This window comes from Cygnus olor, chromosome 3 (genome assembly GCF_009769625.2).
Source record: "Cygnus olor isolate bCygOlo1 chromosome 3, bCygOlo1.pri.v2, whole genome shotgun sequence".
Classification (NCBI taxonomy): Eukaryota; Metazoa; Chordata; class Aves; order Anseriformes; family Anatidae; genus Cygnus; species Cygnus olor.
In genome coordinates this window covers 43691613-43834896 of record NC_049171.1, presented here as the reverse complement: position 1 = coordinate 43834896, position 143284 = coordinate 43691613, and the positions used below count along the sequence as shown (strand labels likewise).

Sequence of the window (143284 nt, the reverse complement as noted above, 5' to 3'; positions counted from 1 at the left end):
GGGTTATTTTTATGCATTGTGGTGCAGTTTGGCATTGTAGGTAGTAGGTGATGGTTCCACCTTTTCTCTGTTCATCTCTCTTCCATCTCTTGGTACATATGGAGAATTAGCTCCAGGAACTGTACAGTTGCAAAATGCATCAGTTCAGCTGGCTTATCTGGCTGAAGATACTGCTGATAAAAATGCATGAATAAATGAATATGTATATTCCTGAATCAACTCATACTATGGACACTCAATTGCTAGATTTGATTGAAACCAGGGAGAAAGGACTGTGCAGGAGTGAGAATGCTGCTTTCTGTGGCAGCTAGCCATTAGTCCGGATCAGTTATAATGTCAAATTGTGGTCTTAGAGTTTAAAATGGCAGGTCCTGACCCCAAGGGCTTGTGCAGGTTTCTGGCTTGTGAGTGAAGTAAAGGCTGATGCAGAAAAATTCAGTTTACAGGCAATGTCATGCTTAATTCTGCTAATAGTTGCCAGAAAAAAAGCATTTCACATTTTTTTCTTAGACTTTCTATAGGTCTTACTACAGTAAGGACAGATGCCAGCTTGTACCACGATTATCTAATCAGATTTAATTTTGCAAAGAAACATGCTATTAACAGGCTTCAGAAGATAGTTAAGTAGATTTGAGCAGAACTCAGATTATCTCTGAAAATTTGCAGTTAAGGACAGCTTTTAAAACAAGGTAAATACATGTGCTTTTTCATGTTTATGTGGTCAGTAGCCTCCAAAACTCATGCCTTATTCAGAAATCAGTCTTTACTTCTAAGTCCTGCTCTGTAGATACTTGAAAAACTGCAGATGCTTTCTCTTGAATTTGATGTACATAAATAGTGTATTTGGAGTATATTTTTAGTGAAAAAATTATTTATATGCCTTTTGCATTTGCTGTCTGGAATGCATGTAGCATTCTTGAGCAGTGAGGCTTACCTATGCTGTCCTGTCCTTGATATTCCATGTCCAAATAAGCTACATAGTCATTTCCTTCACTTTTTATTTTTAAAGAAAATTCTTATCTTTGTGAATGGCATAATTGGCTTTGTATTGACAATTCTTATTCAAAAGGTAGGAATTAGTTCTGTTAAATCCAAACAAGCTTAATAACAAGCTATACTTCTAACTGTTTTTCCCAAATAGAAGAGATTTTTTTTGTGTTGTAATGGGTTTTCCTTTATTAGAAAAAATAAAATGTACTTATTTTTGCAAAAAAGTCAATTCATATCTTTGTAATACTGAATTATAAAGAAAGTTTAACCTTCTCAGTCATTGCAAGTGAATATTTGGGCACTATAACTTTTAGTTTTAAGAAGTAAAGTTTTTGTAATTTATTTACTAATAATGTAGTCTTTTCCTACTTCATTTTTTTTTCCTTATTGTGTTAATATTTCCATTTTTAGGGATGTAGTAAGAACTCAGAAGGCCAGCATTCTCTTAAACACTTCCAAACAGTGCGTACAGAACCTCATTGCATTGTTATCAGTCTCAGCACGTGGATCATATGGTATGCAGGTGTTCATTTATGCTTATATGTAAGGATTTCTTGTACCTTAAAGCAATGTCTTCTAATTATAAAGAATCATTTTGACAAACGAATGCCTTATATAGATCTCTAAAGAGGAGAGAGGCAGGCTTTCTGGAGCAAAAATTAGTTTGTCCTTATGATTCTCAGAGAGGTTGCAAATCAAATAAAGTAAATAGTGGTTTTGGTATGCTCCCTTCCTGCCCACCCTGAGAGAGCTATTTTCTCTCTATATCTCCTCCATTGTCCAAACACAGGTTTCTTCCTGCTAAGCAACATTCAGTTACATCAGCCACATTTTTCTTTGATATCAGTTGTTTTTAAGTAGACAAAATGTCTTGAATTGCTACTGAACTATGGTTTTTACAGTGGCCATGACACTATTGCCATGGAAGGTTAAAGCATACCAAGATAACTGTTTGTGAGTCCATTGTTTACTATAGAGAGTTGGCTGGTTATAGGAGTTTGTCTTTCCTGCTTGTTTCTATATGGTTATTTTCAGGGCTACAAACTGATTTTAATTAACTCTGTTAATTTTGAAGTGCATTAGGGCTGATCATTAGGCGTTCATGCTCTTCATTAGGTATGAAGAGCACGTATGTGATGATGGGATTCATTTTTCATTCATCTTTTTAGTACTAAAAATTGAAACCTAGAGCTTAAGTAATTTGTGTAAGTTTTTTTTAAGAGGAGTCCGTTAAAATCGGGAGGTGAATCCGGATATCTTGATTTCCAGTTAATTTCCTCTTTTGTTTAGGTGTTATGAATGTGATGAAGAGCTGTCAACACATTGCAACAAAAAGGCTTTGGCTCAGATAGTTGACTTTCTTCAAAAACATGGTTCCAGGGCTGAACCAAGTAAGTTTACACGAATAATTTTATCTAGGACATCTGTAATGTACTATCTTTAAAAATGAGCATTTCAGATTTTAAGTCATATTAATCATATAATTGTAAAGTTATGTATGAGTGTGTTAGTGTAATACAGTTTGTAACTGCACAGTTACTTGGGCAAGTAGTGATTATCGTGGTGTTTTTTATAAATAATTTCAATTTTTTTATCCAGTATAATTAAGTTTTTAAAATACTTTGAGCACTGTAGGATGGTTTTCACAGGTTTTGTCTTTAATGAAGAGAAAGTTGTTTATTGTGGAGAAGATATAATAACTCAAATATAATGTGCTATAAATTAATGCACAGAAACATTACAGAAGAATTAATGAATTGAATTTTTCTAGTGTGGATGTGTCACGTCTTAAAATTTTCAATTTGGATTTGTTTTCCACAGTTAATTAAATTTGTGTAAGGGGATCTTCTAGTACTCTGGTGTTGGATTTACTGCTTTCTGTTCATTGATGTCATTGGGTTGTGATATAATGTTCATTTCTGTTAATAAAAAATTCTCTTAAATTATTTTCTTTTACTTCAGGAGCCTCCTATATCTTACCAGTATATGTGATAGTAGGTAGAACTTTGTATGTGTGGCCTTCAGCTGTCTACTGTTGATAATGCTGATGTTATTCATTCTTACCATAACACATACTGCAGCATTTCTGGCTTGTAATTTATGGAATACATCAGATTCCAGGTTTTCTTCACAAAGCAAAACCAAAAAGCAAGCAAACGAACAAAAGCATGTAACTGAAATTGTAAAACAATTGGTTGCAGATTTTAGCAGAGGTTGGTAGTCACCTGTTTTTAAGTAAGACTGGAAAAGAATGCCTTAGTGGATTGGACTATGTATTCCTTTAGCTGCATGTGCGCAAATCCTGCTAGTTCTAAGAGGTGATATGTATTTTTTGAGGGGAAAAAGATGTAAGGGTCACTCAGAAATTCATATTTTGGTCTAATCACAAGTTGTATGTTAAGTTATTTGTTTGTAATAAATTGATGAATTGCTACTTTTTGCATCTTCTTGCCTGGAACAATGAAAATGCAGTATGTGATTTCACTCATTCACAGTTTCAGTTTCAATTTACATGAGGTCATAAATGGGTGTTGTAGCTTGCAGATTAAAAAGCTGTAGTGTTTGCTTCAGTTAATTCCATTTTTGAACTTCTGGATAAGATTTTCAGAAGGTGTATGATTCGTTGTGCTTCATGCTTTGGATTCATACCGTGTGAAACTTGAAAACCTTTGAAGTTTTCTGGGTATGCTTAGAAGTTTTTTTTGTTTTTTGTGAAATGTCTTAAATTAAACAACTAAAATTCCAAACTAATTCAGAAAAAAGTAAGCTTATTTTTAAAATCAGGTGTTTATAGTAGAACAGGGCAGGATATATTTCTTCTATATATGTATTTGTGTTTCATTTTGATACTCTGGAAACACATATATTTCATTTAAATATCTGCCACTTATAACTGGAAACTCCTTTCTATAACTGGAAATTAGAATGTATTGGTTTTATTTAGGGAATAAACTTTTTTTTTTCCCAGTTGATTTAAACTGGTTTTCTCTCTAGTTTTTAAAATCAGGGTTTGAATTAAAGAGCTAGCTATCATCCAGTGTTAGTTTGTAGTTACGCAGCTTGTGACAGGAGCGTATGGGAGTTCACCCTGCTTGCTGCGGTGCCCTGAAAAGCGAGGTTCTGTGGCAGTGATCCACAGCGTAGCAGTAACTAAGTACACCCAGTGACCCAGAGCTTTTACTGTGAACACAAGGTGGTGAGTGATGCGATACAGTTGTACATCGGTGACAGACTAACAAGTCCACGTTCCCAGCACCTCACACTGTCTGTGAGGTTTCTGAAGCAGTGCTGCCTCAGAAGCAAAGGCCCTACAGCTTGCTCCTGCTCCTTTCCTGGTCGTTCTCCATGGAATTGCTTTGGGAACTGTGAAGGGCAGGACTTGTGCTGGCTCTTTTCTGGTCTGGATCAGCTCCCTGGCATGATCCACTGCTGGTGAGAGCAGCACTGTCGTGCACCAGCGCGGCCGAGTGGTCACCCCCTCGGCAAGATGGCTCTGAAAGGGCCTGCACCCTTCCAGGCGGGCCGCGGCCCACCTGCTGTCAGCCTGTGCGTGTCTGATCCGCGCTGTGAAGTCAGCGGCCCTCGGTCACCATCACCGCTGTTCTTGGGAGCTCTGGGATTAGCTGCCCAAAGATGTTTTGCTGGGCTTTCTTGAGTGGCAAGTGAAAGAGGAAAAAGTAGCTTGCCCGTCACAGTTGGTTGCTTCGGTCCCAGCTACCTACTGGAAGAGGCTGATAAACATCGATGTGTTGATAAATAAATAATAGGTGTGAGCAGAAATTTCCAAACAGTACTGAAGTTCTGTTATTTATTTATTTATTTATTAAGCTAGAATGCCTTTTAAATATTTTTTTAAAATAAGATCTGAAATCAAAGCATAATTTGTGCTGTTGTCCAGAAACAAAGGACACAAAGTATAACAGTGAATATTAACTCTACCATTGACAAATTATTTTTTATTTTCTTTTAAGCATAGCATTTCATTTCATGTTACCATGACATTTTCAGTATAATTATCATCCTTTAAATTCTTTGTTGGCCTAGATTTTTTAAAAAATATTTTGCATATAAGTCAATAATAAATGACTGATTTTAAACTGGGAAATATGAATTATTAGTTGTCAGTTTTATGCTGCTTGTTTCCCACAACTTACTTTCATTTCTTTAAAATTAATATAATGCTTTTATTCCATTGCATTTCTGCTTCTTCCTTCAATTAAAAAAAAAAAAGCAAACATATTTACTTTATTTTCATACCCAAATGTAGCACTGTAAAAAAGATTTATATCTGGGTTTCTTTCTAATCTAACAACTGATTGGCATGGTGCTTCATTACAATTCAAATACCATTATGTAGAAACTTCTGCAGAAATGCAGCATGAGCATGGATATAAGTAACGGATGAGAGCTGTTAGGATTTTTTTTTTTTTTTGATTCTTGAAAGTGTAGGAGTCATTTAAAGATAAAATAATCAGTTTAAACATGTAAGGGAGGGTTATATAGATTTCCTAATTAATGCATCTTAGAAAATAAACAAAAGCAAAATGCTTGTCATTTGGTACTAATGTGGTGGAATAGTGTGGCAGCAGGATCCCTGCTTTTCACTCAGTCTCTCATAAAGATTCAACTTCACTTCAGCTGTAAAAATGTGCAAATTACATTACTACTACATGACTGACTTTTGTAATTACATTAAGTGATTGAGATAAATCCCAGTGCTGGGTTCCCAAAAGAATGCTTGCAGCTGTGTGATTTTCGCATCTGATCCTATGGTTTGTTGTACCCAGCCATGCCTGCTATTTTTTTTCCTTTTTTTTTTCCCTCCCCCTTCTCTGTAGAGGAGTCTGTTTGGTTAAGAGGTCATGTTGGGCACAAGATGGAAGAATAAAGCAAGATTGCTTTCTAGGGTGTACCACCCAGAAATTTGTTTTGTGGAAAAGGTTAGCAGGCCATGATGATTTTCACAGAAAGGCAGGTGCAGTATTGTCAGTGTGGCACACTTGTGAGCTTCACATGGACATAATGCACATGTAGTACACAGGAACCATGCTGAGACATTGCTAGCTGGGTGTCTGCTCATTTGCTGGAGAAAATAAATTGTTTTGTGGTCTTAAAAATGCATATTTTCCTTTATAAAAGCCAAATTAGACATTGTTTGAAGACATAAGATTGCGTAGTGAATTTGTTTATAGAGCAGTTAATTTGTTTATGTGGCAATAGAATGAGAAGGGAGAATATCTGTTCTTAAATTCTGTAGTCAATTTTATTGTTGGGAAGTTCAAGCAGAGGAATGAGATTTTGATAGTAAGTTCAGCTGCCCAGCTTTTGCCAATAGGTGAAATTTAGAAACTTGATTTATGGTTTAATATAGCTAATATAAAGGAAAGATTAAAAATATATATGATTTTACAGTACAAGTAATGGGTGTTAACTTGTCTGGAAAAACAGTTTGGATAATTTAAACTTCAGCAAAATAACGCAGAATATGTTGACTATCCAAATCTGAGTAACACTTCAGCAAAAAGATATTTCTCTTTTCAGTCATAAATTTTCTTTCACATTTACTTATTGTTAAAAATAAAAAATAAAAAAAAATAGACATTCTGTTGTTTTTACCCGCGGGTTCTTCCCTTTACTGTCTGTGTACTTAACTTGTGAGGTATAGCACAAGTCATTTGAGCGTAGAGCGTCAACACCAAGGGTTGAATAGGTTGCTTTTTCACACTATGCAGATGTGGTTTTTAGTTTGTAACATTCTGACAGAATCATAGAAATAAAGTTGTAGTTTGTAATCTTTAATTTGGTAGGATTGTAGCACCATAAGATAAATCAATCCTTTAAAATGTAAAACTAGTGACCATTTAAGATGAGAACAGTGCTGTTTTTCTGAGGGTTAGCTAGTCATTCTTGTACAGTGTTGGAAAAAAATGAATTTTTTTAAATAAAAAAGGAGTGCCTGACAATTTAGTACCATTTTGTAATATAGCATGATGAGAACTTAGTAAAAGAAAAGAAATCTATTAACCTTGCTTTTGCTATGAAGACCTTCAGCTGAAGTACCTGAGCTCTATTCAATAGAAAATGCTTGACCTTGGAATAAAAGTGCATATTCCTGGAACCTCATTTTTAATTACAAAACAAACAAACAAAAAAAGCAGTCGCATTGAAAAGATGAGCAAAAATGCTTACTCCCCCAGCTGAAAGAAAAATTGGATGTCAGTTACATTTTTGCTTACATACCATCTGCACCCCCAGTCACATTTCAGTTTCAGCAAGGTAGGTATAGAAGACCAGGTACACTGCAAATGTTTGCAGTACTGGCAAAACAAATAGATAGAGAACCAGTAGTAGGTTTTTTGAACGTTTTTTGCAAGTGGGTGTGCCAACACTGTTTGCTTTTACACCTGGTCTGGTGACTTCTTGTGATTCACAAACTGAATCATTCTCTGTATAAAGGTAGGGCTGGGACATCTTAGTCACATACCTATACGGCTGGTGCTGTGCAACCATCATGAGCTGACCTCAGAGCCTACAAGGCTACAGCCAAGCAGGAGGAGGTAGAAAAGCTCAAGAAAACATTGATGCGATCTTGTTCTGCATCGCGAGCAGAGCTGTAGCAGAAGAGCAGCCTCTGACTGCTGTGGGTGTTGTGGACAGGGTGTTGCTAGCACTGGGTAGGAAAGGGCAGCGACGGGTGGCATGGCCGAGCACGAGGGCTGTGCTGAAGCACAAATGCAGTTGTCTGGGAGTGCAAGAAGTGAGCACTGAAGAGGGATGTTGTTGTGGGACCGGAGGCAGGTGCTGAAAGGTGGTCAGAGGGGCATCCTTACTCAACTCCCCTGTGGAGAACTGGGAAGATAGTCTTGGCAGGGAGCCCATGGAGCAAGATAGCCTTTGCAAGAGAAAAGGAGGCTGCAGTGATTGAGGCACAGCTTGGGTGAGGGTTTTTCCCACATGACTGGATGAGAAAGGACACCTTTACAGAAAAACTGCAGAAGGAACTTGCCAGAAAAGTGTACTCTGAATGTGAGACCCCCCCCCCCCAAATTGTCAAATACACTGTCCAAGTTATGGAGGGATGGGCCTGCATGGGGCTGATGCCCACCCTGTCTGAGAAAGGCAGAGAAGCCAAGGTGAACCATGTTAACTCTGGAAGATGTAATAGTGAGTTACAGACAGAAATTAAGCTATGAATTTAATCATTTCCTTGCTTTTCACCCACCTTGCTCCTGGGAACACTAACAAGAGTTAACTAACAATGTTCCTTTATAACACTTACTGCTACGTGTGGCCGGGTGGCTGGAAGTACTTTTCTCAAAATGCTGTTTGGCCAGGAGTTGTAGGCCCTCATGGATAGCAGTAGATTATAAACATTTTGATAGTCCTTTTGCTAAAATTCGTCTTGTATTTATACTGACTTAAAAGTCACTTTTCATATCCAAAAGCACTGCTGTGAAAATATTACAGAACTGCAGGATTGAGTTGGGAAGAGTCTGAAACAGTTCAGTGCAAATTCACTTTAAAAAATTACGTATTATTCTTTGACTAATAACAGGCTGGTAGCCTTGGGTTAATCTTGCAGAAGGACCCTTCAGCCCCAAGCTGTAAAGTATTAGCTATCGCAGTCATCACCAGCGTCTTCTATTAAGACTGACCAACTCTTCACATGTCAACTAAACATTCAGCTTTAGGCCTGTCTGTCATCTATCCCCAATCTGGGGATGCTGAGCAGAGTTAAATTAAACACTGCTCTCCTTCCTCTGGCTTTGTATTTGTCCTTAAAAGTGTTTGCATAGGGTAAGCTAGAGAGCTGATAGTGGTTGTAATGGCACTTCTGTCAGGATTTTTTCACAAATGCAAAAAAAAATAATAGGGAAATATCATTTGAAATGAGCTTGTAAAATCTCTTGAAAAATCAAGAGACAGTAATTAAAACCTTTGTAATGAAAGGAGGTTCCTAGACTTCTGTAACAACACACAGGCCTTTTCTTAATTTACTGCTACTTCTTCTTCCTGTGCTAATTACTAATTTGCGACAGTCGTATGTCTGGTTCTCATGCTCTGCGTTTTACAACTGCGTATTCACTCGGCTCTTATCACAAAACTGGATGCTTTTGCTTTGTTTTTCCTCCTTCAATAATTTATATGTAAGGCTCAGCAAATGGAGCCTTGCTACTTGTGTGAAGCTGCCATTTAACCATGAAGTGAAATGCTTTTATCGAGTTTGCCCTGCAGATACGGTCCGCTGTGGCAATGCTGTCCTTATTTGGTGGCTGTGCAAGGAGAGCCAGGTGGTGCTGCAAAGCGTAGCACAGTGAAGCGTGGACAGATCTAGGTTTGACATTTGTCATCCTGTACTGCTAAAGGGAAGAGAAAAATCTGCTTTTCCATATGCTTATGCTTTAATTTTTGCCTGCAGTTTTGTCCAGATGGCCTTGTGAACATTGTTTACTTTAAGATGCTGTCCCAGATGTTTTTGAATGCCGATGGATAAATGCAACAACTGTGGTATACTAATACACAAATTATTTACACAATTTTGGCTTCTTTTTTTTTTTAACTCTCTCTTCTCCCCAGCACTTCTCTGTATGGCACACTTTTATGATGGGAAGAAGTCTCCAATTATATTATTAAATTTCTGAGAGTGAGCAGTGCCTTCAAGTTGCAGATACTTGGACCTCTCTTTCTGCTGATAAGATTCTTTTGTAGTTCGTTGTGGATGGAAGTTTCAGATGCTGTAGTATATCCCTTGTAAGCATGTCGAGTAAAAAGTGTTAGTACACATAGCTTGTAAAGCAGTGATTGTTTTAGGGTGTGAGCAGCTCCCAAGCTATTTGTCGTTTATTGCATTGAAAAACTCTTTGCTTTTTCAAAGACAATTTATTCTTTCTTTGCCCTTGTACTGTCTTCATTCTCCACACTAGTGGAATGGAGAATATTTTAAAGCTGCGTAAGCAGTATTACCAAGAACATTTAAAAATATTTTTAAACAGCAAAGCACCTCTCACTGCATTTTGACAAACTCAGATGCAATTTGGAAAAATAATTATGCCTTGGTGGCACTATAGGGTGCAGACAAACTGCGTCAGAGGCTTGTTGCAGATAAAATAGATATTTTAATGACTTCTTTTTTATTTAATTATATTTTTTCATCTTCTAAGTAAGAAACTATGCAGGAATGTACATAAAAGAACCTTTTGGCATGAGCCTTTCATTAACGTAAATAGGCTGGTTAGTTATTTCTCAAGAACACTTTAATGAGACTTCAATGTGAAGCTCGTTAGAACAAATATTTGAATTCATATGTCAGGACATAGGTTGCAGCATCACAGTTCTTGGCATCTATTAAGTCCATAACTCGTTTACATTGACATGCATTGTTAATCAATATTTAAGACACTGCAGATGTCAGTAATGTTCATATTTAGTCCTGCAACCATGACAATATGAAAGTTGCTAGTAGAATTCTGGGCTAAATATTGTTATCTCAAGTCTTTTCATTACCTCTAGGCTACAAGTTAATGACTGTCTAACTTTGCTGCCCCCATCTATTTAAATAATAAGGGAAATGGGAAAACCCATGGATGTTATACTGGTAGCGTATTCCATTGCAGTTTTACCAAATTTTTGTGGTTTAAAATTAAAACAACATTGTTGTATGCATTTGGATTGTGTTAGCAACCCCTCAGGCTGTGACAAAGGGAGGTAGGTGGAGGAGTAAATGTAGCATTTGCGAAAACTTTTAACAACTCCAATTCAGTTACATTGAGCAAGCTGTACAAGACAGTTTAAACAAAGTACAATAATTTATAAAGACTTGCAGCATTCAGTTGGTAAATTCTGGTTACCTCTCCTTAAATGCACCAAGGAGCAGCCTTTGTGTGGTGTCTCTAGTGTGTGTAATGACACTATATATATAAAAAAACTTCCTATTGTTAATAAACTAACAGAATCTGTTTTACTTTATTTATTGCTTAGGTAATTGAAGAAGTTAAAGTCTTATGGGACAATCTAATTGTTGTGGGAGATATTTACTGGTTATGTGTAGCTGGGGGGGAGGATTTTTTCCAGGGATTTAACTGCTAATGTCTCTTGTTTTTTTAAAGACTATGCAGAGCAGCTTAGAGTACCACCAAAGTACCCTTAAGTACGTGTCAAAAATTATAAATGTAATCCATGGAAGGACTGAATTGGTTAAACTATACAATTATCTAGTAATGTTAATCTATAGTTTAATTACAGGTTCATCAAAAATCATACGGCTCCGTGAAGAAAACAGTGAAACAAGTGAAATACTGAAAGGCAAAAATTCTGGTAATGGTGCATCAGTTCCAGTTAAAGGAATAAATAATTTAGGAAATACATGCTTTTTTAATGCTGTCATGCAGGTAAGATGGAAAGCTCATACAGTTTTCACTCTATAAATTTCAGCAATACTTAATCTGTATAAACTGTGGCCTTCATAAAAGGTACTGAATGTTACCAGTTTTCATTCTGCTGTCTGGAGGTCCTTTTAAAATGCTTTTCACTTCTGGCTATCCAAGCACTATTTCCTTTTATAACAGAAAAGAGTTCCTGGATCAGTAGCATTTTTCAAAGTACTGAGACAAATGAAAATGTCAAGTATGTTACACACTGCATATGTGTGTGGGTTGTACTCTAGCATATGGTTTTATTTGTAGTTCAGCATTAGGCAGTCATGAGTAATGCATGGTATTTACCATACTGGTGGGTGTGAAAAGTGGTACTTTATGCATAATTTAAATTATCAAGCACCAATGTTGTCTGCACAGTGAGTTGTGATGATTTTGAGCCCCTACAGATGATGCAGCTATAAAAGTACTTTTATTATTTATTTTTTTTTCTGACCAGACTAAGAGAATGAATTATACCAGTGCACTTTTATTGATATGAGCCTATAAATAATCCAACATCCTAAAAATTGCAGCAGCCCTACTGGGTTTTATTGGAACATGCTAATGCCTGCTGGTTGAGCAGAGACACCTGTATATCTGCAGACAGGAGTGAGCAAATTAGACAAAACTGCTACAAAGGTGTTCTGAACTGTCAGGCTTTACTTAGCATTAATGGTGGTGATGACAAAACTTAGCCACCAAATAGTACGTTTGTAAGGAGTAGCATTACTACAGATTGTTCTCTATGCATACTTAGAGCATTGTAGAAACTGAAGCGATCTGCGGCAAAAGTAACTAAAAATAAAGGGAAAAAAAAAGCTGAGATGTGTTGAGTTGGTTTCTCTCTTAAATTCAGAGAGGCGATGCTTTAAAGTGTTACAGAGCCCCCATGCTTCCTGGAGGACTATGAGGGAGGCTGCAGAGTTCAGAAGAAACGAATGCTTTCTCATATTAGTGTCCTCACCATCCAAATTAAATAAATGAACTTTGTTATACAACAAAAATAGAAAAGTTATTACCAGGAAGCTATTTTGGAATTACAAAAGCAGAAGTACATACAATTTTCAAAACAGTCTAAGATTAGTGATAGCTTTTACAAGGATGATACCTGCGTTTTCTAGTGGTCTCATATTATTGAATATGTCTGTTTTCGTCTGTCCCTGAATTGAGAACTAAAGAAAACTGTATAGTTGAAAGATCAGAGTGAGTTTCTTTTTTTTTTCCTTTTTCTTTAAGAACTTGGCACAGACTCATATACTAAATGAACTGATGTATGAGATGAAGGAAAAAGGAACAAAGTTAAAAATCTGTCATACCTCAGACTCCCAATTGGTAAGTGTGCAGTGACAAATACAAATTTGGGCAAACGGGGGAAGAAACGAGACAACGGGAAATCACATCTCTGTTAAAAATACTCTTATTCTCTCATTTGTTTTTATCTCTTTATAGTTTAGCCAGTTTATGATATCCATGAACTCACTCTTATTACAAAGGTAATTATTCAGCCCTGAAGGGGGGGAAATAATCACTTCCTCTCACATTTTATAGCATTGAAGTAGCAAATAATACCTGACTTTAAGAAAGAGTGGCTTATTTTTGTTTCCCATTTCATTTCTTCAGTGTGCATACATAATACAGAGAATAGTATTTTTAGCTCTGTAAAGTGTTTATGAAATATTTTATTCCAGTCTGTTCCAGCTCTTCATTGATGAGGCTTGTAAAATTTAACTGCATGCTTCACAGCCAGAGGATTAAACTGAGAGAAACAAAATTCTATTGAAGACTAAATTTCTTGTCCTCAAGTTCATTTGAGGCATATGGGAAAGAAACTAGTTGTTATTATCAAAATAATATGCTGCTGTTCCCAGTCATTTCTAACAGCTTTGGGTTTTCACAATAAGTTGTTACCAAGTGGGGTAAAGATAATACCCTTTTCCCTCTGCTAGCTAATAAGGCAGTTTTCAAATGCTGTTTTTTTTGTTGGTTTGTTTGCTTTTTCTTCTTTTTCTGCTCGTTGCTGGGACCTTTCTGGTGATGGTAAGGATTGAGAGGTGGAAGTCTGTTCCAGATACCTCTGAAGTTATAAAGAATTCTGCATGTTGTTGGTAGTGATGTTGATAGCTTCTACAGGCAAGAACAGTGTGAAATTCACTGCACTGTTATCTGTATTACCTCTAATGGCAGTTCTGAACAGCAGCGTGTTTCACTAAGTTATTCCTGAGCCACAACTGAGGTCTGGAGCTTGTTTGTGCCTGGAGGCTTAGGAAGGCAGTGGTACGTTGGTTTATGCTCAATGTGAACCTTGCACAGCCGTAAGGTTGAAAGATTTATTTTCTATTTAATGACAATGCTTACGGTATAAGATCTTCGGAGTGAGGAATGCATTTTCTGGTCTCTGTATGCCAACAGAGGATTAGAGGACTACAGTAGCGTAACTGATAGTAATGGAGAAACTGCTAGCTTCATGCTTGGTAAAGGGTATTTTTCAAGTTTTGATAGTGTATGTAATGTGAATACTTTATATTTGTGTGTATCCACAGAGGTTACGTTTTGTTCAGTTCTGTTGTTTGGAAGAGGCAGTCTCTCTAGTTGTTTGTCTGGAAGCTGTAATCTGTTTTTGTGAGAATCAGATGAGCTAGGAAGTAAGCCCTGTGATGACATATGAACCTGGCTACGCTAAGGGAGAGCTGGTGATCTTGAAGCACAAATAGTACTGAAGCAGCTGAGGAGCATCTCCTGATCTAAGTCTGTGTCAGATGGCCGCTGGCCAGGTCCCTGCAGCCCTGGGGCCTGCTGGGTGGTATGAGCCGCAAACCAGGAGGGGCTGGGTGAGATTAGCACAGCTCCAGTTCCTCTTGCTCCCACCAAAAATGTCTGGCCTGTAGTGGTCTGCTGGCGGCCTCTGCTTGTGAACCACTGCCCGTGCCTTCCTGGCTCGTGGCTCCCGCAGGAGCAGTGGGTCCTCCTGTGGCTGTCGGATGTGTGAGGATTTCAGGATGCAGCTCTCAGCTCAAGGCACACAGGAGTAAGACAGATAATCCAAGAGGTGTATGATGCAAACTTCCACTTGGCATTTACATTCTGAAAAACAGAATAAGTAAGCTTTCATCACATGTGTTACTAATTGGTTTCAGAGAAGAAGCAGGAGAAGGTTCCCTTATGGCTAGCTTTGATGTCCCGTAGCCTGGCAAAATAAAAGAACTCCCTGTTTAAAAACTCATCCATATTTCTTACCTTAAGCGTTACTGTATTACACTTTGTTCTAGTATTCATTGACATGCCTGTTTCCAAAATTATTGGTTAACCACCCGTTTGTTCATTGAAAATTGCTAGGTATTGTGGCTATTACTGTTTAATTAATAAGCTTGCTCTTTCACCATTTCAATCATATAGGTGACACCAAGCTTTTTTTTTTTTAAATAAAACATTCTGAGACTAAAAGTCACGTTGTTCTTTTTCGTAAGTATGTTAACCTGAAACAAGACCTGTTTATCACTGATTTTGAAATCTGATGCACAATGTACCTTTGCTTTGAAGGATCCTTTGGTGGTAAACCTCTCCAGCCCTGGACCCTTGACTTCAGCGATGTTCTTGTTCCTTCACAGCATGAGGGAGGCTGGAAGAGGTCCTCTTTCTCCCAAAGTACTGTTCAGCCAGCTTTGTCAAAAGTATGTATTGTCAGCATCTTTTTTTTTTTTAGTGATACATTTCTAAATATGCCATGTCTGTTGTGCTTTCCAGTGTGCTGTTAGATTTTTACTGAGCAGCCCAGAAAATGTCTTTGTGTTGTAAAATTGCAGGGTTTCTTGTTGTACTCCAGGGTTGTACCTGTTTTTCATGAAATGTATGTCCTAGCCCAGAACTGCTATCATGCAGTGGGCTTTCACTTGGGTTTAAGTGGGCAGAAGATGACATAAAACCAAAAGAAAAAAATACCATAACCTTTCAGGTCTTGTTGGCAGCTGTATGTTAGCTTAAAGCTCTGCTAATACTGCAAGACGTGTGTCGATGTTTTGGGAAAAAAAAGTAAGCTTCTAAATGGGAAAGCTCTGCTACGATGTTTGTCCTTGGCGTCAATTCAGAGTAAAAAAGGGTATAACAAGTAAGGACTTATAGCAGTACTGAGAAGGCATATGGCTCCAGATTGCAAAGAGCTTACAAGCCCTAAAGAAGTCCGTTTCTTGGTGTGGAAAATGTTTACAGTGGTGCTTTGTAGGTGTCTTCAATGCAAATAATCTTGCTTTTTAAAACACCTGTGGAAGACCTATTTAAAAGTTGATACAAATATTTAAATATTGCCTTTACAAGTAAAAGAAGCTGTAGAAACGGAGTAAATGGAGGATGTTACAGCTGAGTCTAACATTTTAAAAAAATTGGAAGTTAATAATGCATGTTAATCTATTTGCTCCAGTATTATTAAAAGGAATTGTAAGTGTTTAGCAGCAAGAGAGTTAGGAAAGTTCCAACTTACTACTACAGAGTTCCAGGGTAAAAACCTTGCTGTGCAAGCATGCTATAAAGAAACAGAAACTTTTAGACTAAAGTGAAGACCATTTAATTCTGATACAGAAACCAGTTACTACTTTTTCTTCATCCTCAAAATTTAACTTTAGAAACGTAATATATATATATTTTTCTATTGTACTTGACTTCCTTTTGGCTCTTTTGAGCTGTAAAAGGAAATTTGTGTAAAAGGTCCTTAGAGTGGTTTTGAATCAGGTGATGCAACAATACTAAATCTCAGGTATCTGGTTTTTGTTGTTGTATCTTCATCTTTAAGATAGGCGTATACTTTAGCTACCTGCTAAAAGTTCAACGTTTTTTAAGTGGGCAGCAGACTTTTACTGTTTAGATACGTATCTGTCAGCTTCTACCATCTCTTACTTTCATCCATGCTTCTTACTTCTGTTAGCATTGCAGAACAGACGAAACTGCCACGGATATTTTTCTGGCTTGTCTTATGTATCAGTGATGAAATGTCAGCCACAACCTGTTAGCATGAAGTTAAGCAATCAGGGACAGTAAGTGGCTGCACAGTTATGACAGAAGGTTTTGGTCTTTTGAGTCTTCTGTTGATGATGACATGGGCAAGACAGAAGGAGAATTTCAGCAAATTCAGCAGTCTGCAGTGGTAGAAGTAGAAGGAGGATGTGGTAGATGTGATAGTTGAAAGACATGAGCTAGGCAGTAAATCCTGTAAGATATATTTACACATATTTTTGTTCTTTACTATGCTTACAGATCTACTGAAAATGTTAGTAAAATTAGGTTAAGAGGACAAAAAAAAATCATTCTGGGTCTTGAACATGCTGCTTGGTTCTAATGGCAAAACTTAAGTGGGGAGGTTAATTGTATTTCGAAACACTTTTAAGTCTATTGTGATTTAGCAAAGCCCATGACTGATCAGTTATTCCATGCAGGTTAACTTGCCTGCTGGGATTTATATTGGAGCAGAGATGCCTGTTTTTTATGTTTGGAGGTTTGCCGACATTATTTTGATGCTGTGGCTAACAGACACTGAAGTGCCTGTACAGAGTGCAAAAATACTTAAAGCTTTTATTGAAACTGCTGTACAAATGTGTACTAAATTACTGATTTCTAGGCAGTACTAGGTGAAATAATTTGAAGAGTACAGTAACAAAAGTGATGAGTATACCTTCTCTACCTGAGTATACCTTCTTTCTAAAAAATGCCACAATCTGTACATCTGCAGATCTAGACAAAAAGATCATGTGTCTCATTTCAACTGCTAATGAAGGATGTTCTGTTCCATTGAATTGACATGAGATCTTTATTTTGTCAGTTCTATTTCCAGCAACTTTCCATTTTCAGATAGAATGGGCTGGCTCTCTACACTCTCTACATACTTAAAACAGGAGGATGGGAGGGTATTGACTTTTGAATATTAGAAGTGTAAAAGCTTCCAGGGAGGTAAAAATTCAAACAATGTCTTTCCTGAAGAGATGAGAGGATGAAAGTGAAAAGGGAAGACAAGTCAGCTAACTCCAGGGGAAAAGGGCACAGGGAAAGACTTCTAACTCAATTGTTTTAGTTTTATGTATTGTACACAGAAGTTTGCTGAGTCCAGTTGCAGCTTGGTTTTTGTTTTTCAGTTTCTTCCCCATCACAGATCTCAAGATCTCACTGTCTGAGTCCCACTACACAGTATGTGACTGTACCTTTCTTCAATAAATAATTTATGAAGCAGATAAGATAGTACAGGATGTACTTGTCTGTGATACCAAGAGTCAGAGTCAATGACCCAGTCCTTCCAGCCCAGTATTTGCCTTTACCGTGACATTATTTTCAGTATTTGCTTGTAGAGCGCAAAACAGGGATGAACGCAGATTAGTCACAAGTATTTAGACTTTTTACTTAATGACTTAATGCTTGGTATCATTACTTTCAAATCCTATTGGGCATCTTACACACATGAATAATTGAAATGTTGAAGCTGTCAGCAAGTGGTATGCTGTATTTCTTTATATACTCACATCCGTCTATTGTTTTGTCTGTTACAGTATGCTTTCTAGTCAAAAAGTAACACAGTGATTTCTTAATAACGTTTTTCTTATTTATAGTAGGAGGCTGATCCTTTAAAAATGGTTTATTTTTCCTGATGACGTAACTGTGGTATTTATATATAAATTTAAACTTTATCTAGCTATCTAAATCCATCAGGGCAAGCGCTGCTGTGCCTGGAAGCTCGGAGAAGAAAATTGCATTTCAAGCTTTTTATATATCTGTATCTATATATCTCTATTAAATAAATTGGCGTGATGAGGTTTTATTTATTTACTTATTTATTAATCTGGTAGCTGAATGGTTACATATTTTCATAGTGGATCAGCTGACACAAAATATAGTAAAGGTAGCTGTATAATTTTAACACCTGACACTTGCCCTCATTTGCAATTCAATACTGGAATAACTTTTGAATGTGATGTCCGGAGTTGCTTTTTTTTTTTTTTCCCCTTGTAAATTCCAGACTTTACTTGCTTCAGATGTTCCGGTGTAAGTGTGAATACCAGTATTTGAACTGGACATCCTTACTGAAATTGTTTGAAAAGTGCTCAGTGAAAGAAAACCTAAGAAGGCAGGGAAGGAAGGAAAAGCAAGAAAGGAGCAGATGATGGCACTTAGGAATGTGGCTAGATGTGGACAGGGCGCTTGTAAAGAAAAGGAGCAGGTGCTTCCTTCTTCAGCTGACAGCAATGACAGAGTGGATTCCTACAACCTGTAAGTGAAAACACTCAGGAAGTGGATGCATACTTTCTGCTCAAAAGCAGTAAGAGAACTGGGGCACAGTCCTTTCAACGGCAAGCTGCATCTTTAAGAGTCTAGGGAGACCACCGAGTGAAGTTCATCATCCTGTGTGTGAAAGGGTATTTGTGGTGCATTTTTTATATAAAATAACAAAAGAGAAAAAATGATACTGAGTGTTAATTTTATCAAGTGGTGGGGTAGCCAGGTTGAAGAAGAGGAGAAGAAGAAAAGAAATGGATGAGTCTTTCTGTAGCAACTGTTTAGCGTCTGGTACTAATTCATCCACTGTTAATTTTGTTAGTGTTGCAGCTGTCAGATGTTTTGCTAGGACAGATTGTGAGCATAGCTACAGGGCCCTTCTGTTTGTTTTCCACTATTCTGAATATTAGGACTGCAGACTTCTGACTTATCAGGAGACTTAGTGACTAATGCAACATTTATGTATGAAGAGTACATAAATTTTCTTTCCCTTATTTGTTATGATTGAGTATTTTTATTGATGGATGAAAGCTTATATTTGTGTAGCAAGTAAGTCTTCCAAATATAAGTGATTAATCCAAAAAGTAGTTACAGAATGTTAGAAGAGTTGTTTAAAATCTCCACCAAATAATTATTTATAGTGGTACTATATAGCTGCGTTAGCAAGCAGGAAAAAATACTTCCTTAACAAAAGATTTTATTGATGGTCACAAAATACATACAGGTCTTTATTTATTTATTTATTTTTCCCAAGGGGTATTAATTGCTTCTTATGCAGAGAAAGTACAACTCAAGATGGAGGATTATGTGGGACTGACAAAATTGAGATTGTAGGTAGTTGGGACTATTGATTAGTTTTGGAGAGAAACCTGAAAAATGCTTGGAGCATTCCATAATCACTTCTGAGCAGAAATGCTCGGGGGAGACAGGCGATGTTGTACAAGATTTAAGAAGTGAAGGAAACAGGATTTTTCTTGTTAATTAGGAGCCTTTTGATACTTTTCTTTTAAAATAATACTGCTGTAGAGGAAAATCTCTTCTAAAAAAAAGGTTTTCAGCTTCCTTATTTTTCCAGTTTGACTTTTGCCATTTCAAGGTAATGGCAGCTGAACACCAGGTTGATGTTTTTTTGACCAGTTGCCAAGAATTACTTTGGTCCCCCTTCGTGCCTACATGCGTGGTGCTGACAGTGCTGCATTAGGTTCTGGTGCTCTCTGACAGAGGAGACTGAACCGTCTCTTGAGCAGAATTTGAGATATTGCATCCGTCTATTTCAGTTCAATTTGTCAGTTTCCACAATTTCCAAACAAGTCAACAAAAAACTGAATGGATGAGGTTTACGAATGCAGCATAGCTTAATTTCATAAACAAGTCTTGTGCATTGGCAGGAATCATCTACTCTTGTTCCTGAGCTTTGTGTTCACTTCTTCCAATCAAGAGGAAGAGCTGTACATCATTTGGACAGCAGAAGTATTTGCAATGTGTGGTGTTGGTGAAGTAGGTAAGCACTGTTTGTAGGTATAATAAAGTAGTAAAATAGTAATTTTGTTAGGTCCACCAGAGTTGTATCCACAGCTGGAATGTCCACAGTAACCAGAACAGAGCATTACAAGATAAGGCTCCTTCAGAGCTTGAAGGAGAGGTGACAAAGATAGAAACACTTCATGTGAAGAGGGACTTGAATATTAGCAGTTCAGACAGGAGAGGAAATGAAAAGGGAGACGTTACAGCAAGAGAACACAATAAATGATAGAAGATAAATTAGCTATGCTTATTTAACTGCCCTCATAAGAGTTCAAGGAGCTGTCTGTGAAACTGAAAGGCAACAGATGTAGAGTCAGGGGAAAAAATATATATTTATTTAACATTCTATATAATTAACCTGTGGAATTTGCTATCACAAAGCACTGTTGAACATACTATCAAGACTTAAGGGTAGAAGGAAGAATTAGATGTCCATATAAAGAGAAAACTTTAAAGGGATACTGGACCTCATGCAGAAAGACCTTTACTTAGCTACCAGCTGGTAGTCAGTAAGAAATACCCAAAGAAGAGGAAAAGATATTTCCATTACTCAGTAAAAAGAGCCATATTTTTCCTCTGAAGGCCAAGAGGGAAGTGGATCTGTTCTGGCATGTCACCTGTGACGTCCATTGAAAACTACTTCGAACCAGTGCTTTTTGCTCATGTATCAGAGTTCTGGTGCCTTGCAATAAAGTAATGGTGTCTCATTTCCTTTTGGGGAAGATGAGGCAGAAAAAGATGAAGGAAATCATCCAGCATATCAAAAGGAAAGCTAAATCCTGTCTGTTCATGCCATCAAGATGGGACAGGCATGCCTCTTGTTATTTATGAGAGCTGCATGTGGCAAGCCCGTGTTTATTCCTGCCCAGCACCTCACGGTAGCAGAATGTTTAAGTCTCTGTGTCAGGCCTGAGACAAAGATTAGAAAAAGTAAGCAAAACAACTTTTCAGTTAGCTGTTCTTTATTGGCAGTAAAGAGATACTGCACAGTGTCACTGAGAAAGGTAAGTCCTGTGAATTGCTGCAACTTTTATAAAATGACCCTTCACTTATTTATTGATAACTGATCAGTCTTGAGGAGAGATTAACATCATCTTCAGAGAGGCAAAATCTCTTCTCTCAGACTGACATTAAGTAAACATTTTACTTTGCTTCTCTGGAATTTACTGCAGTATTAAAGGGGTTCCTCTGCATTTTGCATTACTGGAAAAAAAATCCCATAGTATGTTCTGTTTTCTGTTTCCAAGCACTTACTGTTTATAGTTTTCCAAGGTATTAGGATATCTTCTGCTCAAAGATAGTAATTATCAGAAGGATGACATTCAAGAGGATTTTTATTAAAGACAGTCTAGTATGTTAGCTCTGTGCAAAATGATCGAATGAATGTGATTATATCCAAATTTTGCTCTTAGAGCATAACTTAATTTCCCTTAAATATAAGATAGGAATTAAAAGTTTTAATATTTAGAGGACTTTTTTTTTCCGTTAGCAATGTATGTTACTGTGTAGTGTTTATTATTAAAAGCATTATATGAGATAGATCATCATGAGAAATAGTTCTGTAACCGATAGTCAAGCAGTTGTAATTTGTCTCCAGATGAGTAGCGAGGAAATAGATAAGAGGCATGTATGTCGATGTCACAGTTGTCCTTCACCACTTATGGCCATTAGCGGGAGTTCAACCTGTTCTGTCATTATACTGCTGACACTGTACAACAGGTTGTATCGCGTTGGCACTGGCTTCCATATGTCAGCACATCTGTGAGCGGTCAACTCAACCAACCATCTTAAAGCCCCCCACTTTTGCCAAGGATCTTGCTTGAAGCATGTTTTCAAGGAGACAAGAGCGCACATCTTTTAGTTGTCAGATTTCTATGTATCAGCATGGATTAATTCTTCCTCCGCCCGCCAGTACTGGTTTATAAATGTAGGAATTCTCCACTAAATGCATAGCGTGATACGAAATTCCCTCCCTTACTCCTCTTGTTGTTGTTTTATTTTTCTTTTGTGTCTTTTCCCTGAAAATAAATTTACTAATCTGATTTTTTTTTCTACAGTACATCAGCTACTTAGAATTATGTAGCGTGCTACAGACATGAATGACCAATTAGCTCTATGTTAATGTGTTAGCAATGACATCATTTGTCAGTCAAAATAAATGACTCATACCTTTCATAGCATCTTTACAAGTCACTTTCCCTGCCATTTCAGTTTTAAAGTGGTAACTGTTACATTCCCATCATCCTGTACCCTTTAAAATCCAAGCATGCAGATTTATGTGAGGCTGGATGAGGATTTAGGACAAGCACAAAGAAGTGTAGATAATCTTGCCCTTGTAGATGGACTATGTGCTAGTAAAATGAAAGATTATGAGAAACCAGTGCTGCACCATTGAAAACTTCTATAGCTGGGTTCATTTTTTTCCCTTTCATTTAAGCTAATCAAATTGTGTGGAATATACAGATGAACTTTTTTCCCTTGAAATATCTTTCAGGAAAGTAATTGTCATCTAAAATGAGTATTGTATGGTGTTTATCTGTGGGAGGTTATACTGCAAACCGTGAACAGTAATAAAAGGTGCGTGGGGATTTTTTCTGATTTGCATGGAAAATCTCGCTCTGTGTGGTGTGCCTGCAGTGGGCAAAAAAAAAAAAAACAGCTCCTGTAACTGTGATGGAGTTCTTGACTGCTTGTCAAGTAAATATTAATTTTTCTTCCTTTTTACTACATAGTCTCTTGTAGTCCTGTGGCCCTGCTTTTGTGACAAAAATAAATAAATAAATAAATAAAAATCCTATTAGTACAAGGATCCAGTTTGGGTAAATGCAAGAATTTTGTTCTATCAGTATATACTGGAGCTATTAATACGCATATATTGGAGGAGGTATGCTGAATATGCCTGTGAACTCTCACTGTATTGGGAAAACAAGAGATTTCTCATAAATAAAATTAACGATTATACTGTGGATTAACTAGGTTTATTAGAATTTAACTGATCTCTGCATCTGGGTTAAATTTTTTTTTTTCTTTCACATTCCTGGCCATTTAATGAAAGAAATGATGAAAAAACTGTTGTAGCAAAATGAAAAATGAAAATGTGTGTGCACATTCCTTAAACATGGCCATGCAAATACGTATGTCATTTAATTTTTAAGTAAATTGAGTGTTGGATCCACTATAAAGGTTCAGTGCTTTTCAGGAATGATTTTGTTTTTCTAATCAAATTAATTGGAAATAAAACATTTGATTTTAATAGAAGCAAAGAACTGCATTTTAATAGTATTAAGCCAAAATTTTTCATTTCTTTGGAGGAGTATTTCAAGTTTGAATTTATTGATATTTTTGTAAAATTTGAAATTTTTTTTTTTTGGTTGACCTGCACATGCAAAAAAAATTTGGCTATAAAAATAATACTAGAAAAATATCACCCACTTCTCTGTTTCCAGTTTTTGTAGTAAACTTCATAATAAAGCAGTGCCATTAAGTCATTTTTAAGTATGGATACTGTTAAAAAGAAGATACAGTGTGCAAATGTGGAGTAACTGTGTTTGTAACTGGGAACATGTTGTTTTGCATGTGCAAGTGCAGATTTATTCCACTTAATTTTAGGCACTGACCTTAGATACCTGGCCACCTTCGCTCCTTCTCCAGTTACATCCCAAAGTGCTTCCACAGAGTGGTTCAAAACAGACCTCGTATCACCCACATACGTGGCACGTGGCCTGGGGCTGCTGTGCTTGACATCTTGCCCAGCTTTAAGATTCGCTGTTGTAGGCATGTTGCGTGTCTGGTGCCTTTTCTTATGGTAGCTTTTCATTTCTGCTATCCACGAGTGCCAATTTCGAAAGCAGACCTGGGTAGCTATAATGTCTGAGTAGGAAAGAAACCTCATCTGCAAGAATCCTACAACAGCTCAAGAGCACGGCCGGGCAAGAAGGATTATTGCGTGTTGAGAAAATACTGATACATATTTACAGCTCAGTGCACTGGTTAGTCAGAGCAGGCAATCTGTGGCTGAAAATGAAAACTGGCTCAAGATGCACTTAATAAAATTGAATAACCGAGCGAGTGGTTGGTTTTTCTGGCCTCTCTGCCAGTTTGATAAAATTCCCGTTTGAGTTCTGCGCAGCCAGTCGTCTCCTGTGCTAGATTTTGGAAGGTTTTTAGCACGTGGCTAAGCCTGCATGTTTGCTTCTTACTGTGCAGCGGGAGACACAGCTGCCATTTGGTGGCATTGCTGGAAATAAACAAAAAAGCCCTTTCGAATCCCATTTTAGACGAGTTGGTCCAAGATGTTAATTAACGGTCAAAAGAATAACTTGTCTGTAAACACACAGGCATAGTTTGGCTGGTAAGTTATAGTTAATGTAAGTAAGAGTATGTTAATAGTGAATATTTACACAGTCCTCATTTGGGGTTACAAGAAGCAAAAGATCCAAACTGCTGAGAGAAGCCTTCAGGCTGTTATCTTAGTAAGGATAACACCTTAAGTATCTGTCCACATACTCATAGGCATATTTTATAATTTTTATGTAATCCGTACCTGCAGAATATGATAGTTACAGGGTATTTAAAGCAGTACAAAAGGAATCAGCAGCTTTTGAGTAACAGTAACTACTGAACGCCTGTTTTACAAACAGATGCAACATCAACCCAGTGCAGTTGACTAAAACATCGCTGGTGTAAGTGGTAGAACAGTCTGAAACAGATGCTTTTCCTCTTTTGGCTTACGAGGGCCATGTGGATGCTGCTGGTGGTCTTTTTTACAGGAACTGCCTTTCCTGCGGAGTCTTCAGTTTCCATTTGTCCAGCATCGTGAAGTGTAACAGTAAATAACCAGCAAGCGCCAGTGTGCCTTCTGCATCCTTGGGCTGGCTTGCAAGCTGGCTGGCCTCTTTCAGTGCTGGTGCCAGGCACCATAAAGGAGGACAAGCTGCTCAAAGGATGATGGAGAGTGAGAGAACAAGGGCAACACCAGATGTGTGTTTTCTAGGGCATGTAGATCCTTTCCTTCAAGACTCCTAGGAGAGTGTGGAAGCATGCTGACTTTTTTTTTTTTTTTTTTTAAGAAGCTATTGCAGTCTTTGATTTCTATCTCTGTTTAACCTAACTAGTAAGTATATATTTTTCTAGAAGGTGGGCTTATTATCTTGGTGTTTCAGACAGTCATTCAGTATCACACATTCAAAAAGTGGTGGTGTTATTATTTATGCAAAAGCAGTTTCTTTTTCGGTTGCAACTCAAATGCTTTTCCAGCTTGTGGGCATCTCAAAAATAAAACCAAAAAATCCTCGCTTTGTTCAGCCTCACTGTAAAAAGAAGGGTGGTAGCACAGTTACACAAGAAGTGCTTGTCACTCACCCCACAAACAAAATCACAGGACAGCTGGAGAGTTGTAGCCTCGCAGCTTTCTCCTGCGGGCCCCTCCACATGCTCAGCCTGAGATGCTGCTCGCTGCCGTTTTGGGGATGGCCACAGGGAGATGCCCTGCAGGAACCCATCCTGGTGGGCTTGGGGCTGGCATATGTGCCATCCGTGCTTACAGGTCCAGCTTGGAAGTGAGGCTTTAAAGGATTTTACCAAGGGTTACGAAGTTCTGGTGGAATGGACCCCGTTATCCCACATTCTCTAAACTTGTCTAGCTTGAGGAAAAAGAGCTTTCTATCATGATGTTCTTTTTAATGATTGCTCTTCAGATTAATAAAGTAAATTACTGGTGATAAGGAAATATAGCAATATTAAATCACAGTAACAGTGTGGATTTTTTATGAACTTCAATGGTATATACAGATAACTTATTTGCTGCACTCAGGAATTGCAATAAAAAGCTAAAGTCTATGATGTTTTTTACTCAGTGTGCAGTGGGAGCAAAATACTTTATGCACTTGGTTGTTATGATGGATGGGTAAGGAGGGTTCCTTTGAATTAGTGTAGAAGACTTGTGAAATTTGAACCTGTCATCTCATTTTTTTTCTCGCTCTCAAAACCAGTTGGGTATAAGATTCCCTTAAGCAGCTTTTGGGGAAAAAAAATTAGATGTGTGAACTGATTTATGACCTGCTTTTGCAGACCTGATAGTGTTTGGAATCTGTATTCAAATTTATTGTGTCAGTCAAAACCTTAGAAGAGATTGTGCCATCGGTTTCAGGCTCTTTCTGTTCTAGGTATGAAGGAGTGTTTTGTTTCTCTTAGTAGTACTGTGTGGTTTAACATCAGTTTCAGACATGAAGTTCTGCAGTTTGTTAGACTACAGAACAGAAGTTTGAATGTGTGTGTGGTGTGATGTAGTGTGATATGTGGATATGATTATCGATGTTGAAAGGTCCTTCTAAAACTTCTGTGAAGTAAGGGCAAGCGTAACTCTTACCTGATGATATGAGCGACTAACTCTGCCTACCAAGAAAACCCACCCCAAACCCTGTCTTTTCTCATTAGAAATACTTGCAGAATGGAAGTCTATTCTTTATTTATCTCCAATATCTATAATATTAATTGAATAAATTTAGTATAAATAGAAGTCTAATAGAATACAATAGACATTTCAGATATCAGGATATCATAGTATTACAATTTTCTCCTAAGTATTCTTAGTACCATTTACAATTCGAATGTTCTGTAACGGTAGTTGTTTTAATGTTTACCATCCTAGTCATTAAATGTTCACTCACTACAGTAAGCTACAGATTAATAGAATAATGGACAATGGAGCTGTTCTGAAGAGATGGTCATATACGCTTTGTTTAAGAGGTTAAGACATTCTCATTTGGATTCTGACCTGCAGTTTTTGTTTGTATTGATGCACAGCCTTGTGACTTCCCTTCCATTTCACAATAATCTTTTTCCAATTCAGATTATTGTGCTGCTTCTGTTTTACAATATACAGACTGTTTCATATACATCTGAGATTTCGGTAGAGAGAAGGGTGGAATATCTGGAGAGCACTTTGAAAATCTTCTTTTCCTCTCCTCTGTGGGACTGTTTGGTGATATAGAAGTACTGATATTGTGTTAGCAAAGTGCCACTAGCATGGTTGAAACTGTGCTGGCAATGCTGTATTTTAGTGGAGCCATTACCAACAGGGTCAAAATGCTTTAACCCAGGTTAAAGTGCAGCCTTGGTGTAATTGCAACCACACCAGGAGTTTCCTAAAGCCTCAAAGGGATTGCACCTATTTGTACCCCGGCATGCAATAAGAGTCTATGTAGACATTATCTCCCAATGTAAATTTAAATTCCTTACTGCTTCTTCCACAGGGCTCCTCGATTTAAGGGTTTCCAGCAACAGGACAGCCAGGAGCTTCTACACTATTTGCTGGATGCAATGAGGATTGAAGAGACAAAGGTAACACCTGTGTGTGTGTGTTTAATTTAAAGAACTTGGCTGTACTGTAAACTAATAGCCATTGCTTCAGTATTCTTTGTGTTTCCAGAGTGTTAAAGATGTCCTTAATAGAGTAGGAGTGGCTATTTTGTTATCTTGACAAAAATAAAGACGTTTTAGAAAGATGATATAATAATGTTCATTTTGATGTCTTAAAACGGTTGACTGAAATAAAAGTTTCAGGGAGCAGTAGAAAAGAGTATGGTAAGTAGATCCTGATAACTTTAGGAGTCTGTATTGTTTACATTTATTTAAAAAAAAAAAAACAAAAAACAGCAGCAACAAAGGAACAAAAAAGCCCCTTCTGAGGATTCAGCAAGGTAGGAAGAGATCCTCTGATCTGGTTGACAAAATGCATTTTAGGATAACGTTTGGGGATAGAAATTATCAGCTCTTACCTGCCTGCCCACAATTTACATTGGAACCTATTTCAGTAAAAAAAAGCTGGACAAAAATAAAATCTGGCAAAGTTTCTTATATCTCTAGAACGTGTGAAGAACTATTTGTTTTATAAATAAGGTGCTGCATTATTTAAAATTATTATTTATAATTTGTAGCTAAGAATGCAAAGTGTATAACCAGTTATATAAAAAATGTTCCTGTGTTCTTTTTCATGTTTCTTTCCCTTTATTGTTTCTGCCTCCTGCATTGCTGAATACAAGAAAGTGGTTTTTTGCTTGCTTGAACTATTTTGACTATATCAGATTTCATCTGCCTGACTTAGTCTTGGAGCCTTCTTTTCAGATGATATTTTGATACATAGTCTTTTCTGAGTCTAGTCAAAAGGAGGCCCTTAAACATCGTACTGACCAGCGTTCTTCCTCTTCCGTCTCATTTAATAATACGGTGAATGTAATGATCCTAAACTGAACTCTTTTGGAAACAAGTTATAAACTGTATCAGAGCCCAGTTCGTGGCATCAGAGTAGCACTGACTGAATCCTCATCCTAGCAGAGTATTAATAGAGGTTGGTCTCATCAGCAGTATACTTAATCATAAACAAAGCTGAACTACAGAGAGAAACAGCGAAACCTTGGCATTGCCTTGCTTACAAGACTGCCTGTCAAACTGGGCACAGCACAGAAGCAGGTGACTGCTGCTGCTTTTTTTTTTTTCAGTAAAAGCAATTGTCATGTTTTTTTACAGGAGAGGGAAACTTTAATTTGTTGTTTGTTCATTTTCACGCAATAAAAGGTGGAAACTATATTTGCTTCACAACTGGGGATTCACCAAAATCAGAGCCATTACAACTAAGCTTCTCCAGTGACTGACTGCTCATTCCCCTCCAGTCAATCTCCTGTTTCATCAGTGAACGTGCCGTCATTATGATAACCTGCATTTTTATTTGTCTTTTGAATCATTTTATTAGAGAGCAGGACAGCTACCGAAGCTGCCATAAAAGAGTAATGGAACATGTTGAGAATTTAAATCGTATTTTAGGCAGCAGGCTATTCCTGCCACCCCCACCACTGGGCAAGTAAAGGTTGGTTCCACCCTTTGGTGCAATTTCACCCCTGTTTGCCCATAATGGTGCATTACCGCAAACACTGACTTCATCACCTCAGGCTGCTCAGCGAGGGTCACGACTAGTAAAAGCTCTGTCTTTTTTTTTTTTGTTTTTTTTCCTTTTAATTCCATTTTTCGGGTCTGTAGATGGTGTGACAACGGAGAGTGTCAGGCCCGTGGTCCATTCAGCGCTGCCAGCCGTGCCAGGCAGGAGCGGAGCAGGAGCGGAGCAGGAGCAGCTTTGTCTGCCCTGGGAACGCCGCAGCTGCGAGCCGCATGCCTGCTGCCCGGCCCCGCCGCCCTCCGGGCTGCCGCTGAGGAGAGCCCCCGGCAGGGTGTCTGCCACCAGAATCCTTTAGAAAGGATTACAGCCCCTAACATCTCTCCTTCGTGCCGCTTTGAAACTTGGCGCCCCGCAGCAGGCACGCGTAGGTGACAGCCGTGCTCAAAGTGCCCGCTTTGTCCTCCACCTGCCAGAGGTCTCCTGGCCAGCTCTACACCAGGCCAGTACCCCCGCTGCGTTCATCTCTCCAAACCACAAGTTGTGGTGAGAAATGCTTATAACATAAAGCCTGACAGGAGTTATAACAAGTTGCATAACTTGCACAAGTCGCGTTCCACATTTGCCCTCTATCCCTGTTTTAATGTCTTAGCAAACAGCTTTCCGAAAGTAGTGTTCAACTTTTTCCCGTCCCCATTAAAAGCGTTAGAAAGAGGGTATGTACACAAGTGGGTTTTTAAGATAAAAGGCTGTCGATACGACAATAAAACGGACAATACTGTCTGCTGGATCCAGCAATGTGGGCCGGAGATTGTTTCACACCAGGGCCCGACGTAGCTGAACCCTGCTGCTAATTGATTAATGTCTGCTGCCATTGTCGGCAGCACCCTGCCCATTCAAAGACTATGTCTTTCTTTGACCTAAATAAATGGTTCAACGCGCTAATCCCAACAAAAGGCTTGCTTATGGCCCTAAACCCATTTATGGTGTTCAACTTCATGAATTACCTATTGATTAGCCCTTTTAGTATATTGTTGGCTTAAGATGAACAAAGGCGAGCTCAGGGCAGTGGGAGTTAATTCACAAGCCAGGTCACATACTCATAAGGTAGGAGTGTGACTTAGCCTGATGAGTGCCTGAACTAGAAACCAAACCTCCGGAGCTGCCTGTCATCATCAACACTTCAGTAATCGATGGCTTGAAAGTGCACTTCGCTGTCTGCAAACAAAAGTTACCATTTTTTTCTACTGGTACCCAGGTTAAAGGTTACTTGCAGAATGTTTGGTATCACCCTTCATTCCTAGAAGGGTACCTTGCTCTAACTGTGACTTCAGTATCACATTTCGTTGTGTCATTTGCACACCATCGAGTTTCTGGACTAGAGAGCAGGTACATTTGCCAGGAGAAAGGAAAACCCAGGTCAGGCATCCTGCAGCGTTCTCTGGTGATGGGTCTCATACAATCCTCTGGTTCCCTCTCAAAGTCTATCACAGGATGGGCTGAGGTACATTTTGTACCAGCAGATGCAATTGTGTTACCAGCATACTCATCCAAATAATTTAATAAAATACCTCGTTATCCCAGTTGCAACTGAGCAACCCCCATTTTGAGGTGCAATTACAGCGCACGTGTATGAATTCATTCTTCTGATTCTTCTTTCAAAAATGCAACTGTTAGGATTTTAGGGGCAAATGCTGGTTAAGTTTATATGGATTCATGAAAAGTTTTGTATCTCTTCCAAGGTTTTCTAACATTTGAAATATACAATGCTAGAAAATAAGCAGAAGTAACAAAAACACTGGATTAATATAGCTATTGAAGTCTGGCTATTGAGAGATACTTAGCTGCCTTCAAGCATTTTGTATCCCAGTCAGTCACTAATAGACCGTTTTTCTGTTAGTATGTTGTTGTTCTTTTTCCTAACTGTGGAAGAAATGAAAAGCATTGTTGGCTGAAAATCTCATCATTTGTTGATAACCTCTACAACTCTACTGCTCTACAACTGCTCCCTCTTCATGGGGAGGAAATTTTGGGATGGTTACTTACTTAAGTTAATGTTGTGTAGCTTTGACAGTGTTAACAAATAACGACAGTAGATTTAAAATGTTAAAATTATGCTTCTTTTATGGAAATAAGAATGGAGAAAATCTAACTGTATATTAATAGTTTTTTAGAATGTTGCACTTAAAATACTTCCTAATAATTATTTTTTTAATTATTATAGCGTATACAAACTGGTATCTTAAAAGCATTTAATAATCCAACAACTAAGACAGCAGATGAAGAAACTAGAAGAAAAGTCAAAGGTATGCAACACGTTATTGAATCAGTTTTAAAAATGCACAAGTTTTTAATACCATTTTCTTCAAAATTGGCTATTGTTAAATAGCAATCCCAAAGTACTGTAGTGTTAAAATATTTTTATTATGTATTATTCTAGTGCCACCTAGTGCATATCTAAAGTATAGTTTATTATGTACTAACTTACATATTTATATCCAGAATAAAGGCTGTATTAATAATGCCTTTTGTAATGATACATAGAATTTAGTTTTGTTTTCTAAATAGTCTGCTGAATATTTGGGGTTTGTTACATAGCCACAATTATTGTAGCACTCACAGAGGCCACTTTCCATAAGCAAAAATTATTTCTATCAGCTGACTGATACTGTGAGAAGTCTAAATGTGATTACAAAGCCAAAATTGGAAGCTGTTCAAAAGAATGCTTGGGTTACTTTTTTTCCCAAAACAATAGGTTTAAAATTATTTTTTTCTTTTGTGCATATGCAAAAAGCTGGTTTGTTTTTTTCTTTAAGTCTAATGATTAACTTTCCTAAATCTGCAACAGTTAAGACATAGAACAGGTTTTTTGTCTTTTCTTTTTGTTTTCTGTTTATTTAGTTAGTTTTATATGTTTTTTATTATTTAGTTTTGAAGACTATATATTATGTATTAAAAAGAAAACATTTTATTTAAAGGCTTCTTGAGAGATACTGTATGATTATTTTGTTATTGTAGGTGGGGAAGGGAAGTATAAGGGGATTGTATAACTAAACTGAGATGTTTTAAAATGTTGGAATACAGTATATGATATATTAGTTACTATGTTGTGTTCAACAAGTTTTGAATAAGTATAAAAATTGCTTTCACAATAAATCTTAGAATTTGTTGTACTTATAGTGTGGCATGGATCTGTTATTTTTCACATTTAAAAAAGACAATGTTTTTTCAAGCATATGGAAGAGAGGGTGTGAAGATGAACTTCATAGATAGGATCTTTGTTGGTGAATTGACTAGCACTGTCATGTGTGAGGAATGTGAAAATGTAGGTATTTTGGAATTTGGTTTGATGTGGAATAGATCACATACTGGTTTGATTACATTGCCTTGAAAGTATAAAATTGTATTGTCAATTTTATACTTGTTTGTTTGTTCGTAAAAGCAAGACTATTGAAAGTTTCTCATTTAAATGACTTAACTTCTTCCTTTAAAGCATTATCCTCCATAAACCTAAGAAGAGGGGGCTCATTTGAATTCAAAACAGATTCAAAGACTGGGCTTCATTTTTCATCTGATTTAGGGCTGGAGGTTCCAAATTCTTTAATCATCTGGGTTACACTTCAATTTTATTTGGTATTTCTGAGACGCCTACCTATCTTAAAATATAAATCCTCCTGCCTACTCTTTTGGGATATACCTCAAAATTGGGAATTACTTACTTTGAATTAATATGGGTGGGGAAATGCTAAAATTATTTTTTTTCTTGAAGTATTTTTGAGAATTAACGTAATATCTCTAATGAAGAGCATATTCCTTTCATAATTAATATTACTGACATTTCATCATAAATGCTTTCCATGATCCTTATCATTTTCTTTAACTTTGGAAGAGAAAAATCTTATTTGCATGACTTTTTTAATTGAATGCTACATTTGTGTTTGGTTTAAAACATTATATTTCATTATTGTAGAGATTAAGTAAATCAATCAGTCTGAGTACTTAAGCACAGTTCTGCAGCGCCAGGTAAACTTTCCTGTGTGTGATGTGCAGATTACACTTCAATGTGCTACTAGTATCAATGAAGAACTTCAGCTGTATACAAAATAGACATAGTATGTATTTTGTGCGTATTATTTATTTTTGCTGGATTCTTATATTCTGCCTGCACAGGACTCGGGACTCGCTAGCTGTAGCTGTATGAGGACAAGTTTAGCAGTCACTTGCCTTTGTCTGCATTGGCAAGGATGTTTCTGACTAGTGCTTGTTCGTGCAAAGTCACTCTCTAGAGGAACCCCAATCTGAATATCGCTCATCGGTCAGCAAGCCAACGTAGTTAAAATAGTTTTAATCTAATTTATTGTTTTACTGGAACCTAAACCATGCTGAGTCCCTCACACAACAGGTAAACATAAGCTTTTTGCTAAGAGGACCCTACAGTCCATATCTAATGTTACAGGTGGAAGATAGGGTCATAAATACAAGAGAAGGGCAAGGGCAACAATGACAGTAATTGAGGGCATGACTGTGTTCAGTAATTTGCGTGCACATCTTGATGTTATTTTTAAAGGCTTTGTTTTTCACAGTCTTTCCAGAGGTAAGATAAGTCAGTTTTGGAAGGAGTTTGAGAACGGCAAGGGAGAGAGCTTAAGAAACAGGCTTGGACGGGACGTTGTAGCCATAAAGGCAGATGTGAAGTGCTGTGAGAGAATGTCTTTAGGTATGATTTACCAGATATTTCCAGTTTCAGCTTAGATTTTATATGGTTTATAGAAGGAAAATAAAACTGCAGAACAGACAATAAGTTATTTTGCTGAAAAAAAAGCCTCTTTTCCCCAGTAATTGGCTTTATTTTAACAATTACTAATGTATGTTATGTTATAAATATTTCTAGTAAAACTTTTAGCTGTAACCAATAAGCCTGATGTAATCTTTCTGGGAGCGTCAGGCTAGAACGTGTCATCTAACTGTCATTAACCAGTTCTTGCTGCTGAACAGTGTACAAGATCAAATTTCTGCACAGATATGTCCAGCATCAGGAAATGTTTAAAAGTTAGTTTTTCTATAAAATTCTACTGGATTTGCTGCTTCTGCTGTCCAAAAAGTGTGATCCATCTGGACGGCCCACGTGACTTGAAAATCTGTCTGTAGCTCACAGAAACTGAGCACCACAGTGCTTCTAGTTGTGCCTAGATGAATGACCTTGCCTTTATGTCTGGGTGCTGAAATTATTAGAAAGAAAACCAGAGCTAATTTAAAATGGAAAAAAAAAAAAAAAAAAAAGCTTGTGGGAAGTTCTTCATTGTAGTTTGATGCATCTTGAAACTAATTAGCATGTTGCATAGTTTCTGATAATAATTTGATTAAAAAAAAGGGGAGGTATGCGCTAAACCTATATATCATTCTCTGCATTTAATATGCTTTTTCTCTTTTTCTTCAAGATTTCAACAGTAAAAGAACCTTTCATTGATCTTTCACTTCCTATAATAGAGGAGAGGGTAAGATACAGAATGTACAATAGCTATTGTTTCCAGTGGATTGCTTTTACATACATTTATGAAGATGTTTCTGTATGTATATATACACAGTTTTGATTTCAAGCCTAAAAATGCACACTTGTGTATAAATACATGTACTCTCATACTGTCTGTTTGTTATATGGCTTTTTTATATGTATTTATACACATGTAGGCAGATAGAGATATATAATTCTATGATTCTAATGTAATATGTGCGTATATTTTTCAATTAGTCCAAACTTAGAACAAATGACTTAGACCTACATATGCTGTAAATAACTGAGATTGGTTTCATTTAACAGTGCTTTTAGCACATAGATTGTTTATAAAATTATTTTTAAAGGTCCAAAAGTTAGATTCTAGCCTATTGGTTTGCATCTAGGGAACTGAATTGTACCTAAGGGATAAGTCAGTGTGAAAATAGACTTTAAATTTATTTATTCTGGTGTTTTGGCATAAATAGTTTGCAGTATGTCTCCATTAGCTGCAGAGGAACTGCATTACTTTTAAGACATACGCTCTGTTTTTGTGGGACTTGAGGTTTTCATTTGGGAATAAGGGGATGGATTGGGAGTGGTTCTTCCCGTACCCTGCCTGTGTTCACATACATTAAGGGAGAGAATTTAGTGTAATTTTAATCCTGTATGAGACGTACTTGTCTTCAAATACCAGTTTTATTCATAATAATTTAGGTTACTATTTTCTAAAGACTATATTCATCTTTCCCATGTGTTGCAAGAGAATAAAAAATTGGCGTATATCCTTTCTTAATTTCCTGTCTAATTTCTTAGGTTGCAAAACCCGTGCCTTTGGGAAGAACAAGTAAAGGTAAAAGTGTACAAGAAGCAGATCTGGGTCAGTGTAACTGTTCTTCCATCAGTACACTGAATAATCAGCCTAAAGTTGTCAAGAAACATACTCTAACAAAAGATAAGGTAAGAACCTAAATACCCTCACTAGCCAGTCATCTCGAGTTTATTCTGAAGTTTCAAGGGTTACAGGGTGCGAATATTGACACCTATAAATGTTCTTTTTAAATATATATGTAGAACTAACACATTAGCTTTAAAATATTTAGATCGTTATTAGAAGCATGACAAATGATGGCCGTTGGGAACCACTCAGTTTTCAGTTATGGGGTTTCATTTGTAAGGAAAAAAAATACGCAAGTTAATTTCAATTCATGTTAGTTTAGGTTTTCTTTCTGGCTTTTCTTTTATTATACCATTAGTTTTTTTCTGGCTGCACTCACATGAATCATAATGCTGGCCAAGAGAGCAGGCAGGTCTACGTTAGAGCCATCGGAGGGATTAGCTGACAGTGGGCACAACAAAAATAGTATCGTCAGTAGAGACTCGTGGAGGCTGGGAGCGTGATTTCCATGAAGCACTTGGCCTTCAGTAACCCCAGGGTTGGGGAGGTCAGCCCAGCCAATCTCCAGTGCAGCCTCCTAACACAGTCCTTCCTGAGGGCAGCAAAATACGCCAGCCTAACGGAGTTTTCTGTATAGTTCACAGATTCAAAGAAATCTGTAACAAGTATTATGCACATATATTATTATTAATGAAAGTTAGAAAAGCTCTCAGTGATTATTAACGTTCTGTTTTTTTAATAAGCCTTATAATCCATGTAGGATTTTGTGGACAAATAGAATCTATCTTAGAAGAGACATGGGAAATCCCAAAATAGGGTGAATAATAGTATTAATACTGATGCCTACAAATGTGGTTACTGAATGGTTTTCAAAATTAAGAAAGAAAATGTGGTGTGGATTCAATAAACTAGTCTAGACAATAATATAAAGGAGGCAACAGCTTTGCTTTCAGTAAGAACAGGTAAAGTGATCTGTAAGGTAAGTCTGTCTAACTGGTGAGGCTTTGTGATTCTGTGCTCCTCCTCCATCTTTTTGGACTTTTTTTTTTTTTTTTAACTTTATTCTTCTTTTGAATTATTTTTAGTGTAAGATGTCTGTTGGTTCTGCAGTAGAACTTCAAATCCAAAACAAGCAGTTGTTGAATTCAGTTAGCACATGTTGGTATTCTGTGACTTCTGTTAATCAATTTATAAGTTTGCTACAGAAAGTGGGGTAGTCCAGTAAGTGGTTTTACAGGTAACAGAGTATCTGAACAGAGGTTGTTATGCTTTCCTCCTAAAATGGGGACCTTCACAATTTTAAGAATTCTTTGACTGCTGTTTGCGTAATACCCCCAAACAGTAGCAGTAACTTCACACGAGTTCCTCTCCCTCTTCTCCATCTATAAAGAAAGAAAACATAACTGAAACGAGAAATCGTCCTAGTTGATATGTGTTTGGGGTTTTTAATTATTTTTAATTGGATTTTATTCTTTTTTTGCTAAATTGTCCTCTTGCTTTTAGCTTGAGGACTTCAGTTATGAAGGAGAATGTTTATTGTAACTTTAAGCCCTGTTTAGGAAAACATTGAGGAATATTATTTGCCTTTTACATTGACTTCATTTGGACTTAAGTTCTTCCTTAAAGCTTAAAACTGAGTAAGAGCTGAAGTTTCTTCAAGAACTGAGCCTTGGTGTATATTTAAGGAATAGTCTGGACGAAGGTCTTACATGTCTGAAAGATAGGCACGTAACTGTAGTGCCGAATGTCTTGGTCCTTGTGACCTGGAGTGGGATCTGAAACTTCCAAGATTTACCTCTATGTGTAACAAAGACAGTCCAGAAGTCCTCTCTACTGAATGAGAGTCTACCTTGAAAAGGTTTTCAACTGAAAGCGGGTAGATAAAGACTAAGGAGGAAATTCTTCACTAAGAGGGTGGTGAGGCCCTGGCACAGGCTGCCCAGAGAAGCTGTGGATGCCCCATCCCTGGAGGTGTTCAAGGCCAGGCTGGATGGGGCTTTGGGCAACCTGGTCTGGTGGGAGGTGTCCCTGCCCATGGCAGGAGTTTGGAACTAGATGGTGTTTAAAGGTCTCTTCCAACCCATTCCATGATTCTAAAGATAGTAGGAAGTCCTAAACATAAAGTCATGTCTATAATTATACGCTTGCTGCTACTTAGGCACATGACCAAGTGTGCAGAAGGTATTTCTGTCCACTTAGTTTCTGTGTTATGGAAGTAACCCATGAAAGTTACTTTCTGTAGTTTGTTCTGTGTAGGCAATGATGTGTGTCAGTTGTGTTGTGTTTGTCTTTGTCTGCTCCCCACATTTTTTTTTCCTTTACAGGTATTTTCTTAGTGCCAGTAAGATTTAAATTCGTGTGCCTAGTATCAGAGTGAGTCCTACTTGAAGGGTGTGTGCTCTGTTGGGGACTGTAAACACTCTTCTGAATCAGGTCCTAACACAATAAATGTGAAGAAAAAATAACAATAAACATATGAGATGAGAGTGTGATAGAAAAAGAGAATGAGACAGAAGTATGTAAAATAAATGTTTTGGAAACAAATGAAAAGATGGAAAGAAGGAGGTGCAGAGATCAACTGTCATAGGAGAAAAGACATAAAACTTTAATTGTTGAGGTTAATGGAAACTCCCACTGGCATCATTGGAATTTTGATCAAACTCGGATTAAGGAAACAGCAATGAGGAAGGAAAACTGCTCATTTCTTTTGGAAAGAAGCCAAAGAAAGAAAAGAATCATGGATACTTGTAAATAATTCAAAGTTATGGCAGCTTTAAGTATTTTTTTTTTTTTTAATATATAGTAGTAGTTTTCTCTGGCAGCAACACTTTTTCTTCTTGCTATCTGTCATGATAAAAATAAACACTTCAGACACAGTAAAATATACAGATTAACAAACCATACTGCTAGGGATGGTTTATTTAGTTCTAAGATTAGTGCCTACAAAGGGAGAAGAAGGTGCTTGTCAGCTAAGGCCTCTCATGGAAGGTTAGCTTAAACTTGAGAACCTTTGAGACGCTTAAGTTAGATCAAATGATACCATTTCAAATGTGCCATCCACAGCTGTCACAAAGTGAATGCAATTAGTTGGAGGAAGTATTGATCCCACAGTAAGTATAATGCTCTTAGCTGACGGGTGTGTAGGTTTCCAATCCTGTATTAGTTAACCAGGCCTTAAGGAGATCAAGTAGCTTAAGCATGTGAAAGATGGAGAAGATAAAACATCAGGTTTAAATTGCTTTGAATTTGTTGTGTTTCAATTGTTATGTTAGATCACAGCTCTGTTTTCTGTTTCTCCCCTGTGTTACTAAAATAATAATGCCATCATTTACAGAATCAGTTGAACCAGGAGAGAAGGCTTGCCAGAAAAGCTTCCTCTAATGAAGAAGAAAGAAGTCCTATTATCATGGAGGAAAAAACCAAAACACGTGAGCTGGAAGGTAGCTCTGGCGTGCTATACCCCAAAGACCCAACTGCTGAATCTGCTGTGAACGGGAGTCAGACTGAGGGCAGTGAGAAGGAAGCCAGCCGCTCGGAAAGCAGCTTTGATGCAGACAGTGAAGCCTCTGAAAGTGAAAGTGCTTCTAAGCAATCGGCGTTTAGCTCATCCAGCAACATCTCTGCTTTGCATGTCAACCACATCAACGTTAAAATGCCGCACACCAAACCGAGTGACAGTAACGATGAGGTGATTTCCAGTGCCATATCCAAACTCAGCTTCTGTGATACTATAAATGAAGATGAAAAATCAAGCCGTGGTGATTCAGGTTTATTGAATAATCCCATGTTCTCTGTAGACAAGTCTTCACTATCCCAGAACCCTCAAAATGCTTTTCAGACGCTTTCCCAGACCTATATAACTAGCTCGAAGGAATGTTCTGTTCAGTCCTGCCTTTACCAATTTACCTCTGTAGAGCTGCTAATGGGGAACAACAAGCTTTTATGTGAGAGCTGTACAGAAAGGAAACAGAAGTATCAGAAGAAAACCAACTCCACAGGTAATTTGCTAGTATCCAAATACGGGTATGTACAAGATTTCCTCTCAAAACCTGTGCAACCACTGATGTTTCATTGCTCCAGCATGGGCTTCCCCCTTGTGGCTGAACAGAAAACGTCTCCCCAGGCAGAAATTGCTTGTAACAACTTAAAATTTCATCCTGCACATATTAAAACGTAATAGTAGATGTAATTTAGAATTTATTTTGCATCTTTTGTTTATTTCTATCCAAGATAAGTCATTTAAAGATTACCATAAACTGAATAGGCTCCTCATTTGATATTAATCTTTTCTGCTGTTTCTGTGTGCTTTACAATCCTGGAAGCTTTGAAATAAATGCCGTAATATTCAGCTCTAGCAATGTAAGTACTCAGGGAAGTCACGTAGTTAAGTAGGTGAGGGGCAAAAAAAAGACACTTCTAATGAAGAAGAAGGGATTATTATGCATGATTAAATTCAGAAAAAATCTAAATCAAAGAAAAAGTAATGATCATTTATCAGACATTGGACTAACAGGACTGTGTAATTAATATTTTGGTTCAATGGGCACAGTGAAAAAATTGAAATTAAATTCAGTTTATAATCATTAATTTTTTCCTCCTAAACAAAAGTCTTAAGAAGTCACCTACTTGTACCTGAAACACTACATTCTACCTCAATTGAAATAGTTTGCCTTGGGCATATGTAAAACAAGCCAATTAATTGTTGTTTTTAGGGGAAAAAATTATGCTGGTGACATGTTCTCTGTTTACTCTATGGCTAACCATGGAGCTACTTTTGGGAAGAGCCCCCCATTCAGTTCACCCTGCACCACAGGCAGGTTCCCTATCGTGCATGCTCAAGCAAGCAGGTTGTGGGATGTCCTGAAATGGATACCCTCCCTTCAGACTTTCTCAGAGATGAGCACAAAGCATGTGCTTGCCATGAAGAATGGAAGATTAATCTCTAGCTTAGTGGCTAGGACACTGGCTTAGTTGAAGAGACCTGTACTTAGCATTTCCTGTTCCAGTGATCATCTATCTGTTTATTTCAGGTGAAATGCTTTTACCAGGGAAGTTGGGCATTATGGTAGCAGACACTGTATCTCAGTGCGCACTCTGACCTAGCAGTTACTTCCAGCTTTTGGTCAGGTTTGCACTGAATGAGTTAAACTAATGGCCAGATTTGGTATGTGATGTTTCTTGAAAGCAAGAAGAATGAGAAAATATTTTTGGCTACTCCACAAAACTTTCTTTGGAAAATATATACATGTGCAAAGTCATTGCAACACAGATCTATTCAGTCAGAAATTTGAAAATATGTAAATTGTGTGCCTGCCCTCACTTTACAAATTATTGTTTTAATATTCATAAATACAGAAAGGAAAATGGAAGGTGTCTACACAAATGCTCGGAAACAGCTGCTGATTTCTTCAGTTCCTGCTATTCTTATTCTGCATCTGAAAAGATTCCACCAGGTAAAAGGCCCAAAACCTCTTGTATATTCCTCTGCCACAGTGGTGACTGAGCAACTATTTAAGTGTCATTGTGCATACTTAATATTCCCTTTTTATATGAAGGAGTGGTAGAACCACTGTTTATTTCTGTTGGGAAACTTGCTTGTGGTTTTTTGAATCTCTGATACCTTCAGAATGCATTTAGCCATTCAGATGTATCCAGAGAAGCCTCTTAGGTGTCTGCCATGCTTATGGTAGCATGCACTGTATTCAAAGCATAACAAAGAGTTTCAGTAAGTTACAATCTTATTCTTGGTTTTGGTTTATTTTAATAGTACAGTAATACACATCAGCTTTAAAAAGCTTCCTCATAAAAGTATTTATCTTACAGTCTTTCTTTTCTTTCTTATTTTTTAAGGCTGGTTTGAGTCTAAGGAAAGTGAATAGGCATGTAGATTTCCCGCTGATTTTGGATTTAGCACCGTTTTGTTCTGCTTCTTGTAAGGTACGCATTTCAAATCTGTATTTTTGTTGTACTTCCACAGTTATTGTCCTGAATGCAGGTTAAATTGGATTGATGATGATGATGATGATGATTCCTTCCTTTCCCAGAGAAATTTTAGACTGAATGCTTTTTAGTAGTGTGCTGAAATCAGGCTCTTAGCTGACTGAAATTCCATTCGTATCAATGAATAGCACTGATGTTACCTAGTAGTAGTTAAGCTATGCTGCCCTGATGGTTTTAGTGTACCTAACTGCATTAAGGACTGCTACCATGCTGCTTCCATGGTAACTGTATTCAATTAATAGACTCTTAAGTCTAAGATGTGTTTCACCACTGGAAATGCTGTAGATATCTCTCTGCTTCTTTCAAAGTAATACTCATACTGTTGAAAACTAATTAAGATATCTGTAAAATTCTTGGTGAAATAATTAATCTTTATTTTCTGTGTTTCTGGGAATACAGAACGTTACAGATGGTGCACGAGTGCTATATAGTCTTTATGGAATAGTGGAGCACAGTGGGTCAATGAGAGGTGGTCATTATGCTGCATATGTGAAAGTCAGGACACCCTCCAAGAAATTACTAGAGCATATTTCTACCACTAAGAATGTTCTAGGTACGTACAAGACAACGTCCACTGTGTGTGAGTAAAGCCTAAGCAACCACTGGCTACAGCTTCTTTTTGTTACAGGGATATAGAATTGTTATAGCTCAGAATATGATATTATTTTTAGGGCCCCTCATGTCAGTTCTTCTTTTTCAGTTACACACAGTGTATGACCTGCTTCTATATTAAAACCACACATGGCTGAGTAAACAATGGAATTTTAGTTCAGTTATTAAGCAGAGAATTGATGGAAAGTGCTCCTCATTTTCCTAGTCAAAATAATACGTTCAGATGAATGGCACTGCCCTCTAATATGTCATTATTTGCAGATTTGGTGTTTGAAAATGTTCTAGCACAAAAGCTGAATCCAGAACAATTTAAATTAGATTTTCTATATTTTTGATATCTTACCTATCTTATATTTGTTAGGATTTGATTTTTTTTAATGCTTAAAAATCTGGAATACACTGATTTAATGTGAACAGCAAGAAACCTTTCCATGGAGGATAGGCGTTTTTTTGTAGGGGTTCTCTTGGTATTTTGCATTACAGTTCTTTTTAATATGTTTTGGTCACGTAGAATGAAATAAGGTTCTAGAATAGAACCTGTTGATGAATGATTTGTTGGAGGCAATGTTGAGTTGTCAGAGCAAAGTAAATGTATTTGCTATTCGCCTTCCTGGAGGAGCAAGAGTCAAGCAGATACTTGTCTATCCTGTGATAGCATTTTGCATTTGAAGCTCATCTCCCAGAAGGACAAATATTTTATATTGTTTTCGAAACGAGTCTCCCTCAGTCCTAGGCTTCCCATGCAGTAATTACTAGAACTGATTAGATCCTTTCAGTGTTCGTAATGTCACACTGGCCAGCTTTCGAAATGTGATTTTTTTTCTGTCAGAACTGGTTGTGTGTCTTCCTGTTAGAATTCGGTAAGCTGTACTTCAGTGTCTTAGGCTTTGTGAATAAATATCAAAAAGGCGACGGCAGTGTACATTTATAAGCCCTGTCTTCCACCAATTTATCTTATGGTGTTCTTGGACTTGTACATTTCAAACTATAAATACTGGACTGCATCTAAGTCATGAGTTATTCTTGTAGGTTAGAAGTAATTTTTTTGTGTTTTGAATCGTCCTTTTATTTGTTCAATGATGATGTGAAAGACAAGAAACATGACTGCTTTTGCTGTTGCATTTCAGGTTTAAAAGAAGCTGTGGGCGCATCATCAGGACAGTGGGTGTATGTTAGTGATGCCCATGTTCAGATGGTTCCGGAATCAAGAGTATTAAATGCACAAGCATATCTGCTTTTCTATGAAAGATTGTTACTATAATTCTCAACAGTTTAAATTAGAAAAAAAAAAATGGTTGTGGTTATTTAGTTTATCTTATTTAAAGCTGCAGTGGTAAGAGTACCTGTAAATATTGTGCCTTTATCTTGCAGAGAATTTATCATATGTTGACTCTGAAGTTCAGTCAAGCTATTATAAATATCTGAATATCTGAATCCTTTGAAATATGCACTTTGCCATACATTTTAAATTCCTGGATTCATTAAAATACAGTACAGTTAGAATGTAAGATAATGTCCTGTCCTAGTGAGGTCAGTGGAAAGCTTGGTTTTTGATTTTAATGAAGATAAGCTTTCACTCGTAGTTCTAGAACAGGTGAGAATAAAAATGCTGATAGTATTAAGTGCCTGGATTTGCTGCTGTACAGTAACAATATAAAGTATTTCAACTTCTTTGTGATTTAGTCCAGATCCTTCCCATCGCTGGGTTGGATGTCTGCTGTTAGGCTTTCTGCAAACAAGTACATGTCAAAGCATGTAGCTCGCAGATGTAGTAATTGGAAAGCAGTGTTTCCAGAACAGAGTAACCACAAATGTCTTTGGGTAATGCTGCAGCACACTTTCCCAGTGTATTGTTGGGAACTGACTGGGAAAATGTGACAGAGAACCCTCAGATACTCAATACCCGTTCAGCTGTCTCCAACGGGCACTGGTATAGCCATGTGTTCCTGTTTTGATGTAAATATATACTGTGGTGTACATGTATATATCCTCAGAGATAAATACGTATATATATATATGCACACCATAAATCCATCAATATATACTGTCATTTTGCCTACTAGGATAGGAAAGAGAATTGCAAATACTTCTGTATTTAGTAAATTTTCAAATTCATAATTATGACACATGTACAGCATATAACAAGCTCGTGTATGAATATATATGGAATTTAAGTGTAACTGGGTAATTCTGTTACTTTTGGTTCCAAACATGAATTTATCTGTTCCTGAATACTTTTCTCACAGGAGTAATAAACTATAAATTATTTTTGCACTGTGTGTGTGAGTTGGACAGTAAATAATGACTTTTGCCTTCTGATGCGTGTCTGGACTTCCCTTTGCCCTCAGTGGAGGACAGCATGTCTGCTACTGGCAGAACGTGCTCCCATAGTCTGACTCCTGTTCACATTTTGACTGCCCCATTTGTAATGTTTACTTCTCTTGGTAATTGCCCATTTCCATCCCTGATAGTAATAGATACATTTTAAGGTCGAAATCTGATGATGATTTTGAAGCTATGTGATTATGTATTTATTCAATAGGCAGTTACTTAAATACAAACTGCTTCTGTAACAATTACATCTGGTCTAGCTTGCTCTGGTAGAGAAAAAAAACTGTGTTTATTTCTGCTTACTATTTTCATTTATAGAAAAGTTGCGTTGTGAAAAAGCTTGCTATTCTTTTTACCACCTCTACCATAGGTTATCATTTCTACTTGCACATATTCTCTATTCTCTAGTTCTATTTCAGAGCTACATCCCACCTGCGTTCACCTTTTCGCCCAAGAAAATAACAGAGCCTGCATTGTTGCCTTTGCTCAATCCAACTGCTGAGGTGTATTTGATAGTCACAGTACTTGCACATACTTGTGCAGGCACTAAGGGCTGTTCGGACATAGAACTGACTGTCAGAACAGGTAGAGTGAGCTTCTGGTCACACAGAATTTTATTTTTGAATGGAAAAACTCCTCTGGCTACGTCAAAAATAGGCTATATGTCTTGGCCAATGCAGTCAGTTTTTTCCTTTACTAATTGAAATTGTATCAGTTTACCCAAAAGTGGCAAAACTCAGAAAAACTAAGCAGACAGCTTTAGCTATCTGTATTGTAACTAAACACAACTAAACACATCCTAGTCTTGAGTCTACGCTAAAACAGAAAAAAAACCACCATGTTTAGACTGGAGTTAGTTAAAATGTTAATTCTTCTACCTCTGTGTCTTCTTGTACCCTTCCTCCATCCGCCTTCCCCCTCTTTGCATATAGTTGACCAAAACTCAAAAACAGTTCTGAGCAAGAATCACGGCAATTAGAGAGTAAATTTAATTTCTGTGACTCAGTCTTACTTAGAGACCACAGATGGAGTATATTTGACCCAGCTTAAGGCAGACAGATTGACTAGATGAGGCCCTGAAGTTCCTGGTTTTACTGACTTCTGAAAATGTATAACTACTGAACTTACATAAGTATCTATATTAATCTCTTACTTTTTAGCCTAGAAATAACTCCCTAGAGTGCAGAACTCAGAGAGAAGCAGAATAAGATTTTATTTCTGTATTTTGTTTTTTTAATGCAATTTTCAAGGAACTCTCTTTGAGGTGGTCTTCGCTTCCCTTTAACCAGGGTTCATGTGCTGTTTGGACTGCTGAAATTTTCCAAAGTGCGTATAGTGATTAGGATGTCATGAGAGATCCTGGCAGGATGATTTCCTCATTAACAACATGGAGGGGAAAAAGGCATGAAAAGAAACCAACACCTTTATCCAAGTTTATCATTCTTGCTCCTGGATGAGCCTTTCTCACTTGACATAAAAAGCAGTTTTGGCAGCAACTCCAGTTAGTTCAGGGTCAGGAACAGATACAAGAATATTATAGGAGAAAACATTCTGTAAAAATAAGTCATTTGGTTTTAGAATGAAGAGTTCAAGGCTAAACGGAATGCTATCCACAAATTTTAATACAACTCATACTTAGGGTGTCCTTCATGACCACAGATATTTTTATTTTTATTTTATTTATTTTTTTTTTTGTGTCAGAATTTGGCGTCAAATCAAGTAGCTGCAAATAATATGTATACTGAAGACCTGTTACAGTTCTTTCTCAGGAATTGCATAAGTTCAGAGCATTCCTGGAAAATGGAGGTTGACATCCTGTAATTGTTAAACATAATTCTAGAGCCTATTTCCAAGGCCAAAGAACTTGGCTGCGACCCCGAGATGTGTGCACGCTATTGAAAAGTAATGGGTTTTCAGAATTTAACTGAAGGGCTCCTTCCTTGAAATCTGTTACCAGGCCAGAAATTTTTTCAGGTCTACAGCATCTGCTCTTCATAGAGCTATCCCGTACCTTTGTTTCAGAAACTGCAGCAGTAGCCCGTTTCCTCATTTGGAAAAGCTTGGAGACTTCTTTCTCTTAGTCCCACCCTTCTCTCCGCACCAGTCTTCATCAGCTTCACTTGTTCTTTATGTTTGGGGTCTCCATAAACTTCTGTGCCAACACCTTTTCTTTTAACATTTCTTAACCATAATACATGGTTTCCCACTCCCATCGCCTTGGTTCCTCGAACTAGCAAAACCTGCTGGAAGAGGTACTCTTCACATGACCTTGCTTCTCCAAACTACCCTACGGGCTCTGTCTACAGGTGGCAATACAGCTGTCTGTAAAACTGACTCCCCAGCAGCTCTCTGCTGACTGGTGCCTTTAAACCAGTGAGGAAGAAAGCAAATAATTGCCCATCCCTCTGTAAGTAAGATGGGCAAATAATTGCTCATCCCTCCCTTCTAATTTATGAGAAGTATTTGATTTGCATATGGAGCAACCAAAGTCTCTAAAATAGTTTCCCCAGATCTGAGGCATCAATATATATGGCTCTGCCAGCTAAGAAGTTAGTCCCGATTATACAGTCTTTCTCCTCAGAAAGCTTTGTTATGTTTGAATCTATATACCATTTATGCTATATTTGGCTAAAGATGGTGAAAAGTGTCGGGGAAAAGAATTATACTAGGCTATCTATGCCAATACACCTACAGACATCATGTTTGTATAAGCATGTTCTCCTAAGAGTGTGCTTAGTGGTGAAGGAAAAACAAAAAAAACCCTAAACTTCTGTGCCCAAGATATGTGCGCTGTAATTCTTTGTTTAGAAAATGAAATCCTTGTAGTCTGCCAAGCCTTCCTCCCCTATTCCCATCTGCACCTTTCTGTGTGCGTCAACGAAATGCTCTTGCTTGTGGATTTCAAGTGGTAGCAGGTGAGAGTGGCTTATAAATTCATTAAAAGGCCAAGATGTCTTAACTTCACCATTTGCTTCTCTTTTGATTTCTTTTTTATACTAACAAGAACTGAATCATAAAGGGACATGCAATTAATGCACCTACATTCTCAAAGTAACCTGTTTTAAAATTCTAATTTGAACTTACTAGTAACAAACTAAGATTTGGTAATTAGTAATTTCTTAGGAGATGGTTTAAGATGCAATAAAATGCAGACAAAGAAAACATTCAAACACAGCCTTCAGGTTAGCAAAAATTTGCAAATCTCATTTTAATTAAAAAGTAAATGGCAGCATACTTCACAAAACAGATTTACTAGCCCTGATTAAGCAAAACTTTGATATTTCTCAGTTTTCATTAGCTGGAAACTTTTTTTTTTTCTGAGACCTGTACACATGTAAGTGTACAAAAACTTCTTAGTCTAATTACTTTACAGTGGATTATTTTTGCTTCTGTATCTACTGTGTCTTTGGGTGTCACTTGCCAGTTGTTTTAGCTGTTTGTACCTCTCCCTCTGGTAAATAAACTGCAGAAACAGTGGGAAAGTGATTATTCAAGATAATTCAAAAATATTTTTTTCTGTAATCTGAGATTATAAAATATATATGTGCAGATAGAAGTCTATTAATGCAAGTCAAAACACTTCCTTTGCACAGTATTACATAAAACATCTAGGTGAATTAAGTTTTTGCCATAAAACAATTGTAATTCTTGGTAACTACTTTAAAAATACCTGGTATACATTCTGTCTGTTTAAAGTTATAGTTAGTTCTGTCTTCATCGATACTCATACAAAGACAGTATTTTTTTACAGCATCAAGAATGTTTCTTATATCTATTGTAGCTTCCAGTGTGTTTTTTTTAGTACAAAATATAAAGATGCAGTACTGCTTTTAAGAGAACAAAACAGCATTCCTTTTGAGTTGGTTTATGGCTTCTTAACACTTAATCTCATTGCTTTGCTAGGTTAAATTTTTGCTGTTGTGCTATGTAAACTGGGGCTTATTACAGTGAACTCTATAATGACACCACATCAATGGCAACAATTCCCTATTTAGCCATTTTACAAAGTTACGTTTTGATCCTGCTATCATTCCTGCATGTGGATAAGCCCTGCTATGTTCACATCTGCTTGCATTTAATACAAAAGAGAATCTAAGTAATCAAACAAACAAACAAAACACCCTGTTCAGTCTGAAATACTCAAAAGCAGTATGTTAAGGTTTCACCTTGCTTTCACTCATTTACTCATTTCACTTCTTTGAACTCATAGTCTCTTTATTCTGCAGGTATTTAAATAACAATATTTTTAAAATTTTACCACAGTACTGAAATTTTGTACACTTTGTATATTTCTAATTCCAAATATTACTAAGTAAACAGGGCCTTAAATGCAGAGTCTATTTAATAAAATAGAAGTCTCATCGGTCTCTATCTTTGGCGCTTTCACAAATTTCTCAGAATAAAGTTGCCATTTGTCTTCTATCCATTTTGTCTTTCACATCTGTGACATATATTATTTGTCAAACATATATATAAACCAACTAGCCATTTGGAAAACTATACAAAGTACAGGACGCATGTTGTACAATTGAGCTCACAAAGCTTCCTTTTTTTTTTTCCCTAGCTAAAGAAAGAATATTTTTTTCCTGTAATCTTGTGTGACAACTTCACAGCACGTGGATGAAGTACCCAGATACAAATCCATATCCTCGAATAAGTAAACTGCACGTTTCCCCTTTGCTTTGCCACCTGTGGCACAGGTCAGGGACAGAGTTCTGCTAACAAGAAGAGAGTTTTGTGACTCTGTGGTCAGTAAGACCTGGACCGGGAGTGCAGGTCCCCACACACCCACAGTTTAAGCAGTAGTTTAAAGCTTGCCCACCCACAAAATGCCACTCCAGGTTCCAGTTGTGCATCTGGTTGCTCATCCCTGGTGCTTAATGCTTCCGTAACACCGCTGTTTGTGGAAAGCGTTCTCGATGCAGCCATTTCTTGCAGCGCAGAAGGGGAGACATCTAAAACACTGCAGTTAACAGTAACGCAGCATAGATGGCAGCGACAAGTCTTTCAATGAAATCGTTACATGAAGTAAAGCACAAGTTCCCTGCAACTTTCAGTTTCCTATAGTTAGAGAAACTAATTTATTCTGTTAATCCACGTTGGTCTTAGGGTTGGTTTACCCAAGGATCAAAGACATAATGGCTGTTTTGTACATTCATATCAGACGAAGCCAAGAGAAGGAAACGAGGTAAGGATGGCATTAGCTAGTGAAAATCTCTGTCCACCGAACGTGAAGCAACCCCAAATTCCGTTGGGGGAGACCCAGCGTGGCTTAGTGGGTGACGTTGGGGGAAGGGGGATGGTTGGACCAGATGATCTGGGAGGTCTTTTCCAACCCTAATGGTTCTGTGGACACGGGGGCCGAGCCCCAAGCACTACCAGGGGCCACCCAAGGGCCCCCCTCCCATGGGGGCAGCCCCCCAGGACGCGAAACGGGGGCGGGCTGCCCTCAGTAAAGATGGCGGCGCCCAGGGGGGTGTGTCTGTGTCTGTTCGTGTGTGTATGCAGCGGCGGGACGCGCGGCCCTCAGTAAAGATGGAGGCTGGCGGCGCCGGCGCGGGTCAGCGCTGTGACGCGCTCTGCTTCCGGGTGAGCGGCGGCGGGCGCCATATTGTCTTGTTCGCCGAGCAGAGCAGCGGAGGCGGCGGGCGGAGGGCGGCCGCGGGGTACTGGCGGCGGCGGGAGGCGGGGGACAGCGTAAGTAGCGGGGCGGCCGCGCACCGGGGGCCGCACGGGTCCGGCCGGGCCTCCTCCGCCTCCGCCTCCTCCTCCTCCTCCTCCTCCTCCTCCTCCTCCTCCTTCTGCTGCTGCCCGGGCCCAGCGGGAGCCCCGCGCGTGAGGCCCGAGCAGAGCCCGGCCGTGCCTGGGGCCGGGTGTGTGTGTGTGAGGGAACCGGGGGGGGGCGGGCTGCGGGGGGCGCTGAGGCGGGTGTGAGGGGCCCTGCACACGGCACCCGGCACCTGGATGGGACCTGCTGGGCCGTACGGTTAGGGGTGTGCTGCCCCGGCTGGCGTCCAGCGAGTTTCTGGACGAGGAATTGCCGAGCGGTTGTTGTGTGCGCCTCCTCTGACAGTGCTGCCTGTAGCAAGGCCTTTGTAGCAAGGTGCGGGTCACAAACCTTGTGTCAACTCCGCTTTCGCGCCAGCAGGAGACTTGCTGCCTTGTGTGAAGTCCTGCCCTGCAAGAGTGTTTTCTGCACGTCTGGGCTGCAGAGCTTAGGAGGCCACAAATGTAGCACGGTTCCACAAATTCAGTGGACGATTTGCTGTATCGCCTGTAGCGACAGAAGGGGAATCTTCGCTGTGTTTGATTATCGGTTAGGCACGGTATTGTGCAAAGGTGTTATGGAGACAGCAGTGTCCAGTCTCTGCTTTTCATGTCTGAGGTAGCTGAGGATCAGAAATCTGCTTTTGGCAGCAAATAATCCTAGGCAACATATCTGTGGGTAGGTGTTATTAGATATTCTTATTTCAGTCACTGAGTGGCTGAGGTTGGAAGGGGCCATCTGGTCCAGCTCCCTGCAGGGACACCCAGAACAGGTTGCATGCATCCAGGTGGGTTTTGAATACCTGCAGAGAAAGAGACTCCACAACCTCCCTGGGCAACCTGTTCCATGCTCTGTCACCCTCACAGTGAAGAAGTTCTGCATGTGTTCAGATGGAACTTCCTCCGTTTCTGTTTGTGCCTGTGGCTCTGGTCCTAGCTAGGTCACTAGTTCATCTCTTTCCTTAAGTGATAGCTGTATTCGTCGTGACAGGTAAAATCTGCTCACGAACAGCGAGGAATAGCTCTTTGTTTATTTAGGTATTGCTTTTTCTGATTTTGTTAATTAGTTATTGGTGCTGTTTGTTTCTATACAGAGCATGTTTGTAAAGGAGGAAGTTGCAGAAGGACAGCAGGGAAAAAGCGCTGTTACGTAGCTAACTGAAAGTCTAACATCATGTCTTCTAGTGGAATGATATGTGCAAAAAATAATCAGATCAGACTTTTTTCCAAACCCAACAGAATTATGACTCACTGCTTAAGTTGCTTTGGTGTTTCTGTAGCTATGTTTTAACAGTGTTTTTAGAGCTTGTGATAATCAAGCATGTGTTGTTAGTCCTTATGTCTCCAAAATGCAAAAAACAAGTAAATGATACCTGGGTTGCCAGTTTCTGGTCCTTTTGTTTGTTTAAAGGGATTGGCTTCAGCTCAGCGGATATGTGGATTTAAGTTTAAAATAACGTAACTTGGAGGCTACGCTGCTTGAATGACTCACTGTAGGAGTTCTTGTAGTATTTTTTTTTTCAGTTTGGCCTTTGTTTCAGCCGACTTCATCTTAGTAGCACTGTAAGTTGGACCTGCTGACCCATGAAAGAGGTTCTGGAAAACTTTGTGGATACCAGACCAGCTGGTTTCTTCAATTCCTTTTATGTTTCTGTATCTTGGATCCTGGCTACGTATTTGGAAAGCCTCTGGCCTTCAGTCTGAGAAAGAAGTTCCTACCTTAGAACTGGAGTGGGGAAATGTAATTGACTTCCAGCATTTCAGTGATAAGCAACTGCAAATGGGCTAGAAGAATTTGACGCTTTTTTTTTTTTTTGACTAGACATCTTGCTAACAAATCCCAGCAGGCAGGTTGGTGTAGTTTCTGGTTCTCAGGAAGAGAAAAGATGTATAGTATCTAGGCATTAAATACTTGTAACAGCTTAGGGTGATGCATTTGGCCAACTAAAAGTGGGCTGGGGGAAACAGAGTAACAATGAAGATACTTATTTTTATCTTTTTTCCTTAATTATTGCAATCTTGATCTGCCCCATAAATGTTTCATTTTCTAACCAGCGGTTCTGTAACGTAGTAGCAAATACCTGCTTCCATTTTATTTGAAGAAAATGAGTATGTTTTTCTCTGGGTGATGGTAAGTGTTATCATGACCCTAATGAAGCAATAGCACAGCGTGAAAAAGGGAGGGATTATTTTTCATACAGTCGATATCAACTACTTTGAATGAAAGGAAAAGACTTTATATTGGAACAAGGCACTTGCACAAAAGATCAGACATCGGACTGTTGACTTCAAGGACCTCTGAGACCTCTCTGTTTTCCTTTAGGTTCCTCTCCAGAGCTTAAGGCTATATGGGAGATGGAATGTAATTTTTTTACCTAGATACCTGACCGATGAGTGGAATATCAAAAAGAGCATGTCATCTTTTAACCCTGTGCCTAAAGGCAGTAGTTGTGTGGGGGTTCTCAAAGCATGCGTTGCAGCCTGCAGTTTCAGCTTCTTTGCTTATTAAGGTACTGCATGCTTCTATGCTGAAATGCAGCACCTGTTTGGAAGGCCTGTAAGACCAGATCTTTAGTCACCAGAAGAACTTCTGCAGCTACATATTAGAGCTCAAACTGCAAGTAAAACTTGTCAGGCCATCTCCCATCCCTGTCGTTCAGGGGTGGTGAGTAACATTTATCAGAAAGGTGGTGCAGCAGCCCCTCTTTTGCATCAGAAAGCACTTGATTATTGGCTATGGTTCAGTAGGTTCCAAAACCACCTGCCTTCAGTCTACCTGTCTACAGGGTTGAGTAAACCAGACTGTCAGATTGCGTGCTGGTTATATGGTCAGATGATGTTAGCGTCTGCTGTAGGAATTCCTGACCTTGATCTCTTCAGCTCACGAAGGTGCTTCTGCCACTTTTCTCCTAGGACAGCATGAATCCTAGGCTGTCTCCTGATTTCTTGGAGTTGAGGTAGTTTTGTGCATTCCCTTTGATCTTGCTTTTAACAGAAGCACTGTTGAATGTTGTCTTCCTACGAATACCTGTTTTTCTCTGCCAAGACACTTCACTTCCAGGACTATGCTGGGACGTGCCGTTAAGGATCTCCAGATCTCTCTTCCTGCAGAAGCTGCTGCTGTATAAGGTGTTCTGTGTAGTTTGGATGCTGCGTAATGCTCGTATTGGAGAGGAGCATATTTTCCCAATGACGGGAGGTTCTTGGGAGGAGCAAGAAAGCCTGCTAGATGTACTCATCACATAGATGTGGTTTTCTTCCTGATGCTCTTCTGGAGTGCAGCTGACTTTGTAAGCCTATGTGCTTCTCATCTCCATTATCTCTATTAAATTTTGTTTATGGGCAGGTCTTCCATATCACTCCAGGGAAAATTTCTTGACTCTTCTCAGTTCTGCTGTATGCAGTGTCATAAGGCATGGAATGGAGATAGCCCACTTGTCATCCTGGCATTGCTCTATCTTATATTCATGGGACTGAGCCTCACTCTCCAAGACAGCTCTCTGCTGCTGAGTGGTCCAAGCACGGTTAACTGTGCACAAGCGCTCTTGAACTGGATGATAGCTTCTGTGAAGCTGCCAAGGCAGAGAGATGTCCAAGGAATCTGAGCGAGTCTGAGGGTTCAAGTTGTGTTGGTGGCCTTGTTTAAAAAACGGCCCTATCCTTGACGTCCACAGGCAGCTACCTGGAACACTTCTGGGGCCTTCACCAAGCACTGTGCCATTGGGAAACCCGTGCTGCACGCGACAGGGCGGCATCGCCGTTGGTGAGCAAGTCTGTATCTGCCTGAAGATAACAGTGGGGTAAGCTGGGGGGAGTGCTGGGGAGAAGTCTCCCAGAGTTTAAAGTGAGCATAAGAATTGCCACTCAAACTCTGGCCGCTGGTAAGTAGCTTCTACTTGTTTACTTCTTGGTGTGTGTGGTGTGTCTGGACACATCATACAAATATATCGGAAAATGCCTTATTTGTGGACAAAGGCAAGCCGAAGAAGATGCCATTCTTCCTAAGAGAACAGGTTAACGTGTAGGTATAGTCTGTTGCTGAGATTCACATCACGGTCGAGGAAAGGAGTGGGAAGGTACCTTTTAAAATAGGCGTTCTTTCTCTGTCTTACCCTGGCTTTTGTTGGGTAATATCCTGAAGTGTAATAGAGAATTTGACACCAGCCTCAAATTTGTCTGGGTGCTGTTGGCCCTCAGAGTTTACTGTGTGCTGGGTATCGAGGTAAGTCCTAGATATGCCCCCATACCAGCTTTTCTTCCTAGAAGAGGAGCTTTGAGCAGGAGTCCTCTTAAAGGTAGCACATCTTAGTGCTAGTAATTTGGTGTAGTAAAACTTCATTCAGAAGGCTCAGCCTTTGAATAAAGTTCCAGTCTTAGAAAAAGGATAATTTTTAAAGCATGCAACAGAACATATTTTGGAGCAAGTCTGCTTTTAAAAGCTTTCTCAAAATTTTGAGACGTTACATTAATTTCCTATAATCTGTTAAGTACTTGTGACTGAAATTAAATGCGAACTGACAGGGTTCTTTTCTGTCATGTGATTGTTCCTGTATAAAGCAAAAATAATCCTGAATTGGCTTCTGTTTCTTCATTGGTAAACAGATTTTTAATAGATTCAGGTTCCTGTTCTGTGATCTGACATCAGGGAACGGTTCTTGGAGCATCAATAAATGTCCTTTTGTTTATTCATGCTTTCTGGAGAGGCAGAAAGCAGAAGGGCTATATTCAATGAAATTGGAGGGTAGAACAGCTAAGTAAAGGAGCCTTAATTCATCATCATGAGGGAGGTCAGTATTTCCTTTTGCAAGGAGGGATCTGTAAAATCAGTCCATTCTTTGAACCTGTTTCCTTTTCAAAACTTGTACGCGCTGGTGGCACTGGAACCAGGGTGTCCTAATGGCTTCTAATTTGATGCACCCCCTTGGTTAGTAAGGAAGAGTCCTGCTAATGTCTGACTCTGGTAGACTTTACCAGCTAGAATTTATCAATCATCTTCCCCCTTTTTGGCAGAATATAAGGCTTGTTTCAGTGCAGTTTGGATGCTCTGCGGTGTGTTTGCCCTGGTGTCACTAGGGGGAAGTAGGCTTAGATCTGTCCTCTGCCGTTAGATGAAGTCTCTTTCTTTCAGGTGATGCTGACTGGGGAAGTCTGGAAGAAATTAGCATTCATTTGTTATCTGTGTGGCGGAATCCCAAGTTAGTTTGGGCAGTGCAAACTGCAATTAGGTCGGAGAGGACGTTTATTCTCTTTTCTCCATCCCTTCATTATTGCTACATGAATTGTCTCATGAACATATTTGCTTCTTGTCACATACATCTGTACGAGTGGGTTCAGCTGTTTCAAGCCTTTAAGCGATTGACTTGATGGAGGGGAGACATTGTGTTTGTTTTCCCTCAATATTAGGGATTAATATCTTGCCATAAATGTAAAAATTACTGAGAACAGGTTGCGTTTTCTTTTTTTTTTTGCAAGCTCACCTATGTGTAGTTTGTGCCCTTTATGGTTTGTGTCACTCATGTTTAAATGTGTCATTTTGTTAGCTCTCACATCTGTTTGTTTTTCATTAAGTGAAGACATCTCAGTCTGCATGGATACTGTTTTTGTTTTGAAGTCTTTAAAATAGCATCACTAGCAAAGGAAAATGTAAGAGTGATGCGTGGGACAATACTGAGCTTCTCTGGAAAAGTTCTATACTCTTCTCAGCAGAAGGTACACAAGCAGTGTACAAAGTATTACTGCTTTTTATGTAAAACAGTAACATCAAGTAGTCTACATGCATGTAATGTTATAGATGTGTGAGTATGTAAGATTTATTTAGTTATCTTTTAGGTTATGGTAACTTAAAGGGCTGAAATCCGTTTATTTGCCTCTGAAACTTAACAGAAGCTGAAGTCATTAAGTCAATACTTAGGAAAACAATTCATGAAGGCAATAAGCTACCTTTAAATTCCTGTAGTAAGTGGGAAAGCTTGTCATCCTTTCAAGTACCTTTTTTGTGTTAACTCCGTACCAGTTAGTAAAAACTCAGTAAAAGTGCAGGAAACCAAGCAGGGGAGTCTGTTTCTCTTCCAGGAACAAAATACAGTGATGTGTCCTGTTGTTTCTGGGCACTGTGTAGATGGAGGCCTCAGAACAAACCACTTCTCTTCACTGGCTGTGAGTAGTACGTATTAAAATACATCACCTAGTTTTGAATACTGAAAGAATTTGAACACGTTTTATATTTTCCTTTAGCAACTATATTTAAAGATTCGTTTTATTAAATATAAACACTTTCAGATGATAATTTTGTTTCTTTCTTATCCAATTCCTGTTTCTGTCCAAAAAATAGCACAGGGGAGATGAGCTGAAATGGGTAGAAAATGATAAATGTTTTTTGGCCAGTTTTCCTGCGATATTTGTAGGAGTACTTCTGTGTGCGCATACACAGATGCATAAAGAAAGTGATGCAATTGCTAGAACATTTGTGTAGTATGTGTTTTTGATTAGTAGAGAAAGTTTTATGCTAAATTTGGTAATGAATCTGCTTACTTGAAAGCCAGCATGTCTTAGAGTTGCCAATGTATGAAAATTAACATTTCTTAAGGATAGCAGTGAAAGTACAAACGCAATGCAGCGTCAAGAGCTTTCAAATGCAGCTCATAAACTAACATTAGCAATTTTAAATAATTATTATTATTTTTATCATTCTTCTCTGGTTGGCATCGTTTGAATTAATCCGGTGTTGAAGTTCTGCAGAGTTACACGGAGTTGTTGCTGTCTGGTCATATTGTTGTGCATCAGAACAGGAGGTGGCTCCATGTCTGTCATGAGCTCTTCACGTCTGGCTTTGCACTCCCCTGCTTGACTTCTGTCCCCAGAATAGCAGCAATAGGGTGAAATAATCTCGTTGGGAAACCTGAAGGCTCTGGGCCGTGCTGCTTTGCAGAGTGGCGGGGAAGTGGCGGTGGGTGCTGACACAAAACCTGCTGGCACTGAAGCCAGCTGGCACAGCGAATTACTTCCTTTGAGCAACTTGCACAACAGTAAGTCGCTGTCTTGGGGGCGTGTGATGTGGAGGAGATGGGAGGAATTTGTTACCTTGCATCCTCTTCTTTCATTCCAAACTGGTGCCTCAGTTTGTCCGTGGTGAGGATCAAGGCCTGAGCATAAAGGGAAAAATGAGGGAATACTGAACAGCCTGTTCAGTGCAGAGCCCGGGAGAAGCAGGTAACTGCTGGGTGTTTTCACAGGTACTAAACTGTATTGCAGACTAATTCTATTAGTCGGAATGCGTCAAAAAAGTCTGTGCCCAAGGTTTTGGGACAGAGATAGAGCCAGTCCAACGGAAATAAATCTTATCTTATTCTATCAAGTAAACATTGTGGGGGGGCTCCAATTCCATTGAATTTCTGGAGGTGCTCTTAATAATCATATTTCTACACTTCATAAGAGAAATTAATATTTCTTTAACTGTATTAAAAAGTGTTTTTTAAATGTGTTTTTTTTAATTATTGCATTATTGCCAGAGCTATTTAATCTTCTACTTTTTTTCTAAGGTTATTTTAGTGAATTTTGGCAAACTTTGTTCAGGGAATTACATACTTAGTTAAACAAGTGATGTCAGAGTTACCAAAATACATTTTTATTACTGCTAGTGGGATTTAACAGCTGGAAACAAACTGAATACATGCCGTGAAGCTGTTGGGCTCTTTGAAGGCTGGTGGTTTTCTTGAACCTCAATTGTTACAGCTTTGTTTTTATGTAAGCAAGTTTATTTTGACAATGGAACCAATCTGGATTCTGGAGGGGAAAATTGATTGAGGGGAGGAAGAAAGTTATTTACTTTTTGCTTGCTTTATGGTGAGTAACCTTACTGCAGGCACGTGAGTTTGCTTTTTCATACTTTGTGTATGAAATATTAGCTTAAATGTTGCATTAAGTGGCAGGGTGGTTCCCTTCTTAGTGGCTTTTTTTTTTCCACTCAACTGGTGCAAGAAACTTGGCTTCCTAGGTACATACAGATCAAAATGTAAACGTGTAGGGCAAAAAAAAAAAAAGACATGGTATTGACCTACTAGAAGTATTAATATCATAAATATGTCATTGAAAAGGAAAAAACATGTATGTACTTAATTTGGCAAGAAAAGACAGGGAAAATAATGAAGCAGGATTTGCCTGATACTCTTCTCCGTTCCTGAACTTGATCTGGTCTTGTTTAAAGCCCCTCCTTCCCCCCAGAAGGCATTTGCAACTGATTTTTTTTTCCTGAACTATACACACACAATTTTTGTAAGTGCTTGAATGTAAGTGGTCTTAAAACAAAGGTGACCTATGATTTTTCAGATTAAATATTTTAAAAAAAAAGAGGTCTCTAAAATAGTCACCTGCATTCATCTCTGCACGACCCGTCATCTCACAACTTTGTGTGCAGTTTTTGCGTGTGTTTTTGCAGCACGCTGCTTTCTTCGTGTGCAATCATGCAGTTATTTATGTGAACGTGTAGCCACTAGGCACGAGATCCCTTTGCAAGCAGGATCCACTATCGTTGCACTTTCTGTGTGTGCTGCGAGCTGGCTCTGCGTGCGGGGATACGTGCAGGGTGCTAAATAAGAGTGGTTGGGGCTGTGTCCCTGGCCGCCCGTCCGGGCGGCTCTGGCTGCTTTCAGCTGGTTGCTTCTGAGGCAGGCAGGCTGTGTTTGTTCCTTCTGCATTGCACTTGGCTGCGAGCCTCCTCCGGGTCGTAGGTGCTGCTTCGGTGACCTCAGGGAATATATATCTGTATTATAAGTTCGGAGTGTTTGAGACAGCCTACGTTGGGTGATGCCTTTATAGCATGAAATCAAGGTCTGTGTGTTCAACGGCATGAGGATTATATTGGTTGGGCGGAAAGCCTGTTGAGGAGTTGTTAGCAGACTGTACAAGGCAGAGGTGTAGTACTTGGCGCAGTCTGACCTAAGCTGGCATTTGGGAACAGTTCCTGAACTGAAGTATTCCCAAACTGTGCCCAGGCTTGGTGTTCAGGAAGGCTGTGTGGAGCAGAGTAGGTGGCCACGCTCCGGCCCCCGTATGTGAGAGGTTATCTGTGCACAGGAGGTACATGTTACTGAAAGAAATCCGTTTGCTATTACGGACATTCCTACCTGCTAGGAGCTGCTCTACTTCACCCCCTTCCTGCAGGGCTGGTCCTGGAGCGCCGCTTAAAGCAGGTGCCACGGCTCCTGCTCTGGCAGGTCCCAGTGCTGGCGCTGCCAGCCCAGGGGGGACGTACAGCACTGCACTAAAAATGCTTCTAATGACCTCAGGGGAACGTGTGGTAAATGTGCACTTAGGCAGTAATATAGTTTTCATCAGATTTTAAGGCATATTTTATTTAGGAATAATGAGTCTGCACAATACCTCAAGTGCGTGTGGATGCTGACTTGTACCTGTTTGGTTCTCCGTGTAGCTGGTAATGATCTGGTAATGAGCTGTGTACCATTTGGTGACGTTCCTTTGTCTCGCTTAACGGCCTGTATAGAAGAGTACACAGCTTTTCTCTACAACACAGGCAAAGATGTCATTTAAGTAATGTCTTATCTACTTTCACTTTCTTTGAATTACATTTACAGACGAATGTTTTTGTCTTACAAACCTGTCGTGTCTTTCCTTGAACTTCATGTAGTAGTTAATTTCTTTGCAAAAATGCGGAGAAAGCGTATTGCTCTAAAGGATGAACCATTTCTTCCAGCTTAAAATATTAAGCCAGCATTGCTTCAGCTTGCTTTGCAAGGCTTAAATATATCTGCAATTATTTAAGTTTCAGTTGTGTGATATTTCATGGGCATCTATTTAAATATACAACTATTATTTTTAGTTGAAATATAGACTATATAAAGACTTAAAAGATGTGGGATCAACCTTGGCAGCAATGGCCTTTGAACCAACAGCAGTGGATGCAGTCATTTCAGCACCAACAAGATCCAAGTAAGTATATAGAAAGCTTTGGGGATTAAATTCTTTTTCTGTTGTAATTTGAATTTCTGAGTCTTTGTTACAGAGCATGACTGAGAGTTGCTTTTTTGTATCTGCTTTCAAGATAGTACATTTATGATGCTTTTCTCAACAGCTCGAAGAAAGAGTCCATACATTCATTTCAAATGTTTTGATGTCTTTAATACTTAATACAGGCCAGCAGACTGAGTAATTCTGGACAAATTATATCAACCTTCTACCAGTCATTCAGATCTACATTTAGACCACATGTACTTTTACAGAATCTGTATCCCTTTCAGTTCTTTTTCTAAGCTAAATCATAAGGAAATTTTATTTCAGAAAATCTGCCTTTTTGTTCAGTGCCTCTGTGGCAAAAATATTAATGTAGATATATACACAGAAAAAACTTACTAGAAAACCGGTATGATACTTGGTTTAGGTTATGGCAGTGATGATCGTGATCTGTTGTTTGCATTTTATTCCCATCAAAAATCACTTTAAACAGTAGAGCGTTACTTACATTAAATTGAGTGTGAGCTGACAGCAATTAAAGGTATTCAGAGAAATGCAGAAATGAATAAAGAGGATAGAGGAATGTATTTAATACTCAGGCAGAGTGATCAGGCTGACTGGTTTAACATTGTTTTCTGTCACTTAAATTTCTGTAACTTTGCTAGAGAGATTTCCTGACGTGATAATGAGCAGAAGACATAACGCTGTTCTCAGATGAGAGTACAATTTATTTACCTACTGGTAGGAACTATAGCAAAGAAAGAAGGGGAAGAGAACTAACGTAAAATAACATTCCAAAAACTGTATTACTTAAAATGTATACATTGCAAAATGTGGTTTACTAACTATGTTAGAGACTTAGAACAGTTCAATCTTTATGAATTTAGAATTTAAGGCTTATATATAGTTCTTTTTGACATCAAAATTAGCCTACTTAAGGGGAAAAAAGTGTGTTACTGTCATCTACTTAGTGTTAATGTGAACCTAAAATAATTTGCCTTACGGCATTTTGAACACGTGCAGGGAAACTGAACTTCAGCAAGTATGTATGCTTTGACATTTGTTTTGTTTGTTTTACTGTACCCTGTAAAGAAGTTTTAATGGTGCTCGTGGTACTTGCTGAAGGCAAGCATTACCTGTTTCTCTTGAGCAATGACATGTAATTGAGAAACAGTGTTACATTTGAGAAACTTGAATACTAACCTTTTAAATTTCCACTGTTTATTTTAGGCCAGATTGACTGGGCTGCATTAGCTCAAGCATGGATTGCTCAGCGAGAAGCCTCAGGGCAACAGAGTGTAGTGGAACAGCAAGGAATGATGCCAAATGGACAGGATATTTCAGGAATAGAGTCTGGTCCAAACAACCATAATAATTTTCAGGGGGATCCCAACTTCAACAGAATGTGGCAGCCAGGTTTGCTATCCTTCCCATTCATTCTTTTTTTTCATGTAATGAAATTTTATTTTTGTCAGGCATTTTTGGGTGTGAATGTGCCCTGTCTCTCAGGTGTTAACATACCATACTACCAGTAGCAGCAGCTAATTAGCTGAGCATCACAGCTGGTACTTTCCAGTCAGTGTTCCACAAAATGGGTAACAAAGGTTTTGTAACACAGCTTGGTAATCTCTATGTAAATAAATATGCAAAATATTTGTTTTGTCCCTGAATGTTATAGAAAGGTAGTGTGAATAGCAGTTACATATTTATTTCCCCCCAGTTTTATTCATAGAGAGGTAAAAGTAACGAAGACATTTCATTGATAATAAGGCATCATTTATTACATTATAAATGTTGGGAACCCAATTCTCCCACAGAAAATGCAGAACAGGAAAACATCCATTAAGGATTAGATCCAGAGTGAGAAAGATGTAACACATTTTGTTAATGGGAAACGCTGTGCCACCATATCCTGTTATCATTTGGTATATCAGCCAGAGAATATGTTGTTTTCCCAGTGTTTTGGGACACTGATGAAGACTGTGCTGATGCAGGCAGGGCCTGGATTCCCCTAATTTAGTCAATGTCATTCTTAGTGTCTAATAGTCTCAGAAGACAAACTAAATCATAGTATACATGGCTAGCCAATGTCCTTCTTCACATATTTACTGTTTATCTTTCTCCAGTGTCCTTCCAAGTTTCTGTGTCAATTCTGGATCTAAAAGTTCTTTGCATGCTACTGATAAAGGGGCAAAATGGCAGTCTGAAAGCCATCTGCATAACTAGCAGACAGTTCATTCTGAAGGGTGTCATGTTCCACAAGTGAAAACAACATGTTGTATGCAACTTGCAAGCTTTCACATCAGTTGATTTAATGTAAACTGGGCATTTAAGTAGTGTCAAAAGTTAAGATGAGCAATAACCGTTGTAAGCTGTACTTAAAGGATAAAGGATTCTGTCTCTTAGAATACTTCAGAAGCATTGACTTTGGAAAAAGATTTGAATAATCAGCTAAATATGACCTTCCAGGATGACAGTGAGAGTGAAAGGAGTGATGCCATCTTTGAACGTGCCAATAAAAGAGTAGCCAAATAGCAACTAAATAGGGGTAATAGTTTTTCTATAGTAATGCATCCAATTATAGAACCATAGAATATCCCAAGTTGGAAGGGACCCACAAGGAACATTGAGTCCAACTCTTGGCTCCACGCAGGACCACACAAAAATCAGACCGTGTGTCTGAGAGTGTTGTCCAAACACTTCTTGAGTACTGTGACCGCTGCCCTGGGGAGCCTGTTCCAGTGCCCGGCCACTGTCTTGTTGAAAAGCCTTTTCCTAACACCTAGCCTGACCCTCCCCTGTTGCAACTCTGTGCCATTCCCTCGGTTCCTGTCGCTGTCAGCAGGGAGAAATTACCATGAAAAGGATACTAAAAACTAGAGAAATGAAAAGAATTATTAAAGGATTGGAAGCTACAACTTAACCTGATAGGCTAGGCATTAATTCTTTTATCGGTGAAAGTTAAAAAGGTAGTAACAATCAGTGTCTGTAAGTATTTATATAGTGGATATAATTTTTAGACTGACATCCTGAGAAGACAGGGCTTATGACCACACAAGTTATTAATTCCTCAAAACCTCCAAATTGTAACTTTAGCCAATTGTAACTTCAGTTTGTTGGTTTATAGCTGTAGCTTATGCTGGGACCTCTGCCTGGATACTGGAGGCTCCAGGGAATCATCCTTTATCAAAACACATGACTGCAGAAAGCAGGATTCAGTCGTTCTGCTGCTGACAGAACTACTTACTTTCATACTAGGGTTTTTCTAAATGTATTATGCAAAGGAATAAAATAGGTCATTATTTTGAAAGCTGAAATAACAGAAGTAGAGAAGTAGGAGCAGTTCTTTTAGCAGCTGACACAATTTCTAAGTTCTGTGATGGATGCAATAATACTGGAAATTGACTAAAACAAACTGACAGATCCTTCCCCCCCCAAATGTATGTTCTAGTTCAGCTACAGCTTATATGTATTTCCTTCACTTAGTTATGTTATTGAGATAGTACAGTACAGCCTGTAGGCTGATGATTTGCCGTATCTTTATCATCTGTGTTGCTTTGAGGAACCTTCTGATAAACAGAAGAACACTGAGTGATGGATGACTCACATAGACATTATTAACTTGTTTTTGAATTGTATTCTACATCCTAAACAGAATGGGGAATGCCTCACCAACCCCCTCACCCACCTCCAGATCAGCAGTGGATGGCTCCAACCCCAGGTCAAATGGAAATTGTTCCACCGTCTGAAGACAGCAACAGTCAGGACAGTGGGGAGTTTGCTTCTGACAACAGGCATATATTTAACCAGAACAATCACAACTTTGGGGCACCTCCCGATAACTTTGCAATGGGGCCAGTGAACCAGTTTGACTATCAGGTGAAACATATTTGTTGCTTTAATATTGTAGACGTGCAGAGTCCCTTCCGTGGATGTGTTCCTCTAATATCACCTAGCGGCGACTTTCATTCTTCAGTTCTACAAACAACTACAGAATCTGTTATCTGCTAAGATACATTTTTACCAAATACTTTACAGAAGAAGACTTTAGAGTTTTCTGTTCTATTGAGGCCAAAGATGTTTTTTTTCTAGACTAGTAATGAGAAATGGCGGTTGTCTGCAATATTAAAATGAACCACTGTTTTCCAGTATATAAGCTAACATTACGAAGTTCTGTGTTTTTTTAAAAAAAACAGGGAATAAAGGTCAGAAATATCTACTTAAATACACTAGATAATGTACAATAGGGAACAGTCCTGTATTTGCAGGGAGATAGACTGGATGATCCATTGATCTTTTCCATATCTATCTACTGTGATTCTTTGAATAAACAATGATATTTCTAAAAAATCCACATCCAATTTTTTCTTCTTTCTGGCATACAAGTTGTATAGCACAATAAAACTGTAGGTGGTTTGAGCACTAACTGTAGAAGGAGGCATTGCACAAATCTTTAAACATAGAGCCGTTGGATTTTTCTCTCAAAACTCTTGATGTAAATGGAAAACTATATGTTTTGAAATGTCGATGTCCTGTTCATAAACAAACCCGAGGGAGGACTGGCAGAAATGTGTTTCTGCCTTCTGGCCCACTTTTCTCTCTTACTCAGTTTTCATGTTCAGCTATGTTGATAGGAAGTGAACCATTCATTTTCAAATACACTAGGTTTGTAATGGTTTCCTATGTTTACTTTTGGGAGACTAAATCTTAAAATGAGTTTCTCAAAATTCTCTAAATACTACAAAAAACTTGTTTTGCAGAGAGTAATGCAGTAACTTAGATAAATAGTCAACAGGATATAATTAAAAAAACAATAACAACAACAAACACTTGATGCTATACCTTTCTTTCTAAATACTGCCCTCTTAAATAATTTCATTAGGCTTCTGTGGATGCCAAATACTTTTAAAACAAAGAATCCCACTCATGTATGCCTCATGACTTGGGACTTTTGGATTGTATGTAGGTTGCTCAGAATCCAGGGTCTGTACTAAACTTGCATATTTGTGCATTTAATATTTTATTCAGCCATATTAATAGCACCTATGAATGATTATTGGAAGATACGCAGTGCAAAATTCTTTTGTAATAAAAACTCAAACTTTTCATTTTTGTCCTCAGGTTGTAGGTACAGGGAAACGCTGATAACATAGCTAGAATTTTAAATCTTTTTTTTTTTTTCATTTAACTGCATGCTCTGATGATAAGTTGGGAAGGAGCTGCTGGAGATAGATGGTGATTATAGGGCTTAATGGTTAGCACAATGTGAAAGATTGTTTGAAGCCCATTCAGTTTCACTAGTATCCCTGCTTAAACCTAAGTTTACTCATTAAATATTTAAGGAAAAACTGTTTCATGGGGACCACAGGAAAAGAAATTGAGAGACCTTGTAGCCTAGAAATGGTGGATTCCTACTTGCATGGATTTCTGTAGACCGACTTGCGCACATGCTGTGTACAGTGTTCAATGTGAAGGAAAATAAACTGCATTACTCTTTCAGCATGGGGCTGCTTTTGGTCCACCTCAAGGTGGATTTCATCCACCTTATTGGCAGCCAGGACCACCAGGGCCGCCAGGTCCACCAGCACCTCCTGCACCTCCACAAAATCGAAGGGAAAGACCCTCGTTCAGAGACCGACAGCGTTCACCTATTGCGATGCCTGTGAAGCAGGAGCCTCCACAGATTGGTACATGTTAACCACTCCTTAATGAAAAAAACAAAACCATAAGAACTATGTTTAAAAAAAATTGCAAAATGTGAAGACTTTTTTTCTTATAAAGGAAAAAAAAAATGGAAAGAAAAACTTATTCTAAATGTTTGTTTCTTTCACCACAATCACTTGTGTGAGTTGTTTGGATTGGGGTGGAGGGTTTGCTTGTATGTGGCTTTTTTTTTTTCCTCCCCTGTATAGGGGAAGGTTTTTTCATTTTACAGAACTATAAACTTTGTTTACGCAGATGCCGTGAAGCGTAGAACTCTGCCTGCCTGGATTCGTGAAGGCCTAGAAAAGATGGAACGAGAGAAACAGAAAAAATTGGAAAAAGAGAGGATGGAGCAGCAACGTTCACAGATGTCTAAAAAAGAAAAAAAGGAAAGTGAGGACGCTGAAGAAGGGGATGGCCCACGATTACCTCAGAAAAGCAAATTTGTAAGTAGAAGTTTGTTAGGTGTGTATTTCCTGAAATTGTTAACTTTTTAGTCCCTTCAAAAGAGAGACTTTGCATACCGGGCTATCTCTTTGTTTCTGTTGCTTAAAGTAAGGTTAAGCTGCTGCTTTTTTAAAATTTCCTTGGTGTTCTGAAGTTGTCAATGTCTATCTAAGATGTAGAAATATATTACTTGATTTGAAGAAACAATTAGAAAAATGTGGTTTTTTTCTCTTTTGTTTTATTGGAAACATACATGGTCTTTTGAAATAAGTAGTTGAACAAATTCAGATATCTGTATTTGCTAAACTGAGCCCATTTAAGAAGCCTCGTGTTGCATTCTCTTCAGCAGTTACCTCATTTGTTTGCAGTTCTGAGTACCTGTCTGGCAGTGAACTGGCAAGCATCTGTTTACTTGTGTGGGGAGGGAGGGACCCGTGGGTTCATTATGAGGAGAGAAAAGAAATAGGGTTTTACGATAACTGTAATAGAGCTTTCAGTGCAAAGTAAATCAAGTTGATTATCATAAGTAGAAGCTAATGAGCTTTACATCTTTTTTTTTTTCCTGAAATGTGCGATGCTGTTCTTGTAGGACAGTGATGAGGAAGATGAAGATGCTGAAAACACAGAAGCTGTGAGCACTGGGAAAATCAGCAGGAGTCCATCCCCAGCTCCTCAAGAGGAGCAAAGTGAACCAGAAATGACAGAAGAAGAAAAGGAGTATCAAATGGTATTAATAATGTAGTTCTCACCAAGTATTGTTTATTTGCTGATATTGTGGGCATGGCAACCTAAATCGCTTTTTCTCTTCCTGATGCTGTTAATAGAGGTATTTGACACATCATGCAGTGAAGCAGGGTTAAATCTGCATGTCTCTTTCTCAAATAGAATAAACATACAGGTTGTAAAAACTCATATTTAGCCCAGTAGTTGAAGAATATAGTGAATATAATCTTTACATTGACAGCTCTTAATTCTGTGTTTCTGCTTAATTTGGCAAATTCCTAAAAACTTTTATAGATTAAATACATCCACCTGAAAGCTATGCTTCAACCTCAGTTTCTGAAAAAGGGGATTTAAGAAATGTTTTCTTGCAAGAATGTGCTAGAAACTTAAGTCTTGTACAAGTGACAGTTTTACTGTGTCTGCTAAACTGTCATACCTTGAAATCACAGTTGTACGCTAATTGTTTAACTGAAACCTTGTTAATGAGGGCCCTGGTTTCTGGGGGGAAAAAAAACTTTTATGAATATATTTAAATTTTGTGTGTGGCTTTGTGTGTTTTGGTTTTTTTTTGTAAAGCATGTGGCCGGATTGAACAGCTTTGAGAATCAACTAGTAACAATTCATGTTTTTATAGTAAATAAAGACTAATAAAATCTTATGTCAGTAATCTCTGATGCAGGATGGGAGTGAGTGTGACACTATGCCAGACAGAAATGTGTTCTGTATTTTTGAAAGAATAAATAGGTTCGTTCTAAGCACAGTTATGATTTACATATTCATTTTTTGCATCATCTTTGACGTTAGCAGTTGGTGCCCTGCCCAACCGTGTATATGTGGTTACGTGTATATGTGGTTACAGTTCACAGTCAAAATACAGGCTGTTGTGCAACTTGTGACTGCAGGTCAAATTTAAACAATTTCAAACTTAGGTTTTTAAGTCAAGTCTGTTGAAAGGAAGCATTAAAAAATATGCAAGAGAGTAGTTTCATAGCCATCAAAAGAATTGAATTTCTATGGATGTAATTTAAATGCAGAATTCATTCAGAAGGTTTTGGCCTTTAATTTTATATATATTTTATAAAGTATATATATTATATATGTATATGCGTGTGTATATATGTATGTATGTATGGCCTTTAATTTTATATACATTTTTTTCAGATGGTGATGACAAAAATGCTGCTGACGGAGATTCTTTTAGATGTCACAAATGAAGAAATATATTACGTGGCCAAAGATGTACACCGTAAAGCAACTAAAGGTATGCCGGTTCTTTTTTAAGCTTCTTCTGTGAATATTCTGTATTTGCATGTCTCTAGAACATTTAACCTCCATAGCTATCCCCCAAGAAGAATTTCAGTATAATGCATCCAACTTGATACGATTCAAATCCAGTAACCATGTACTATTGTCCTGTGCAGTGTATTGTGAGTTACTTCAGTTGTTCCATTTCTTTCATACAATTCATTTATTTAGTTAAAATGGTACCTGTGTGTCAATGGCTCTTCAGTCGTAGCTGTTTCTTAATGCTATCATGTATATCTCAAGTTCTTAGCTGTTCAAAAGTGAAAACAGATGAACTTTGAGTCTTCAATTAGTAATTTATTTGCTTTCACTATTAACATGTTTTTGTACTTGCATAATGTTTTTTTTAACATAACTGAGTTAATCTAAATATATAACTACTGAAATTTGAAAACTATGTGCAGATGCTGTAACTTGGAAAGTGATTTATGAGTATGTTTTTTTCTCTTCACTGTTGATTTGCAGTTAAATTCTAAATCTTCGTGGTCAGAAAATCTAGAATTGGTTTTAAATGGATGATGCGTTTTTAATGTTTCTTCTCTCCCTCCAAAGAACAGCAATAGTAGTAGATTTAACAATACCATAGACTCATGACTATGAAATCGTGGCTATTTGTGTTAACATGTTGTTCCTGTTGTTGATGTGATACAAAGCTCCTGCAAAACAGCTGGCACAGTCCAGTGCACTGGCTTCCCTCACTGGACTCGGTAAGTATGTTCCTTATTTTTGAGAGGGCTTAAAGGGGGAGTTTCACTCTTGCCTTGCTTTTCTAGAAATTGCATTTTGAAACTAGATTTTAATTGCCTGGGAGTATGGGTCACTTTGCAGTAACTTTATCAGCACCTCTGTTTGTTCCACAGGTGATCCTACTGATATAAGTGGGATGGTTTTTGGAGTAAAGGCCTAGTCAGTGTGAGTTAGTGTATGAGAATCTTGCCCTGATTTTGGAAAATACATTTTAAAAAAAGAACCATTAGATAAACTTACTTTTCAAAGTATGATTGTTTCAGGAGCACACTGCAGTCTTCAGAGAGAGGAATACTGTTTTATATTTTTCTCCTACTTTGATCCATCCAAACAACAAGGGAAAGCTGATAGAACAGTAATACAAATGCTTATAAATAAGTGTTGTCATCTTCACAATTTTTATTTTATTGAAAAACTACATAAGCACAGAGGCTCCCATATCATGTATTACCAGAATCAACACAGGAAAAAGAAATTGAAATTCCAGCTTGAGACGCAAGAGCAAAAGATCTTTCCCAACGTGTGTTTTATCATCTAAAACATACTACAGCGGTGTCAGTGATGATTTATGTGCTTGTTACTTGGAATTCTGATGAATTTGATTGAACGTTATAATCACAAGTATTCAAGTGTTTTAAAACTAACTCAGTAAAGATTGTAAGAACCTCAAGCTGAAAGAAAGCTATATATCTCCGTGCCAGATGTTTAGATTGACTTTATATTTCTTATCAGTCCAGTAGTTGTTAATATCTCTAGGGGAGAAGAAAGTCCGCTTCTGTTCCATCTCTATACCTGTCAAAGTGCAATATTTCCTAAATCAGTGTAGAAAAATTGATTTGGCATTCAGAATTTCTGTAGCCTTGGACTACGGAGGAAGCTGAAGTCATTTCAGAGATGTCTTCCGGGAGAGATCCCAGACATTTCACTGTTTTTTTTCTGTCCGGTTGCTGATACAAAGGAAGGCATTGTTATGATCTCCACAGGGAGCTTTTTTGCCCTTCCATACAATGGAAAAAAGTATCGTGATCACAGTGGTTGCTTGATGAAAATAGACGAGCTGTTCCAGAAGGAGTAGAACCGGACAGTAAGCATCAATGCAGATATGGGGGCCTTGTTCACACCAGCCAAACAACATTGGCACTTACCAGAATAAAGTGACTTCTGCTCAGAAGAGGAAGTGAAGGAAGGGCAATGTTACTCTCCTCTTTGCCCACAGAAATATTAAGAACAAAGCTTAATCTTTCCTCGTGATAGACTGGACTTTATGCACGCAGGTGGACTGGGTGGTTATGGATCAGGAGACAGTGAAGATGAGAGGAGTGACAGAGGCTCTGAATCATCTGATACTGATGATGAGGAACTACGACACAGAATCAGGCAAAAACAGGAAGCGTTTTGGAGAAAAGAGAGAGAACAGCAACTATTACTAGAAAAACAGCTAGAAGGTAACTAACATAATGTCTTCTTACTATGCTGCTGTGTATGTAGTTAATACTTAGCACATACAAATTTGTGGGAGAGAAGTCACATTTTAAGCCAAAAAATATGAAGTCTAATTTAGAAATAATGTTCTTTAAATTATATTAATGAAAAAATGATTTTTGAGCTATTTGATCCAAATTGGGCTTGCTTCTTTTCTAACAAGGAGAAAAAAGATTGTGTTTTCCATAAACTATTTGACTTGAGTGTTTAAAAGATCAGACGGCATATAGACATGTATGTTACCTATGGATATTATGCTACATAAATAATAGTATCTCTATAAAAAAGCACGTGTGTATTTTATTTATATGTATGTATATATACATACATATATAAGTATATACAAAACTATTAGTATCTCAGTTGTGTCTGAGGGATAAATTTTGTCCCTCTGCACCAGACTCTGTTTTATATAAACTTGATTCCTTAAAGTTGCGTATACAGCACATTTCACTTCATCTGAAAAGCTTGCCCTTGTGTTACATAATCTTATGCAGTACGCCTTTCAGACTGTACAGTTGGAAACTACAGTTTCTTTGAACTCATTGTTCTCAGCTGTAGATGAGGTTTCTGTCCATATACGGCATCTTTATAACAGGGTTTCTGGACCTAATACTGGGAACAGATTAGTGAAACCAGTAAGTTCACATTTGGCCTCTGAGAAGGTGGCAGGGTTGATTTTAATAAATAAATATGTGATTTACTTCTGCTTCTCCCTACAAGGTAAGGTTTATCCCTTTGTACGAATATTATAGCTCAAAAGGGTATCACAGTCGCCTTGCACTGCTGAAGAGCAGTCTAGATGGATGGATGAATGCAATGGTAAGAAGTTCACATCATTTTTCAGGATATAAGTTAAGTTGGAGGAGGAAAAAATGCTATTAGAGCATTTTTTTCTTATTTTTACATGGATGATTTTGTCCTTTTTATTTTATCCTTTTAGGCCCAGAAATAGACATGAAACCCTTAATAAAAGGCCGTACTAGCTAAACATTTTCTTTCCTTAACACTCCTGTCTCACTCTGCGTGTTTTAAGATTTATGCATAAAAGAATAGCAGTATGCATGTGACATAGTTGTGGCTTATGATCTCTGTCTTCCTAGTGCAAGAGGTCAAATACCAGTTCAGGGACAGCTCTGCTGGGCTGCTTGGAGAAATAGAAATCTAGAATCATGGAGTGGTTTGGGTTGGAAGGGACCCTAAAGCCCACCCAGTTCCAAGCCCCCTGCCGTGGGCAGGGACACCTCCCACCAGACCAGGTTGCCCAAAGCCCCATCCAGCTGGCCTTGAACACTTCCAGGGATGGGGCATCCACAGCTTCTCTGGGCAAACTTGTTCCCATAAAAGTAAATAGAGAAAGAAACTGATTCTGTAAGTCCAGAATAGTAAAGGCAGGGTTACCTGCCTATTGTAGAGGCGTTTAGAAAAGACAGATCTCTAGTATACAATATAGCATCTTCTAACATAACGCTGGCTTCTGCCTGTGTTGCCTAATATCTCAGGGACCAGATGGAACTGTTTTCTGCATTACATTTGAGCAGAAGTTGCTATTTGAAGTACTGTGGGTTTCCAGATGCAGTTTTATTCCCTAAGTTAATTCATGAACTGATAACCCACATCAGAAGGCCATATTTTGGCTAAAAATGTTATATGTCAGTTCTTTTTTTCTGGGTTCAATTAAAAATGGGAGGGAGAAGTAAACTTGGCCAGTGATGCAAAGGATCCATGTGGAACAGAAATAAGTAAAACTTCTTTAAAGTTGGAACCCCCTAGAAAATGCTCTGAGAGTCTGAATTTCTTTATTTTGCTATATGAAAATCCTGGTCTGCACATTTATTGTTACTTTCAGGAAACGTATTTTTATTTCCACAGTTCTCTCCTTAGCATGTTTGTAGTCTTTGCTGACTACCAGGCTTACATACAATCTCAACTGATGTTAACTCTTTCTTTTGTAAGAGCTTCACCATCTGTCTGTATGAAATGCTGTGGTTTTTACTCCTTAGCTGAGTTTTAGGAAAATTGTTTACAAGTCTCCTTTTTATGCTGTTCCTCCCTTCCTTGGAATTCCTGGGCTACAAAAATCTAAGGAAAAATGAACAAGGAACAGTGTAAATTGCTTGCACTAGTTAGCATTTAGGAATAATCTAACTTTCCTTGATAAAACCATAAACTGGCTTTTTTGTTTCAAAAAGCAAGCATGCGTCACTGCAGGAGAGGGAACTTTCTCTAAGATTTTTTTGGATTATCTGGTCTACAAATGGTACAGGCAGCTACAGCGAGCATTGTTTTGAGGTTCAGGGGCAACATGTGCATTTTCGGGCAATACACTTTCTTTAGACTTGACAGTGGTCACTTAACCACACATGAACAGGGCTGGAAGGAAGGAAGCACAGGTATAGCTAGAGGGGTATTACAAGAAGGAGAAGGGAAGATTCTGGTATGTAGAATGGTTGCAGGAGAAAAAAAATTGTGTGTATAAATGAATTTGGGAGTTTTGTTGGCTCATGGTATTCATTTGAGACCTTTGTCTTCAGCCACTGAGAAACATGAAGTGACTTCAAGCACTTCCAAAAGTGTCAGGTTTGTGCGCTTTTGCTAGACCAGGGGAATAACCTTTCCATAATTACATTTATAAATAAAGAAATAAAAGAGCAAGTTGTTTGGTGGGTAGATAGTACAATGGCAGACCTTGTATTAAAAGTATGATGAAAGGTGCTTGGAAATCTTTTTGTCAAAAGGAACAGTATGGAAATTTTCGTATTACTCTAAATAACTTACACTTTTCTTTTGTGTATTTCTTTTTCAGAAGAAAGGCTACAAATTGACAAAGTTTCAAAAGAGATGAATGAATTTATCAACAAAGAACAAAACAGTATTTCAACATCACAGGAGGCAAAAGAAATTGAAGCTGATATGGTTCATGAAAAGAAACGATCTCCAAATGCAATAGCCCCTGATATAGAACCCAAAAAAGAGGGTAAAGAAAAAGATAGGGCAGGAAGGAGTAGATCAAGAAGCTCTAGTAGTGGTAGCACTAGCAGCAATAGCAGAAGCAGTAGCAGTAGCAGCACTGTATCTAGTTCATCATATAGCACTAGCTCAGGTAGTAGTCGCAGTTCTTCACGTTCTTCCTCTCCTAAAAGGAAGAAGAGGCACAGTCGCAGCAGAACACCTTCGCATAAAGTTAGGCGCAGTAGAAGCAGGAGTTATTCTCACAGAAATAGGAGAGAGAGGAGTAGAAGCAGGGAAAAAATAAGAGAAAGGAGAAGATCTAGTAGAAATCGAAGTGCTGAAAGAGGGGAGAGACGAAGAATTCAGAGCCCTTCTCAAGAGAGAAGTTGGGATAGACGTAGGAGTAGTAGCCGTTCGAGAGACAGACGAGCTAGCCGTGCTAGTCGCAGCCGAAGTAGGGATAGACGCAAAGCTGAAGACCAGCGTAGAAGTCCTCCAGGAAATAGGCATAAACATAAAAGTGATGGTAAAGATCAAGAGAGGAAGAAAGAGCAGGGTGGAACTGTAGATAAAGACAGAAAAAAGAACAGAGAAAGGGAGCGAGATCAGGAAAAAAGAAAAGATAAACCAAAAAAGGAGGAAAAAGAAAGCAAGGCTGGCAATCATGACGACAGTAGATTAAAGAGAAAAAGAGACAGTGAAAGAACTTTCTCTCGCAGTGATTCAATAACTGTGAAAATATTCAGACAGGATTCCAGACAAGACAGCAAAAAAAGTTCTACCAAAGATAGCAAAAAACGGTCAGGCTCTGAATCTAGTGCAAGGAGTAGTTCTGAATCACCAGGAAGCAGTAAAGAAAAGAAGGCTAAGAAATCGAAGCATATTCGATCATGCTCCATGGAGAAATCTCAAAGGTCTGGTAAGAAGGCAAGCCGCAAACACAAGTCTAAGTCACGATCAAGGTAGTATACTTTTTAAGTATTTTGTCTGACTTTTTTTTCTATTCGTCTTCATGTGTACGACATATGAACTTTTTTAATAAAGTATGGTATTTATTAAATTTTCTTAGGCAAAAGTAACTTTGGAAAATCTTTTAAAACTATTAATTATTAAGCCTGACATGTGTGTGGGTTTGGGGGTTTTGTATTTTTTTCCAATTAACTTTTTCTCCTTTTTCCTTTATTTTTCAGATCAACAACTCCTCCTCGTCGTAAACGCTGAGGAATTTATGGCACCAGTGCTATGACATTTAAAAATTCCATGAGTTATAAAAGGCTTGTCTCATTATAGAGGCACATTGTGGCTATGTAGGTGAAACCAGAATCCTTTTTTTATCTGTAAATAGGTGTATTTTTTTCCAAATGCTGCTCAGAATTAAATACCTAATAGGATTTCTTTGTATTACATTTTTTCAAGAACGGTAGTGCTTAATAAGAATATAAAATATGCCATTCTCTTTCAGCTGTAATGTTCTTAAAATTACTATTGAATGTACTGTGATGTCAATAAAGCTCTTTAGTTCATTTTTGTTTAAAATTCTTGCACCTGTATTTTGTGTTAAAATGTAGGAAGTACTTAAAAAAAAAAAAAAAGGCAGCTTTTTTTGGTATAACAAATTTTTAAAGTACTTGAAAAAAGATTTTAATTTGTCCAAGTGTGTTATCCATGGAGTTGATGAGATTAATCTGTTGGGTGGGGGGTGTGGAAGAACAGAGAACAGTCATCTTTTTCCTTTAGATGTGTAATAGATTTTAAAATTATTTTTTTTTTTACTATCAAGTAACATATGCTTTGTGTGTAAAATATGGGTCACTGTAATACAAGCTATACATAAACAGATTGAATCCCAGTAGGAATATGTGCAACTGACTGATCGATCTTGTGTGACAGTGTTGAGCTCTGGAACTATATTCCTCACCCAGTTTTCAGAGAAAACTTTGTGGACATTTAGGGATATTACAGGAACAAGACTCAGTATTTTAGATGTTTTATGGAATATATTCATAAATGGCACTCAATACACATTAGAAAACTGACAGTAGATAGACTTTACATTTTGGTATATGCTTTAAATGTTTAGTAAACATTAAATCTGGTTATTTTTGCTAGTGTTATGAGAGTTGTGGTTCCTATAAAGCTAATACATTGGCTAGACAGCAACTTATTTAATTTTTTAATGTTTTTTATGTCACTATAAAGTGAATGAAATCACTGATTACCTCCTTCTTCAGGAAATGAACTACTGTTATTAGTAACAAAAAACAAAACAAAAAAAACCTGCAACCCTAGGCCATTGACTGTTACAGAAGAATGAACATTAATTCTGGGGAAGATCGGAGACCTGTGCCTAAAAGGTCTGGTATGATACCAGTTGTGAAAAAGATAAAAGGCTTAACATCAAAGTAAGATCTCTTTGATGGCTGTATCTTCTAAGAAAAAAATACACTAGTAAAGGCAATTTGCAAAGCATGTCGTCTTGAACAGATTAATCCATTTAACTAAAAGTAGAATGCAGCTATGCAGCATTTTTGCCAATGTATTTTCTTTCGTAATTAGACACAGAAGTAAACTGCTTCACTGGAAAAATTACATTTTAACTATACATTTATTAAGCAAGTTAATGGCTGTTGAATACATGCATGTTTATTAAAACACTGTTACAGATAATTAGTTAATTCAGTTACAAATAGCATACATCCCAAATTGAGTACTTTTATAATGGAGTAGAATAAGCAGTCATACCTAATAGCAAAATAAGGCATAAATTTTCAACACACTACTTTTAGTGGCATTTATACAGATATAAATAATGATACTGATCCAATCTCAGTACACTATTGGCTTTCGGTAAAAGTGAGGATTTCTTGAATAGTATAGGTGGCATAGCAGCTCAAATATCTCAAAAGGACTTTGTTTTTGAGAGAAGGGAAATAAAACTAATTTTAAGAAAGGCTATTGAGGAATACAGTTTCCAATGTGCATTGAATTTGATTTTCAGTTCAGTTTTTATATTATCTGTCTACCAATAAAAAAGATTGTATGAAGAACTTTATATACTCTGCCAACAACTGGACTTCTGTCACTTCCTGTAAATATGGACATTATTTTTTCTGACACAAATGCACTTATATGGGTAGTGACTGTATGCCAATAAAAAGAGCATACGATCTCTGTACTGAACTGTTTCAGAAATTTTACTAAACAGCTTCTCAGCACACCAGTAATTAAAAATACGTTGGTACTATGTCAGCTTCACATACATTAGGCTTTTTCATGTTTTAGTGACTCCCTTATGAGTGTTTTTTTTTTCAAGTGTAAAGATTAAAATAACATCCAATCGTAATTCCGTACCTTTGAAGTGATTTTAAATTAAAATGTGTAAATATGTGCTACAAAAATGGGAATGTGTCATTTTGGAAAAGTCTGAATTGGTTTTTTACTATATTCTTCTACATTTTTAAATAAACATTTAAAAGTTATTTTGATACTCGTGCAATGTAGGAGAGCAGGACATACAACTCCAAATGTCATGCAGCAACTCTAAGGGAGTTCCCTTGACTTTTTTTTATTTTATAAATAAGGGATGGTATCAGATCAAGTGAAAAAACTGGTTTCCATGCAAATATTGCTTTGAAGACAAATACAAGAAAAAACGTTGTCAATATATACCCAAAGGTACCTGTTTTGTAATCTAAGAACATGAACAAGCTGCTGCTGTGGATTGGCCAACAATAGCAAAGTAAAACAGTCTAAAGGTTGAGCAACTACAAACTTTTTGAATTATAGCATAATTCTTGGTTTGTGTCTTTGAGGGCCTGCCTGTCTTAAGGGAGAAGGAAGCCTGGGCTGTGGCTTTTAAATGCTGTTATCTTAAAATTTGCATTTAATAGTGGAATAGCTACCTCTAGTTTTAAACCAGCTTATCCTGTTAAGTAAAATATATTCCAGTGTGCGTGTTTTTAATTACTTGTTACTATTTTTTTCTTTAAATAGAAAATATAAAAAGCAATGGCAACATATTGGCTCTCTTGTTGCAGATTGTGCCTTTGCTCTGCTAAATAAATGAAAAAATATCAATTAATTTGCTTAAGGAATATACATAAGCACAGACTGGAGGGAGGCTTAGTTTTGTGCTTTAAGGAAGCTTTTTAGCATAAAGGATTTCTTTCTCTGAGCTCCAGCTCTTCAGCAGCTCTGACGTGTTACTAATGACACTAAAATCCGCTGCGTTGAGAGCTGTGCTTGGTGGAATGCAGGCGAGTAGAGAAGCTGTACAGATGCACACCGAGCACATTTGCCATGTATTCAGTCACAGCAGCGACAAACTTCTTTGTGATTTTTCAGTAGTCCTTATTTAGCTTTTTTCTTCTTCAAAACAAGACAAAACAATTGACTACTAGATGAAGTACGACAGCAGATCAGTAAAGGTGGAGATTTCCATCAGCGCACATTGCAGCAAGGAATGAGGGCTGGTGGAACAGACCCGCAGCAGGCACAGGGCTGAGTGCATCGCATCGTGGCTGGGAGCGCCTGGGGATGCCTGCCTGGCGGGCTTACTGCTCCAACCCGTAGCTCAATAAAGCATGAGGAAACTGTCCTCTCCTTGGTTAAATCTGGCTTGGTTCTTTACCACCTAGGAGCGTTAAACTAGCTCCCTGCTGCAGCCAGCCAAAGGGAAGAGCTGCCTTGACTTGTCAGCACTGAACTGCTGGAGTTGCTTACGAGGGTTTACAGGGTCAAACCCTTCAACCCCAAACTGCAGCTAAATCAGGATTTTGGTGGTGCTCGAGGAAGGGACTGTCCTCTCATTGCCCCTGTAGCAGCTCCTGCACTTGCTGGAGCAGCCGGCCCTCACAGGGCTGCGACCACACTGACCTCGGCTTCTCCAGAAGCCGATGGCTAGCTGATCACGGTGTCAGCCACCCTCTGCTAGAGGAGTTCTTTCTCATCCCAAGATGAGCTTAGATCACCTCTGTGCACAGTGGAAAGGGGGCATACGTTTGAGTAAAGTCGCTGCCTCCATTTTCCAGGTGCAGCCGCGGCCATGCGTGGCACTAGGCCAAGGGGAGAGGCCCCACTGCCCGCTGCAGCTAACACAGCCGTGCCTCTGGAGACAGCCTCAGGCGGGTGCTTGCGGCCGTGCCCCTTTGATTTAATTCCATAAGGCGATTCTGGGGGAGGACACGGGAAGAAGCAGCTGAAATTGCTTCGTCTGTCATTTTCTGTGACTTTATGACAGACACGGAGCTCCTGCCAGCCCTGGAGCTTCTCCTCGCTGCCATTTCCCTCACACATCCCCAGACGTCCCATCAACGTGATTTTCCTCCACCTTACACTAAAATAAAAACCCAACAGCTTTGAAACGTTCATTAACAACGTTTTAAATAATTTATTAATAACCTCCAGGAGCGGCCCCACGCAGGGGCAGGCGGCTTTTAACAAGGGACGGGGGGGGGACGGACCGGGCGGGTCGCGGAACGCCGCCGCGCCGCCTCCGTTGCCGCCGGACGCGGGGAGCGAGGAGCGGGGCGGGCCCTGGCGCGGTGCTCGGGCGGCGGCGGCGGCGATGTGGGGCGGCACCGGGGCCGTGTGGGGAAGCGGAGGGGCCATATGGGGCAGCCCCGGGGCCGTACGGGGCGGCAGCGGCCCGCTCCGAGCCATCGCCCGCGCCCTGAGGGGCCGGCGGGCGGCGGCCGCGGGCGGTGAGCGGCGGAGGGGCCGCGGCGGGACCCGGGACCCCCGGGGGGCGCTCGGGGGGTGCGGCCGGGGCTGGGGGCGGCTGTGCGGGGTGTGTGAGGGCGAAGCACGCGTGTGCTGGCAAGGCAGGCCTGGGGAAGGGCTCCGAGAGCGGGCCCTGGGGGGTTTACATGGGTTTCCTCGCCAGTTCGTACAGTGCGGGGGGTGCAACGCGGTGTGCCCTGTTATAAAATGCAGAACCGGAGCCCTGGTGTGTGGGTGTGTGTGTGCCTGTGCGCGACGTGGGCAGAGTAAATGTGAAATCCTCGCCGACTGTGGAACGTTTCAGCTGCGTGAAAAGTTCGTCTGTAAAATGTCACCGTGCGGAGTTGAAGAGCTGGGGTGGTGGAGCAGCGTGTGCTGCCCTGTTTAATGCCCAGGCACGCCTCCAGTAGTACAGTGAGCAAGAGCCTGAGGGTTTGCACAGTTAATATCTCAATAAAACCAGTAAAGCAGTCGTCATGACTTCTAGTGAACCACCGGCTTCCTTTTTCTAATACAATCAGTAGATATTTAAACTGCATAGCGATGAGTGCCACGTGTGTGAGTTCTTCTGGAGCAGCACTGATAAACCAGATTTCTTTGCCTGTGAGCTCTCAGGGCTGATGTTTCCCATCCAGTTGCCGTTCTTTTGTTTATGCAGGTGGCCATGGTGAGCTGTCTTTTCGGACAGGCCCAAGGGCTACTCTGCAGAAGTATAGTCGCAAAGTACAGCTGGAATCCAGTAACGCTCCGCCCGTCTCTGTGACTGAAGTAAAAAGGAGCATGTAAGTAGTGCGACTAAACTAATTTTACATGACAAGGACTATCCTCTTCAATAATAATTTAGTTTTACTTCGTGACTGTGTCGCTTGAAGTAATTTTTACACATCACAAATACAAAGTTTGTTAAAGCCTATTTTTGTTTTACAAGTTACTAATTTAAAAATTACAGGTATGCGGCCATCTGTTTTGGAAGATACATTATACATACAGTGAAGAAGATCTGTTTGCTTTTAATCAAGTATAATGAGTCTCTAAAGGACCATGAATTTTATTTTTTTTTCATTGTCTGATTATGCCGGGTTTGTTTTTCCCATCATATTTCAGGTATTGATTTCATGATACTCAGCTTTCATTATTTAGGCTCACCACGAAGAGACTTTTCAGCACCTCACACTCATCAGTGGATCCAAAGGAGATGAAAAAATTCCAGCTCCTCGCACAGAAGTGGTGGGATGAAGAAGGAGACTATTCAGCCCTTCATTCTATGAATGACATTAGAGTGCCATTTATTAGGTATGGTTTTGAAGACAGATGTTTTATAGGTACTCTGTCTGTGCGACCTCAAAAAACAGAGAATAACAATTACCAATACTTAAGGTAACTCCATATTACATCTATTAAACCACCTTGTATGTTTGGCCTTAATCACATCCCTTTTCTTTCAGAGATACTCTGTTGAACATGAGTAGCAGTTATCATATGGGAAGCCCGCTTTCTGGAATAAAGATTTTGGATGTTGGCTGTGGTGGTGGACTGCTAAGTGAGGTAAGAAACAGGGCGCTCTGTTTCTCTTGTTAAAAAGCATATGAAGTTTTTTAATTGTTTAACTATTATGCTGTTTAATGTCTAATCCTCAGAGGAGGGGCTTTCTCTTTCACGATGGTTTAGTTGCCAAATGTTCTGAAGTATTCTACAAACAGCACAGACTCCTGAGCAGTCTGCAGAAACTTGGGATTGAGAAGTAATTATTTGCAGTGGCTGTATCCTGTCAGTAGACTTTAGGTAGTTTGTAAATTTAGCATGACAGATCTGGCTGAGTTATTCTGGGAACTTCATCAGCATCTGAAGTGAAACGTTGCAAAGGGACCTGAATCTCTCTCTTTTTTTATTTTTTATTTTTCCCTAATACATTCTGAGCAAAATGCTGTGGTCTTTTGACAGTCTGCTCTCTGACAAGACTGGCAACACTGATCTGCTCTGTGGCCTTCTCAGGCTGAATGACCAGTGAATTTCAGGTTGGAATAACATACATGTGGTCATGTTCTGCAGCCTGTTTCAGTTTCAGAAGAGGTGATGACTGAGGTGTTAACCTATGAGTAAGAAGACACTGGAGAAACTTGAGTGACAGCCAAGTGTGATGCTATCCTAGCAAGCATCAGTGTTTAGTTCTCAGCAGTGAGAAAGTACCAGAGATAATCACGCATTAAGTAACCATTAAAAAGATATGAGGATTTACCATTACAGGTGGATGTTAAAGAAAGTAATGACAGTAATTAAATTTGGCATTGTTTTCTCCCCTCTGAATACTATGTTGATTTTTCCTCTTTGTCTTTCCTGTATCTGCGGGTAATAGTGAAGATTTGGTGCAACAAAATGGATTCAGAACAGTTCATTCTGAAAAACAATTTGAATGTATATATTCCAGTGTGTATATATATATATATATATATATATATATATATAAAAAATTCTGTGTTTGAGAAAATTATTCCCCCTCAAGCACTAAATGTGTGTTTTCTCCCCTGTAATAAACATTTAAAACAAAACTGCTGGATCAGCATTCATCATTTATTGTTGTTTGTCTTGTTCCCAGACAGATGTTCTCTGTGTCATTTGTGTACGTTGCAGAGTTGCTGACACCTTTAAGTAAATTGTTTTCATGCAGAGGATAAATTCTACTCTGTATTATTAGCCTCTAGGTAGACTGGGAGCTTCAGTTACCGGAATTGATCCTCTGGAGGACAACATTAGAACAGCAGATCGGCACAAGTCATTTGATCCAGTTCTGGCCAAGAGAATACAGTACAAAGCCAGTTCACTGGAGGAGATTGTGGAAGAGTCTATGGAAACGTTTGATGTAATTGTAGCTTCAGAAGTAGTGGAGCATGTGGCTGACCTTGAAATGTTTATCAAGTGTTGCTCCCAGGTGTTAAAGGTAAGAGAGTTCTTGCTTTCATTATTGGGAATATTTATTCTCTTTTATTATCAAGGCTTTAACTTGAAGCTATGTGAAAACACCGACATCTGCATTCATTCATCCTGAAGTGCTTGAGGTCTGAATCATGCTCTGTAGGTGCCTCCCGTTCTCCTTGATAATGCGAGTACATCTTCCCAACTTTGGGAACCTGAAGTGGGAAGAAATTTGTTTCCCCAGCTCTGCCTTAAAAAGTGTTAATGACATTGCCTAGTGTTGAAATGTTGCTTTGCATCAAGACCTTAATAAATCTACATGCATCTGATTTCATCTAGGTAAGAGGAAGCACGGCAGTGCTGCTGGTGATCAGTGACTATGGCTCGGACTGCATTTAAAACGACTGTAATAACATTTCTGATTCAGCAGAAGCTCCTGGATTGCTTATAAAGGGTCACGATTATGCTTAAGAATAGTCAGGTGTTGTTTTATTCCTTCTGATATAATTTAATTTGCAAAGAATGATGGTAGGTCCAATTCACAAGCAGCATCTTTCTAATCTCTCGGTGCATCTTTCTGGTCATCAGAAAGAATATAGATTATTTGAACAAAACCCTTAACTAGTTTTCAGCCTTTTGGCAACATAGAAGTTATCCTTTATTTCTACCAAAAAGTCTCTTAAGTACTTAGAATTCATTTCTGGTTTTGTTTTTTGTCCCTGTAATCATTATAACAAACACTATGTTTGTTATAATCAGTCCTCAGTCTCATCAGCCCATCAGTCTCTCATAAGTTAAGCAGTGTTGCATGTTTTACTTCAGTTTTAATTAGAAAAATAAAACAGAATTATAGTAGACATTGTAGAGGCCTTACACCTTTCTTTTATTAATTTCGTGGGCAATATTATAAGTGACTTTGTTATTTATTTATTTTTTTGGCAAAGAAAAGGTTTACAGACCATCCAAGACTTCGGTTATGTTAACTTTTGGAGGACTACCAAGTGACACTCTTATATTCTGACTTTTTATTGTATTTGTATGCTTGTAAATACCTGTCCTGGGATGAAATTAGTTCTTACTCTTGCAGCATATAGACTTGGAGATAGACAAGTATTGTGTTTTAATGCAAGTAAACTTGCAATTTGTTTTCAATTAAATATTCTCCTAACTGAACATTTTAATATTTTAATTAGCCCGAAGGTTCTTTATTCATTACTACAATCAATAAAACACAGTTGTCCTATATCCTGGGAATTGTGGTCGCAGAGAAAATAGTAGGCATCGTACCAGAAGGAACGCACGACTGGGAGAAGTTTGTTCCGCCTGAAGAGCTGCAACGCCTGCTGGAATCGCGTAAGTACGAGGCCAGGTGATGGGAACGCAGAGAGAGACTCAGATGCTCACTGGAGAAATGGCAAGGGGATGAGATAGGTGGGGTGGTCGCTACCAACAACACACAGCTTTTCCTGTGTGAGCTGCAGACTTATGTTAAGTATCACTTCTGGTTTAAAGGCACTGCTGCTTGCTGGCTTTTGCATAAAGTGAATAAACAAAATGGAGTCTTACAAATGCAGAGAATACTCAAACAAAGTCACCATTACAGCTGCCCCGCTGTTTGATAGCCTAAGGGAAAAGGCCAAGCAAGGTTTTCCATCCTGTCCTGATGGCAGGATGTGCGCCCTGAAGTGATTCATATCCTCCAGGTCTGGCTTCAGAAAATGACAGTATTGGCACTCCAGAGCTGCTCTGCTGCCACTGCTTTGTTTGTCATCTCCCTGTTGGGAGCAGTGTTTTTGTTTTTGGTTGCTGCTCCATGTTCTTGATTTTACTATGTCACTAAAAGATTTCTTTAAGAATGTGAAGATGAAACCTACCACAAATTCATTAGTCAGTTGTTGACAAACTGCACCATGCTGATTTGAACAAATAATTGAATTTCTGTGGTTTGATTGCTTTTAAAATAGACAAAGCACCGAGCTGGGAAGAGTTTGCTCATTGCCCTCCTTCTCTGCAGGTATTTTAAAAACTTCTCACCCAATATTTCACTTTGCTTTAGTTCTCTGTAAAGAACCTGGAGTATGAGTTGAGTTATTCTCCCAGTAAGGATCATGACTAATACCTGTTGGTGGTTCTTTCCATTCTCTCTTCAGAAGGAGAAGCAGGTGCAGTGGAGTGATTTGTTTTGAGAGGGTGTTTGTTTGCTGCCTTGTCTCGTGCATCCCCCTGGGACGCAGCACAGTCATGCAGTGAACTTAGAGCTGCTCAGCAGGGAGTGCTAAATCCCTCTGCTTGTGTTGAGTCCTTGATTGTGTTCTTCTGCCTTTCCTGTATTTCCCATTCTAAAGGGAATCTGCAAAACCCTTCCAAAGACTTGCACACGTTTTGATTTTGAAGTATATGGTGTCGATCTGAAGAATGTGTCTGCCTACAGAAAACGTTACTGTTCACCAGAATGTGGTGGTGTGAAGCTGGGGTTCCTAGCAGGCCACTTTGCAGTGGCTCACCATGTCGCGTGGCAATGGGATGTGGCCTGGCACAGCGCTCCTGCTGCTGCCACCAACAGCAAGGACCAGCTATCACCAGTGCTGCCAGTGGTGATGCTGCTGTCACTGCTTCTGGTGGTATCTTAGAATCACAGAATCGTCTAGGTTGGAAGAGACCTCCAAGATCATCTAGTCCAACCTCTGAGCTAACACTAACAAGGCCTCCACTAAACCATATCACTAAGCTCTACAACTAAACGTCTTTTAAAGACCTCCAGGGATGGTGACTCAACCACTTCCCTGGGCAGCCCATTCCAATGCCCAACAACCCTTTCAGTAAAGAAGTTCCTCCTAATATCCAACCTAAACCTCCCCTGGTGCAACTTTAAAAAACAAGCTTGTGAAGCACTGTCCACAGCTCAGTGGAAGAATTTCAGACTTGCCTTTCTAAAGTGCTTTGTGTGGCAGTGACCTAGAATATTTGAAAACCCCAGTTGCTGTATGCCTTCTTACTTTTCTAGATGGCTTCTCAGTTCAGGCTGTGAACGGGATGTTGTACAACCCCCTCACGAGGTCGTGGAGCTGGATGGAAAGCACGAGCATTAACTATGCGATGCACGCCGTGAAATCTGGTGCTGAGGGACGGTCAAGCCCAACAGAGTCTCTGTCAGAGATGGAAAGCGAGCAGCGCTCAGCCACAGCTGGCACCAGCGTGTGACCGTCTGAGATGCGTGCTGATGGACTGCCCCAGGAACAGAAAAGGTTTTACACAGATGGACATAATAAAGCCTTTTGTAACAACGAGCTTGCTGTTTGCATTAATAATGCTGACGCTATTTTGGCCAAATATTTTCGGGCAGTCCCAGGAATAAAACAAGCGCCCATTATCTCAGGAATCGTTTAAGACTGAAAGGAGCAAAGCTTTTGAAGAATAAGTATTTTTATGAGAAAGTAGTTTCAAATTAATCTGTCAAGAGCCTCCCTCCAAGCTATTATGTGCGATGGTGTTTGTGTGTGATCTGAGGAAAACCCAGATCTCCAGAGAATGATAGCTTAAGTGTAGAGTGAGTTTGAAAACACAGTGTATGAGAACTGAAATGCTTTATGTATATCTGTTACACAAGTGAGTCAGTTAAAATATACAAAACACTTCAAAAAACACAAACACCACTCGTTTCCATATTATGCTCCCTCCCTGAGAGGGAAAAGATAAAGAGAGCAGCAAACCTTTTCTGTCGGGTCGTGCTATTTCTGGAGTTGATGTGAGCTGACTGCAGTGGAAGAAGAATCTCCTAGCCCAGAATGCCTCTGTTGTCAGAAGTCTTACCACCATAAAAGTACTTCATCTGCGCCTCTTGTTTCAACCTTCTTCTTCTACCTGAATAAAAGGAGCAACCAGAGCTTTACGCTTGAAAAATGACACATTAGCAATCTATCCTAGAATTGCAATGCCATACCTATTCAGATATTAAGTCCTGGTGCCAGGGTAAGGGAAACTGTTAATCTGCTCTGAAATAGGACTTTCTAAATAAAATATGTTATGTGTGTTTATGGTTGTATCTCCTTCTCTCTCTTTCTCTCAGCTTGTATGCAGGTAGAGAGGTGGGCTGGCCGTGCTTTTCTAACTTTCAGTTTGCAGGGATGAAAACTAAGCTTTTTTTTCTGTTATTCAGGCATTCCTATTGTGGTAGAGGCTTGGTGGGCTAAATAACACGTTTGCATTATTGCTGTTTTGCTGCATGATACCTTGAAATCAATGTTTCATGATGGATCTGATGATGTGCATAAGAATGTAGTTAATTGATAATGTAAGTAATAGCATTCATAGATACAAATACTGAAAAGGATTCTCTAGCATGAACTTTTCTATGACAGTAAATTTTGTTTTGTAATACCTGGGCAATAGTTTGGCTTTTGGTAAGAAAAATTCCTAAGTTCAGTGACGGAGAGGGCACTGTGTCGATAAGGAAATTGTTCCAAAAGTTCGTCAGTTGAAATGGTTTAACCTCAGATTCTAGCCAGTGATGTCCTAACATCTTCATTATTTTTTTTTTAGGTTAAGGACCTCTGCTGTCAGCTGTCTTTTTTTTTTTTTTTTTTGTAAATGCAGTTGCTGTAGTTTTGAGTCAAGTTGTCCCTTAATCTCAGTCTATTTATTCAAGAGAAAATTATCTCTACAGCTAATACTGTCACAGTGTAAGTTTCTGAATTTGTATAAAATTTTGTAGTAAGCACCTGAATCCATTCCAGTTTTTGCCCTTCCTTTTTGTAGCGTGACAGTGGAGATGGATGCAGTATGTGAGCTGTCTGCAGGAGTAACTCATTCTGCTTCTGCCTGACCTTATTCTTTTGCATAGGAGTCTTTGCTCCCTTGGTCATGTGTGCAAAGTAGGGCATAGTGTTTGGGAGACAAGTGACACTGGGAAAAACGTGAAGCCGCAGCAGATAACTGGCGGGCTTTGTTCCTAGCTGTGTGTTTAGGCATTTTAAACTCTGTGGTTTGAGTTCCCCATGCCAAGTAACCAACTTCAGTCTATATGACAACTATATGACTTTCAAATCTCATCAACAGTGAATTGAAATAATACCTGAAAAGCACTTAGACCTGGACAGTTTCCTGCAGAAGCCCACTGGAAACATTCCACAAGAGAGATAATACCCCACGTGCCTGCTTGCTTTGAAACCAATCAGGTAAAATATGATTAAAGTAGTTAAAACTGGGATAGAGCAGCTGATTCTAGCTTGCTTTAAAAGTCTTAAATCCAAATATTTATGTAAGCACCTGTTATCCTGTCCTTTCTCATCCTTGCTTGTTGCTTACTTGTATTTGTCGTTAAGTTGTGAGCTGCCTGGGGAAGGATCTGGTTTTGTTTGTTTGGACTGGTATTTCTATTGTGTCTAGCACAAAAAGCCCTTGATACTGCTTGGGTTCTCTGCCCAGGCTCACAGAAGAGCTCATGTACCTAATTAACAGTGGCTGGCATTTAAGCAACAGGCACGTGGGCCTGATTGTCCATGGATCCTCCTGTTGATGAAAACCTTAGCACGGATGCTGCTGCTGCTGCTGCTGCTGCTACATGTGTGTAGGAGCCCTGCCAACATAGGAGAGCTTAGCGGGTAGTGTGGGCTGCTTGAACGGGTCTCTGTAACCATGGCATCTCTCCAAACGTCCCCATGTGTCCCATCCTTGTGGTGGTTTCACCCTGAGGGGCACCTCAGGTTCGACATGCCCCTCTCTCAGCCCACCTCAAAAGATCAGGGGGAGAAAACATGATGAAAAAAGGCTTGTGGGTTGGGATAAGGACAGGAACATCCCTCAACAATTACCATCACAGACAAAACTGACTCGGCATAAGGGAGATTAATGTAATTTATTGCCTATCACTAGCAGACTACAACAGTAAGAAAACAAAAGCAAACTAAAAACACCTTCTCCCCCTCCACCCACACTCTTCCACCTCCTCCCCCGAGCAGCACAGGGGAACAGGGGCTGCGGTCAGTCCTTAACACTCATCTCTGCTGCTCCTTCACAGTCACTCTCTGCCCCTGCTCCACGTGGGGTCCCTCCCACGGGATGCCGTCCTTCCGGAACTGAGCCTGCAGGGGCTGCCCACAGGCAGCAGCTCTTCAAGACCTGCTCCCACATGGCTCCGTACCACGGGGTCCATCCATCCGTCAGGAGCAAACTGCTCCAGCACGGGTCCCCCACGGGCGGCAGCTCCCCCCAGACCCCCTGCTCCTGCGTGGGCTCCTCTCCACGGGCTGCAGCTCCGGCCCGGGGCCTGCTCCTGCGGGGGCTCTCCATGGGCCGCAGCCTCCTCCAGGCCACATCCACCTGCTCCACCGGGGGCTCCTCCACGGGCTGCAGCGTGGAGATCTGCTCCATGTGGGACCCATGGGCTGCAGGGGGACAGCCTGCTCCACCAGGGGCCTCTCCACAGGCCGCAGGGGAACTGCTGCTGTGTGCCTGGAGCACCTCCTGCCCTCCTGCTGCACTGACCTTGGGGTCTGCAGGGCTGGTGCTCACTCCTGTCTCCCAGCTGCTGTTGTGCTGCAGTTCTTTCCCCTTCCTTAAATCTGCTCTGCCAGAGGCCCAACCAGTATCTCTTCCTGGCTCAGCTCTGGCCAGCGGCAGGTCCCTTTGGATCCGACTGGAGCTGGCTCTACTCTGACCTGGGGCAGCTGCTGGGCTCTGCTCACAGAGGCCACTTCTGCAGCCCCCCACTACCAAACCCTTGCCACATAAACCCAGCATAATCCTCAGTCCTCAATTTTTCTCTCCTGGTAGAAAATCCTAATTATATTCTGGCTGTATTTTATCCCTCTGGTTAAAGCAACCTATTTCTAAGCTAGAAAGTAAATGATAGCACTAGAGATAACTCTAGTGTGATATAAAATACTGCAAGGATATCTTATTCATTGCTTTTTTTTTCTTTTCAAATAAAGATCCTTGACTAAAAAAATAAAATCCTTGCTTTATTCGTAATTGTGCATCCTGACACAATATAATCAAGTTCAGTACTACGCACTGAACATGTACTACCTATTCATGCTGGTTAAACTTTTTTCCTTAAAATTTGTGATTGGAAACACAGTCTTAGCCTAGCTGCTGTGGAAATTTAGTAGCTGCTATTGAAGTGGACAGGAATTAAATCAAATAAATTTGCAAATCTTTGGCTTTCATTTTGCAAGTTGTTCATGAGTAAGGAGCCATAGCTCTGAAGCTTACAAGAATAGCAGTAGTAGGGGACAAAAAATAATAATAATAAAAGGCATATAGCACCAGGTAGACACCTGGGACTAGGGGTAAGGCAAGGGTGATTCTTGCCTTGAGATTGGGAAAAACGTCAAATTTGGGGCTTACTCTTTTTCAGCTTCTGTATTATTTCTGGTTGTTAACCCTTGACTCTCCTGTTCCCAGCTATTTATTTCTACAACACAGCAAATCAGAGCAAGGAGCTGAGCTGGTTAAAAGGTGCGACAGAGCAAGCTCTGTTCTGGCTGGTGTCAGCTGCTCTCCCTCCTCAGTCCACACAGTACCACCTCATTGCTGAGTCTGATGCTTGTCCGAGTTGTCTGTGCACTGATTTTTTTTTGGTGTTTTTCCTCTTTTTGGGGGGGCAGTGGTGGTTCTGCTGTTCATTGAGCTGAATGTTCCCGCTGTCGAGCACCAGCTGGGGTAGTGGGAGCACGTGGCCAGGGCTGCGGCACAATGGCCCCTCGAGTGGCAGTAAGCTTTTAGCAAGCTCGGTTTCCCTTGTGGAAGTGCGCTTTCAGATAATAATTGCAACATTAATTGCCCTCCAGCCTAATCTGAGTCATATGAGATCCTTGAAGAGATTTGCATTGAATTTCCTTTTTAAATAAAAACAGAACCTGAAGTTTGCACGATGCTTTATTGCGCTGTCTCATTGCCCATTGTTCTCTTGTGGCCAAGTGACTTTTCCTGACCATTTTAACAGCACTTTAAAATTTCTTTACATGTGTTTTCACAAGCACCCTGTGTCTGTTCCCTAGGGAATGGAAAAGAAGAGGTAGAAATTAGTCGGAACAGAAAAGCATAGTGACTGTGAGTGGAAATAAGAATAGAGACTATCTTGTAGAATATTTTTCTGAAAACGGCTTCTGAAGTTCTTTCATTATGTTGAAATACCAGCTTTAATTAAAAGAGAGAGAAAAAAGAGCTTTTTCCACATACTTCCAAGAAATACTTGAAAGGAATAATTGCATACAGTCTAGAGGTTCAAAAGCCAATAGGCCCAGCTTCTATAATTAACTGGTCTGATGAAGCAGGCTGGAGGAGAAAGACAGACAGAACATGAGCCACCCTGTGAGTGTTGGTAACGTAGCTGCGGTGATTTGAGAGGAACCCAGGAGCACCTGGACTGCAGGACAGCACTGAAGAGCCGAAACCATAGAGGGAAGAACAGCGACTGCTGGAAGAGAAATGTGATTCTGGGAAGCAACTGCAATGTGAAACAACAGTACGTGGGGCAGCCAGCTTCAACTGTGCCTTGCAAGAGGAACTATGGACGGCTGGGAGAGTGCCTCTTTGTCAGATTACAGCGCAACAGGTCCTGTATTCACAGCCTGCCACGTGTTTGTGAATTAACCCCTGGTGCCTTGTACCAAATACCTATGTCCTTTCTGAGTTCCTGGAAAGGAAAAGTGGGCTCCTCTAGCTTCAAACTGTGTATTGGTCACTCGTTGCTCATGAGGAGCTGCCAGCTCCCTCATTCATGGGAAGACTACCGAGAGGCAGAGCCTGCCGCCCCCATCTTCCCATGTCTCCCTGTTTCCCATCAGTATAGCCCACAAGTGCACAGCTGAGTAAGCAGGCATGGTGTGCCCGTTTCTCAGGCAGGTAAGCTGAGGCACAGAGCTGTGAGTGGCTGTGGGCACCTCGCTGGAGCTGGCAGCAGAGCAGCACTCAGGCTCACGGCTTTTGGCGCAGGGCTCGCTGTGCCAAACAGCGCAGCAAGGGAGCAGCAACATTTAGTACGCAATTATCCTTCAGCATCTCTAAAGCAGGCTTTGTGGTTTGCTGCCTTCTGCGCTGTCTCAGAATAACTTTCTGTGTTTCCAACCTACTGTGAATTTTATTGCATTGTCTCCTGCTTCACGATGGGATAAGTGACCAAAAAATCGTTCCCATTATGTAATGCATGTCTTGCCATTGTAACCACATATCTTTTCCTAGCTCCCCTCCAATGGAAGGTAGGACATTGCTTTACAACCCTTTCAAAAACAATTAATTCTGCTTGGACTGAAGACTTACATAGATTTGAATACAAATAACATTATTTTCAGATGATGTTTTCAACCTGTATTTCCCCTGTTTCCCCCAGGCTGTAGGATAAAACTAATCATTTAATATTCTAGCTAACAGTAGACCTTCGTATTGACATACTCAGGCCCCATTTGCTTGAAGCAATATGATGTCATGTTTTAATCTAGCCTGAAGGGTTGGGGCATCACCCAGGATGTAAAATCACCTGACCTGTCTTGGCTTGTCCATACATTAATTGCACAGCCACCTCTGCTGATGACATCAGCGCGTTAGGAATTCAGGATATACACTTTGATCTGCATTTTATCGTGCTTTTATTCCCACACGGAGTCACTCCAGTGATGTAATCAATACTCACTTTTCCTAAAAAATACATTTTTTTCCTGCTTAAAAGGATTGTGAAGACCATTAGTGTTCCATTAATAAATTTGAAACCTCTCTTGTGTCCTCATGGGTTGGGCAAACTGAAAAAAAACCTGAAACAATTGAGAGATTAAAACACTAATATTTTCTTGAAATAAAGTAATTGCATTATAAGAACTTATAATACCAGAAGATACAGAAGAAGATTTGTTGTGTTTATTGTCCTGAATTAGAATAAGCACATACAATCTGAAGACATAAACATGAAAGTAAACAATAAAATAAAAATAAGACTTGAAAAAAAAAGTGTTCACACCACATACGTAACTGTGAAAGAGTGAGTAATGAATAACAGCATGCTGGATTTCAGTCCATTCTTTTTATTGATTATCAGCCCTATAGAACATACAAGAAACTTCCACAGGGGCACGTCTGTCAGGAGACTGACCCCGAACGCCCTGTGGAAAGGGCAGCCCCGGCACTGGATCCTGGGGCTTACCGCCCAGCTTTGCCTTCCCGCTGTTGGACGGTCACAACTCGGTGCCTTTCTACCCTTGTCCCCCACCAACAAATCCAAAGGGGGTCCCCAAGGGATGTTAAAAACCAACAAACCCCGATATTGTTCTTCCTAAGTGAAGCCATGGCATATTTCCTCAGAACACCAGAGAAAGGCGCCCCGTGTTGACCAGCTCCCTCCCCCAGAACAGCATTTCTCTGTACACCCCCGCGAGGAGACGTCCTGCCAAAGCTTCCTGTAGAAGGTGTCCGCTAAGGAGAAATGCACGTGGAGGACGAGGTCCAGCTCACACCGCAACGGCTGCTGCCAAAGTGCTCCGGAAACAGCCTGTTTTTTCCTTCTGCGGAGGAAGGATGAGACGTCAGGTGAACCTAGGTGCCAACGTGTCTGGAGCTGCAGTCAGGTGAGGTGGTGGTCTCCCAGGAAAGGACAAGGGAGGGAGGGAGCTACGTGGGCTGAAGGACCTCACGGTGGGTACAGGAAGACATTTCAAACGGCCCGTCTAGGCAGGACAGCACTCCTGTGCAGGCTGTGCAGCACCTCTCTTGTTGCATCTTACCCGTTGGTAAGGGGAAAGCTTCTGGCTGTAGTGCTGTTCGACGAGCAACTACTTCCAGAACCAAATTCACAATAAACCACAGCCCTGCTGTCTGCTCTGGTGCCCATCAATTCACTCCCAGGGGATGCAGACAGTAGGTCAGTGGCTCTGCCGCTGTCTCTTCCATCTGTCTTTATTTCCAGAGCTCCTGGGACACGAAACAACAGCCTTGGCCTCAGGGACGCAGCCTCTGAAATGGGCTCTCCTCCTCCCTTTGCCATCCCTGCTAATTCTCTGCCTGCCAGCAGCTGGGAGCTGATTTGCAGACAAATGTGCTGCGCTGAAATGACCTGGTCATTTCAAATGTGCTGGTCAGATGTGCTGCTCACGGCTCCTGTCACCTTGCCCTGGACTGGCAGGGTGCGCGTTCGCTATGGGTACGTCGCTCTGTTCTGCAGGGTGTGCAGCAGCTAGCGCTTATGGCAGTGAGCTGCCAGCCTGAGCATTTCCATCTGCAGAAAGCAGGAGGTTTCATGAACAATTTTTTTTTTTCCCTAAAGCAAGGAACACTGAGTTGTTTTCATCATCTGGGGCAGTCCCGTGGTGTGAGTCACCTCCAAAAGTGGCTTCGTGTATCAGGAGGTGTGAGGGAAACTCTGGGATTTAACATATAGGTATAGCAGAGAAGCAGTAGTTTAGATTCTGGATGTTTTGCATCTTCTCTTTATCTGTAGGCTTGCATTTAATTAAAGTTATCATTAACCCCTTTTTTACATCCAAACTGAGATGCACCATGAACATTTTGCAGCTATACCTTGGCTATTTTTATCTGAATAATTAAAGAGATGTGTATATGAAACTCAAGCTGCCCAGTGATCATTAATATTACAACAAAACAAATCCTGGCAGCAACCAGCGGCTGTTTCAAAAGGAACTCGGAGAGCCTGCCGGCTATGACAAGCCCCTTTTCACCCTCTCTTAAACTCAGCCCTCACCACAAAACCCGATCAGATGTCTTCTGCAGGCAAGGGCATGGTAAACGGGCAGTTTAAAGCAGAACAAAAGCATCTCCATATCACTTGAGCCTTCCCAGAGGATGCTCTGCCAGCACAAAAAATGGGAGGCCATACCTGAGCAGCAGTGACACCACTTTGGCTGGGGACACCAGGTTACCCCACATCAGCACCCCACAGTGGTTTCGCTACAGGCAGAGCATCCCTGGGCAGCATTTGCAGGAGAATTTCCTCCAAGTGCCCCAAGGGCAGAATGATTGCTTAACACCACGTAGCCTCGGGAATAAGCAGAAAAACAATCTGTACAAGTTAATGGAGCTGTTAAAAGCTCCACTTTGCCCAAGCTCTGGCCACTGGGAAGAAAGAGAGGGTAGGAGCCGTGGGCATTACTGATGTGGGAGATGAGCAAACGGGTGGCCCTGTTTCTTACAGCTCTGGGGGAGATGTGGCGAGAGAAGCTCTGCTCTCCAAAACTGACCAGCAGCATTAGAGGACAGCAAACCTGAGGGCAAGACATTCCACAATACCTGATTTTGAGAAGGGTGGTGAGGTCTCAGGCACCAGATGCACAGGGCAGCTGCTGGGGATGTGGCTCTGTGCAAAGCCTGTATGGGCTGGATGCCTGCCGCAGCTCCACGGGCAGCCCACCATATTCACCATGGATGGGTTTTAAGAGGTACAGGGAACCCATAGGCACCACAGGAAAAAAACAGTACTGTAGTGAAGAATAATTTTTCACCAATACACAGCATGTGGTAACGCTGATGCCTTTACTAGTGCCTCCCTGCCCCCAAGTGAAACAGCAGACTTCAGGACACTGGTGGAGGAAAAATTTGTCTTGCTATGTAACAAAGTAGGCTTAGATTTACGTTAACTGGAAAAATCTGCTTGCTTTATTCTATTAGTCTCTCTTCCTTTAGAACAGACTACTGATAAATGGACACTTTTACATATTAGATCTTGTTTTGCCCTGTGTGATGTATCACTGCTCAACACTGCACTGCTGTTGGTGTGGGTTTGCAGCCATACAGACACGTGGGTGCACCACTAATTGTTCTGATTTTTTCTCACTCCAAAACCTGAGACAATCGCAGAATCATAGAATTGACATGGTGGTTACATGTACACCATTGAAACGTCAGCAAAGGCAGGAGCTGGAGTATCCACACAAAGCACTGACCTTCCGAGCATGAACTGCAGTGATGCTTCCTTCAAAGCACCAGGACCCCTTACCTTGTCTGGGGCAGCACCGAGGGGTGAAGGATTTAATGCCTCCTTCCCACCGCCCTCTCCCTCACAGCTCATTGCCACTTGTGCTGACACTGATCCAAAACACAGATTTTAGGAGAGCTCAATTGCCTCTGAAAGTGCAGCAGCTGCCATGTGGATGCCCAAGGCCTTTCCCTGCCCTCCCAGAAGCTCAGATCCCATCTGTAATTGGATCGCTCTTATCTGCACCACAGCAAGCACTTCCCTTGCAGCAGCAAAAGCTGAGACTGGCTACCAACCTGCAAGAGTCCAGATTTATTGGGCTATTTGCCACTTGAAACAAATCTTCCGCCTGAGATTTGCAGGTGCTGTAGTAGAGAAAAGAGCTTTCCTTCTTTGCCTCTTCTCTGCCCTAACAAAACTCATGCTGCCAATGATCGACTGTGGCATGAAACTGCTCCCGCTCTCACTTCCCACTTGTACTTTACTATTTGTGCATTGTCTGTAGTGTGGGTTGGTCCCAGAGCTGTGAAGAAGGTGCTCTGACACCAGCTCACTAAGAATTAGGGCCAAGGAGTGCAGCAGGGTTTGGAGGGAGCACCTGGTGTGTGGAGTGAGGTTTGCTGAGTCCCTTGGGATCTCTCTGCTCCTGTTAATTGTTGAGAGTGGGGTGTCAGCATGGGCAGGCACTCCGTGTCAGACATGGGGCTCTGTGACCTCTGGCTGCTGAACACCAGTAAACAACAACCCAAAAGTGGGAAATAAAAGGAAAATCTGCAAGGAGCTACTGCAGGGAAGTGTCCTGAGCACAGCATCTCTCCTGGTGAGTGACAGCAGATCCTCACTCTTACTGATGTTGCCCAACAGAGCAAAATGGAAAACTGTCCACTGCCATCACCTGGAGAAGGCATCACACAGACCTGAACCCCACGGCTTACTGCACGGCCATGCTGTCAGCTCAGGGCTCTTCTCTTCCTTGTCTGCTTTTCTGACCTGCCTTATATCCTGAGGCAAAGCGTCTACAAAGCTCTGGTCACAGACCCACTCCATGCCCTGCTGGGCAGTGCAGGTTCTTCCATTTGTGGGATGAATGGTCACTTTTGTAACCCCTAGTAATGGGATAAAATATCTAACTTGTGGAAGCTTTTTGGAGCAACTGTGTATGCAGCATAGCATTTCATGAAGGGCTAAGTACTTGGTCAGTGATCGTAACCCAAAGAAGGGTACCTGTCAGCATCTGAGGGCTGGTGCGATGCACAGGGCCATGGATCTTCTGCAGAAGATGAAGCCAAGTCCTGCCTGTGGTGTGCTGCGGCCCTGGGGCCCCAGAGCAGCAGCAGCGAGGCTGGAGGTGAGGGGCAGCACTCAACTTGCCATGCTCCCACACATGTGCTAGTAAAACTGTGATGAGGTATTTGTTTTAAATTCGTTTTGCTGCTCTTGTTCTATACCTTTCTACATTTAGAGGGGAGATTTAGATTAGAGGTTCAGAGGAAATTTTTCACTCAGAGCACGGTGAGGCACTGGAACAGGTTGCCTGTGGATGCCCCATCCCTGGAGGTGTTCAAGGCCAGGCTGGATGGGGCTTTGGGCAACCTGGTCTGGTGGGAGGTGTCCCTGCCCATGGCAGGGGGGTTGGAAGTATATGGTGTTTGAGGTCCCTTCCAACCCAGGCCATTTTATGATTGTATGATTTGGATGTGTTCTGCTCAGTCACCTAATCGGGCACCAGAATAACAGAAAAACAGCACGCGATCCCAAGCGTTTGGGAAAGGGTATCGCTATTTCATGTGTCGGTCGGGCACTGGGCTTTGATGGCAGGTGCCTCCTCTCTCAAACACGGGTGTGACACACGAGGGTGAGGCGGCAGCCCTTGGGGACACGGCGGCGACATCCACCAGCCCCTCGGGCAGCTCCCGGCCCCACAATTTGGGCGAGGCTCTCCCAGCCCAGCGCCAGGCGGGCGCGGGTGCCCTCAGCAGGCCGCTCCGCGCACCGCCACCACCAGCAGCAGCAGCAGCAGGAGCAGTAGCAGCAGTACCAGCAGTAGCAGCAGCATCAGCATCATCAGCCGCCGCCCCCCCGCCCTGCGCAGCGGCGGCAGGGGGCCGGCAGCCGGCGGAGCCTCCGGGCTCGGCCGGGCAGGGCCGGTGGGCGCCGTGGGATGCGGGTGCCGACCGCAGCATGCTGTGGGGGGTCGGGCTGGCGGCGCCCCGCTCCTGCGTGGCGGACCTGAGCCGCAACCGCAGCCTGTCCCTGGGCTGGTGCGCGGGGCCCGAGGAGCCGCCGCCCGCCCTCTATGGGGGCGAGATCGTCGCCTTCCCGCTGGCGGGCGCGGGGGCGGGCGGCACCATGGCGGCGCTGGGCTCCGACTCGTGGTGGAAGAAGACGCTGTACCTGACCGGGGGCGCCCTGCTGGCCGCCGCCGCCTACCTGCTCCACGAGCTGCTGGCCATACGGTGAGGCGGCGGAGGGGAGAGCGGGGCGGCTTGGGGAGCCATCTTACGGCTCCCTGCGCAGGGAGGGCTCGGGGGCCGCGGCCGGGCGTGGGGGTGCAGCCCTCTAACCCGGGTGGGATGCGGGGTGCCCCGAGGGGACCGGGGGGGAAGAAGGATTTCCCGTTTTACCGAGGGGACAAATGGGAGGATTGGAGCGGGGGTGTGCGACGGAGGGGCTCGGGGCTGCCATGAGCACGGCGCGGGACAACGCCCGGCGTGAAAACGGTGCTGAGAGCGGTGGCAGTGGATGGCCACGCTCATAGCCCTTATCAGAGGGACGAGGTGTTGAGGCCCGGCCGTTTCGTCTCTCTGCCTCGCTGCCATCCACCTTTTTGTTTACCACCACCTCCGAAGGGCAGGTGCGTGCCCGCCGCCACGGGTTGCGCGGGGTCGCGGGGGCCTGGGCTCGTGTTTGCCCGTGCTGTGCGTGGGCTTGGCTCACCCGCCTCCGTGCCAGGCTTTCACTCGTCTCCAATGTGGGATTAGCCAAGCTTCCTCTCTGCCGCAGCAGTGTAAGTGCTTTTTAGGGCCTCAAGATCCAACGAATAATAATAATAAACAAAAATATTGCGGTAGTCCATTAAGGGAGGATGTGTGTTTTGCTTCAGCCAGGATTTCTCCTTTGTGCATTTAATGTGCTGATGTATGATGCACCTGTTTCTGGTTTTTAAATTCTGTTTTGTTTTTGACAGGAAAGAGCAAGAGGTTGATTCAAAAGATGCTATTATACTGCATCAGTTTTCAAGGCCTAACAATGGTGTTCCAAGTCTATCCCCTTTCTGTCTGAAAATGGAAACTTACTTAAGGATGGCTGATTTACCCTACCAGGTACATTTATACAGTTTTCCTTTCTCTGTAATTGCATGAAATAGCAAGTAGGCATCCTCCCCTCCCAGTCTTACTCATCCAGTGATATGTACCCATACAACTGGCTGGGTAGATCAAAACTTTTTTATCTGCGGTTAAATTTGCGATATAGCCTTTAAAGGTACAACTTGAATGAAGTTGGTCTAGAACAGCTCTAGATTTAATTGGTAAAGCTAAATGAATGTTGGAAGTTAACCTGGTTTGAACTGCTGAAGTGGGAAAATAGCTCATAGTTTATGTAATGCTAAATAATACACTAAAACTAAAGCGTGGTATTATATGGTCTTTGAATTGCATCTTGCTAAAGAGAACAAGATTAAATAGCTGTAGCTTCTTGTTTTCCTGGTGGTGCACAGGGTTTCTTCCCAGTGCTCTCCTAGGAAGATGTGCCTCCCATCTGCTTCACCTCGCATCACCGGTGCTTCCCCTCTCGTGAGGGAAGACGGGGTTGCTCTCCATGTTGTGAATACAGCTGCCAGGTTGTGGCTGGGTGCCTCCCATGCCGGCTTCCCTTGGGGGACTAAGCCCAAGGTACTCCAGTGAAAGAAAGGCAGGAGAGCACAATCTTGCTGTCTTGCCTGTTAATGTCAGGGTTCAGTTGTGATTCGACAAATTGGGCGCATGCTGCGTGGCGGTGTCACCAGGCAGCTTGTGCAGAAGACAAGCTCTTTGAAACAAAGGACAGGTCTTTTTGCTGTTTGTATAAAGCACTGAGGGCATTTCAGATGTCATCATTACTGTTGTATCTTAGGTTGTATCTAAGGATCTTCGGTGGAAGAAATCTCTCTCTCTTTTTCTCTTTTTTTTTTTTCCCCCAAGCAATGTAAGTTTGGGATTTTACTGTGTCTGCAAGGGCCTGAGCCGTGGCTCACCTCGTGCTCACCCCAGATGGGTTCAAGTCACTTTTTTTTTGCTGCATATCCAGGCGCTCTGAAGAATATTTTGATCAGTCTTTTGCAGAGGAAAACAAACCATTTAACAACTTTATTTCATATTTGGGGTTAATATTCATCCACATTCCTATGCAATTAAGCTCCTTTACATTGGAAGTGAAAGAAAACCCAGTTAGTACATTTTGCTTAAATCTTTAGAAGCATAAAATTTGATGTTCATTACCTTAAGATTTAATGAAACTTGAATAAGATTCTTCAGAGCATTTGGAAGTAGACTGGGGGGATTTCTGTCCCATGGGATGTATTTTCCTCATTTTGGGTTGTAGAACCTGAAAGATACTGAAGTTTGAATGTGTCGTTGGACCAGGAGGCCTTAATGCACATTGCTTCTCAAACCAGAGTAATTTGAGTAGAAATTGCACATCTGAAGAGAAGACTATTCCTGGCGACGTCTGTTTTCTCTCTAATAGTGGTTTATGCAGTTCAGAGGTTTGAAATGATTAAAATCGCTCTGGTGGGGAGAAGATAAGGAAAGCTGCAGTGTAAAAGATGGCTGTCGCAGGCTATGATTACTTCCAGAAGATAACGCTGCACATTTGTGTGATTCAGGATGGAGTCATTTGGAAAGCTAGTGCTGGGTAGAAGTCAGCCACCTGGCACTGTGGAGAGAGAGGGGTTTCCAGAGGGCTCTCCTTCCCTTTTTATTTCCTGTACTGTTGCTCAGTGTGTTGGTTTATACACAATTTCAGCATTTGTGGGGTTACCAGCCCTACCTAGGATTTTAGGCATAAGGTCAGTGGAGTTAAGCTTATGAGCTGAGGACACAGCTCTTGTGTCTGAAGGAGGTAGATTCTGTTTCTGTCTTCGTGTTAGGAATGTGGTGCTGCTTGCGGCTCATACAAGTAGGGGAAGGCGTAGGTGCGACTGTAGGGTTAAGCCATAAAGGAGCAGGAGGAACTTTGTTTTGTTTCTGTGTTACCTGTAGGCTGCTGTAGGTGACAGAGACGATCGATGGACCTCCTGTCAGGTGGCTCAGTTGCTGCCCGAGCTGGGTGGCCTGGTGGCAGGTCACCAACAGGCCTCTCACGCGGTGGAATTGCAGCTGGCCCGTCCTGGTCGTCCTGTCCATGGCCACCAACCCTGTGGTGTTTCCAGTTCTTTGCTGGGGGTGGCTCTGGCGCTGTCTGAGTTTTGTGGCCTCCCTCAGCCCTGGCCAAGGGAGGACATACCCCATGCAGCTGACAGGGGCAGCAGTCGCACTGAGTTACAGATGAACGCTGCAGCTCTCCGGGCACTGGGTGAGCTGGAGTGGTGCAGCTCTTGGCTCTGCAGGAGCTAGTGGTGGTAGCTACCACAGGTTACCTGGGCTGAGTGTCTGGGGATGGAGAAAGCTTGGGAGGTGCAGCCAAAGGGCCATCACCTTCCTCGGGAGGGGCTGCTTAGAAGGGAGGAACATGAAGCTGGGTGACAGAAAAAAAACAACAAAAAAAAGTTGTTTCTGATCAGAACAAATAGAGGTGCTATTCCTTTTTTGGTTCCTTGTGTTTTGACTTTACTGGAGTATATTAAAATATTGAGTGACGTGCTATGTGTTGCACAAAATGTTTTAATGGTGTGTCAGAAGACAAGAGGAGTGAAGTAAAGTGTTCCCACCTTTTCCTAATCTGGATTTCTCCAAACAGATGTGTTCTTATAATGTGCTTTGTTTTTCTTGTAGCTGCCTTTCTAGGTGCAAATTCTCAATCAAAAATAATTCAGCCTGTTCTGCTCGGGCTGGTCTGTGCTATTACCTAGCTGTATTTTCAAAACATTTGATGCTTTTCTTCATAAAGCTCCTTTTAAAGGAACCTGTTCTGGGTGCTTGTGGAAGTCTTTTGGGTGTTCCTGTATTTCCTCGTGAATGTTAAGATTTGAACATTTACATATTCTGATGAGTGTTAGCACATCAGAAACATGATGTTTTCATGCCAGGTCTGTGAAGATGATACTCTCTATGAGAAGAGACATGAGGGAGAGTAAAATATAAGCAACAATAACTGAAAATGTAGAGCCTAATTTCTTCTGGAGAGCACTAGAAAATTACCCCAGAAGTGCCCTGTGCTGCTTGGTTTGTAATTTCCTCTGTAAATGATGTTCTCAGGAGCTCTTGTTATAGTTGCTTTATAGCCTGCAGTTCAGTACCATGAGGTATGAGGGTATTTTTTTTAATAATAATACCATAGCTTTCCTGCTTTGCAGCTGGACCAGTTTTCAAGTGGAAAATTGATAAATATTTGATGGCAATTAGCAGCAGCCATAAGGATACTGAGGTTTGAAGCCTAAAAATATCCACTTGAGAACAGTGGATACAAGAACAGTATAATGTGAGATTTGTCCAGAGATAAAGGTTTCCTCAGGTCATTGAAAGATGTTTCCCCTTTTGTTTGATAAGCTGTGTGTAACAAAACATGAAAATCCTGCAAGAATTTTTTTTAGGTTTACCTATACCAACTTTCCTAAAACGACTTAGGCCATCATTTGTGTTTTTGAGAGTATAATATCAGCGCAGTACTAGCTTTTTACACAGTGTATTTGTATGTGTGTGCGTGCGTGCTTGAAGAGTTGTGTGGCTGAATAACAAAAACCTGCTTTTTCTGGATTGCAAACGATATGGAGTGCAGTAACTGCGATAAGTAATAGGCACAGCTTCAAGTCCTCCGTCTCCTGCAGAACATCAGTATCTGTGCACAGGGAGGGAAATCTCGTCCTGAGGGGGCTGTGGACTCTCCGTTCGGTTTCAGGCGCTGGGCGGTTTCAGTGTTTCTCCCATTGACCAGGGCAGTCACCTGCACGTGCGGGCAGGGTGGATTCTGCTGCTTTGTTCATGCTGGCATGGATGCAGAGTAGGAGACGTTATATAACCCGGTATTCCTTCCGTGATATTTGCTTGGGCAGAAGTCCCGGAAGAGGCTGCGACCAGAAGGCTTTGTTTTCCCAGCAGTGTTATACAGTTCTTCTGCTCTGATCCAAAAGGGATGAGCTTCCGGGAATGGGCGCTCATTGGTCGTGGTGTGCGCATCCCTATTTTGAGTGGCAGCCAGAGTGATGTGTGCTCAGTGTGCTCAGGCCGAGCTGGGGTCACCTTCTGGTGTGTGCTCCTTGCTGCATGGTGACCTTAAGCCATCTTTAGTGGATTTGTGTGGGGTAAATGTTTGAGACCCAGACAGATCAGCTGAGAGCGGCTAACCCTGAACCTAGCAGCTAGACCCCAAAATGCTTAGGCTGACTGCCAGGTGTGGGGCGCAGAGCCTGCTCGTTGTGAGCCTTTCTGATTCAGTTTCTGAGCTAGGATTTTTCTTTTGCTAAATAACAGGACATGAGGAAGCGAAGCCCAAGAGAAGAAAAAAAGTTCTGCCATGTATCCCTACTTTCAGAAGTAAGAGAGAAATGAGATCAAACATCTGATCACATTTTGGAAGCCAGGCATTCCTCCCGTGTTTGTTAGATGAGGCATAAATTCTCTCATCTCTCTGTTTCACCTGCTCCAACTGGAAAATGGAGAAAATACATTAAAACATCCCTACAAGTGCTGCTCTGAGGACACGTACCGGTATTCAGCAGTGTGCTCGTGCTGTGCTCAGTAGTGGTGCTGGCCTCTCGTAGATCCAATTGTAATGACCCTGTCTGTAAATATGAGAGATTTCTAAGTTAGGAAATTGCAGAAGCACATGTAAAGGCAGATTTCCCTCCTGCCCAGTGAGGGAGTGATACAATGATACACGTTTCGTTGTGGGCTCAGGATTGTGTTTTATCCTCAGAGACAGTGCAGCTACTGAGACAGGCAGTGAATTAGTATTTATAACATAATTTTAATACAAAAAGTGCTGTGCTGTGTATGAGCCAAATTAAGGTGTGATTCCTGTGATTAAAAACTTTAGAACAATGGACCCAATCTTCTGGGAGATCTGAGCATCTGCAACCCCTTAAATATCCCTGGTACTCAAGTAATGTTAAATCACATGGCATCTAATATGAAAGCTTGTAAGACATTGCAGGACCTGGAAATAACTATTTTGGTATCGCGTAAAGCCGCTGCTCTGTTAGCAGCTCTGTTAGGTACAGTTAATCTTGAGTATCAATTAAAAAATGTTACTTTTAAAAACACAGGAAGGTATTTAAAAAGCTTTATTCTCATTGGAACAGAATCTGAAGGACCTTTTTTGTCTGTTTACTTGCTTTTTTTCTTAGAACTATTTTGATGGAAAACTTTCCCCTCAAGGAAAAATGCCATGGATTGAATACAATCACAAAAAAGTATCTGGCACTGAGTTCATTATTGACTTTTTGGAGGAGCAACTCGGAGTGAATTTAAATAAAAACCTTGGTCCACGTGAACGAGCTGTTTCCAGAGCAGTGACAAAAATGGTGGAGGAGCACTTCTATTGGTAAGCTTGCATGGAAAAGCCGGTTGTCTGCTGTCAGACCTGCACTCTTGTCTGGAAGGGAATGCTTATTTTGTCTTGCGGTTATTGCAGTTACCCAATTATTAATTTCACAGCTCTTCTCACTGTGGAAGGCTGCTGCTTCTTTCTGCTTGTGCTAGTATGAGTCAGGAGTAGCTCCCCTGAGAGCTGTAGTGATGTGTAGGCAAGGTAAGGAATCGGCGTTGCAGAAGGAAGCAGCAGCGGGCTGTTTGTCCTCTTCCGTATGACCTCCACGTGGGAACAGCCTGGTTAATAAGGAGCAAAGCCACGATGGCTGCAAACGTGTGAGGTTTGAGGGGGGAAACAAAAAATAATACCCAGCATTTGGAGTGAAACTAAAATGTTGTTTTCTTGTAGTTACTGTTTTTTTATTGTCTGTGTGTGTGATTACAGTGTGGGTTATTGCCTTTCCTGTAACAGAATATTCCTGTTAATAAGTATTGTTGGCAACAGTGCCAGTTGATAAGGATACAACATTAGTTGTGGTGTCCTCAGAAGCTGAAGTATAGATATGAATGAAAAGCCTAAATATAACTTTGCTGATATTCTATGCATTTTACTGACACTTTTGAAAATAGTATCTGTGATTTTTTAATTTTTATTGTTTTATTTTTATTCCTCCTCCTGCACCCCAACTTTTCATTTCACTGCTTTTTTAAGTGTCCTTTCCAGACTGGATCCATAGAAGTAGCAGGTGGATGTGGTGTCCTGGATGCTGCATTGGGTATCTCGTAGGCATAAGGCTTTTTCCCCAACCGTTTGCTTTCTAGCGTGCACTTAAGTGCCTGTTGTACTGAGTCTTGCATTCATACAGCATTTTATTTTCTCCAAAAATGTGTGATTTAACTTGAATGCATTTACCATGTTTTTTTTTCTTTCATCTTCTTATTGAAGAAGAGCAGCAACAGGTGAACATGTGTACGTATAGTTAGTTCTTCAAACCATTTGTAGTGTTCCTGGGAAGGAATGTAGCATTCAGTAGGCAGGCTGAAACGATGCGGTTTCAAAATGAAATCCCTGCCTTCTCAGAAACGTGACTTTCACTGGTTATACCCACCTGCAGTGACATGTCCTCAAAAATCTGACCACAGTTCTTAGACACTTGTCTGCAAACCTGATTTTTGTTCTTTTTTTTTCCCCCGGTTACTGTAGCAGCTGGAGGGAAGATGGGGCCTTTTAATCCCTTAATGCTCCATCTCCTTGCCTAAGTATATTGTTTGTTTCATGGTCTGTGGACTTAACTGCTTTAAATGCAACATTAGGGATGACAAACTTGTATGGCTTTTGTGTGTCCCAGTTACAAATCGCTCTTCCTTTGTGAAGCTGATGTCTGTCCATCCACACCCCCACTGAGCAGACTCAGCACTGTGGGGCACGAAATAGAGGAGTATGGGGGACAAGGAGCAAGGAGATGGCATTGAAGTAGGTGGATTAAGCTAGAAGAAATTGAAATAAAGACCTGCATGCCTGGTTGCATATCCCTGTTGCTTTTTGTATTCAGTCCCACAGGTGAGTTTCCCTAGGGCACGTTTTTTTTTTTTTTTTTCCTGCAGCATGGTGAATGGTCCAGCTGTAAGTCTGGTATGTCTTTGCTGTGTGGCTGTGTCAGAGGGTTTCTACTCCACCGCGCTGGTTCTCTGTGCTAGGTGCTAGGCGAACCCTGAGCCAGAGCTGTGAGGCATCACGCTGCTGTAACTCCTGGATAACAACCCTGACCACCCCGTAGTTACACCGTGATAAAATCAGGCCATAGCTGTGTAGAGCTGTGTTTGTATCTGACAGGATTCATGGTTGTGAGGTTCCTTCACACCGGTGCGTGAACTTGGGTGCTTCCCACTTCCCACCAGGAGCTCAGGGTTCATCTGTGATGTCTCCAAGTCCCATAGTGAGGGACTTGTGAAAGTGATGGCCTTTCTGCAGAGTAAGGTTTATAAACTCAAGCCTCCAAAGCAGTAATATAAACTGTGATTAATACAGTTCTGTTTCCAGCAGCATGCAAAGTAGTTTCATCATAAATAAGTAATACTGTAGTGCATCTATCGAATGAAGAAGCAGAGAACATCTTGTGGTGTGCTGTCCCCGGATGGAGCTAATCCTGGTGGGTGCTCAGCATCTCCTCCTGAAATGTTTAGCTTTTGCTGAGCTAATTGCCTATCTTCAGCAGCAGCTCTGGTTGCTTAGTGCCTCTTAAAGGTGGAAATTGCTGCTTTGGCTGGAGCTGAGAGCGGTGTAGGGCTGTTGTGAACATCAGTCTCCAGCCACCTGGACTCTGCCCCAGGCTGTGATGCCTGGCAGGGGTCAGGCAGAGAGCCAGCGAGTGATTGAGTATACCCATTTTATTACTGGGATTACAGCATGTCTCTGAGATCCATGAGGCTGGTGCTGGAGCTTCTGTCCCTGGAGAAAGCTATAATTGTCAGCCTTTTGCTATGTTTAAATCAGCAAAGGGAAAAAAACTCCTAACCTGAGCAGGGGTGAGGCTGAGTCAGCAGGAAGAGATGGGAGCAGACCAGTTCTGCGCCTCAGGGACCGGGCTTTGACCCGAGGTCCTCAATCTGTGTGCAGACCTCTGTCGTCTTCTGAAGGCTTGCCCTGGGTCACCTCTGCAACCAGCAGTGACCTGTGGGCCCTTAGAAACCAGCTAAACCCATTAAATTGGTTTAGCTGAGTTGTGAAACACAACCTTAGTGATTTATAAATATATATACATGCATAAATCTATCCATTTCTTGCTTCGTCTTTTAAGAAGACCAAGTAAATACCACATATGTGATGAGTGAAGCATAGGAAGAGCTTGCTATGACAACACAAGTGAGTCTGACTTTGATAGGTACTCAGACTTGCCATGTATTGAGTGTAATACATGTTTAACATCGAGGCAGTAATACAAGTGACATCCCACCTGCTATTGACAAGGCTTGAATACCACTGGTGGCTTAAAAGCCCTTTCCTCTGAGAAGTCACACAGCAGGTAAGGTGTCCACAGCTCATTGTGGAATGAATTTGTTATAATCCTTTTGTATATCAAGAAATTCCACTCTGTGCAGGATTCAGATGGGAAAAATAACCCCCAGGTCGAATCCTTTTCAGCATCTCCCCCTTGCCTTGATGCTTTTTTCAGTTCAGTTAGTTTGGGGATAATCAGGCAAGCTGCTGCTGATGAGTCATTTTCTCCATCTCTTCTCCTGATTTATGTATTGAGGCCAGAGCTGCTGTTACATTTATACTTCAGATCTGCTTCACCTCTGTAGCATTTTTTAATGCATTATTGTTTTATTTATACTCCAGGATTTTTACATTTTTTACATTTTTACAGATGTGCTGGCACTAACAGAAATGCTAATGTTTCCCGAAGTGCTCAGTTCAGGCCAATATTCAAAATGCCATCACATAAATACTAACTGTAGTTTAAAATGTATAATTATGCTGAATTAGACTACCTGATGTCTGACATTTCCTAACTTTTTGTAATTTTTATTATGCTGTACTAATGTAGTCTAAGCAGAGGAATGATGGGTGGAACTGGATGCGGAGGAGCATGTTTTGGTGGGAAGCACTGATTTTATCAACCTTTGAATATAATCATTTTAACAAAGTGCCCATAAAGCTTGCTTTAAAAGTACCTATAGCTGTCCCTCTAAATCTGAGCCTACTTTTTTTTCTGTGCTTTTGTGTGCTCTGAACCATAAAATTCTAGGCGTAAACTCAGCAGTTGTCTGTTGAGCTGTCTTCATTGCCCACATAAATTTGAGATCTGGGACACGACAACTTTACTCACTCAGAGCGACAGGCACACATCCAAGATCGTGCTTGATGATTTAGCTGAGATGGGATTACCAAAATCTGGTGCCGTTCTGCTTTTCCTGCATCGCTGTCCGGGTTGTTAAACTCTTCATCTGGTATCTGCCTCTTCCAAACCCAAAGACTTTCTTCCCCAGAGCAAGCAAGTGAACATTAGGGAAATGTACTCTTGTTTTGTAGGACAGGCTAATTGGCTTTGTGGGAAACCTTATTTGTCCTGTCTCATGAAATTAAAGCTGTCCTGGGCATGGTTGATGACTTGGTGCGGTGCCAGCTCTCTGATGGAGTCAGAGTGAATAATAGTCCTGGAAGGGCTGGAGGGGCTGTTGGACTGGCGTGATTTTTTCAAAAATACTACAGCAGAGTCTCCTTTCTGCATTTTTGCTTTGTTTTGTCATGTTTTTCTTGCTGTCCCTCTGTATGGTGAGCGCCATTGTCGTAAAGCCACTAAAACTGTGCTGCAGAGTGGCCGGGTGAAGCTGATGAGATCCATGCTGGGGGATGAGGGTCTTCGTAGTCAGATGCACAGCTGTGCTATTGGAGAACAGGTTTTTCTCAGCTTATTCAAGTAAGAAGTATAATTAATAGCTGATGGATGTAGATAATACTTGTAATTGTTTCCTGATGTTCTCATCAAGACCAGGTTCTTTCTTCCCCTTCAAAGCCGTATCTGTCCAAGGGCCTGTGTCCTTTCCCGGGCCTGTGTCCTTTCCCGGGCCTGTGAAACACAGCTGCTGAAATGTTCTGCTTTATGAAGTGCCCTTAGGCTTTGAGCCCAGTTTTCTTCCCATGTTTCCGAAGTTGTTTCACCTTTTATGTCTGTTCCTGGGGCAAAGCAGTTTTACAGCACATCTTTCAACCAAAGCTGATGCTTCTGGTATTCCAGTACCCATTTGCTCCAGTGCTTGCTGGTTTCATGTTCCCCATTTCATTCTGGTGCCCCTTTCTAAATCCAGTTTTGTTTCAAACCCAGCTTTGTTGAAACTTGCCCCAAAACTTTGGTTGATTCATCCATTTTGAGCACTAAGGATTGTGCAACGTCTCCATTCGAAGACCCGCACTGAGGTATGTGAGCCATCAGTGGGATGCTGTCGTCATACTGATACAGCACAACAGGTCATGGAGAAACCCGGTGAGGATAAAAGCTGTCAGAAACAAAGCAGGTGCATTTTTGGTCCGTACTGTTCATGCATTTGCACCAACACCTGCATGGGCCTCACTGTTACTGGCTTTAATGAAATCAATTTGAGCAGAAGACGTTGTCCTGCAGGGGACAGCTTTTAGTAGAATTAAAATACCTTTCATCCTTTCTGAGAACATTGTTAATTTGAGAGTTAAGTGGATTTTTTTTCAGCTGTTTTGCCAGATATGCTCCTTTTACCTCATGTTATTAGTAATTCAAATAAGGAATTGCTGAAAATATAAAGATTGAGGCATTTTTTCATTGTGTAAAAGTAGTTGTTCCCTGATGGTAGTGCTGAATTCACCTTCTAGTCATGATATACTGGAGTTTGATAAGGCATGCAAATTTAAAAAAAAAAAAAAAAAAAGTAGGAGTTTTCTAGGATATACCTCCTTTTTTTTTTTTTCCCTCTTACTTTGAATTAGGTGATCTATATAGGCACTAAGGAAATTACACGCAACTAGAAATATGTAAAATGATAAAACTGAAGTCATATTCTGAACTAAAAAAAATGAGCTCCAATCATAGTGGAAATAGAAACATTTAATTATTAAACACCATTTAATATTTTACATATGTGAACTTGCAACTTTTGATATTCCAGCTTTTCTGTCTAGCTTCAATAGTTTATCATATCTCATGAGCCTTTTTTCATACAATCTCAAAAGCATAAGCCTACTTTAAAATTTTTCAGTTTGGAAATTTGTAAAAATATAATGGAATATGGCTATAAATTCCCAATGTTTCTGAGGCCCCGTTGGCTTCAAACATTTGTCATGTCTACTTTGAGATGTCTTTGGCCCATCTTTCAGTATCCTTTGAACTTTTGTCACAAGTCGTACGGTCTTTTGTTTCTTCAGAATATCTTGCGTCAGATGGTGCTGCATATTATAGAAGTTAAAGTAGCAACAGCAACAAATGAGTTTCTTTGCCTACGGTATTAATAAAGAACAAAAATTATTGTGGGAAGCAAAACATATAGCTGGTAAGACAGATTTTGGTGGAAAGACTTTTTGAAATAACGCATTTGCCATTTAATAAAGCTGCAGTACGGCCTGAAATACAGCGGAAGCCTTTTGAACTCTATCTCATACAAGATCAACATCTTCATTAGGAGAAGAAAAAATGCCGGAAAACATTAACCTGATAACTACCACCTTTTCAGTTTTTTGTTTTTGGTAAAGGTTGTGTCATTGTTAATCTCTGAAGAGAGCAGAGATCTTTCTGAGAAATCACTGCTACAGTATTTATGTTGGTGCAAAGTTACTGCTTGACTAAGTTCCAGCAGTATAGAAAGCAAGGAGAACAGGTTGGTGGGAGAGGTTGGTTTCTCTGTTTTTCTTTGTTTTCCCTAGGTCTGTGCAGTCAGTCATCTGTGGCTAATAAACCCTTTTGGCACCGCGTTTTGTTCTGTGAGGTTAGCAAAATTATGTAGCGCTTATTTTGTATTTCAACGTGAACGTCACGTTCTCTTAAAGGAAGCCACGAGTGAAGAAACCCGGGGAGGTCCGCGTGAGTATTGCGAAGTCAGGTTTCACTGCTTCCACTCGGAGGTGCGCCAAGGTCTGCTTTCGCTGGGCACTAGCTCTCCATCAGGGCTGAGAGCATTTAGTGTTAAGGTAGTCTGACCTTTGTGGGAGCTGTTGCAGGGTGACGACGGGCTCTCTGGGCGTTGCACTCTTACAACGTGCTTTGTGCATCCTTCTAGGACTCTAGCTTATTGCCAGTGGGTGGAAAACCTTCATGAGACGCAAAAGATGATTTCGGTGTACGGCCCCCTCAGTGACTTGCTGAAGTGGATTCTCTGCCATCTGACCAAAGGGATCGTGAAGCGGGAGATGTACGGCCACGGCATCGGCCGCTTCTCGGAGGAGGAGATGTACACGCTGATGGAGAAGGACATGCGGACTCTAGCGAGCCTCCTGGGTAACGTACAACAAACGATTCGCCTTCTGCTTGTGCACAGCCCGCGGGGTGAGATCGCCCGTGTGTGGCAGCCTGGTCGCACGCACGGATGAGCTCACTTTTGTCAGTAGGTGGAGGCCATGCTGCTGCCGTCCCTCAGTGCCACCTTCACTCCCGTGGGGACGGGGCTTCTTTCCTCGCTGTATGTCACCAAATTGCCCCTCTAGAGGGGTAGGCGGGTTTCTTCTCTGTGCACCGTCTGTATCTAAAGGAGCAGAATGTGGCCTGTGGTTTCGGATGAGCGTTTTGCTGTGTGAATTCAGGAAAACGTAGTGTTCATTTTGGCAAATGTAACCTCTTATTTGTATTTTGGGGAATCTCTTTTTCCTAGTGGGACTCATAACTATATGATAGGTTATTGTGAGGCTGCCGTTTGAAAGTCCTTTGCAGGTGTTACTTTGGTGAGCAGGACTTTGCTGCATTTGGTTGGTGTGAGCAGCCTTATGCAAAGCTGTTGCTAGGAGATGGCTTGTCAAAATGGATGGGCTTAGGTGTGCTGGTTGTCATGGGTGGGTGCTGTGCGGGTAGTCTTTGGGTCGACCTCAGGCAGCTAGAACCACATGAGCCTCATTGCTGTTGTGTAGCTCAGGCTGAAGTCTGAACTGGAGCTGTCTGCAGTGAGCTTCTGGGTTGCAATCTGCTGAGAGCTAATTGCACTGTGATCCCCGTTATGGGCCTCTGGAGAGGGGCTGAGCAGCAGGTGGCCCTGCCGGGGGGGACTCCTTCAGCCGAGACCTTTTCCAGGTATAGCTGTTACCATGTTTGCCTCTCCGTAGTTGCTTTTGGGTCTGTTCCCAGATTTTATTTGTATCCTTTTGCCTGTACTGATGCTCAAGTTTACGGTTTAGAGTTCAAACGGGTCGCTGAATCATCCAGTCAGGTCTCTACAAACGGGTTGCTGTCCTGAGGCACCAGTCTCGCTTCTGGGTGAAGCGGGTCTTTCCAAAAGGCATCCAGCTTTAATCAGAAGATTTCAGGAGGTGGAGTTGCCACTGTGTTCATCAGTAATTGGTGGCAGGTGTTAATCACCATCAAAAGCTGTCCAGTTTCAGTTCACAGCTTGCTGGATCTCAGCCTTCAGGCAGACGTTCCTGTGCTAGTTCTTCCTCCCCTCCCTGGGTGGCCCTTGGCCTCTCCTTGTGAAGATAAATGCAGTAATCAAACCGTTAATCTCACTCTTGGTTTTGATGGGAAAAATGGCTGGAAATCCTCAAGCTTCTCTCTCAGGTGTTTTCTTCGAATCTTGGAAAAAAATGCGCCTTTTTTTCCCCTCTGCATTCTCTCAGCCTCCCACTCGCTGGACAGACCTTCTCCCCGCTGCTCCTACACCTCCGCCTGTGCCTGCACGGTGTGTGCTGCTCGTGGCCCAGTTTGGCAGCCCTGCGACTGCCCTTCGTTTTCTGCCACCACGCTGCTTTTTTATTGTGTGGTGCGTGTGCTACCAGCAGGGCTTTAACACTCAGTTCCAGGTTATTGATGAGAACAGTGTGCCTGCCTGTATTTTTTAAAGCCTCGACGGGCACCCGCTATGTTATTGTTACTTTACGACATTATCAGCTGAATATTGTACTTTTTGTTTTCCACCTTTGCTTCTGAAATGGCTGTCAGATTAGTCAGTGTACAGTCATTATATTTGCCCTTTTGATTGTCTAAATATCTGTGGCCTTCAGGGGCCTGTCCCCATCGGGTGGGGACAGGAGGTGGGAGAGGGACTTCCAGCCTGGCTGGAGGCTCTCCTGAATCGCTGTGGGGCAGGACAGGGCCCTTGGTCAGCTCAGTGACCGCACAAAAACCTGGGTGAGGTTCCCCACCGGGTGTGTGTGCCCCTGGGTTTTCCCAGGAGAGGAAGTGGTTGAGATTTTGGCTGTTAATTAAAGGGTAGTGGTAAGAGCTTAAAAAGGATGCCTGTAAAGCGAAGTGGCTGCAAGTACCGACCTGCAGCTGTCAGTCAGCAGGCATATCAGGTTAAAAGTGGCAGCCTGGAGGGGATGGGATGGTTCAGCTCTCGCTGCCTGCCGTTGTTGCTGCGAGGTCTAAGTGGCAGAGTTACTTCCCAGCACAACGTCGTTATGGATCGAGCCTCAGACCCAGCCGAGCAGCCTTAAATTCCTAGTGCTGGCAGCTGAAATGGGATTTTACACAGCCCGTAACTGTGGCCTGGGGACCGGTTTTTGAGCTGTGCTTGAGACTGATGAATGCTGGGCAGCACATAAATACGGGAAGGCCATAACATTTACCCAGTACGGAGTTGTCAGATATAGGTTGATGCAGCTGTGACAGAACTGGGGAGAGTTAACTCCGTTTTACTATCGCATCCGACATGCTGTAGGAAGTTACCATTATTCCTTATTCCTGAGCACTGCTTTGCTACATTACAGTACAGAGGGATAACGGATGATGCCGTGCTGTACTTTAGAATTTGCTGTATTTCACTGCTGGACAGTTTTTCTAAGATCATTCAATAACCCTAACTTTTAATAACCCGCTGAATTACAGGCAGCTTCTGTTGTACAAGGGAAGAATGTCCTGGGGAGATGGGATAACTGGATTTGGAGAATTCAATTACGGACAGCATTTCACGCTTTATAGCACGTTGGGCCAAGGCAGCCATCTAACCTGACCCCTGAAATGCCTCATGTCTCACTTGTGTGCCCTGCTTGGCGTCTTTGCTGCGGGACTAGTGCCTGCGCTGAGGCAGCAAGCCGGTACTGGATGTTCCTTTCGCGAATGGCCTCTTCGAAAGAGGATTTTCTTCCCTATCTTAGCTAGCTACTGTCTGTGTGTGCTGTGGTAGCTGCCCGGGACCATCACGATGGCCAGGTGCCCAGAGAGGTGTGCGCAGCAGGCACGTCCTTCCTGCAGACCAGGGCAGTCCCACGTGGCTGCCGTTTCCCCTGCCTGTGCGCCAGGAGTGCTGTGCCTGGGTCCCTGTCTGTTAGAAGGCAGTGCCTGGAGGTGGGGAAGCTGTGCGTGAGGAGAGCTGGTGGTCTCCTTTTTGAGCCCGTTGGGGCAGTCTTCTGGCGAGATTGGCACGAAGGCGCCCTCGAGCTGGAGACCTCTGGGGAGAGGCAGAGGTTGGAGTCAGGCTGCAGGAGGTGGACGTTGCGTCCACCGCTCTCTGCTCCCCATGCAGGGAGCCAGTCTGTGGGATTGCCAGTCTGAGATGTTGATCATCTCGTGTGCTGCTGGTATAGGCACCTCACTGAGCTGTCTGTGTTGTGGCCGAGCGTGACATACCCCCCTCTCAGTCTGTGAAGCTGTGGCAGTGGGATGTGTCCGGGTGGCGCGGGGAGAGCCTGCTTTGCTGTTTGTGGTCTGTGGGGCACCTGTCTCTGAAGTGAGGGCGCTCCAGGACTCATCCCGGTGCCTTTCACAAGCGTGTCATGTTGCGTTGGGATGGAGCTGGGGGCAGTGAGTGGGAAGAGCCTCAAGGCAGTCCTCGGAGCGGCGTTACCTGGCGAGAGGTCCTTGGCAAACTCGCTCCAAGCCGTTTGCTCCTGCCTACGGCTGCTTTCTCCTCTATCTGCTGTGTCCTCGTATGTCTCCTGCCTCTCCTGGAGGCGCAGATCTGCTCTGAGCAGTCACTGTCAGTCTTAGCGATGCATCAGTTTCAGCCTGAACGAAGGCTGGGAGAGGGAAGCGTTGGGTACCACTCTCTTGTAGAGTCAGATGGATAATTTGCAACTGGATCTGTGCACATGAGAGACACAGGTTGATCAGCTTTCTGCAAGTGCATTTGTGATTTTTGAACCATGGCTGAACGATTTTGGGTCTCTACTGAAGGAGAAAATTGTGTTTTCAAGCACCTCCTTGTTGTAGAGGAGGTATTAACTGCAGCAGAAGTAGTGTGGTGTGTATCCACTGCCTACTGTGGTGAATGGAGGTGCTCACTTGGCTGGTGGTGGCTCTGTAACTGGCCAGGTTACGGGAGTGGTGGGTACATGGGGAAGCTGCACGAATGGATTTGACCTGCTGGGCCCTAGGATCAGCTTTTGAACCCTAATCAATATTGAATCTCTGCCTTTGAACCCTTGTATCTTTTCAACTAAATGATTTTCCATAAAAATAGTGTTAAAGATTTAACCGGGGAAAAATCCAGATTTTCAGTGACATTTCCCCAGTGAAACGTTTGCTGTTGTATTTACAGGCGACAAGAAGTACATTATGGGACCAAACCTTTCCACTGTTGATGCCACCGTTTTTGGGCATCTGGCACAGGCAATGTGGACACTGCCAGGGACCAGACCAGAGAGGCTAATCAAAGGTAAGAGGTTTTAAGTGATCTCTGACAAAGGAAAAAAAAGAAAGACTCTTGGTGGCATTTGCTGTGTTTAAACTTGGAGCGCTTTGTAAGGATATTTGAAGATTGCAGGAGCACTTAACCACATCGTAGGCTGTTCTTGCCTTTGATGTAGTATTTATATCCTGTAATGTTGTTTTTTCTTAAAATTCTTGTTTGTTTTCACTCTAATGTTCTGGATGGTAATCGTTTCTATTCCTGTACTCGATCTTTTCCCTGTTTAATGTAGCAAAGAGCAAATGCCTCTATGGAATGAATGCTGGGTAAAGTGTTAGAAGCCATGAGCCAAATTTTGCTGAACCGAGTAGTTTTCATTGACAGTAGAACTGCGAGTACTGTTGTCCCAGTGCAATTAGAGCCTTTGTTGTTATTAAGGATGCTGGGCAAGGAAAAGATTCCAGTCTGGCTTTGGAGTCGCTGTGTTTTTGCGTGAATTGGAAACCAACATACTTCCCCCCCGCCCCAACTTCTTTTTTTCCCTTGTGCAGTGGTATAGGCACGTGAAGGTCTGGTGGAAGCATCTTGGCATCCCTTTGCAGAATTAAGCCACGCAGCGTGAAAATTTGAAAGAACTAAGGAGGAAAAGGATGTGAAATAGCTATAAAAGGAATGAATCTGATCTGTAGACCTACTCTGAGCAAGAGGTGGCTACTGAGGCAACAGTTTGGAGGCACAGACTTGCCCATTACTAGCACTTTGAGTTGAGGAAAAAATATACTTGAGATTTTTTATGAGGGACGTAAATATAGTCCGTATAGTTCTTCCTCTTGACGTCTGAAGAGACACAGATAGGATTCTGAAGGGTCCATGGGTTTCAAGAAAAAATGATGTTTGAACTATTTTGTATCTAACAGAAATGAACGGTAAATGATGTAAATGCCCAAGCAGTATGGATGATTCTCTGTACCCATCCAGCTAGCTACTCATGCTGTGATATATTATGAGTGCTGGTTGCATATACACATCCATAATCCCTCTAATGTGCTGTTCTTTCTTTGTTCGTTGAAGTTTTCTCATAAATTCTTCTCTCTAAGCATACGCATATGTGTATGTATAAACATAAAGCATAACATACTCCTGTGGGCTAGGAACATTAGAGGCGAGTCATATAAAAACCAAACCCATGAATTTACCTTGCAGACAACGCTGCCATCTGGTGGTGCAAGCCCCAAACATCCAAATTCGCTAGATTTTAATAAATGAATGGATTGCATATGTAGCATCAAATCCTGCCTTTAGAAACCATGTTTCTGCTAAGTAAGCAAGAATTTTGATATGAGAATCTTACGCTACTAGTGTCTTGTCTTGATTTATTTCTGTAGATGTTGAATTTGGGCTAGTTATTTTGCTACGTGCATTTATATTCATTTCAGTGTAACCTTTCTTATTACGTGTGGGTTAATAGTGTGTGTTTTAAGTTACGTGAACAGCCACTGAGAGGATTGACTGGATCTTGCCATTTTTAAAAAAGTTTTCTGGTACTTCTTTGGAAAGAACCTGCACAATTTATTTCCAAACTACGCTAACGTGTTCCTGAATCAGCCGTTGAGTTAAAGTGTTGTTGACTGGATGTATTTACCGGAGTCTATTGTGCTGTGTTGCAGGTGAACTGATTAACCTTGCTATGTATTGTGAAAGAATAAGGAGGAAATTCTGGCCAGAGTGGCACCATGATGATGATAACACTCTGTATGAATCCGAAGAAAGCAGTGAAGCAAGCAAGACTCACTCCCCTTTGCAGGACTTCAGTTTTTATTCAAGGACAGAAACATTTGATGAGGAAGGGAACAGTATTTCTCATACCCCTGACACAGATTACACTGGACACTCGCTCTTTGATTCGGATGTGGACATGGATGACTACAGAGATCACGAACAATGCAAATGATGTGTACAAACATCTCCCGTTTTGCAGACAAGCTGTTTCTTGGGATCAGTCTGATTTATTTTCTGCTCCAGGCTGGGAGGAGGTTTGTACCACCTCCAAGAGACCGTTGTGCTTGACTTGGTTGTCACATGTTACCTGGACTGTCTCAACCTTATTTCATTTTGTGTAACTGTCCAGATGGAACCAGGGTAAACAGATACTTAAAACGCGCATGGGCAAACTGGAGGTCCAGAGGGCAACGGGACTTTTCAATCTACGTTTTTGCTCTCATTGAAAAACAAATCCCACAGCTGGGTGGGAGAAACATCCAGGCGGCAAAGCACTTGTAAGAGCTGGTTTGTGTTGATATCTTTATGGGAATGGGTTGAGGACGAAAGTGCAAGAGGCGTTACTGGCACACTTTTCTCCTGTGGAAGAAAATGATTGATGCTGTGTTGATTCGGTGCAGTTTTGGAAGAATTTTATTTGATAGCTACTTGCACGCTGGGTGCACGTGTTGTCACAGTGTCTGAGGTGAGAATGAATGCATTGGGTTTGCCCACCTGTGTGAAGTTTAACATCTACACCTGTGTTGCTTGGCCTTGACTGGTTGATTTTAAGTGGAGAGAAAGCATATGGAAATTACAGATGGTTCTGGTCTTTGTAAACGTGTGTGTAAAATCAATTATTTGCTTGCAAACGTTGGCGGTAGCCTGTTGAAAGTAGTTTAATCAGGACTTTCTCAATGAATTACAGTTCCATGAATCAGGACCCTTCAGCAAAAAAATGTCTGTTCTGGGAATAGACAGTTTACACATGCTTTAGGATGCTAATTGTTGATAGTCTTAGTAGTCTGGAGCTTGAACTAGCTCCAGCTTTCAAAGGACATGTTCCTTTCATGGGCTGTGGATTATTTCCATCAGAGGAAAATGCTTGCTCTGGGGAACACCCAGCTAGCTGTGGCTCTGCAAGCGGAGGGACAGGTCTGCAGTCACTTCCCATGTCTGTTCCGTGCCTGGGAGCTGCTGCAGTTTGGTCTGAGGTGTGCGTGAACTTGCATCTGCTTCCTAAATTCCTCACGCGTTTCCCTGGAGCCATGCTCCAGTCTCTGTTTTCGTGGGCAAGCAGCATTTGCCAAACGAACCCAAACTGAGGAGGAGGATGGCGTCATTCGATGACTTGGGACCCTTCTCAGGAAACTAAGCACAGGAACAGGTCACAAGAAGATAAGTCTTGGGCTTGAAAGCACAAGGGGTGGTGGTCTGATATGTCTGTGAAACTTCATAGGTAAGTCAGGGCAGATGCTACCTGCAAACAGTTAGGTACTGACATTCTGGATAACAGGCATCTATGTCAAGAAGCTCCTCTTTAAAAAAACACTCATGTTGGAAATTCTGATAGAGATGTTCTCATTTATTTTGCCGTGAAGTGAGCTTTGAAGCCGTGTGTTTGAAGGCTATGCCTTCTCCGTCTTTTCAGCCTGAGGAGAAGGTGTTTCCAGGTATGGAGCCCCTGCGGACAGCGATGAGTCCCAGTGATGAGTCGCCATTATTAAAACACCAGCCTGAGTTCAGCGGATGGTCTCATTGTTATCATTTCCCTGGGCTGACAGATCTGCCAGTGGCAGCGATGCTTGTGACTTCCCAAAACGCAATCAGCCAGAAGCCAGTGGTGTAATTTTACCCTTTGGTGTGTACACAGCTGGAGTTGGGTATCACATGGCTGTGCATGGCAGCAGGCACAGGAACCGGCATCGCCACCGTGGTGCAAAGCTGGTGTCACATCACGGTCTTCGCCCGTGTCTGGAGGTCTTCCTGGGGGCTGGCCCAGAGCTTTGTTGCCAGAATTGCTCCTGCTATGGATCCGGTGCTGCTGCAGAGCTGGGCATCTCTCTCTCTGTAATATAGATATATTATATCTATATGTACCTGTCTCAGTGTCAAAAGGAGCAGTGTGGTGAGAAATACTCTGGGGATTAATCCTCCACAGGAGCTTGACTTCACTGTGGCAAGTGCAGTCAGGCACTGTGTTGCAGAAGGGTGAAACAAGAAGAAGGATCTGATGGGGCTGCGGAAGGGGGAGGAACTTCTTGTTGTCAGCTGAGATTTTTTTCAGTGGTTTAATCAGTTAGGTGAATGTATTCTGTAGCATGTCACATGCCTTCCATTTCTTAGGAAGTACTCAGGTTATTTTAAAGGAGAGGTTACTGAGTAAGTAGCTTTTTCCTCATGACAGCTACTCCAGATACTATGTTTCAGTGTTTGGCCATATTTCAAAGTAGGGGTGAAATTAGGAAACAGCATCTCTTTAGGGATTTGTATGTATAGTGTTTTGACAAGGTCTGATAGGAAATCCTTGGGTGTGTTTATCCTGCCCAGAAGCAAATACAGGCTTTTAGACCTCTTTAAAGGATTTAATCTAAGCCTTTTTCTTTTGGAAGCTGGTCATGGCAAAATGTTTCGGGGGGGTGGGGGGGGGAATGTTTAAAAAAGAGCTTGCTTTAACATCTATGAAAAAGTGTCAGTTCATTTTGGTTTGAATGGGGAAGGCATACAAGAGTTGTCTTCAACATAAACAGAACAGATTTCTTAAGCTTCCAAAATTCTGCTAAAAGAGCAACGTTTCCTTAGGCCTGCAGCGTTGTTTTTTCCCCTTGATCATTTCTATTTTTTGTCTCCATGCTGAGGGGCTGTGCAGAACTACAAATTGTCAGAGAGAATCATGGAATCACAGAATATCCCGTGTTGGAAGGGACCCACAAGGATGATTGAATCCAACTCCCTGCTCCACACAGGACCACCCAAAAACCAGACCATGTGTCTGAGAGCACTGTGCAAACACTTCTTGAACTCTGGCAGGCTCAGTGCTGTGACCACTGCCCTGGGCAGCCTGTCCCAGTGCCCGACCACCCTCTGGGTGCAGAACCTTTCCCTAACACCCAGCCTGACCCTCCCCTGTCCCAGCTCCATGCCGTTCCCTTGGGTTCTTTCTTTTTATTTTTTTCCCCTCACTGTCCCCTGATCAAAACTGCAAGCATCCCGGAGGTCCTGGCCACGCTGCAGGGCAGGCAAGAAATCATGTGTCACCGTAGTGGTGAAACCTGGGACAGCCCCATGAGGCTCGATGGCCTTTTCAAGCTGGGGGTGAAGGAGGCCACGGCATCGTGCCTGAGATGATGCTGGCCACACGGGGACTCCCTGCAGGGCAGGGAGTTGGAGAGCATCACAGCCGCCGGCTCCAGACCTGGAAGAAGAGCTGGGGAGCAGCTCTTGCTGCTGCTGTGGGGCAGCTTGGTTCTGCCCCCTTGTTTTATTTTAAACACTGCCAAAGGCCACCTATTGCACTTCTTTCCGTACTGCTGCTCCAAGGCAATGGTAAGTGGTCTTCTCATTTGGCAAATGGGAGGTTAAAGAACCCCCTGCGTTTCCAATATGGTTAAATTTAAAACAGCCTGTTGTTTTTTTTTCTGCTGTGAATTGAAGTGTTTGATTGTGTAACGCTTTGTCGTGTCAGGATGGATTTGTCTGTCAGTACCGGCGTCGCTGGCTCTGTCAGCAGAGCTCACTGTTACTGAGTGGGGAAACAGATGCTGGGATGTATAGGTCCTACAGAAATCGTACAAATGTGGTGCTTGATTTAAAAACCAAACCGAACCTGATGTTTCAGATCTGGAGGACTGTTCCCATCCAATTATAACACTGCAAGTCACACGTTTTGATCTTTAGAACCTTGGCAGTGTCCCTCCAGATCTGTATTCTCTTTGAAAAAATATTGCCTGAAATATTTCTGCAGCAATAGTTCAGGCACAAATTTCCTTTTGTCAGTGATGTCTGCTCAAGTAATCATGACAGCTTCATACTGTTTTCATTGAAAGGGTTGTATCTGTCAGATACCGAGCCGTACAAAATATTGCCTGCTGGAAAAGTGTGTTATGTGCAGATTTATGCAGGGCAGCTCACAAGTGAAATTTCTGTGGCAGGGGATGAATTCGAGTGGGTCTTGTCCTTAGATGTTTGAAGAAGAATTTGAATCTGTTTTCTGACGGGTAGCTGCTTAGCCTAACCCCTCCATCTCCAAATACTACAAAATTACGAATTAGGCTTATAATCAAAATAAAGGAAATAACGCTCTGTGAGTGCAGAATCAGGGCGGACAGCCCAGTAGCTGGCACAGGGGGGATGGAGGCGCGTAGTGTAGGGGTGGGTCATGGCCATGCACGTTGGTGGCTGCTACCTGGAGGAACACCCAGGTAGCACAGTCTGATCTTGTGTGGACCAGGAGGACTTGGAGGTACCCTTGGATGACCGCAGTGGTTTTCAGCAGCTTATTACTGCTCCCAGTCCGTGTGTGTGCTGTGCTGTGTTTCAGCTACTCGTTACTGTGAAGCGGGCAGCGGGGGGGACTCCTTTGAAGCTGCTGCTCAGGTGAGGCTGCCGGTGTGTTGCCGTCCCGTACCTGCACTGCAGTGTCATCTGTGTCCTTGTGGCAAGGGACAGGGGTCCCTTCGGGTCCGATTCCTGCACAGAACACTGCAGTAAAAGCAGCTTCCAGCTGACCAGCGAGGTGCATGGGCTGGCGTGCCCAGTCGAGGGGAGACGTTCTCCGTCCCCCCGTACCGCCTGGGGCTCCTGCGGGAGGATGGGGGGCGAGTGTTGAGTTTCATACTAGTGACCCTACTGTTCACGGCTTTGCCTTAGCGGAGGGAAGTGCTATAACACAGATCAGCTCTGTCTCCGTGATGCTCTCTTAGACGTCCATCAGAGAGGGCTTCTCTTGCACGCCTTTGCTGTACGTGCCAAGGTGAAGAACTTCTCGGCAGAGATTTTCACAGTTCCCTGAGGTGTTTGGAAAAGAAATGGGATGTCTGTGTGTACAGCATGGGAATCTTAATCGATAAAATGGTCAGTGAGTCACTGCAGTGCTAAACTGTAAGTACCACATCCTGTTTGTCCAACTTGCAAATTTTTAAGGCCAGAGATCATTATGGGCATTGAGTCTGACTCATGCATACAAAGGACTGTAGGATTTCCTCTAACGATTTCCACATTCAGCTCAACGAACTAAAGCAGCAATAGAGCGTGTGCTTCCTAAAGGCATTCAACTTCTGCAGAACCAAATCCTGCCCCCTTGAAGTCACTGGCAGAAGTGCCGTTTGCTTCAGCAGGGCCAGAAATTTCTGACCAAGCTTCCAAGAGACCCAGAATTTCGCACTTCTCATTAACGGGACTGTTCCCTAGAATCAGACAGACAAGGTGTGACTTTTGTATTTTTTTTAACTCTTTAAAAATAAAAGAAAAATCTTATTAAGCTTCACTGGGCACGAGGTTTGCGTGTGTTCTTCCCTCTGTTTTTAGTTAGTTCTTGTGACTGATCTTTCCTCGACTGTACAGGTTTTTATTTTCCAGAATACTTGAAGAATACAGGTCCCGAAGTTTTAACTTACAGGGTGTGCAATCCAGCAGGGTTATAGCACGGGTGGATGGGCATGGGGGGAGGGTGATACCCAGCTATACGTGGTGTACAAGTTTTTCCTAACAAAATGAAGTATCACATTGCTAAATGAGGACTTTAATGCTGTAGCTGCATTATGTTATTTGTCTATGTACTTATATGAGAGATACATTATTTTAGCACTGTTATTACTACTAGTTTATAAAGCCATATTTAAAATTGTACACTTAATTGTAACATAACTTTAAATTGTGCACTGTGTTGAACCTTGTATATATATATATGAAAATCTGTATATTTTGTCTTTATGCCGTATGTCATTGGTGTGTAAATTATAAGTAATGGATCTAAAATACCTTTCTGGTTCATGTCCTTCTTCTGAATGTCCCTCCTTTCTGCAGGCCTGTGAACTAACTGTCTTAAGTGTGAGAGCGGGGAGTCCCTGGAACTGTAATGGCCAGTGAGTTAAACCTCCATCTCTCCAGGCAACTACCTTAGCCACCACTGTGATGTGAATTGGGTCACACTGTCACTGTCTGTCTCTCCCTTCAACACTGCAGGAAAGATTTCCAGGGCAAGCGCACGCGGAAAGACTGCACTTAACCATGGGCGGGAGGAGGGGTTGCTGCTCCTCTTTGTTCACTCTGGGACTAATGCTACTGGTGTGAAAATAAATAATCCTCAGAGTGGGACTCCATGGGAGAAGTGCATATACTTTAAGGTCTTTGCCCAAAGCAAGGGCTAGTTTCATTGTATGAGAATATTTTGGAAAAAAATAGCGTTTATAATAGCATGGCCCTGAACAGAGTGTAGGGATGATATGACAGGAGACACGGTCTTGATAGAAGACATACAAGGAAATAGTGTGCAGGTGCACTCACACCATCAAATCAACATCACAGCCTGCTTCATAACTGATGACATTGATGTTGCAGGCATATACATTTACATTTAAAGAACAAACAAACGAAAGACAAAAAGCCCTGATGGGTGGGCAAACTAGCGTAGAGCTGATATTTCTCCTTTCCCCTGGGGAAGCATGGGGAGCCTGCAGCAGGGTGCAGTGGCTGTTCTGCTCTGGGGAGGGATGCTGGACTGGGTCCTGCTGCTGGTGTTGTGGGTTAAGAAGCTATGGGGAACCGTGCCAGCATTGAGCCCGGTCCCCAGGCTGGCTTTTGCAGGCTCTGCTGTCAGATTTATCCCAGTGAGGGTTGGGGCAGCACTGCCTGAAGGATGGGAGAAAGGAAAGGGCGGGATGTATTGGCTAGTTACACTACTTTGTGTTTTGAGACCAGGGAAGAGGACAGGCAAGTGCATTTCACCCAGCTGAACAATAAATAAATAATAATAAAAAATCACAAATCAGGCCCAGCCCTTCCATTCTGAATATATATTTTAGCTCCTCTCATTGTGTTGCAGTTCTATGGCCTGTGAAGTGGATGTTCATAGACTTCTCCATGAATACTAGAAATTTCAATGTATTTAAAAAACACTGAGGTGAAAAACATGTGTAGGTTGAAATATAGGACTTCAATCATTCAATATTTCAAGCTCAGAAGAGCTGGTAGCCAAAACAGAGCCCTTCCAAGGAGACATCTCTCAGTTCCAGTGAATTGTGTTGTTGAAATGCTTTCAAACTATTTATGCCTGAACCTCCAAAATTTTAAATTATGGTGTTGGAGAAATGTTCTGGATGATAATTCAGAGGGTTACTCTTTTGAATAGTTAACTTAAAAAAAAAAAAAGACTGTGGTAAAGCAGCTTTGTGAGTTCCCATATATCAGCCATGTCACAGTCACTGGCCTGTTGTGATCTCCAGCTAAGGATGTTAGCTTAAACCTCAGTAAAAGAGATTTAAGCTAATGCCTTTTACCTTATGGTAGGTCTGGGCTTTGAGTACATGTGCAGCTGCTTACTGCAGTTTTGCTGACAGAAACTCCTTAAATCATAGTAACTGGTGGCAAGCCTGATCCTTTTCAGAGAGCACTTCTGGACACGTGAGGGCACCTGTGTTATTCATGTGAGGCGATGGAAGCTGGTAGTCCAGGAGTGCCCCAGGATGAAAGTGCCCCAGGCTAGCGCCTGTAAGGGGAATTCCATGGTGAAGCTCCCCAAACAGTTGTTTAGCCACCAGCCAGGCAGCAGGTGGGAACATTCCTTGTTTTCCAGTGAAGTTGTGACCCAAGGGACACTTGAGACTAGGAGCAGCACCTGGAGCCCAGATGGGGTGGTTTTACTCTGATGGGCAGCTGAGCTTCACCACAACCGCTCTCTCAGCCCCCCTTCTCAAAGGGTAAGGGGGAGAAAATATGATGGAAAGGGCTTAAGGGCTGAGATAAGGACAGGGACATCACTCAACAATTATCATCACAGACAAAACAGACCCAGCACAGGGAGATTAATGTAATTTATTACCTGTTACTAACAGGTTAGAACAGTGAGAAACTAAAGGTCAACTTAACCCCCCCCCCCATCCACCTTCTTCCACCTCCTCCCTCCGAGCAGCACAAGGGAACAGGGAATGGGGGCTGTGGTCAGTCCCTAACGCTTCATCTCCGCTGCTCCCTCACAGTCACTCTCTGCCCCTGCTGCACGTGGGGTCCCTCCCACGGGATGCCGTCCTTCCCGAACTGAGCCTACAAGGGCTGCCCACAGGCAGCAGCTCTTCAAGACCTGCTCCCACATGGCTCCGTACCACGGGGTCCATCCATCCCCCAGGAGCAAACTGCTCCAGCACGGGTCCCTCACGGGCGGCAGCTCCCCCCAGACCCCCTGCTCCTGCGTGGGCTCCTCTCCACGGGCTGCAGCTCCGGCCCGGGGCCTGCTCCTGCGGGGGCTCTCCATGGGCCGCAGCCTCCTCCAGGCCACATCCACCTGCTCCACCGGGGGCTCCTCCACAGGCTGCAGCGTGGAGATCTGCTCCATGTGGGACCCATGGGCTGCAGGGGGACAGCCTGCTCCACCAGGGGCCTCTCCACAGGCCCCAGGGGAACTGCTGCTGTGTGCCTGGAGCACCTCCTGCCCTCCTGCTGCACTGACCTTGGGGTCTGCAGGGCTGGTGCTCACTCCTCTCTCCCAGCTGCTCTTGTGCTGCAGTTTCTTTTCCCCTTTCTTCAATCTGCTCTGCCAGAGGCCCAACCAGTATCTCTTCCTGGCTCAGCTCTGGCCAGTGGCAGGTCCCTTTGGATCCGACTGGAGCTGGCTCTGCTCTGACCTGGGGCAGCTGCTGGGCTCTGCTCACAGAGGCCACCCTTGCAGCCCCCCGCTACCAAAACTTTGCCATGTAAACTCAATACATCAGACAGTCTATTTTAGGACATCAAATATGATGACTAAACACCTTTGTTTAGGCAACTAAAACCCACCCTAGATAACCACTTTAAAAGAGAACAGCAGAGAGCAATGGTTGTGTCACTGGTAAAATTCAGTGTCTATATCATGGTTGGACCCAGATAATCTGACCTGCATGAGTCCTTGAACACAATGTACTTCACAAGCGCAGGGAGAGGATTAGACTCTATAGCATGAGGTTTACAATTCAAGGAAAAAAAGTGATGGAAAAACCATGAGAGGAGAAAGACAGTCAAGAGGCTGTTGTTTCAAAATTTGGCTCTAAATGGGTGTGGCCAAATTCAATGTTACATTAAGCCATTGCTAGGCCACTCTTAACTACTCCAAGTGGTTAATGCAGCTGAGGGGCTCCTCAGCTGAGCAGAAGTCTGCTCTCAGATGAGCTGAACCCCTACTGCTCCAAACTGTATGGCCAAAATCTCCATGGATGATAAAAGCAGCCAAACATTCAGCCCATGAATGTACCCTACGATCAGACATCAAAATTAACACCTCTAAATCTCAGCCTGAATCCCACCCTAAAATGTCTGTCATAACCTGGAACCCCAGCCATCACATCTATTTTGAAACTTTTTCTGGGTAATGATGCACCATTGCAGACACGAGAAACTCAAAGAAACTTTAGGCTGTAATGTTGAGCACTTGACAGGCTAAATTGCCCAGATAGTTTTAATGTCAGCTCTTTTTGCATAAGTATTGAGTTGCAGATTTCAGTTCTTAGTCTCTTACTATTTTTTTTTTTCCTTAAGACCTCTGCCTCATCTGGTGCATGTGAATTAATGATGAGCTGTTCGTTGTTTCATTTGAAGTGTGACCCCCAAGCCTTATTTAACTGCACAGTGTTCAAGCCCTACAATGGAAACAGAATGACTAATTTCCTCATGAGCTTTTTCTGTGGCAGTCATTACCATGGTTTCTGGGTGCTTCAAATATATTAACAAGTTTATTTTCACAACATTCCTGTCAAGATGCAGTAATAGGCAAGACTAGAAAGATAACATTGTTAAGAACCTTGAAACTAAGTACAAGAAACTGGAATATGGTACAGAAAGAGCCAGAAGATGGGCTCAAAGAAAGGAAAGATATAAACAAGCAATAGGCAGCAAAGACATTCTCAGCAGATCCACTTTATGTGGGTTAGAGGGTCTTAGAGAAGTGCTGATTACTATAGGCTGGAAGACGAGGGTCTGAAATACTGCTTTGTTTATCAAAATAGAAAGGAAATGATTTAAACGAGAAACGTGACACAGAAGTAGTAAGATTTGGAAAGAGGAATTGTGGGCTGTCACCAGATGGAGGCCCTTTTTTGGTCCTTCACAGACCACTCCTGTGAGACAATAGGGAAAGAAGCTTAATTTACTCTGTCCAGGCATGAAGACTTGAAGGCTGGGCCATGCTTTGCCATCATTTTGAAGGCAGCATTTGTTTGTGAGCCACCTGAAGCACAGTTATTATTTAATAAGAAGCTTTGATTTGTCAAAGGACAAGATCTAGACTAGTATGCTGAATACATCTATGCATACAGAAATTGCCATAATTTCACATAAAGTGACTCACTGTGACAAAGAAATCTATAATTATTTAGTGGGTAATCTTCACTGCATGCTAACACAGCTCTTGTCATTGTGGCTTCTCAGCACCCCTCTTAATGTGTTAATACATGATCTCAGGAATAAGCAGTGAAGCAGGGAAAGGCAATTGCTCCCAGGAGGATCAGAAGTGCTTGCAGGAGAAACAAGGTGCTTGGGGGAATCAGTGGCTGAGATGAGGAAAAGCTCCCCCAAGACCAGCACTTCTTTGCTTCCAAACATATTTTTCATCCTGTAACTGAAGAGCATCAGGGATTCATTGCCACACTACGATTTGGAACTTGAAAATAGGAAGTATTTCTGATGAGGAAAGCAACATCATGAAAGGATTTGGCTCCCAAATATCTGCATCCTAAAATCAGAGGGTGGAGTTTGTACCTCCTTTCTACTGAATTATTGTGCAAGTTGTGAACAGCCACTGCTTTTTCCTCTTACAGTTCTAGAAAGCTGTTGCACTATTTCAGCTCTAAAATACTGTTGCACATTTAAAAGGTAAGGTGCACCTATTCTATAGGTGCATCTGTTCTGTTTTCTCAGGCTTAGTAACATCTGAATAGTAAATGTTCTCCAAGCTGTCTTCTTAAAGTCACTGTCATTCCCTGTTAGCAAATTCCCTGTTATTCCCATTAAAATAATTCAGAAGATTGTTTACTTTAATGTATATGTAATAAAAAATATGAGTTGGGAAGTGCCAGAATTTCATTGTAGCCCATAATCAACTATGAAAAACCTGTAGGTTACCAAAGAATTTTAAGAGTTTGAGGATGTTATGAGGACTTCCTAGCTGCTATAACTATTGTTAATTAGTATATTTTCTTTCCGTTATGAGGCCAAAAGCAAATCTTAACCAACGGGGAAAAAAGTTACTAAATCTGATCTATCATTTGTATAGCTGCGTATGATTCTGCAACCTACTCAGGGAATCAGAATGGATAGCTTTGTTTTTGAAGTCTGCTTAATGAAATGGTTCACAATACAAAATCCCTTAGATAAGTCGTTAAAAAAACCTTCAGTCTTTTATTGAAAGCCATGAAAATATTAGTATGTTTACAATGAGCCTAAAGATATGAGAAACAAGAATGCTTAATATGACTGCTAGCTAATCTCTCCACATATTTGGAGCTGGCTAACAAGATGGATAAAAATCAAGTTCTTAGTAATGATTTGCTTTGCCCATTATCATATATTTTTAAATCCATACATAGATTTCAGAGAGCTTTAGAAACATGCATCACCTGAGCAGGCAGCACTAGGAAAACGTCAGAAAGGACCTTATATGTGATGTATGCTGGTAAATAGCCATAGCTGGTAGGGAAAAAAAGAGCAAACATTTAAAGAAATGGGGTAAACCAGATGCTAACAACAGGAGGAGGATACAGAAAACAAGCAAACATTTTACAAATGCAGACCTAATATTTTTTTTTGCTTGAAGTTTTAAAATTCTACCTAGCAATGAACTCTCCTTTCTGTGTAGCGAGGGTGATTTAACACTGCTTACCAGAACTCACCTGCAGAGATACAGGACTTGGAGTCTTTCCAGGAGATGAGGTCTCTCTCAAGGTATGCCCCACAAGAAATGGCTAGCAGTATTGTATGTGTCTCTTCTCTTCCTCCACAGACAGAACAGGGACATCCACATCGCCCTCAACATGCTCAGTGTGTGCAGCTCTGCATTTAGTCAGCTGTTACCAGCAAATCCCATTCCTTCAGGGATTTAGCCTGTTACCTTATAGGCACTAGGAAACAGTTTCCTTGCTAGAAGCAATGGATGAGATTTATTAGCAGTTTTCCCACCTGCCTCTACAGAGGCAGAGCAGAGATGACTTTCAGCTGGAAATGAGGCCTCCTCCCTCACTATCATCTTTTGGGAATAACCTCCAGCTGAGTTACCTGCAACTGCAGGAGCCTCTGGCACTAATGAAGTCTCAGCCCCTCAGATTGATATTTTTTACTATTTTATTTTGGGATGTGGGGATAGTTGAGGTCCAAAGATGTCTTTCTCTTTCACATTTAACATTATGACACTCAACAAAATAGATCTAGTGGCTATAGCAGGCAGCGTCCCATTCACAAAGTTTATAATAAGCAAATTGCTCTATCACACTGATGATTGGGTCAGTCTCTTAAAGAGGATGATAAAAAGGCTAGGTAGATTTGGTGATAAACTTTTACCAGTCTAAAAACAGGCTCCTAGGTTTGCTGATGTCTTTGGAGGCATCAGAATGGTTTCTAACAGATGATCTTGAAGCTGAACATTTTCTGTGCTAGTAAGGTGGGAAACTTTAGGATTTGCTGCTGCTGTTTGAGGTTTCTCTTTAGCACACAAATTCTGTGACAAGTTTTACCTGCACAGCCATAAGTGAGAACTTGCCACATGGGTCATTCACCTTCTGAAACAAACGGTTTCTCAGCTCTGCAGACAATCTTGTATTCTACTGTCTTTTGGTGACTGAGGAGGTGTGTTGAGGGAGAGAAAATTGTAGTGAGGAAGGTAATGATAAATAAAATACTTAGCATTCAGGTAAACTTGTTTATAAAGCCATAATTTGTATGGCTATGATTACAAACACCTATGATTAAATTTCATGGGTACCAAAACATGTCTGGAATGACTCAGAGCAGACATAAGTCATATAAATGACATGTAAATGTAGGCTAGAGTCCTTCCCTGCAGCCTGCTTGATGGTGCTCTTTGGGGCAGCCTTTCAGCACGCACCATGCCACTTCACAAGCAAAAAGATGTTGAAGCAGAGTGAGTCATCTTGCAGCATTTCTGCTTGCAAATCTTGCTTTGCTTTTTCCGTTCAAATTAAAGACAGAAAAATACTAAATAAATAAATAAATATATATATCTTTAGGGAAATGAGTTGTTTCATTGGGGCAGCTCTCGCTTGAATACCAGCCTCACACCCTTATCTGATTCCCTGCTGGAAGGTGCCAAAGCCAGTTATTAATTGCACATCCCCACAGTTCTGCGCTGGGGTTAAAAAGACAACTTAGGCGTCAATCACCTTGATTTTGATCTGGTATAACAATGCCCCGAATAAGGAAGGACCCAGCAAAGCCCTGGTTTAGCTGGTTTTTCATTCTCACTCTGAGTGTAATCTCTGTTGAACAGAAGTGCCATTTTTAACTGTAATCTAAGCCGTGTTGGCATCGAGGGTAGATCATGTCATCAGGCCACTGCAAACATAAGCAAACGAGTCCTTGTTAGGTAAGTAAATATTTTCTCTGTTTGACACATGAATGAAACCAAAGACATATGAGTGATTGACGGACACCACAGATGTCAGACCCCTTGGATGCCCCCCACCTGGCCTAGTTCAGTCAGCATTTTGCTCCGTATGTATCCACAATATAATAATAATTATTTTTTTGTTTATCCAAAGCTTTAAATGATACAATGATGGCTTTAATTTAAAGTGCTGTTCCTTCCCCTCCTTCAATGTCTTCATCTTAAATGGGGTACAGTCAACCAATTTAATGTGCAAACCAAGTGAATCATGCCACCAGCTTTCAGACATGCAATTACATCATCTAATGCAGTTATACCACCTTTCTAAAATGCCTAGTGCTCCCTATACTGTACTTCATCCCTTAGCAGCAGGAAGCAGAAACCAATTATCCATTTTGCAAAACTTCTTTGTGAAGGACTGATGTAGGTTTTGTATCTTATTTGCCTTCCTTCTGCTTTTGCAGTTCACCCTCCCCCTGGTTGATCTGAGGAGTCTCCAGCAGAGACTCCTGCTCACTCTGATGTACATGCTCCTGGTCCTACTGGCTGCCATCTCGCTAAGAGAGTTCCAACAATGAACATTTCAACCAAAAGTATTCCTGCTTTCTCTTCCTGGCAAGACTGAAAGAGTCCCTGAAGAGATCCAGAAGAAGCTGCAAAAAGGACCCTGATATCTTTCTTTAAGGGGTTGGCTATGTGGTACTCATATTGATTTTAATTACATGTTGTGACTAGATGACAGATATGAGATCATAGAATCATAGAGTGGTTTGGGTTGGAAGGGACCTTACAAACCATCTAAATACAACCCTGCTGCCATGGGCAGGGACACCTCCCACCAGACCAGGTTGCCCAAAGCCACATCCATCCTGGCCTTGAACACCTCCAGGGATGGGGCATCCACAGCTTCTCTGGGCAACCTGTGCCAGGGCCTCACCACCCTCTGAGTTAAGAGTTTTTTCTTTATATCTAGTCTAAACCTCCCTTCTTTTAGTTTAAAGCCATTCCCCCTTGTCCTATCCCTACACTACCTGACACAGAGTCCCTCTCCAGCTTTCCTGTAGGCCCCTTTTAGGCACTGGAAGGCAGCTATAAGGCCTCCCCAGAGCCTTCTTTTCTCCAGGCTGAACAGTCCCAACTCCCTCAGCCTGTCTGCATAGGAGAGGTGCTCCAGCGCCCTGATCATCCTCATGGCCCTCCTCTGGAATTCCTCTAATATGTCCATGTCCTTCTTGTGCTGGGGGTCCCAGAGCTGAATGCAGGACTCCAGGTGGGTTCTCACAAGAGCAGAGCAGAGGGGGACCTCCCTTGCCCTGCTGGCCATGCAGCTTTAGATGCAGCCCAGGATATGTTTGCCTTTCTGAGCTGCAGGCACACATTGTGAGCTCATGTTGAGCTTCTCATCAACCAACACCCCTGGGTCTTTCTCCTCAGGGCTGCTCTCAATCCATTCTCCACCTATCTTGGGATCGTCCCAGCCCAGGTCCAGGGCCTTGCACTTGGCCTTGTTGAACCTCACGAGGTTCTCAAAGCCCCACCTCTCAGGACTGTCCAGGTCCCTCTGGATGGCATCCCTTCCCTCCAGCATGTTGACCACACCACACATCTTGGTGTCATCGTCAGACTTGCTAAGGATGCACTCAATCCCACTGTCCCATGTCAATGACAAAGATGTTAAACAGCACTGGTCCCAATACTGACCCCTGTCGAACACCACTTGTTACTGATCTCCACCTGGAGATCTCCTGCTGTTGACCACCACCTTTCAAGTGCTACCATCGAGCCAATTCCATACCCAACAAGTGGTCCGTCCATCCATCCAGTTTGGAGATAAGGATTTTGTGAGGGACAGTGTCAAATGTTATGTCCCATCCAATGCTGCTGTATTTATACATCAGGAAATCATACACGATTCTGTTATCTGTGCCCCTTTCTTCTCCATTTGCAGACTCCTCATTGATGATCGCTTGCTTTTGGCAACAGGGAACAGCAGAACTGCCACTGTTTCTTGATTCATTCCTCCACAGCTACCTCTTCTGTACTTGACGGATATATGGTAGTAGTTTGGTATTGCTGGCAAGCTTGGACGATTCCCAGATCCCTATGTGGTGACAAATCTGCTTATTAGTTTCTCTTGTTTCCAGTTCCTGACCACATCCTTTTGTGGTACATCTGTCCAAGCAAACTTGCTTCCTGGAGATGCTACGTTGTGTTGAAATACATGCCTCCAGGCTTCACCAGTTCATCACCAGTTCAGTCACCTCTTCTCTGTTCCGGTGGAGAAGAAAACAGGACCCTTCATCTTTCTCCATGTTGGCTGCTTAACGTGGAGCCACATTCATATACAAAGAGATGTATGTCCTTCAAAATTCCTTCTTAATTCCCCCTGCTCAGGGGTTTCCTCACAACAACTCTTTGCAGCAGCATCTCCCTTGAGCTGACCAGGCTGTGTGCCTGCCCTGCCAGGTCTGGCAGGGTGGCTGTGCTGGGTTTGGGCAGCACGGGATGTGCCTCCACCAGGTTCCCCCACGAGTGCACGGGGCAGCTGCCTGCAGCCTTAGGCTTCAGGGACATCCATGACAGAGAAGCCAGCCCTTAGTTTTCACCTCTGCACTGACCGCCTCCTTTATCTGAACTTTGGCACTTGCCTTTTTGGTGGCAGCACATCTTTCCACTATTTTTTTTGAAAGCAAGATGCACCTGTGTTGTGTTGGCTGTGTGGTAGTAATTTAGCAATTTGTAGATTGCTGATTGGCAAAAGTGGGAAAGAGCTCAAGTGAACAACAGAAATTCTTAAAAATGTATTGACTTTTTGATTTAAGATTGTTCAACGTCACCTCAGTCTTATATGCGCTGACAGCAAATACACCACATGCCCAAAATGCTGTTGAATCAAACCAGCAGTTCCAATCCTACCCCTTTGGCAATGGCTTTGGAAAATGAATAAGACTTTGCAATCCTAGCTGTGCCTAATCCAGTAATTTTTCAGACTGTCATGCTATATTAAGGAAAAATACAAGGTTAACCTCAGAGAATAATGCTATTATATCAAAGGTTTATATCGGTTATTATTTTTTTCATAAGAACGCAATAAAATTGTAGAGAAGTATTAATACAATGAATTCTCCCATGGTTTTTAAATTATACAGTTGGTATGCAGTCTTTTTATTTTAATTAATAAACATTATTTAAGTTAGAAATGATCTTTCAGCCAACAGCCGAGCATGAAGTGCTGGGGAAAGACAACCTACTAATTGGTAAATTCAGTGAGGCCTTCTATTTGAAACCAAGTGTTTGGCAGGTGCTTCACACGCAGCCACAGGAGGGCAGTAGATGACCTGAATATACTTTTTCCTTTTAGTTTTTATCTGTTCTTTAATCGTTTCGTTTCCCTTCCAGTGAGCTCCTATCTTGTCAAGAAATAAAAATTTGACGCTGATGCAAGAAAGGGGATTTGATTTTCATTTCCCTCTGCGGGTTTGGCACATTTTCTTCATATTCTTGTTAGTTCAGCTTATCATCAGTGTGTGGAGAGTATGTGATATCATCCCTTGTACTGCAAACAGGGCAAGAGGGGAGCCAGGGGGAAAACCTGTTTGTACAACTTCCATGTTTACACAACTTTCAAGGTCAGGACTTCTTCCCAAGAAAAATCTGATAGAGAGCACACAAACAGTTGATTGGTTATCTGCGGGGTTCACAAGTTGTCCTAGGTGCACGCTGAATTCTTCCTTCTTTATTTAAAGACCCGACACATTCAGCACAGGTTTCAGTCAACAAACAGCTTAATAAAAACCATGGCTGTAGACCCTCCTGTGGTTTGAAGATTTGCTAATGGGCTACCATACCTTTTTGTCACTTAAACTAGCAATGAGCAAAAGCTGCAATTATTATCAGAATTAAAAGTTACTGGTACAAACAAATGAAAATAGGTCTCCTCATGGTCACTCTTTGTGTACAGAGGGTCTCTGCAGTGGACAGGAGACAACAACTAAAAATGTCAGGAGAGGCTCTCCAGACTGACCCTGTATCCCTACCAGACATATAGAAGTTAGCAAATACTCAAGATCAGAGGAAGCCCAGTCTGGTAGCGAGCAGAAACAGCCACATCCCGGACAGACAAACACTCCTTAGAGACCAAATACGGGTTTTACAGTTCACAGCAGAAGCAATGTTTGAAATATTTGGAGCAAGTTAGTGAGAACAAAGGCTGTTTCTGTGGCACGCTGAGTACAGGGAGGAGAGGAGAGCATCCGCAGTGTGCCAAGGCGGTATGAAATATATGCCTGTGTCTCAATATGCCAGAAACTTCTGGGCTTTATTCCCAGAACTCCTACTGACTTGTATGACCTTGTGCTAGTCACCCACGCTTGCCATGCCTCAGTTTCCCTATCACAAAGTGGGGACTAAACTAGCCTACGTCCGAATGGCTGTGAAGGAGCTGAATTGGTAATGTTTTGATGCTGGGGACAGGGTCTGTTTTTGCATTTCTGTAGAAAGAACATCCCGTAGGAGCTGACAAAGTAGGAGCTCTGCAGCTGGTACTTAAGTAGTTTTGACTCTGTGTAACAGAGATCAGTGCTATACAGACATACCGGCCAGATGCATGCCAGTAGGTTATTGACCCATAATTTCAGCTGCCAGGTTGGCCGGTCACCAGTTCCTGATGCAATGTTCAGCATGCCCATGCTGACAGGAGAGGACGCTCAGATGGCACTGGAAAAGCAAAAGGAGCCTGACCCTTAACCATGAAGGGCAGACAAGAAACCAGTGAGTGCTTGATGAAAATCTCTATTTGGCCAGCCTGATGCTTGCTGGGTCAGACTCCACATGCCCACTGTGAAAGGATTGGACTCACAGTGTACGTACATATGTGATTTATTTCTCAGCGGTTTTACACAGGTTTACAAGTCCGGATTATTTTGTAAGGGACTCCCAGCTCTGTCACTGATCTTGGGTTCTACAACATTTCTTTTAGCTGCAGGATTGGATTACAGTATATGCAAAACCGCATGTACACTTATAGAAGTAGGCTTTCTCCATACTCGCTTTGCTTTCACAATTCACCTTCATCAAACCGATCCCCTAGGCTCACACCTGACAATGGTGTGTGTGCACAAACACACACACAGCCCACCAATAACTGATTTTTGGGAAGGCAGGGAGAACATACATTTCGTTACATTCTTGTTCCCTTTTCGGTTTGTTTTCCTCAATATTTGGGGCAATATGTTTGTTGACAGAAACATCTCCCAGCAAAGTAGATCCTAAATGAATTTTGTAGCATAACAGCAGGGAATTCAGACATCATACCCGCAGAGATACATGTTTATGTAACCTTCTCTGAACAGCAAAAGCAGCATAGGGTCAGTAACCATTTCAATTGTTTCAAGTGCAGAATATTGCATATTGTCAGGCAATTCCTTGTGACTTACCTAACTATCAAAAAGTAGACATTTTCATTTTTATTTTTTTTAGTTCTTTCAATATCTTTTCCCCAGGACATCAACAACCAATTCTAGAAACTCAGCTCCTTGTTGTGAGATCTTGGCAGCCCGTTTGGCCTCCAAGTTCCTTATTTATAAAGTAGGAACAATATGCTTTAATTATTTCTTCTTTAGAGGAAAAATACACTGAAACTGTTATTTTCCCATGTTCTGAGATAGAGAGGGACATATGAGTGTCTACACTAGGTTTGAATTCAGACTCCTCTGGTTTTCTTAAACAGAGTTTCCTTCTCAATTTCTCTGAGAGTCAAAGAGGGCCTAGAGGTACCACTGGGTCCAGCAGGGCAGTTTTGATGCTCTTCTGCACAGTCCCCAAAACAGGGACAGGTATTGCAGCATTCAGCTTCATGGGTGAATGCTCCCACAACCAGGATGTGCTGTGCCTGCTCTGCTCTGCCCAGGGCCCAGAAGTGTATGTAGGAAACATGTGTTTCATATCAAACATATCAGCTTTAGTATGAAGAGTTCGAGAGAGTTCTTGTCTCAGGATATGGACATCTCTCTCTGTCCTGAGGAACTCATCAGGCTTGGAGTAGAGTGGCTCAAAAGCTGTGCAGAGGAAAAGGATCTGGGGGTGCTGGTCGATACTCTCTTGATCATGAGGAGGCAGTGTGCCCAGGAGGCCAAGAAGGCCAATGGCATCCTGGCTTATATCAGGAATAGTGTAGCCAGCAGGACCAGGGAGGTGATTGTCCCCCTGTACTCAGCTCTGGTGAGGCCGCACCTCGAGTGCTGTGTTCAGCCTTTGGCCCCTCACTACAAGAAGGACATCGAGGCCCTGGGACGTGTCCAGAGAAGGGCTACAAAGCTGGTGAAGGGCCTGGAGCACAAGTCCTATGGGGAGCAGCTGAGGGCATTGGGGTTGTTTAGTCTGGGGAAGAGGAGGCTCGGGGAGACCTTACGCTCTCTCCAGCTACCTGAAAGGAAGGTGTGGGGAGCTGGGGTTCGGCCTCTTCTCGCAGATAACCAGCGACAGGACTAGATGGAATGGCCTCAAGTTGCACCAGGGGAGGTTTAGGTTGGAAATCAGGAGACATTTCTTCTCAGAAAGAGCAGTCAGGCACTGGAACTGGTTGCCCAGGGAGGTGGTGGAGTCACCATCACTGGGGGTGTTTAAGGAGAGGTTGGACGTGGTGCTTAGGGACATGGTTTAGTACATGATACTGGTGGTAGGGGGATGGTTGGAACAGATGATCTTGAGGGTCTTTTCCAACCTTAATGATTCTATGTTTCTATGATCATACCCCAAAATTTGTGTACTGGTCTTATGACACATGACCTTGCTTGGAGAGTGGAAGAGGCCAAGCAGCCTGCTCATTAAGGGAGGATGGACACCACAGTGCTATGATGGGGACTTAGGTCATTGCTCTGAACAGTGGAGGGGCTTCAATTCAGCTATCTGCTCTCACTAAAACACACTTGCCCTCTCAGCAACACATCCCCATGAGTGCCTTCAGCACCAGGGCACAAAGTTCTCCCCATTATGCCCACCCCTCATGGGAAGTATTTTGTGACAGTGATTCCCCCCATAGTGATCTACTCTTTAGCAAAAATGACCACATTTACTGCCTAGTTCACTGGAAAAGCTGAAACACATGTTGATTTGGGTCAAGCCTAAGGAATATTTTGGTGGGAGAGCTTACTCTGTTGCCTGTAGGGCTGAAAGCCAAATGTTTCTCTCAGGCTAAAAACTGGAAGTGAGTGGTGGAAGGGTAGAGAGGGATATGGGGTTACCAAGATCAGTTATATCTGCACTAAACAAGTTTTGAGAGAAGTCTGTTTTTGTTGCTGTTATTTTTAAGCCACTAAATAAACAAGAAATATTAATGACACCAGTAATCCCTCCTGGACATATGCCTGGTCATTAGCTTCTCTTATTTTCCTAAGCAAAGGCAACAGCATCACATTGTGTTGATGTATTTTCAAGAAAATATCACTAGCAAATAATCCTCTTAAGGAAGTGCAACTGGCTGGAGGCAATGCTTAGGGCTAAAACACACAAAGTGGGCTCAAACCAAAACAACTGCTACCTTCCATGCTACTCTGCTGCTGGGCCACCATCCGAATACTAATGCACAGTGGTCTGGCTAGCCAGGTTCTGGCTCACAAAACAGAAGATTTTGACCCTTTCTGATAAGAAAAAAAACACAACTATGTCTGATCAGTTAAGTGTCAAATCTTATAAAGGGTAGAGGATAAATCAGGTAACAGCTAATTACAGTATCAAAACAGTAGATCAGGTTCAACTCTGCTGCATGCCAGTGGAATTCTGATTTGTTTGGCCAAATTTATACATTAATTTTACCTGCTACATCCAATGTAGGTGGTGCTAGCTTGTTTCCAGTTGGCCTTCAGAGATTTTTCCAAATGTTACAGAAGCTGCTTGCTCTACATAAGCACCATTTTAATGGAGCAAATTTAGAAGGCTGATGAAAGCTCTGTGCTTTGCAGTCTCATTGATTTTGCATCTAAAGAGGACTGTGAGGACTATCTTTGTGCAGAAATAGGTCCTGCTGACTGTTATGACTTCCTGAATAGTCGTGGATTCATTTCAAGAGCCTGATGATAAGCTTAGAGGTGAGAGTTGCAGAGAAACAGTAGAAGGGATAAGTTTTTCTTGAACTAATATTCCTAACCAAGCCCATTTCAAGTGAAGATTGGTTTTAACCTTCTTGTTTTTAATTGATTTTTTTAATGTATCTTTAATCTTTTTTCTTTGCTTATCAGACTACATCCTTCATAAAATGCTCTCCACTCTCCTGAATCCTTCTCTTTTTGCCTTTCTCCTCAGGAAGATGAGTGTGTAACATAAAATTCTAGGAGAGGGGACAATAACCTCTGTAAAAGTTGTTTAAAAGTGCTTAAAATTTTTGCCTTATGATCTTCATAAGCCTGTTTGCCATTGTTTTCATTCTAATTGAATTCAGTGAACATTTTTTTCCACTTTTTTTCTTTCTTCCTCAGTGTAGGGGAACTAAAATATTCAGGAAGCATGTAAAATTATTTGGTTACAATTAGCCCTTCCTCAGACCATGGGACTCTTGGGGCCCAGATGGCTGCCCTTGCACACAGCCGGGACAGTGTGCAGGAGATGTGGCTGGACTGGGTGCTAGGAGGGAGAATTGCCTGCAGGGACTGCACATCCTGTCTTTGGCCTGAATGGCCTACATGAAGACTGACCTGAAACATAGTGGCTACTACAAAAATGTTGGCTATCCAACAAAATATGTGCCACAGGTGCTTCTTCGTCTTGCCTGACTAGTGCTTAAGTTAGGAACATGGTTCCTATAGCCCCTGTACACTAAGAGGCAAAAGGTCCCTCCAGAGGGCAATACTCCACTGAAGACTTGGTGCATGCACACAGACACCCCCAGAAGCATCGGGTTCATTGGTTGTGTGCTCAGAAAAAGTATTACATGGGCTGTTTGTACACAAGTGTGTTAACCCAGCTGTCAAAGCAGCTCATGGGGTACCTCGTGTATCTACAGTTAGCCTCACACTCTGGGGTGTATTGGATCTAGTATATGAGTGTGGGGCATTCATTGGAGGGTGTGTAGCTGCGTTGATGTAAGTGGTTCAGAAAAAGTTGAGTACTACAGTAGCGAATTATAAGGAGAAAACAGCAATTAACCAGCAATTATCTTGAGTACTGAAAGAAAGAGAAAAAAATAGTGGTAATGTAATTAAGGACAGTATTATAAGACGAATGCACAAGACAGCTTTAGAGTCACATTAATTTTGTCATTCCTAAACTCCTGAACACTTATATTACTGCCTCATTATTAATCTAACAATTATATAAATGGTCTTTGAGGCCTGGCAGATGTTTCTTCTTCTCCCTCTATGCAGCTGGGGCAATGGCTTTTGGCCTCTACTAATGGTCATGATAGCATTTTAGAAAGTATTTTCTGGGATGGGCAGTGTGGTGACACATGGAGCAGGTGTTCTGTAGGACCTTCTGGATGAGATACCTCTTGTAGTGCAGTAGTAGGGCAGCTGTTTCTGCATGGCCTTAGTCTGGCTGATGAAGCCCGATGGCAGGAAAATCCCAGTGGCAATGAACTGACAGGGTTGTATCATTGATTTTTTAAGGTGGAAGTAGATTTCCTTATATATTTTTATTTTATATTTTAAAAATTATTTTTATTTTTTTACTTTCTTTGTTTATCATAAAATTTCACATCCCACCCAGCTCGTTTGCCTGCACTAGGTCTACATAGATTCTCTACCACAGCAGGATATGAGCTGAAATTTTCAGTCACGTATGGCCAACACTAAAGCTGGTGGGACTGACTATGAGCATTATGAGCTTATTTTCCTTGTCCATTCACAGAGAGAGAAACCAATCCTCATATATTAACAGACAATTATATGAGCTAATGATCAAATTTTCATACTCCAAATGTAATAGCTATACTCTTTATTTTCAGCTAGAACAAATTTGACACAGATCTGGGCTAAGCCAGTAATGATTGCCAGTTCCCGTTATACTCTTAAAAGTTGAATAATATATGTAGCACTTGCAGTGTTTTAGTGGCAATAAAGTAGTAAAAGAGCTGAACAAGCAGTATTGCATTTCACACTTATTTCTGTCACACTGGTGTTCACAACTGCTGTCCTCATCAGCTCTCTCTGCAAGGAAACTAAAGTCTGAGAAGACAGTGGTGAGCTTTTAGCTTAAGCACAGCTATGCCCTAATGCAGTTCGGTTTTTCATACTGATTCATAGAACCATTAAGACCTCCAAGATCAGCTGGTCCAACCATCCCCCTACCACCAATGTCACCCACTGAACCATGTCCCTAAGTACCATGTCCAACCTTTCCTTGAACACCCCCAGGAATGGTGACTCCACCACCTCCCTGGGCAACCCGTTCCAATGCCTGACCACTCTTTCTGAGAAGAAATGTCTCCTGATTTCCAACCTGAACCTCCCCTGGTGCAACTTGAGGCCATAACTGTAACAAGATTATGTCCATCTGCATCCAGTCATGTCAGTGTGCCTTTCATGCCTGCTCATTTTTATTTTTTTTTCTGTCTACATGCAGCTTTGATTCTTTGCAGGGAATACAGGTGCATGAGCTGTTAGCCTGAGTCTTCCTGTTATTAGCTGCAGAAGGCAGCTCATCTCCAGAGAAGCTACTGCTAAGGTTTGGGCCACTGCAATGCCAGATGCTGCGGGCTCCTGCTGTGCTTAGCATCTGTTTGGGTCCATTGCACTGTGACCACTTGGGGTGACTGTATGCTAGGGTTGCTGTAGGGGTCTTCTGGAAAGGGGAGACTGCACTAAGCAGAAGGACAATTGGGTTAAGTACATCCAACCTAATTCAGCCGCCTTTAAGTTAGATGTTTTTGTCAAGGCTGGTTCCCTTATGGCTCTTGGATTTCTTCACTGGAATGAGGTTGTGAGGGCTCCATTTGGAGTCCTATATATAGAACAGGTATCTCCAGAGGTCATTTCATATCATCCTCAGACAGATACATGCAACAGGTGGCAATGAATCACTGCTGGAGACTTCTGTTTCCTTCCATTGATAATTAAAAATACATAAATCAATGAGATCAGGCTTTGCTGTCTTTTCAGCTTTGGAAGTTAGGGCAGATAGATCATTTTGTCAGTGTGCTAGGTTCCCACATTTAATTCTTTCTTTCAAAATCATGGTCTTTCCTTGTTACATAATTACATCCTGTCTTCTGACATTGTCTAGGCAGCACTTTTTCTGTCATGGAGATGGGTCAGGGATATTATTTTATTGTTAAGATTTTTGGGGCCAAACATAATTGCTCACTTTTCTCTTGTATGACTATAGTTAAATTCAATTTACACTCTGGAATAGCCAGACTTAAGACATGCTATTAGGAATATCTTAATGCAATGACTGTGTTGTCCACAGTTATAAAACCAAAAAGAGAAATTCCACCTGCTGCAGGGGGCTTGCCATATTGTCTAATTTATGTCAGCAGGTCATGCTTCTCTCTCTCTTTACCTTTCTCCTCTGGTGCGAATGCTAGAATTTATTCTCTATTGCATTACTTTAACCTTAAAGCAAAAGAAAGTATACTTAAAATGTATTTTGGTCTTTGTGTTTACAGAAACAAAACGACTGGCATAACGGACTACTGGTTTTAAGTATATGTCATACTGGGAAAAGGATGGCAAAAATAGCTTCTCAAAGCAAGGTTCAAGGTCCTAGTACCATGAAGTATGTGAATAATCAAGCATCACTGACCCAGGGTGTAAACTTTTCCTTGTTTGCATGTAAATTTTCAGGATGTAGAGGAAAAGATATCAGCTACTCTATTTTATGCCAAGAAACAATAGAGGAAGGTTGACTTGGAAGCTCAAGCATAGAGCAGAGTTTGTATGGGAAGTACAGGGGGCTCACAGAAAACCGAGACCAATGAGAAAAAGTTTGATAATCTGGAAGATCAGACTATGCCAAAAACTAGGGGTTGACAGCCAGGTTTCAAAAAGAGGATTTAAAAAATAAATGAATTAATAGATTGTGACATGAGAAGTGAAGGTTTTTGTTAGTGAATACAAGGTAGCTTAAATTATTCCTTTTAATACAGTTCATTGGAGGGAATAATTTAAGCTATTCATAAATATTGTTGGGATCTCAGTTCAGCACTAAGGAAAGAACTGGAATAGTCTAACAGCTCGGTGAAAGTGGCTGATCAATACGGGGCTATAGGTCTGAACGGGGCTGAATACTGAGCATGTTAAAGTCATATCTGACACGTCATGAAGACATAAATGATAAAATTTGACATCATCCAGGATTCTGGTCTAAGTCCTGCTTCCTTTGTCTCAAAAAGAAATGTGAAAACACTAGCTGGCATCCAGGTAGCAAAGGTGGTTGTGAAAATAAAAGGTCCTTCCACCTGAGTTATGGTTGTAATAACTGAGGCTGCTTGGTTTGGAAAGATAAGGAAGTGGGAACATATTGGTAGAACAGAAAATACTGAAGATGGAGGAAGTAAATAGATCACGTTCCTTCTGTCAATGGCAGATGAAATGCATATCTAAATTAAAAGGCTCTGTAACTACATAAAGTCCAAAGAAATGTTTTTTTAACACATGAAAAAATACACACACACACACAAAAAAAAAAAAAAAAGCAACTTGTGAAATGCATGGTGGCTAGCTATCATAGAGCTCCAGGTAGTTAGCAGGATTAAGAGTGGGTTAGACATTTACTATTAGGGCAATTATAAATAGCTAAGAAGTGTGGAAGTGTACAGACACATTAGATAGGGTGAAAAATGCAAAAGGGTTATAAACCT

The 143284-nt window shown here is 41.4% G+C and overlaps 4 protein-coding genes across 12 annotated transcripts in view; all 4 read left to right on the top strand.

Moving 5' to 3' along the window:
• Positions 1–44336, top strand: part of USP45 (ubiquitin specific peptidase 45) — a 54798-nt gene extending 10462 nt beyond the window's left edge. Inside the window, exons 4-18 of one of the 6 annotated variants that reach the window (XM_040553405.1) lie at positions 1402–1505; positions 2281–2381; positions 11233–11378; positions 12642–12737; positions 14943–15073; positions 27428–27515; positions 31286–31367; positions 32295–32386; positions 34500–34556; positions 35369–35512; positions 38785–39448; positions 40806–40903; positions 41301–41387; positions 41850–42003; positions 43190–44336. In XM_040553405.1, coding sequence (XP_040409339.1) covers positions 1402–1505; positions 2281–2381; positions 11233–11378; positions 12642–12737; positions 14943–15073; positions 27428–27515; positions 31286–31367; positions 32295–32386; positions 34500–34556; positions 35369–35512; positions 38785–39448; positions 40806–40903; positions 41301–41387; positions 41850–42003; positions 43190–43323 — 2178 coding nt within the window. In that variant the 3' untranslated portion in view covers positions 43324–44336. Of the gene's footprint in view, positions 1–1401; positions 1506–2280; positions 2382–11232; positions 11379–12641; positions 12738–14942; positions 15074–24943; positions 25169–27427; positions 27516–31285; positions 31368–32294; positions 32387–33644; positions 34460–34499; positions 34557–35368; positions 35513–38784; positions 39449–40805; positions 40904–41300; positions 41388–41849; positions 42004–43189 lie in introns of those variants that run through there. The other 5 variants (XR_005818801.1, XM_040553408.1, XM_040553407.1 and 2 more) reach the window with 5 other exon arrangements.
• A 5564-nt stretch (positions 44337–49900) lies between these two features.
• On the top strand, positions 49901–75020 carry PNISR (PNN interacting serine and arginine rich protein). Of its 4 annotated transcripts, none has more exons than XM_040553402.1 (12): positions 49901–49982; positions 59995–60104; positions 61356–61541; positions 63781–64004; positions 65626–65812; positions 66084–66274; positions 66865–67002; positions 68160–68259; positions 68957–69010; positions 70325–70495; positions 73339–74446; positions 74675–75020. In XM_040553402.1, the coding sequence occupies exons 2-12, from the start codon at positions 60026–60028 to the stop codon at positions 74703–74705; spliced, it is 2469 nt and encodes an 822-aa protein (XP_040409336.1). In that variant the 5' UTR covers positions 49901–49982; positions 59995–60025; the 3' UTR covers positions 74706–75020. The 4 variants fall into 4 exon arrangements, with proteins under 4 accessions (XP_040409336.1, XP_040409335.1, XP_040409338.1 ...); XM_040553401.1 differs by having other exon boundaries at positions 49915–50090; XM_040553403.1 differs by lacking the exon at positions 49901–49982 and adding an exon at positions 51023–51150.
• Positions 75021–79015: 3995 nt separating this feature from the next.
• Positions 79016–85402, top strand: COQ3 (coenzyme Q3, methyltransferase). Its single transcript, XM_040553410.1, has 7 exons — positions 79016–79186; positions 79864–79987; positions 80346–80498; positions 80651–80750; positions 81898–82140; positions 83309–83468; positions 85120–85402. Exons 1-7 carry the CDS (start codon positions 79051–79053, stop codon positions 85314–85316), a joined length of 1113 nt encoding a protein of 370 aa, XP_040409344.1. The 5' UTR covers positions 79016–79050; the 3' UTR covers positions 85317–85402.
• Positions 85403–96820: 11418 nt separating this feature from the next.
• On the top strand, positions 96821–122673 carry FAXC (failed axon connections homolog, metaxin like GST domain containing). The gene is made up of 6 exons (XM_040552854.1): positions 96821–97487; positions 98219–98354; positions 103514–103710; positions 110442–110659; positions 114846–114962; positions 116603–122673. Exons 1-6 carry the CDS (start codon positions 97213–97215, stop codon positions 116884–116886), a joined length of 1227 nt encoding a protein of 408 aa, XP_040408788.1. The 5' UTR covers positions 96821–97212; the 3' UTR covers positions 116887–122673.
• Positions 122674–143284: the final 20611 nt, after the last annotated feature.

Bases quoted from the DNA above. Each gene is read 5' to 3' on its own strand.
- COQ3 (XM_040553410.1), top strand. From the start codon at position 79,051: ATGTGGGGCGGCACCGGGGCCGTGTGGGGAAGCGGAGGGGCCATATGG. The intron at 79,988-80,345 runs GTAAGTAGTGCG...TTCATTATTTAG, and splicing joins ACTGAAGTAAAAAGGAGCAT to GCTCACCACGAAGAGACTTT. The intron at 80,751-81,897 runs GTAAGAAACAGG...CTGTATTATTAG, and splicing joins GTGGTGGACTGCTAAGTGAG to CCTCTAGGTAGACTGGGAGC.
- PNISR (XM_040553402.1), top strand. From the start codon at position 60,026: ATGTGGGATCAACCTTGGCAGCAATGGCCTTTGAACCAACAGCAGTGG. The intron at 66,275-66,864 runs GTAAGTAGAAGT...CTGTTCTTGTAG, and splicing joins TACCTCAGAAAAGCAAATTT to GACAGTGATGAGGAAGATGA. The intron at 74,447-74,674 runs GTAGTATACTTT...TTTATTTTTCAG, and splicing joins AAGTCTAAGTCACGATCAAG to ATCAACAACTCCTCCTCGTC.
- FAXC (XM_040552854.1), top strand. From the start codon at position 97,213: ATGCTGTGGGGGGTCGGGCTGGCGGCGCCCCGCTCCTGCGTGGCGGAC. The intron at 97,488-98,218 runs GTGAGGCGGCGG...TGTTTTTGACAG, and splicing joins CACGAGCTGCTGGCCATACG to GAAAGAGCAAGAGGTTGATT. The intron at 103,711-110,441 runs GTAAGCTTGCAT...GCATCCTTCTAG, and splicing joins GTGGAGGAGCACTTCTATTG to GACTCTAGCTTATTGCCAGT.